The following is a 144,179-nucleotide window of genomic DNA, read 5'->3' on the forward strand; positions in this document are numbered from 1 at the left end:
GTTTAGATGTCATTTAAAGTAAAAGTTTACGGACGGACGGATGGACGACGGACGGACGCCGGACGAAAAGCGATCACAAAAGCTCACCCTGTCACTTTGTGACAGGTGAGCTAAAAATTCAACATGTTTCAAAGCCTTTTGTCAATGAACTTTGAAAAAACTTTAATGAAAATTCCAAGTCGAAAAAGGGGCATAATTCTGTCAAAATGCTTGATAGAGTTACCTCCTCCTGTTTACAGGTTGGGGTCATGATGGTCAACAAGTACATTGCAAAGTTTTAAGGCCGCTACTGTCAATGGACTATTTAAATATTTGAGGTATTACAAAAACTGTTAACGTAAATTCTAAGTCGAAAAAGGCGGCATTATTCTGTCAAAATGCTTGCTAAAGTTACCTCCTCCTGTTTACAGGTTGCGGGTCATGATGTGTGAACAAGTGTGCAAAAAATTCAAAGCCATAATGTCAATGGACTTTGAAAATATTTGAGATATTACCAAAAACTTTAACGAAATTCTTATTGAAAAAGGGCATAATTCTGTCAAAAATGCTGATCAGAGTTACCTCCTCCTGTCTACAGCCGTTGGGTCCATTGTTTGTTCAAAACAGTGTGCAAAGTTTCAAAGCCATATGTTCATGGACTTTGAAAATATTCGAGGTATTACAAAAACTTTAACGTAAATGTCTAAGTCGAAGAAAGGGCCATAATTCTGTTCAAAATGCTTGATAGAGTACCTCCTCCTTTGTTCTAACAGGTTGGGTAATGCATGCGTGCGAACAAGTGTGCAAGTTTCAAGCCATTATGTCAATGGACTTTGAAAATATTTAAACTATTACAAAAACTTTAACATAAGGCCATCCTTAAAAAAATGTTTGTTTGCAGTAAGGCGACCGACCCACAAATTTTGCCTCACTCAAATTTTTTTTTCATGGTCTAGATAAAAAAAAATTTTTTGAATCCGAAAATTATGCCTTGTGCTTTGTTTTCGTTCTTTTAAAGGTTAATAGAAGAAATAAAATGTAGTTCTTATTTAATTAGAATTCAGTTATCAATTTATTAATTATTACCAGATTATCAAAGCATTTTGAAATTCCATGTTTATTTGGGAGTACAGTTCAGTAATAAAAAAAAAAATCGACCTACCTACCCACCTTGAAAATTCTGGGTCGGGTTACTGCAAACAAACATTTTTTTAAGGATGGCCTAAGTGGTTACGCCGACGCCGACGCTCGGGTGACTACAATAGCTCTACTTATTCTTATCGAATAGTCGAGCTAAAAATGAGTATTTCTAAAGCAGAAACTGCTGGACTTGGATAATGGTTTTGGGAGTCTTTGATTTTCAAAATACAAACAGGTCGTGTTAAATATACATGATGGTATAAAAACACTATAATTGTATTGATTTTACAGTTCACCAGTCTAGCTTAAACTCATTCAAATTACACCAAAAATAACACAAGAAACAACTGTAGTGTCATTTTGTTTATTGGTAACAGATAACATAGCAATATTTACAATTTGTGCCATTGTTTTGATGACATTACATTTAACAAGCAATTATCATAGTATTGCAAGCAATCCATAAGTCCCCTACCGGTATGAGCCCAAGCAACATTCTGAAGGGCCATTGGCCATTCACTTATGTTCCTATTTTAAGTAAATTTGTTAAAAAAGTTATTTAAAAGTAATCACAGGAAACAGTTTTTATGTACAGACAGACAGACTGAAGGACACTCTAAAGTTATTTTTTAAACATCCCTGTTTATCAAAATATATCATTTTTTAAAATCCTATCATGATTGAAGAAGTTGGAGTAAAAATTACCAATTTTCTCAAAAAAAAAGTCTAAGTCCAAAAGGGGCATAATTCTGGAAATAGTTTTGCTAGAGTATTGAACACTCACAAATGTTGAGTGATAATAAGAAACATTTATATGAAGTTTGAAGTAGATACATTCAAAAAAAGAAGTTATTAAAAAAACAATGTTTTTTTCATGAAAATTTTAAGTTCAAGGGAGGTAATTCTGATAAAATTTTGTGCTAGAGTTGTAAACCTTGTCACATATGATGTGGTTGATGACAAGCAACTTATATTTAAAGTTTGAAGAAAATACCTTAAGAAATAAAGAACTTACAGTGAAAAAAACTTAAAAACTAGAATCAGAAATCTTGAAATTCAGTCTATTTGTTGCCATAGCAACCAGAATTTTCAACATAGGAAGATAAGAAAAGGATGTGCATAATTTCCATACTGCCATCTACCCATATGTCAAGTTTCATAAACATATTTTCAGTACTTTTTGTGTTATCACTGGATCCAGGTTATGTGTAAAATTTGCCATATTTTCAGTCTATTTGTTGCCATAGCAACCAGAATTTTCATAATAGGAAGAAAAGAAAAAGGATGTGCATAATCTACATACTGCCATCTATTCCATATATCAAGTTTCATAAAAATATTTTCAGTACTTTTTTTGCGTTATCGCGGGATCCAGGTTATGTATATAATTTGCCATATTTTCAGTCTATTTGTTGCCATAGCAACCAGAATTTTTAACATAGGAAGAAAAGAAAAAGACGTGCATAATCTCCATAGTGCCATCTATCCATATATCAAGTTTCATTAAAATATTTTCAGTACTTTTTGCGTTATCGCGGGATCCAGTTTTGTGGACGGACGGACTGACGGACGGACAGACGGACGTACCAACTTTTGATATTTAAGAGGTAAGTCAGCTCATAAACTACACCTGGACCAAAGTCCATAAGCAAAATCAGCTCATAAAATCAAAAAAATAGCTCTTAATTTGAATTTTATGAGCTTTTGTTCTTTATTTAACTACGGAATGAAGCTCATAAATATCAAATGTTTGCTCGGACAGACAGACAGACAGACGGACGGAGGGTAAACCTAAAGTCCCCTCCGGTAAACCGGTAGGGGACTAAAAACACATTTTCAATTCTTTAAAGTAATATTTCTGTACAACAAACCCTTTTCATATATACAATAATAGAGGTTTAACTACATCATGTGACTATATCCTTGTAGATTTAAAAGTCATAATATTTCAAGTAACAAAGCTCTTTTAAAGTGACATTACGCTCATTTTTTCATCATCAAGTTGAACTTAATTGATCATATATCTGCTATTAGTGTCACTGACCAATAGCTGATCTTGGAAAATGTTTAGGATAAAATTTAAATCTGCCTTAAATGTAAAAAGATTGCCCCACTCTTAATAAACTGAATGTTACAGGTAAATTCCGATGGATATTTACTGGATATTTACTGTTTCCTTGGGCCATGCAAGTTATTTATCGTTTATGCAAAGTATACATAAAGTAAATTATGAAATTGAAAGGAAACATGGCAAAATGAAAACTTATTATGAATTTCATTCTGTTAACTCATTTTATTATATCCTTGAATTGTGAATGTTAGTTGATGCAAAATAACACAAATCTCACAAAATAAAATACCACTTGATGTTTGAAATAGTATGTTCTTTTCAGAATTAAAATAACATGTTTATTTCTAACCATAAAATAACATTTTATTTATAACCATAAAATTACATGTTTATATTTAACCATAAATTAACACGTTTATTTCTAAGCAAAATAAAATATGTTTATTTAAGCACCTTAAAATGACATGTTAATTTGAAGCATAAAATGTTTATTTCTACAAGTCAAGTAAGTATAAACATGTTAATTTCCAAGGGTAACATGTTTCTAAGCGTAAAATAGAGCCAACTTAAATATACATGTAACAATAATATTTACATTTAATAAAATAAAAAGAAAAAAGTGACAATGAAGGTGGACTAAATAGTAAAGGTGGAATAATGGCATATGTAAATGGACTAGAAAAAAAGAAAGAATAGTTTGATTTCAAAACAGCACACTGCACCAAATTAGAGTTGCTGGATGATTATATTAATGTATGAGTAAACCAAATTTGTCTCGAAACAAATAAAATACAATGTTTGGTATCTGTGCTTCAATTAAAATAATGGATTGCACAGCAAATACACATATACTGTACTTCCATAAAATACAGTACAATATAAAATGTCACATACGAGAAACAGTGTTGTTTTATTCATTTGGTTGGATTTTACGTAGCTTCAACACTGCTAACATCATACAGCATTTTTCCAGCTTTACATAAGTGGAAGAAAACCTCTCAGGTGCTTGATGCTGCATTATTTCAGGCACAAATTGGCACCTGAATAGAACCATCAATGTTCAATAAGCTAGCTTCCTCACATGAAAGAAAGGGATTTGTGTAATTTAAACCAAGAGAAAAAAGGAGCAAGTGATTTAGAGTCAAGGGCAGCAAACACCACCGAAGAAACATTACAAACAATTCATGATAATATTATGCTTTCAATTGGAAATACACATTTAATACAATGCACTTCTATGAATCTAAAAGTAACACTATACACAAATTTCTTTACAGCAAAAAAAATACACTTAAAGTACATTTTCACAAACATGCATTATTTAACTTCTCTGAGAAAAACATGGATCAGTTCAGCAGTATTTTCAGAAATTCTTCACTGCTTATAAAATATTACCACTAGGGTAAATGACTTGAAATGCCAAACAAAATTCTGATACAAAATACATTTTGCTTGTTATACAAAAAAACCAAACATGTATTGCTAAAACTGATGTCTCCACTTTAACACACATGATTGTGATCCTGATGCCATCTTTTGGTTCACAAAATGTCTAAACAAAATAAACATACATTTTTAATATTGCTACATTTTCATTGCATGCCCACTCTTAACTTTCATTACACATCATGTGACCATATCTTAGCCAATCACAAAGATTCATTACATAAGCATCACATTTGTTCACTTACACATGGATAAATACAAGAAAACATTAACTTTGCTTACAAAATGGAAGGCTCAGGATTTACTAAATTTCACAAAATTTATGTCTACATGCCACATAGAAAAACACAACATTAAATGATTGCACAACAGAAAAAAAAACAGAAGTCCTTCTGGAGAATTTACAGTCTGAACATGTAGTTTTCAAAAATTCTAAATAATATAAATTCAAAATAATATAATATTCATTCTACAACAGTAAAAACAACTAAAAGTCGGAAATAGATATCTAGATGAAAGGTTAAGGGTTCAGTAAACATTTAAAGTACCAGTAACTTGATAACTTTAAAGATCAAGTGTATTATATAATGATGCTTTACAGCTCACAAACAATTTTTTCATGGCATTGTTGGTTTTGCTTTCTTATTTAACCATGTACATGTAGTTTGAAAAAGATCAGTAATAAAAATCTTAAGAATTCAAATATTTCTTGACAAAAATAGATTGCATACAAAATATATATCTGCACTGTTTATATAGATACTGTAACTTAAGTTTATATCTAGATTTCAATAAAATCCATGCATGTACACGAGATTTATATTACAATATAAAAAGTCAAATAATTCACCCTTTCCCATTTGGAACTGAAAGTTAGTAGCCTTTGCCACCAGTATAGAGCCAGGCCAGCGCTCACATTCCTGCCCTCTGACCAGGCTCTATACTAATGGCTAACCAACTTCATATTTTCATCCCGATACCTCCAAAATTCATAATGGAAATTTCCAAAAATAGAAACTGGACAAGTCCCTTCAGCAGATTAAAGGTTATACAATTTAAAAATTGCATTGATAGGAATGTCATGTATAATTTATTACTGTATGTACAAAAATATATCAGTTTTATAACTTCTCAGACAGTTTTACATAGAATATATAACTTTATACAAATAAAGGAGAAAAGAATAAACTTTGAAAGCTGCCACTAAGGATCTCTGCTTAATAGGTTCTTCTGTTAAATTTTGAAAACTATAAACAAAAATTAAAAAAAAAAAACAACATAAAATAGATTCAACAACAGACTTAAAACATAAAACATTATTTTCACCAATGTGTATTATTAAAGTTTATTGACCTCATGCAGTCTTTTTAAACTACAATATATTTACACAGAACAACAAACCTATAGAAGATACATGTAATACACAAGATTTAACATGAACTACATGCATTTTGTGATATCCCTATGAATTTGAATTTCCCTCATCAAGCTAGTATAATGGTGAGATATCAATGTTTACTAAAAGTTTATAAACACTACAAGTGACATATATATACAAAATTACATATATACATGACGTGACAACATAATGACCATCTACTCGCTTATATGAGCCACGTCATGACAAAACCAACATAATGGGTTTGCGGCCAGCATGGTTCAAGACCAGTCTGCGCATTCGCGCAGACTGATCAGGATCCATGCTGTTCGCTATCAGTTTCTCTACTTGTAATAGAGTTGGTAAGTGAACAGCATGGATCCTGATCAGACTGTGTGGATGCGCAGGCTGGTCTGGATCCATGCTGGTCGCAAACCCATTATGTTGGTTTTGTCATGGCGCGGCTCAATTATATTTTTGTTATACACAATCACAGAACATGGAATTCACCACAGTTAGTATTTAAAAAATCACAGCCCTTGAACTTTTATATTAGCAATATAACTAAGAACACAATAGTTTCACTGTAATCTTGCACATATCTGACTAAATAGTGTAACCACTAATTTTCAATAACTATGTACATTTTCATATTATACATATCAAAAGTAAGTATCTGCTGGAATGCTCATTTTTCTGTTTATTTTTAGAAATAATACTATTGAAATACAAGACAATTTATATATATTGCCATTAATAAAGAAAACTGCCCTGCCATTATTAAGAAAACTGCCCTGCCATTATTAAAAACCTGCCATTATAATTTGTTGTGAATGCACTTCTGAAATAAAACTGTGATCCTTGTATATATACTGAATGAACATAGTTATCAAAAATCAATGAACACATTATTGACTCATCCAAGTATCTTGTACAACAATCTAATATTAAATCTATCTACTTATGTCCTAACTTTATACAACATTTTAGAATTTTTTTCAACACTAACTGCACCTGGTACTATATTTACTGGAGATATTTTACATATTTTGTAGCTAATAAGCTAATTGAACCTAGAAACACAAAACCTTATTTATATTACAAATCTAATGATGCGATGCTTATTGTTTAAACTCAGAAATTCAATGTAGATTTTGATGAGGTGTTGCTTTGGCAAAATAAACAAAATAAAAATTGGCTATGCAAAAAAGATATAAGTAAAAATTTCTGTAAATGTATGTTTAGTTTTCTTATATCACAACAAATATTCCCTCTCAGGACTGTGTATGCTATGATTCAAAATTGTTCCTCCACATTGTTAATTGTTTTCTCATTCAACATGGGTAAAAAGAATCAAGGACCAATCTGGAATGAATGCAAAAAATATATTTCAAGTATGTTTCATAAACATATCCATAGCCAAGTAGAGAATTATACCACTCAAAACAACTGATAATTTATGTGCTGTTTTACATATACACGTGTACATGTATTATTTCTTCTTTCTAATTGCCCCCGTTTCTTGCATTCTACAGGCTACTTTGCATTGATAAATGATAACAAATAAATCATTATAAATAATGATACACCGAGTCATGGATTAATGTTATGTTACACATTTGTATATGTAACACATACTGGTATAATATAATGTTATACATTTCTATATGTAACACATGTCTAAAACTGTTCGTCCTCGTCCTGCACCACTGATAAACTCATCTTCTTCTCATCAAATAAATTCTTCGCATAGTTGATGTGCTGAGCAACCTATATATATATAGAAAAATAAGAACATTTATCTACAAAAATGCTAGAACCCAAATTTAAAAGGGGAACATTTACCCCGAAACAAAATAATGAAAAAGCTAATTGCCCTTTCAAAAAATACTGTCCTTTTTTTATTTCCCGCAAAACTCCTCTAATTTTAATTTTTGAAATTGAGATAAAATTTTTTTAAGGAAATTTATAATTTTTCTTGTACAACCCCTTTTTCTTTCCCCTTTTTTAGTCTTTATCCAATTAAAACCTTGGCACACACCTTTTTACAAATTCTCTATTTTATTTCATTTTTTTTATTTTGTCACTTTTTAAATGAAAATTTAAAAACTCAGTTTCTAATGCCCTTTTAATATCTCCCGTCCACATTTTCTCCCCCAAATCACCAAACATAAAAATAAGCTTTAAAAACATTAAAAAAAACGTAATACAAAAGTTTATTATTTTAAGGAAAAAAGAGCAGAAGGGAGAATTTTATACCCTGTATTTTTAAAAGAGACGTATAGTAAATTTTTAATTTTCCTTTTGTGCAGTGCTTTTCGTTACACATCTTATTTGTGGTTTTTTGTTACTGGAGTGTCTAATACTACTAATGTAGATTTCTACATAAAACCTCCCATCTGAAAAATCAACACAATTTTAAACCTTTATCTGATGCAAATATACTGGTTAATGTGAACAATTAAAGGAGGACAAAAAGACCATCTAGGTCACTGTAGGAAATGACAACTTATCTAGTCTCTCCTTAGTAGCGTTATGGAATACATGGACCAAGTACGTATTTTTACTATTGGGCATGGCCAAGAAGTTAATGGGTAGGACAAGTAATTAAATATTTGTTAACTGCCAGGGTTTAACCCACATCAGGGTCAAGAAGTTGTTTCCTTAACAAACTTTGCACCCGTTGCTTATACTGGTTGGTTCCAGGAACATGTTCGAAAGTATGTCTTAAGCTTATAGCTTGCTACATAATCAAACTAAAGGCTATTGAATAGCCGAAATGTAGGTCTTTAATAAAATTATAGAAACCTGACCCACTTTGTTTCGTGTGTTTCACTTTCCTTATTCTTTTTATCAAAATAAATTCTGTATTAAACTGTTTTAATATTTCAAAGGTACAGCGTATTTCAAATCATGAAGCATTTTTTTAAAATACGAACCCCACCACCCCCGCAAAAAAAAAAAAAAAAAAAAAAAAAACAACAACAAAAAACAAGAGGGCCATGATGGCCCTGAGGTCGCTCACCTGTATATAGCCCCCCCCCCCCCCCCCCCCGGCCCAATTTTTACCCAATAGCTTTTATTTGTTTATTTGAACAGACTTGGTAGACACCCATAGGAAGTTGTTTCATGCAAAACATCTAAGTTCTAGCTGATTGGGTTTTTTAAAAGAAGATTTTTTAAGTTTTTACTATACACATATAGTTAAAAACAATGACACCCCTCGGGCAGGGCCAGTTTTGACCCCTGGGCTTTTATTTGAACAAACTTTGTAGATATTTACTTAAAGATGTTTCATGCTTAATATCTAAACTCTAGTTATTTGGGTTTTTTCAAAGAAGATTTTTAAGTTTTTGCTATGTATATAAGGAATATCAATGACCCCCGGGGCGGGGCCAGTTTTGACCCCAGGGCTTTTATTTGAACAAACTTGGTAGACACCCATTAGAACATGTCTCATGCTAAATATTTTAGCTCTAGCTCTTTGGGTTCTTTAAAAGAAGATTTTATAAGTTTTTACTTTATGCATATAAGGAATATCAATGACCCCCTGGGGCGGGGCCAATTTTGACCCCAGGGCTTTTATTTGAACAAACTTGGTAGACATTCACCAGAAGATGTTTCATGCCAAATATCTAAGCTCTAGCTCTTACGATTCTTTAAAAGAAGATTTTTTAAGTTTTTACTTTATGCATATAGGGAAAATCAATGACCCCCTGGGGCGGGGCCAATTTGGACCCCAGGGCTTTTATTTGAACAAACTTGGTAGACATTCACCAGAAGATGTTTCATGCCAAATATCTAAGCTCTAGCTCTTACAGTTCTTTAAAAGAAGATTTTTTTAAGTTTTTACTATATGCATATAGGGAAAATCAATGACCCCCTGGGGCGGGGCCAATTTTGACCCCAGGGCTTTTATTTGAACAAACTTGGTAGACATTTACTAGAAGATGTTTTATGCCAAATATCTAAGCTCTAGCTCTTACGGTTCTTTAAAAGAAGATTTTTTAAGTTTTTACTATATGCATATAGGGAAAATCAATTACCCCCAGGGTGGGGCCAATTTTGACCCCAGGGCTTTTATTTGAACAAACTTGGTAGACATTCACTAGAAGATGTTTCATGCCAAATATCTAAGCTCTAGCTCTTTGGGTTCTTTAAAAGAAGATTTTTTAATTTTTTACTTTATGCATATAGGGAAAATCAATGACCCCCTGGGGCGGGGCCAATTTTGACCCCAGGGCTTTTATTTGAACAAACTTGGTAGACATTCACTAGAAGATGTTTCATGCCAAATATCTAAGCTCTAGCTCTTACAGTTTCTTTAAAAGAAGATTTTTTAAGTGTTTACTATATGCATATAGGGAAAATCAATGACCCCCTGGGGCGGGGCCAATTTTGACCCCAGGGCTTTTATTTGAACAAACTTGGTAGACACTCACTAGAAGATGTTCCATGCCAAATATCTTAGCTCTAGCTCTTACAGTTCTTTAAAAGAAGATTTTTTAAGTTTTTACTATATGCATATAGGGAAAATCAATGACCCCCCGGGACGGGGCCAATTTTGACCCCCAGGGCTTTTATTTGAACAAACTTGGTAGACACTCATTAGAAGATGTTTCATGCCAAATATCTAAGCTCTAACTCTTAGGGTTGTTTAAAAGAAGATATTTAAAGATTTTTCTTTCGGTTGCCATGGCAACCACAGTTCTGCATGGAATTAAATTCTTTGAACAATTTTTAAAGGTGACCACCAAAGGAACATTCCTGTGAAGTTTGGATGAAATTGGCTCAGTGGTTTATGAGGAGATGTCTTTTAAAGCAAAGTTTACAGACGGACGACGGACGGACGGACGGACGCCGGACGAAAAGCGATCACAAAAGCTCACCCTGTCACTTTGTGACAGGTGAGCTAAAAACATTAAATTTTGAACTTTCACACACTTTATCACACTTTAATCAAAACTTTTTAGATTTACCTTTTTCAAAGTTTTTACACTGAGTGTAATCACTATGTTTAATGTTAAGGATGATATTTTCTTTATGATGATCTAGATTTTTCAGGAAGAAAACTTGATGACTTGTAATCATTACATATAATGTATCAGTCTCCCCTCCACGTACCAAATCTGTCGCAATAAACCTGAAAATATTAAGACACTGATTATAATGTGAATAGACACAGCAAATTGTTAACATACCAGGTTTTATCCCAATATTTCATTTGTGAAAGAAAAGCAGTATCCCAATATTTCATTTGTGAAAGAAAAGCAGTAAGAGCCATAAATTCACCAATTAGTAAATAGATTTATCATAAACTCTGACAAGCTAACATCTAGCGTCACAATAGTTCTATTGAAGTTTAGTTGAAATCCCCTGAGAAATGTTAAATTTGTGCATATAAGATGTTTTATGCCTCTATATTCACTTAATTAATAACCAGATTCTTCCTTCAGTAAAAATTATGTCATATTCAATTGTTAGTTTGCTGAGCAATATGTGAAATATTCGAAATATAGGTTTTTGTTTCTAAATATAAAGTATTTAAAATCCTGAAATACTTAAAAGCATCATATATAATACAATATAAACTTACACTTCATCATAGCAATGATCATTCAGTCTGTATAACAAAGTCTGAGACTCTGCCTGTGGTAATGAGTAGGACGGCAGAAGACCTCCAGTGCCATGGCAACACCGAGGGTTGCGCACACGACCTGGCTGCATGTGTGAGGACCGTCGACTTGCATCACGGACAGCGTTAGACATTCCCGAAGCAAAGTCCAATACTCCAGCGACAGGTTTTGTTACCATTCCTGTAACACCTTGGTATAAACCCTTTCCAAATCCCTAGAAATATTAAAACTGTCATTACAAAGCCATATAGTTTTCACAATTCTGTCAAGGAAATACTCATTATTCCAGTACTTACACTTTTCAACAATTATCTCAATACATTTATTCTTCAGATTTTAAATAAGGTAGAGATTTTTGGTTAAGGTTTCTTTTCATTTTCAGTTTTAAGTACATACTTTGGTTATAAGTAAGTTTAAATGATTAAAAAGACAAACAACAGAACTGTATGGAAATTTTACATGAATCACAAAATGTATATGCACCTCGATGCCACCTTCAGCTGCCCCTTCAAAAGGTTTGACTATACTCTTCACTCCCCCATACAGTCCATGCCCTAAACCTCTGAGCCCGGACATAAACTGACTACCACTAGATGTAGCACTACTTCTAATCTGTTGTCTCTTTGTATTGTGTTTACTGTCCATGTGTACTGTACTCAATCCTTCTGATAATGCTCCTGTCACCTGAATTAAACATGAACATGCTGAATTTGTATAATGGATTTGTCCTTTGACTTTGGAACAGTCCAATAGGAAGTCTAGGGATTTAGATATCGAAATACAAAAATAGAGCTATCAACTGTCAAGAGCCTGGTCAGACTGCACAAAAATGCTAGCTGGCCCAGCTCTATACTGGTCACTTTTGGCTCCTATTACCTTTCTTAAAGGGTAATTATAACAATCATTACAAATGCTGCAATACATATTGAATTATCAACCAATTTAAACTGTGAAAATACATGTATAATCAGAATAAAATTAATCATATTAAGAAATAATAGAAGCCAACATTTTTATGTACACTGTTGAAGAATTTCCCCCTCTATTTTACAAACAATTCAACAAACATGCAGTCTAACAACATGTTGGTCTAATAGTGACCATTTATAGAAAACTATGAGAATCTTTCAGTCCATGTGATTAAAGTTCCTCACCTGAAGGTGAAGAACTAATCTATTATCATCTTTAATTACATTATATTATAAACTAGGATATAAATGTAAATTCTTTATCTAAGAAAAGCTATCCAGCTAAGAATAGTTTAAACTGTCACTTTAGTACTTAGTTGTTATGCCAGAACTGAAGTGCCGGTATATATATTGCATGATTTCAAAGAAATTTATATATTGTAATATATGTGTACCATCTTGAGAATTTCCCATCAGATTAAGTTGGATATTTTATAACATGCTTTCTATTTGATAGTTTAAAACATCAAGTCAATAAAATCTTTAAATTATTAAAAAAGTTGTAAATTTACTTTAGCAGTAGAGTTGGAGAATCCATGAAAGATGCCTTTAGCAAGTCCGCCAACATTTCCCTCCTCTATTAGACCTGATAAGCCCTCGGCCACATCATTCACAAGACCTAACGGATTACCTAGGAAGTCTACAGAACCAAGGATCTTTATAGCCTGTCCTGTCAATTCCTAAATAAAAATTAGTATCAATATTAGATTTGTAAATTGTTAATCTGGAGATTATTTAAATGCATTTAATATGTTTTTGTTTTATAATAAACAAGCAATTATCATAGTATTGCAAGCAATCCACAAGTCCCCTACCGGTTAGAACCCCATCAACATTCTGAAGGGCCATTCACTAATGTTTCAAGTTTTCTCTATTTTAAGTAATTTGTTGGAAAAGTTCTTTAAAAGTGATCACAGGAAACAGTTTTTATGAACAGACAGACAGACGGACTGAAGGACACTCTAAAGTTAATATTTGAAACATCCCTGTTACCAAAATATAACATTTTAAAAGCAAAATTCTTAAACAGGAGATAACTCTTGAATTAAAGATGCAATTTCATAAAAAAATTTCAGCTCTTTTTGACTAATCACAAATATTGTTATATTTGCCATGATTTAAGCCTATTTGTTGCCAAGGCAACTGATATTTTTTCAAAATAGGAAGAACAGATAACACATGCATAATCTCAAGACCGCCATCTACCCATATGTCAAGTTTCATAAAAATATTTTCAGTACTTTTTGAGTTATCACTGGATTCAGTTTATGTGTAAAATTTGCCATATTTTCAGTCTATGTGTTGCCATAGCAACCAGAATTTTCAACATAGGAAGAAAAGAAAAAGACGTGCATAATCTCAAGACTGCCATCTACCCATATGTCAAGTTTCATAAAAATATTTCCAGTACTTTTTGCTTTATCACTGGATCCAGTTTATGTGTAAAATTTGCCATATTTTCAGCCTATTTGTTGCCATAGCAACCAGAATTTTCAACATAGGAAGAAAAGAAAAAGACGTGCATAATCTCAAGACTGCCATCTACCCATATGTCAAGTTTCATAAAAATATTTCCAGTACTTTTTGCGTTATCACTGGATCCAGTTTATGTGTAAAATTTGCCATATTTTCAGCCTATTTGTTGCCATAGCAACCAGAATTTTCAACATAGGAAGAAAAGAAAAAGACGTGCATAATCTCCATACTGCCATCTATCCATATACCAAGTTTCATAAAAATATTTTCAGTACTTTTTGCTTTATCACTGGATCCAGTTTATGTGTAAAATTTGCCATATTTTCAGCCTATTTGTTGCCATAGCAACCAGAATTTTCAACATAGGAAGAAAAGAAAAAGACGTGCATAATCTCAAGACTGCCATCTACCCATATGTCAAGTTTCATAAAAATATTTCCAGTACTTTTTGCGTTATCACTGGATCCAGTTTATGTGTAAAATTTGCCATATTTTCAGCCTATTTGTTGCCATAGCAACCAGAATTTTCAACATAGGAAGAAAAGAAAAAGACGTGCATAATCTCCATACTGCCATCTATCCATATACCAAGTTTCATAAAAATATTTTCAGTACTTTTCAAGTTATCGCGGGATCCAGTTTTGTGGACGGACGGACTGACAGACGGACAGACGGACGGACGGACGGACGGACGGACAGACGGACGGAGGGTAAACCTAAAGTCCCCTCCGGTAAACCGATAGGGGACTAATAAATTTGTATGATATTTGAATATAGTTTGTTTTCTATATCTATTTGATGTCTACATTAAATACTATTGAAGTATTCAAAATATCAATAAAAAATTGTATGACTAATTCATTAAATGGGCAATAAATGTATATCAAGGAATTATAGATTTTCATTGAAAGAAACATTTAAGATTTCATATACTTACGTCCTTATAATGCTTTTTCAGTTCATTCATGAAGAATTCTTTAGATTCAAATGTATGACTTTCACAAAATCGTGCTGAAAGGTAAAATTGCTTTAATATTACATCAGATATTTCAGCATATTACTTATCACAACAATATCAATGTATTGGCTTCACTAATATTATGTAATATTAACCACCTCTTAAAATAAAATTTAGGGAAACTACACTGTAGTTAACATACAAGGAAGTAAAGTCTGACTATAAACTTATAATTATTGGAAGATAACAAAAATTTATTGAATGAAAAAAACAAACAATTACACCTTAATGAAATAAAATTATAATTTACAATTAAGCTCTATCATGGTTAATGCCTTATGTAACGTCATACATAGAGGACATTGAATGAGTATAGGTTCAATATAGACTTTATTGAATGAGCTGAATAAATTTATATTATTCATGCTTTTGGTGAGCATAATATTATTTTATTCAACTAGGTCAATAAATTTGGAAATGAAGTTACACGAATATAATATTCTATTTATTACATATCCAAAATAAAAACTGTTTATGGTAAAAAGAATCACTTTTTCATTGATACACCTATAGCGTAACACTAACATTTAGCACAACTTTATGCTATGTTTATATAACGCAAATGACATTGCATCAAAATATATATACAGCCATGCAATACTGTTTTTAATGAGTGCAAAAGCAGTAGGATATGTGATATATTCTAGTAATCAGTTGTAAGATATTTACCAATATCAACCTCAGCATCCTCAAAGTTTACCAGTGGTATTCCCATAGTTTTCTTTAAGCTGGCTAGATCAGGTGGTAAACCTCCTGATGCTTTTAACATACTCAATGTTATACATGTCTGATTCACTCGCAGGTTACCAAAATAATAACGTTTTGTTTTAACCGAGGCCACGCTGGAAAGGGTCCTGAAATTTGACAAACATTTCAAGAAATAGATATTGTTTTTCATCATCACTAAATCGAAAATTTAACAGACATAAAGCTTTTTCAAAAATAATTTAAAAAACACGCTTTTCTTTATAAAAAGTGATATTTCATTTATTGGTCTACACAATGATTCTTTATAGTAAAATATATGTTATAATAAACTCTTACTTTTGTAAATCATCAATTCCCTCATCTAGTTTTTCCAAGCTTTTATCTGATTGGCCAAAGCCAGCAAACTGTACAAGTTTCCATAGCAACTCTTCTTCTAACTGAATAGTCAGCTTCTTCATAGAGATAATCAAGTGCTGAAAAAAGTGATATTCAAAACCAATAAACTTAATTTAATTTATGCAAATTCACATTGCCATATCATTTTGTTACTGGTTCAATTATGTGTAATTTAAGAGTATAGTCTAGTCAGTCCGCACACATGTCCTGGCTGACCTAGCTCCATATTGGCGGGATAGGCTTAAAATAAAAAACACTGTTTTAACATGTCAATGTGGAAAATGTTCAGTAAAACATCTACTTTAATCAAATCAGCAATTTATATATATATAAGTACCAACAAGTTTTTCCAATTGGTAACTACTGGAGTTGATGTGCTCTTTTACAATATTTAAGTTGATGACCTCAGAGGTCATTATGTGTCACTAACCTTGTATATTTCAGCATTCCAGCCAACATTGGGAAGTTTATGAGCTGATATAAGTAACGCATTGGTATTTTCTACAACATCTCGTTTTGAGGTAGGTGTCACAAACAACATAGCTGTACGACTAGCACCAAACAACTGATTGTCAGCCTGTCAAATAAATAACATAAGTTATATAGTTATATATTATACCCTACATGAATAGGTTCCTTCTTTATGTAAGTGTCAGCAGGCCTTTAAATTGTATCATATTCACCATGATGTCAATGGTCTGACAAAAAATAAAATGAACGCCTAAGCAGGCATTATTATGTTTTTGATGGAAAGCTTCAATTTAGTGGGGTATAACTGCCAAAATATTTCTTTCTCTACCATTCCTTATTTCTTATTTCACTAGCTGGCATATAAGATCAATACAATGAAGAATCTGGTATCAAATTTGCTAAAACACAACACAAAATTGACTATTGCATTTATACATGCTGAAATGCAAAAAGGAGAATGTACCTGAATATTTGCTACATTCATTTCAAGTGTTGTACCTCTCTGGTTGGAACGATAACTAAGGGTGATATTCTTTAATGTAATATATAACAGCTCTTCAGGCACCTTGTTTACTAGAGACAAACCAACTCCACCCTTTAAATTTACATCCAACTGTAATGTAAAAAAATACATTCAATATTTTAATATTATATCATATGTAGCCATTAGACATGCATTCATGGCATTAATTAATAATATAAAGTGAGGTTAACATGACAATGCCTCTTTTTTATCAGTGAATTGTTATCTATATCATTCAATGTATATCACTCAAATTCAAACATATATTTTCATCAATTTAATCAGTATTAACCTATCATATTTTATAACCTCATTATGTTACAGTTAATGGAAATATCATTTTCAGCAAGTTAATTAATTATACCTCAATATATTTCTGTGTTGGTTTCTTGCGTTTCTCATTAGTTTTATGGTTAAGTGATTCCTCGTAGATTTCCCAATCATCATCATCCTTGCTTACCATTTTTCTTATATGCTGAGAAAAAAACAACAGATATTTACATATCTGGCAGAGTTTCAAAGTTATCCTTAGTTTCATACTTGCATACATGCCATAATTTTTAGGCTCATTTCCGGGACACTTTTCATTTGGAGGTGGGGCATTGATCAGCAACCATATTGTTTCTAAAATTTACATAGTGGCATACAACCTATATTACTGGTATTTACAACTTGCAAATTTTATTTCAGCATAAACAAGACAAAATGTCAATAATTATCAACAGATTTTCTATCTTTTTTTAAAGTAATAAGGCTTTGTAAATTCAATCAGTCACAGAGTAGAATAAAGCTATGTTAAGTAAGGACAATTAGCGATGTCGTTTGGTAAAAATACCTGAAACATTACCTGAAACATTTGTTTCATCACCTCATATTTAGCAGTTATTTTCACAGAGTTTGAGGGTCCATGACGTAATGGCATGTATGATAATTGTATGAAAGTCAAATGAAGACTTCAGCTTGCCTAGTATTATAGTAAGACCTTTCTTTTCATATATCACCTTGGAAGCTCATCAGTAGAACCACTGACCTCAAATGAGCTAGACTGATGAAACCTCTTTATGATTTGTAATATGCAGTCAAACTTTATTGATGTAGATTTTAATTTTGAAGTGAAACATTGTTTTTTTTTTTATTTTAAGACTTTTCTTTTGATCTTCATTCTTCTAGATTATATTTCATTATTATAAATATATTGAAATAATCATAGAAATATAACCTACCCGTTGTTTCACATCATTTATTTGTACAACTCTAACAGGGCCGTCCATCTGTATACGTACAGTAAGACAGCCACTACCAGGATGAAGTTTCTGACATGATATCTGCATACAGGCAGGGACAGGGGTACCCTCTGCTGGTCCTGGTCCTAATATAGCTATAGCACCTATATAAAATATCAATATACATCCACTTAGTCACTTTATAGTAATATAATGTAAAGGTGATAGGAAATTGTGTCATATGCCAATGTTAAATATTTATTTAACTAAACAAGAGCACCATATACAGTGTTAATAATTCCAAGTTAGAAAGGGGCATAACTCCAAATATAAAGCTTTCAGAATGACGACTCTTGTCAAACTACCATTCCTTTTTATAATAAGCAAATGTTCCAAATTTCATATTGATACCTTTTAATTGATTGAGTAATGGGCTACATTAAAGTTTTTGCACAACGAGAATTCCGCAGCTATTGTTTTCTTTCAAACAGGCAAGCTAAAAAAAGGCCATATTTTTCTTAATAACAAATAATCAAATCACAAAATCCAAATAATATTAATCAGGGCTTTCCATAGCATTCATTTTCAGGACTTTTCCTAACAATCAATTTGTGAAAGATTGGTCAAAATCACTTAGACGAGTAGCACACCTAAGGTATTGTTTAAATAATTAAATAAGCTGCACTCAAAAACCTGGTTAGGAATATCTAAATACTGGAAAGGACACTCGAAAAGGTCCTTTTAAAACTGATCTTTATATCTTATTTTTCTGTCATCTTAATATTTTCAAATTTCATTTAATATTATATAAGATTAACACATGCAATACACATGTATAAATCAAAATAAAACTAGAGAACCACAGTACTAACCATCTTGTAAGCCATCATCATTATTGACAGCCTGTACACAGAAAAAACCAGTGGAACAACATAGCATACCATCCTGTTAATTATAGAAAATATTATGTAAATGCAGTGATTTTTTTTTAGTTTTCTTGAAGCATTGTCAATGTATTGATAAAAACAATGCTGCTATAATTTCAGTATCATCAAACTCACTGAATATATAGAAATGAATTGGAGGTACCAGCACAATTTGGTCTTAATCAATCAATTATGATGTCAAATTCAATCCAAATTAATTGGTAAAATTAATCACATACATGTATAATGTTCCATTATTTAATGTGTATGGAAGATTTTTCTTCTAGATGGGTTAATGGATTATAAGCCTAATTAAGCTTACAGCATCAACATGAATTTAAAATCATATAAAAAGGTATGTAACACAACAAAATGTTTTATTCCCAGGAAAGAACATATTAATTAAACAAACCACAAATCTCCAGGTCTGTTTAGCTGCTCGTCTTTCATCAGCTTTTTTCAGCGCAAGGGCAACTGGCTTGCCAGGTTGGTATGCTATGTCAGCGATATCAAGTACGAATCTCTGACCTGGCCGTGAAGCGCTGGCTTTGCTTGGATCCATGGGTTGTCCTGTACCCTCATGTTCTAACATACCACTGCTAGTCATACGCCATAACTGTGATCTTTTTCCTGCCTCCTTTATTAACAAGTAGAACAACCTATTATTGCCCCAGTGCTAGACCAAAGTATATGCTTTTTACATTTAAAGAAAAGCCCCTCTAGCATTTTGAACAACATTACAAGTTCTACTTTAAGTTATAGAGCTACCGGTACACATCTATCAATTATTGTGTGTCAAGGCTAACATTTCTAGCAATATCTATGGTAATACTGAATCAATCCCTAACAACTTGACCATTGCTCTAAGTAATTGTTAGAGCCATCTGACTGTATCAAATGTACAAGTACTAACATCACTTAAGTAGCAAACAAACATTTTTAAAACATGCTTGACTTACTGTCCTACAAAATTATGCAAATTGCTAATGAATAATGTGAAAATTTTGTAAAAATATAGTACTGTACTTAATCTTAACTTTAAAAACATGACAATTGAAAAATTCATCACATTACAATATGATATTATTCATTGTATTTAATGAATGATAGAGATAGCAGAGATGTATAAGTTACCTTTTTCCTGAATTTCACATAATTATGTTCACAGTCTAGAACAAGATCTGTACGCTCATTACTGTATCCATCACCCCTGAAATTAATTAGGATTTCAAAATATTTCATGGTTCTTTAAAAGATTGTTGACTCACAAGTATACAATGTACTTAAAGTTGCATTTAATAAATTTCATAAACAAGAGGGCCATGATGGCCCTAAGGTCGCTCACCTGTATGAAGGCCCCCGGAGCGGGGCCAGTTTAAACCCCAGGGCTTTTATTTGAACAAACTTGGAAGACACCTATAAGAAGACGTTTCATGATGTACACACTTATATTGAAAAACAATGATCTGCCCTCCCCTACCCCCGGCAGGGCCAATTTTAACCAAGGGCTTTTATTTGAACAAACTTGGTAGACACCCATAAGAAGATGTTTCATGCTAAACATCTAAGCTGTAGCTCATTGTGTTTTTTTAAAGAAGATTTTTTAAGTTTTTACTATACACATATAGTTAAAAACAATGACACCCCTGGGGCGGGGCCAGTTTTGACCCCAGGGCTTTTATTTGAACAAACTTTGTAGACACTTACTAGAACATGTTTCATGCTTAATATCTAAACTCTAGCTATTTGGGTTTTTTCAAAGATGTTTTTTAAGTTTTTCCTATACACATATAAGGAAAATCAATGACCCCCAGGGCAGGGCCAATTTTGACCCCAGGGCTTTTATTTGAACAAACTTTGTAGACACTCACTAGAAGATGTTTCATGCTTAATATCTTAACTCTAGCTATTTAGATTTTTTCAAAGAATACTTTTTAAGTTTTTGCTATACACATATATAAGGAAAATCAATGACCTGGGGCGGGGCAAATTTTGACCCCAGGGCTCTTATTTGAACAAACTTGGTAGACACCCATTGGAACAAGTTTCATGCTAAATATCTTAGCTCTAGCTCTTTGAGTTCTTTAAAAGAAGATTTTTTAAGTTTTTACTATATACATATAGGGAAAATCAATGACCCCCTGGGGCGGGGCCAATTTTGACCCCAGGGCTTTTATTTGAACAAACTTGGTAGACACCCATTAGAACATGTTTCATGCTAAATATCTTAGCTCTAGCTCTTTGAGTTCTTTAAAAGAAGATTTTTTAAGTTTTTACTATATACATATAGGGAAAATCAATGACCCCCTGGGGCGGGGCCAATTTTGACCCCAGGGCTTTTATTTGAACAAACTTGGTAGACACCCATTAGAACATGTTTCATGCTAAATATCTTAGCTCTAGCTCTTTGAGTTCTTTAAAAGAAGATTTTTTAAGTTTTTACTATATACATATAGGGAAAATCAATGACCCCCTGGGGCGGGGCCAATTTTGACCCCAGGGCTTTTATTTGAACAAACTTGGTAGACACCCATTAGAACATGTTTCATGCTAAATATCTTAGCCCTAGCTCCATGAGTTCTTTAAAAGAAGATTTTTATATTATTACTATATGCATAAAGGGAAAATCAATGACCCCCTGGGGCGGGGCCAATTTTGACCCCAGGGCTTTTATTTGAACAAACTTGGTAGACACTCATTAGAAGATGTTTCATGCTAAATATCTTAGCTCTAGCTCTTTGGGTTCTTTAAAAAAAGATTTTTTAAGTTTTTACTATATGCATATAGGGAAAATCAATGACCCCCTGGGGCGGGGCTAATTTTGACCCCAGGGCTTTTATTTGAACAATGTTGGTAGACACTCACTAGAAGATGTTTCATGCCAAATATCTAAGCTCTAGCTCTTTTGGTTCTTTAAAAGAAGATTTTTTAAGTTTTTACTATATGCATATAGGGAAAATCAATGACCCCCTGGGGCGGGGCCAATTTTGACCCCATGGCTTTTATTTGAACAAACTTGGTAGACACTCATTAGAACATGTTTCATGCTAAATATCTTAGCTCTAGCTCTTTGGGTTCTTTAAAAGAAGATTTTTTAAGTTTTTACTATATGCATATAGGGAAAATCAATGACCCCCTGGGGCGGGGCCAATTTTGACCCCAGGGCTTTTATTTGAACAAACTTGGTAGACATTCACTAGAAGATGTTTCATGCCAAATATCTAAGCTCTAGCTCTTTGGGTTTTTTAAAAGAAGATATTTAAAGTTTTTTCTTTCGGTTGCCATGGCAACCAGAGTTCTGCATGGAATTAAATTCTTTAAACAATTTTTAAAGGTGACCACCAAAGGAACATTCCTGTGAAGTTTGGATGAAATTGGCTTAGTGGTTTATGAGGAGATGTCATTTAAAGTAAAAGTTTACGGACGGACGATGGACGGACGACGGACGAAAAGCGTTCACAAAAGCTCACCCTGTCACTTTGTGACAGGTGAGCTAAAAAAGAAATAGCGACATTTCATTAATAAACTGGGTTTCATATCGACTCCAGATCTTAGTTTTGTGTCCAGACAACCAAATTGAGTTTAATGAGCATACAAATGTGCAACCTCATTGTGGGGAATTCGGAAGTACAATTTCTGTTTGCATGAAAAACTCACAGGCAATCGGTGCGTGGCTTGGATAGTATACATGTACATGACCACGCCCACTTATTTTTTATAAATATTTTTTTTTTTCACTAATAAAATATTTTTTCACTCAAAATGTTTTTAAAATATCTTATTTTCAATAAATCAACAAAGGAAATTTGTTTTCAAAAATTTCATCAATATAGTATTTATAATATATATGGATGAAATTTATAAAAACGTTACTTCCCTTTGTTGATTTATTGAAAATAAGATATTTTAGAAACATTTTGAGTGAAAAAATATTTTATTAGTGAAAAAAATAAAAATAAGTGGGCGTGGTCATGTACATGTATACTATAGAAGCCACACACCAATTGCCTGTGGAAAAACTCCGTCTTCAGATCATCCGTACATCAATACTAAATCAACAAACATGACTATAAGTAGCAGTCCTAATTTAACAGTATATTTCCGCATTGTAACGGATATTTTCATACAAATTTAATCTTTTTATGAGATGATTATGTTTCCTAGTGCACCGTGAAGCTTAAATGGTTAAAGTGTGTTTGCACAAGAAAAAAATCTTATATTTGGTGTGTTCCTGATAGCAACTATAACACCGTGACGTAGCGCATACACAAGCTTATTATAGTCTTCATTTGCATGTTAAAATTCGTATACAAACTTTAGTGTTACCGTGGGGTTTTCCATTTAAAATCCTAATTTATGAACAATATTTGATGAGATTTACAACAATACTGTTCAAAAGGTTAATGAAACTGTAGAATGCTTGGTTTTTAGGCAGACGGAAAAAAAATATTTTTACATATTTATTTAATGTAGCTTTAACATTAACAATATTAGCTGTTACATGCATCTAAGATTTATTGAATACAAAACCACTATGATTTAAAATATTCATAACCATTTTTGTTCTGTTTTAAAGACCATTTTTCTAAAGGTTTTTTAATGTATCTAAAGTTTGGGCAGAAGGTGGGGGAGATGGGTTTCTGGTGTCCAAATGTAAAATGTTCTACAACCATGAACATAATATCTTATAACATTAGACCTCAAATAAACAGCCTATAGCAGTATCTATAATGTCACATGTTGCAGAAAGTGCCTTTAGATTCAAACATGCAAATAAACAATTTATAATTGACAGATTGGCCTATAATGTAGAGAACCTTCTCTAAAGCAGATAAGGCATACTAATAAATATCATATATGGTAGATGAAGCTTTCTGTTTGAAAACAAAGTAATATTATCAACGTTTCTAGTGTTTCAATGTTCAAATAATTTACAGTTTACTTACAGTATATTCAGTCTCAATACATAGTTTATTCATGTTTACATTGTTATAACAAATATTACCTCGGTATTGTAGCTGTAGCACAGATATATAGATAGTTCTGGTAGGTGAGCTGCTCCCCTTCACCGAGAATATCCAGGTTATAGGTGGCTGTTGTACCATTAGCTACAGCCAATGTCATATATGGGTCAAGGGTAGGCTCATCCCAGGCATATGGCACTAAAAGAAATGTGCATTCTATTTATTCTAAAACAAAATATTTTAAGACCATAACTTCTGTCACCTAAAACTGTTTGTTTTGAACAATGCTATTAAACTGCAATTTTCAACATTTATGTCTTCTGAAATATAGTTGACAAACACCAGAATACATAATAAAATTACTCAGAAATAAAAAATATTTTGGGTTTCCCTGCTTAATCTGGGGCACAAACATTGTGGGTTTTTCTCAACTAATCTTGGGTACAAAGTTTTATAGTAACATCATGGTAAATATTAGGAAAATTAGCGAATCAAGTTGATTAGGTGGGGAAAAAACATATTTGTAGAGATCAGGAAAATATGTCTATTTAGGTAGAGAAATAGAGATATGTTGTTCTTGTGTTGGCATAACAAATACCAACATTTAAACATTAAAACACCTTAAAGGTGGCTCTTCAAATTCAATTTGTTCATTTGTGTGTTTACATTAAGATACTGTAACATCCATAATATATAGATTTCAGAATCCTAGCAATGCAAAGTGAGCTGGCTTGTCAGACTGTATAAATTAAAACACTGGCCTGGCTCTATACTGTTGGCATACAACTTAGGTCACTTAAAACTAAAACAGTAAACAAAGCAACATCTACTTACAACTTGTCTGTGGTCTTATAAATGTTCTTAGTCTCTCTTCTGTAGTCTTAGTTTGGAAATACAACAATGGTACCTTTAATATAAAATTGTGAAAAGTTAAACAAATGTACTTGGTACAGAGAATACAAATAAAGAAGATATAAAATAAACTGTAAGATCCCAGCTTACAACTTCAAAATAACAGCTTCTTATTGCCACACATATTCAAATGTTACTTTGATTAATTCCAGTTGTTTGTTTCTGAGTAAAACCATAAAGGATAATTATAAATGTGTCCATAAGACACTTGATGCTGCAACATTTCTCTGTTTTGATAGTCTACAGAAGGAAGGACAGTGGGACAGACCTACAAGGGCAAATGAAAATACCCTACCCGTCCTCTAAATGAGAATAAAGAAGGTGAAACAGGTGGAGAGAAAGATGAGCTGTCTGTCAAAACATAGTGACTATATGCAATCATCAAATTTAGAACTGGCCCGGTGGCCCATGGCCAGCAAAAATTAGTTCGGGCCAGTGAAAATTTTAAGAAAATTTAGAAAAATATATAGTAAAATAAATTCAAAACTGGTATTCGTGCTAGTGAATTCAAAATCTTAAATTCATTGACTGTATATGCAATGAAAGAATGATAAAATTGACAACAAGAATTACAAGAGCTGTCCGTAAGACAGCGCGCTCGACTTTTTTATTGCTTGCCAATAAAAAAAGTTTTTGCAGTAAAAGGCAATACAAGAATCTCTGTATTTTTAAAGTGAACTAGTTGTTTGATACCCTTGAATATTACAGCAATGTTTATATGACATAATTTATGGTAAAGTGAACAAGTGGATAGGAATGAATTTTTTTAGATTTTTTAAGTTTTTTAGTGCTTGCCTATAATACAAAACATTGACAGTTAAGGGCCATAATTCAAATAAAATCTTTGACAGAATTACCTTCTCCTGGACATGTTTGGGAATCATGATTGTAAACAAGTATTCCAACTTTCAAATTAATATCTCAAACAGTTCAGTCAAAAAGTGGACTGGTACTAAAAACTTAACCAAGATTCTAAGTCGATAAAAGGCCTTAATTTTTAAAACAAATCCTTGACAGAGTTACCTTCTCTTGTGTACAGATGGGGGTAATGATGTGAAATAGCATTAAAAGTTTCAAAGCAATATCTCAAAGGGTTAAGGCAATAAGTGGATTTTACCCATATTCAATGTATTTTCTAAGTCAAAAAGGGGCATAATTCTGTCAAAAACCTTGACAGAGTTATGTCCTCTTGTCTGTTGATGAAGGTCGTGATGGTAAACAAGTATGGTCAGTTTCAAAGCAATACCTCCAATGGTTTTGAAATAAAGTGAGGTGGTACAAAAAACTTAACCAAGCTCAATACACTTTCTAAGTCAAAAAAGGGCCATAATTCTGTCAAAAACCTTGACAGAGTTATGTACTCTTGTCTGTAGATGGAGGTTATGATGGTGAACAAGTATGGTAAGTTTCAAAGCCATACTTGTAATACTTCTGAAATAAAGTGGGGTGGTACGAAAAACTTAACCAAGGTGTGACGCCAACGCCGACGCCGACGCCGACGCCGGGGCGAGTAGGATAGCTCCCCTTTTCATAGAAAAGTCGAGCTAAAAATGGTATGAAATGTCTGACCTACCTCTGACATGTTATCAATCCTGAAAGGTGGGGGTGTTTCCTCAGCATCAGAAAATATTATACTGAATGTCTGACCTTGTAGCAGAACTTCTACTTTCAGTAGAATAGAATTCTTGCGACCATCTCTGTAATATCATATAGACAATATTAACAATTATTTTCAAGGTTTTATTCAAAACAAAATAACATCAACCGGTAACATCCACAACAAAACTTACAATACAAACAACAGTTGACTGTTTTCACCTAATTTTTCCTTGCCCATCTGAATTTGTGTAATGAATTAGAATGTTTTTAATTTAATATAGTCAAATTTTTGAAGGTATATAATATTTCATTGAAAAATATTAAAATTGTCTCGACAGTCTGGTCAGATTCCATAGACACACAGGCTAGCAAAGCTTCTTTGCTGTTGCCATAGACTAATCAATACACATGAACCACTTGAATGTGCATGGAGTGGCGGTACCTTAGGTCTTTCTCTACTAGTAAAGCAGGAAAGAAGCAGTATGACCATAACAGGGTCCATATGACATGAAACACAACCAACTTGAATTAAATCAGTGACTTCTTGCGAGTGAGGTAGCACTTAATTCACTAAGTCATCAGTTTAACATTAGTCGCCTTAAAATCATTCTTAAAGAACCCCACTGAAAAAAGATTGTATCAATATTTTGTAAACCTACAAACATTAGTTGTCTTTGTTGTTGTTTTTCTTTACAATAAAAATATTTCACAGCTATAAAAAAGATACTTTACCTCATGTTTATATGAAAAGAGTTCACTGAATCAATTCTGAAACCACCTGACCAATTACTCTCCTCAATGTCCAATAACTTCACACATAACAACTGATCTAAATCCTGCCTCGGCCAATGAAATGGCATCTTACAATTTGGCAAGGCTGTTAAGTGACCATCTGGATTGTGTATAGCCTAAAAGATATTTTAAACAAGAGCGATCAGTAATCACATGTGTCGCCTCATGATGGCCAATTTCATGTTGGGACAAATTTTGTGACAGACGGACAGACAGACGGACAGTGCACAACTAGACTTGGTACTGATCATTCCTGTAAAGTTTGAATAAAATTGCACCAGTAGTTTATGAGGAGTAGTCCAGACAAGCTTTTGCGCATCTGGCAACACACAGAAAAAAACACCTTTTTATCAAAGGGCCATAACTTGGCCAAAAATCACTCAACCAGAAAACCCGTGCAATATGCGCAAGGACTTGAGCTACAGATCAATCCTGTAAAGTTTCATTGAAATTGCATTAGTGGTATAAGAGAAGTAGTCCGGACAAACTTTAAAAATAAAAATTATTAAAGGGCCATAACTCTGACAAAAATCATTGAACCGGAAAATGCTGACGATATGCACAACAAGACTTGGTACTGATCATTCCTGTAAAGTTTGGATGAAATTGCACCAGTAGTTTATGAGGAGTAGTCCAGACAAGCTTTTGTGTATCTGGCAACACACAGAAAAAAACACCTTTTTATCAAAGGGCCATAACTTGGTCAAAAATCATTCAACCGGAAAACCCGTGCAATATGCGCACGGACTTGAGCTACAGAACAATCCTGTTAAGTTTCATTGAAATTGCATTAGTGGTATAAGAGAAGTAGTCCGGACAAACTTTAAAATTAAAAATTATTAAAGGGCCATAACTCTGAGAAAAATCATTGAACCGGAAAATGCTGACAATATGCACAACTAGACTTGGTACTGATCATTCCTGTAAAGTTTGGATGAAATTGCACCAGTAGTTTATGAGGAGTAGTCCGGACAAGTTTTGTGACGGACGGACGGACAGACAGACGGACAGACAGACAACGGAGAAGTGATCCCTATATGTCGCCACTACCCCGTAGAGGCGACACAAAAAATAAATATTTTCATCTAAATATCTCATATAATATATAAATGTATGACTGTAAAAGGGAGAATAACTACATTTTACCATTAAATTTCTTTAAAAATTAAAACTCTGTAAGTTTACACTGCAATTTTTATTTTTCATAAAATATGTATGTTCAAAATGAACAACTGTAATTTATACTTTCTACCTTTTCCATATATGCAGAAATTACTGAAGAAAGCACTTTTGTAACTGAAAACCTACAACACCCTTATGCTTAAAAAGTATATCTTTGAATTTTATCCAGGATGGCTGATAAAGCTACTAAAGTTTCATTCAACCTCTACAAAATGTGCTTGCTTTGAATATGGAATTGTCCATTATTAACTTCAGGTGTTACAGCTTTGATTAGAAGACAAACTTGGACATGTTAAAGTATTAGTTTTAGAAAGACGGCAGATTTGTCCTAGCTCTATAAGGGTGGTATAGGCATACCATTATCAATCTAATCATTTATAGTAAATACTTTATAAATACATAAAATGGACAAAAAGTTTCTTTAAGCCTGAAATACTTAAATTTGATAAAACATAAAAGATAATAAATCAAGTTTCATGCAAGATTAGTTGCATCTGCTATTTTTTATTTGCATGCAATTACAGCAGCCTTATACAAAGACCAGTGGTGACATTTCAACTTCCTGAATTCTCGGGTTCTTCTTCACGAATTCATGATTTCAAATTCATGAATTCACGGTTTCAACATACAGAATTCACAGAAATAGTGAATTTGTGAAGTTGCAATCACAAATTCACGTAGCTTAAATCGTGAAGTTCAAAATATTAATCGTGAAGTTGATATCGTGAATTCATGAAGTTGAAATCATGACTTCATGATGTTGAAATAATGACTTCATGAAGTTGAAATCATGAATTCATGGAGATGAAATCAGGAATTCATGAATTTTGAAATGTCCCCACTAGTCTTTTGTAGCATTGAGCCAAAATTAACATAACATACCTCTTTATTAGTGAAATGTCTCTGTGCGACAGCTAGTTTATGTTCCGACATGTTATCTACATGATATCTGGGAGATAACGTCACAATACTTGTGTGCCGGAACTGACCTTTACCTGGCTTTGTCTCAATACCAATGTTATATACCCTGTTACAAAAAAATCAATCAAATCAGAAAATTTCATTATTTCACATTCATATGTAGGTTGATAATATAGCATTAAAAACAAATTCTTCAGTGTCAATATGTAATTTATTTGGTTGGTCAAATGAATAATTTCACATGAGCAGAATATCAATTTTAAATCATTGATAATCTTTTACAAATATTACAATAAATCTTAATCATTCACAATCTGTGCACATAAAGTTGTGCAAATAACAAGAGCTGTCACAGGAGACAGCGAAGCTCGACTAATAAAATGCTGGACGCAGTAAGGAGGACAAAACTATGAAAGAAAAATCAATTATGTATAATTAAGTATTAAGTTATAGTAAAAATATAACATTTGTTAACATAAATTCCAAGAGCAAGGGGAATAATTCTAGAAATAGTCATGCAAGAGTTATGGACCTTGCCACACAACATTTGTGTAATGATAAGAAATATATATTTGAAGTTTGAAGTAGATATCTTAAAAAATAAAGAAGTTATTATATTTCTTAAAGAAAATCCTAAGTTCAAAGGGAGATAAATCTGTAAATATTGCTTTGAGTTATGAACATTGTCACATAAAATGTAAATGATTATAAGGAATAAGTATTTGAAGTTTGAGGTAGATACCTTTAAAAATAAAAAAGTTAAAATAAAAAATAACATTTTTCTAGTAAATAAATCTAAGTTTATGGGGAGATAATTCTTGCGATATTGGTGCTAGAGTTATGAACCTTGTCACATAAGATGTGGATGATGATAACGTAAATATATTTGAAGTATGAAGTTGATTCCTTTAGAAATAAATAAGTTACAGTAAAAAATAATATTTTGTATGGAAAATTCTAAGTTCAAAGGGAGATAAATCTAAAAATATTGGTGCTAGAGTTATGAACATTGTCACATAAGATGGGGATGATGATAATGTAAATATATTTGAAGTATGAGGTTGATCCCTTAAGAAATAAAGAAGAAACAGTAAGAAATAGTATTTTTTGAGGAAAATTCTAAGTTCAAGGGGAGATAAATCTGAAAATATTGGTGCTAGAGTTATGACCCTTGTCACATAAGATGGGGATGATGATAAGGTACATATATTTGAAGTATGAGGTTGATCCCTTTAGAAATAAAGAAGTATCAGTAAAAAATAGTATCTTTTAAGAAAAATTCTAAGTTCAAGGGGAGATAAATCTGAAAATATTGGTGCTAGAGTTATGAACCTTGTCACATAAGATGTGGTTGATGATAAGGAACATATATTTGAAGTTTGAAGTTGATACCTTAAGAAATGACAAAGTTATAGTGAAAAATATTTTACTGCACCAAAACTTTAATCTAAAATCTGGACGCGGACGCGGACGCCGGGGCGAGTAGGACAGCTCTCCATATACTTCGTATAGTCGAGCTAAAAATGATATTCAATAGCTTGTTACATGAAATATTGATAGATTTTACAAAACATCATTAAATTTACAAAGCATTTTATCTAATTATAATAAAAAGCCTCAGATTGAATATATAAATGATTTGCATGAAAGACTGAAGTATTTTAATCAATATGCAAAATTGCAAAAACAAAGAATAAATATTTTGTTTCATGCAAGCCAACACCATGTTCTAAAGGAAAATGTAGTTTACTCTAACTCAGTAAAATAATAATAAGCTGCCCAGTGCTTGTAAATTTAAAGACCCAAGATAATTTTTTAAAAAAGGTGAAACAATAGATGGAGTAAGAAAGTTATGCCTATAAAATTAAATTCAAAGTACTCTTTTTCTCTTTAAATTGGAAATAACTCAAACATACTTTACTTCACCAGCTATAGACTTTATGTTAAAGTCTTATCTACCTTTGGATTCAAAACTAAAATGTTCATGTATGATTTTGTTGAATTTTTCACATGAACCATTTGCACCGATTTGAAATTGGAAATATCCACGAAAATTAAGATACATGCACAAATAGTATTAAGCTTTGTCAAACTGCATTATACTGGTGGCAAAGACAGTTTCAGAACATTATGATTGTGTTACAGGGAATTAAGTACAAACAAAAAATAATAAAAGTAAGTAGGTAATAGTGTGGAGTTTGGACTAACTACACAAAAATACTGGCTGGCTGTTTTATGTGCTGGTAGTACAGACAAGTTATCATCAAAGATACAGTAGCACTGTAAGAGTTGAAATGAAACATGAACATTTCTGTACAATGGATTTAATAAACCTTTAGCCTGCTGTAATGTAAAGTGAATAGCCTTTGCCACCAGTACAACGCCATACCAGTCTGTACATCTGTGCAGTTTTACCAGACTCTTTACTACTGGTAGCTGAATTTCATTAAGACATAAATAGTTATGCATATCTTACTCCTTATCTACCCTTTATATACAGCAATGACTGCACAATTAGAGTCATAAATACTGCAATACTTACAAGGGAAATTGACAACAGACATCTTTATTTATAAAGACAACCACAGACATTTAACAAACAAAACTCACTATGTACACTTGAAATATTTAAAGGGATTTTTTAATACTGTGCTACAGTCATGTACCAACTTCACAATACAGTTGACTGACAATTTTCCTGCACCACATGTACAACAAATCAAATACTGATGGTAGAAAATTGATCAAAAAATAAAATATAAAGAATATTTTTCTTCCAATAATTCCCATAAGCAAGCATTATATTAGGGTAAAATATGAAATAGGAGAAAGGCAATATAAAAGTCAAACAAAATATATTACTTAAAGTAAAAATGAAATAAAATTAAAGTAAATTTTAAATATAAAATAAAATATTTGAAATGTTAGTATTAGATTTTAATTAAAGTTGTTTGAAAACCGAGTCTCCATGACTTGAACAGCATTGTTCCCTTCACCCAAGCACATCCTGTATTCAACACCATCCAAAATGTAACATTTAGGGGTGTCATGCCTAGGTTACCATGGTGATGACTTACTGAACACATTTAGATGGTAAAGAAAACCGTTTCCGGGCCTTGAACCGAGCAGATACTAACCAGTCAGGGCGGTTCCCATCTTTAGGCGTCACGTGTAGTTGGCAAACATTAGCTTCCTTGTCTAGTGAAAAACTGTTACTCCTTAAAAAAATGTGAATATGTTTGAAACAATTGTGTCCCTTTATGAACTACATTTTGCAACATAAAAAGTACTTGCTAATGTTAGAAAATTTCTATAATCAAATTTTAGTGTGCTAAAATAGCACTCTATTCCATCACTCTAGTTACTTTGCAATTCTTGAGGATGCTAAAATTATTTTCTATTAAGTCTGAATGAATAAATAGTTCGAAAATGAACACACATTGGTATAAATTGGTGATTTTGACATCAGTCAACTATAATTTTGTAAAGTCAACCATAATCTTGATACAGATATATTCAACCTTATATATAGCACTCATTACTCCATAAATTTCTTTAAAGTACTTGTCTGTCTTTTAATCTGGACAAAACTATTCATCATTTTCAGGGAAAGTTACAAAATAAGTATCAGATTCAGTTCAGATCAGATGGCACTGATAGGCCAGCCGGTCTCAAGGTTTAACTTATAAAATATTTTTTCTATTATCTGCCATGAATCTCAGGATTTTCATTAGTCAGTACATATTCTATGCCTGTTTCTGACTAATCAAATACCTGAGAATTGAGTAAGAGCTTAGAATATTTCTTTATAACCATTAACCCTGAACTTGATCTACACTGGTTTGTAGGATAAATTTAGTTGCCACCAGCAGAGGTATGATTAAATCGTTTCATCATTTCACTTCGACTTTCTTATCCTTGCCCTCACACTGATCAACAGAATTACCTGTATCTGATTCATTGAGTTTAAAATGTAACACATGTTTGCTGATCTAGTCTAAATATGAAATTTGACTTCCCAATGCCTTACCATATAGGTATTGTGTTGGGTCCATGCTTGTGTTTTCCCACTCTCATTTCACACCTACAATGTAATGGATAGAAGTGTAAGACTTGTGAAAATAAATCAATCTAGATCAAATAATAATCAAATATGAAACAACTGTTTAATACATAAGGCTACATAAAATTCTACTCTACAGTGAGTTAGTTTCATAGGTAGAACATTAGGCATGTCATCCATGGGACTCTGGTTCCTATCATAGCAAGCCAAAAATTCTTTGTGAAAACTGATCTCAGATATTGAGTCTAATGATCATATGTATAAATAACCAGTGATTCAAAAACCATGTGTGATTAGCAGATGGTGATTGCATTGAAATTGATTATCACTGGTTAGATGATATGTGTTAAAATTGGCATAAAAACCATGACAAACAAATTTGTACAATGAGCATTTTTTAACATTATGAACACATACCTATTTTTAACATTGATATTTTGAATGTAATGTTGATAGAGAAATGATTATGAATCCGAGTGATTTGATCAAAATTTTGATCTATTTGAACACATGGTCCTTATTTATTCTAATCAATTACAAAGCTTCACTTAAATATTTTATATGCTAAATGTTTCCCTTCTTAAATAATACATTTGTTAAAGATATGAAGTTTTCATTTTTTAGACTATTTCATTTCCAGTCACCATCTATGATATCCAATCAACAAATTCATGGAGACCTGTCCTTCCTGCATAAGTAAGCTACCGTATCTATTGCTTCAACCATAATTTAGAAAATTATCTTTAAGTATTGTTTTTGGAGACGGCCCTTTATGCATTGTATTTGACTAAAGACGGTTTATGATGGATAGGGTTGTACCACCTGTCAGAATTTTAGAACTCAATTATTGTCATAATCTAAGTACTATAATGAAAGGAAAAGCAAACACTTAATACAAAAAAAATAAAACCTAGATTTCACATTTCACCAGCTGAATTTGTGTAATACAATTGCCCTGCTTTTAATTTATGTTAAAGGGATATCAATTTGAGCAGGGTCACAAAATACTCACAAATAGGGGGCTTCCTTATCAGTGAAACTGAACAAGAAAGGGGAGACAATCCTGGCCATTTCATTCTCCTCAAACTGTCCTGCGGCTTCCTCTGTTGAACCATCCTGGCGAAATACCAGCGGTAAACCTGATTTGTTTACTATCCAGTATGGAGCACTGATTACCAACTGAAAGAAAATATTAACAAATTTTTATTAACTTTTTTGGAATTCTGAAAAGAGAGAATTTCACATTACTTCATACAAAAGAATGATCAGTTCACTCAATGAGAGAGAAAGATACCTCCATAAAAATGGTTGAGACAGTTAGATACTTTACAGTGTTATTACCGTTATTACTCGACAGTAAAAGTCAGCCATGACCCTGCTATTTCAAATATCAAACTCTCTGACTGTACCAAGTTCTAAGTGCAACCAAGGGCAGTAACTGGGGAAATGAATGCCACAGTTATGTAACTTGTCAGGATCATTACCTTTGAGAAATATGAGCATTTATTATATGACTAACAATTTCTCTGTGTAGCAATTGAAAAAGACATGGTCACAAGACAGTCAATGGAAAGTGACATATCAATTAAATCAAACTAAGTCATAAAGTGGTGCTTAATTTAATTTTCTGTTATAAGAAACAATTCTTAATGGCTTTAAAAATATAGCCAACCAATCAAAAACAATGTTATTTAAAATAAGCATCTTTTTCAAATTTATTTATTTAGATTCATAATGCATTCTTTTTGTCAAAAATATAATGATGTAATAAAAAGGTGTTTTGCTTTGTATTCTTGAGCATTTTGACACTTTGGAAAGGGATACAAATTATGGCTGGTTTGTAGGGAGAAACAAAAACAGACAACTTTGAAAATTTACAAAATGAAGAGTTTTATTTTTGTAATGTAATAAAACAGTTATTGTATGAAGATTTCTGTGACAATATCAAAGACTATAAACTTGGCTTACCTGATATTCACCCCTCCGCTTTGGCCCTGGTGAATATCAAATTAGCCAAGTTCAAAGACTTGGATATTCATCTTATTATCATATCATAATTGTATAAAAGTGTGAAGTATTAACAAATGTACAAGTAAGATAAAAGTTAGATATATCTTACTTTCCAAAATTATAGTCATCATAAGTTGAGTAACTTATGGGGATAATTAATTTGTAAGATATCCCTTTTTGTGCTGTAATAAATTAATCAAACATATTTTCAAAATACATACAAGGGAGGCAAATTGGAAATGAATCATGGCCTTTGACAAGTATTAAAGCAACCTAGAGTCTGAAGCTTAGACTACTGATAGAAGTAGAACTTTCCTCAGTTCATGAGAAAAGAATGTTATAGCCTCTTTTAGCTCTAACACATGCAGGGCAAATAATAAAATGTACTTTACCTTTAATGAACCAAGTTTACATGTTATCCCTACATAGAGTTCAAGCAATCTTTTCTCAGAGTCAATGAGTCGCAGTTTTACCTTGTATCTTCTAGTATCAGAGGGTATTGATAGTTCCCTATAGACCTGAAAGTTCTCCAAGCTTATACCAAGCTCTAACTGGCTTGTCAAATCAGCCTGCAATTGAAAAATATACCAGTACATAAATACTCATTTACAACAAACTAATCATTGACCTCTAGTGACTGATAAAATGTGTATATCAATCTATTTTTTTGGATATTATTACAATTTTTTTCAGTTTATTAGAAATAAAAACTATGAAAGCTATACACCAAGTTTTGTAAAATAATCACATGACCGACTCTTAACCCTACCCTCTAAAGATTGCTGACCGCGTGGGTTCAAACCCTGACAGGGGCAAGCCATTGTTTCCTTGAGCAAGAAACTTAACATTCATTGCTTAGTACTGGTTGGTTCCAGGAATGGATTCGAGAGTGTTTCAATAAGCATATAGCTTCCAACACAATCACACTAAAATAAATTTGTATAAACTAACCCTACTTGTACAATTGTTCTGAAAAATAGCCCCATGATATAAATATATTTATGCATCAGTATCAAGAAAGCACTTAAATGTTATATATTTTTGCACCACATTATATGTATGTGACCATATCAATAAAAGTTTAACAGACATGTCTATGTTCTAATGGAAAAGACAGCAATTTGATTAGAGGTCAATCCCTTCAGTAACTAGATGACCAAGGGCAACATGTTCTGCCTGCGTTCATATCTTACCTTGAGCTATGACCTTGAGCTATGACCTAGTTAAACAGTTCTTGCACGCACAACGTAGTCTCATGGTGTTGACCATTTGTGCCAGATTATTTGAAATTTTACCTGCTAGTGAGAAAGTTATGGTGAAGGCCATTTTTTTTTTGCATTTGACCTCAAAGATCTTGACCTTTGTCCTAGCCACAAGGTTCTTGCATGAAACACACAATGTCATGATGATGGACATTTGTACCAGTTTATTTGAAATTCCACCAGCTAGTGATAGTTATGGTGCGGACAAGCTGTCTGAGACCATTTTTTTTGCATTTCACCTATTAGTATGACCAGTTTTACCTAGCATACGGTCCCTGGGCGTGACATGCCATCTCATGATGTTAAATATTTGTGCCGGGTTATTTGAAATTCCACCAGCTAGTGATAGGGTTATGGTGCGGACAAGGTGTCTGAGACCATTTTTTTTGTATTTCACCTATAAGTATGACCAGTTTTACCTAGCCACACGGTCCCTGGGCGTGACATGCCATCTCATGATGTTAAATATTTGTGCCAGATTATTTAAAATTCCACCAGCTAGTGATAGGGTTATGGTGCGGACAAGGTGTTTTTTTTTCATAATGACCTTTAAGGATGATCTTGACCTTTGACCTAGCCACACAGTACTTGTGCGCATCACACCCTCTCATTATTGTGAACATTTGTGCTAAGTTATTTGAAATTCTGCCTACTAATGACAGAGTTACATCCTGAACAAGCATAATCTGGTCGGACAGATGCACACACACATGCTTACACATCAAACTACCATAATGTGACAACTATGTTGAGCTTGCCAACAAAAATGATAAGAGCAAAAATTATATTATGTTTTGAAAGTTCAAAGAGAAAATAGCACTAAGGTGATGAACCATAATGTCATGCATCATCAGATGTGAGTAATGACAAAGAACAATTATCTTAAGTCTAGAGATGATACAATTTATAATAAAAATATAACAATTTTCAAATAAATTCAGGAGTTTGGAGATAATTCTGGGAAAGTAGGAGCTAGTGTTATAAATCTTATTTCACCTGACAAAGGTGATAATAAACATATATTTGTAGTCTGAATTAAGTCTGAAGAATAAAGAAGTTACAGAAAAAAGTAAAGAAAATTCTAAATGTCACAACAGTTATGAAACTTAACATATTATTGTTTAATATTATGTGGGAGTTGAATTTAAAGTAAATCTTTTGAAAAATAAAGAAGTTAGAGCAAAAAATAACAGCTTTTATATATATACAGCTTTTATACATGTATATAAAGAAAAATCCTGATTCAAGGACAGAATAATTTGGAAATACAACAGTTATGAATCTTATCACACAAGACGTGGGTCACAGATAATAAGAAACAAACATTTGAAGTTAAGTATAGTAAAAAATAAAATTTTAAAGGAAACATTTAAGTTCATGGGGAGATAACTCTTAATATATTGGTGCTAGAGTTAAATACCTTGTCACTTAATTAATTAACCCTTATCATGCCAACACTGAGATATCTCGGATTTCATGTCCTTACCACAGCAGCCAACATCTTAGATTTGTTTTAGTAATCCAATACACAACTGGGAATACACTAATCAGCACTGTCATACTGATAAGAAATAACTACCAGTGAATGCAGGCGAAATTATCTTAATTGTTTCTATATAATCTGTAATCCAGGATGGTGGGAATGTTTTCAGTTTTATTCATTTGTTAAAAGTTCAGAAAAATGGCAGATTGTGATAAACTGTATTTTTTGTAAAATATCATATTTCAGTATGTACACACAAGTTACTTACATATTGAGGTTAACAATATTTGCACAAACACATGATCTGACTCAAATAAACAGTTAGATCTATATTTATTATTTGCTTAATAATTTTGGTACATTTTTACATTTCTTATTATTTTTGTAAGTAATTTATAAACAAAAACTCAATGAAATAAAATAATTTTTATATCATTACATAGATATTTTAATCTTCTTTCAAACAAGAGCTGTCGGTAGGACAGCAACGCTTGACTATTCTTAGTGCTTGATAGTAAAAAAAAAATGCTTGATACAGTTACCTCCTCCTGTTTACAGGTTGGGGTCATGATGGTGAACAAGTGTGCAAAGTTTCAAAGCCATATGTCAATGGACTTTGAAAATATTTGAACTATTACAAAAACTTTAACGTAAATTCTAAGTCGAAAAAGGGGCATGATTTTGTCAAAATGCTTGGTAGAGTTACCTCCTCCTGTCTACAGGTTGGGGTCATGATGATGAACAAGTGTGCAAAGTTTCAAAGCCATATGTCAATGGACTTTGAAAATATTTGAACTATTACAAAAACTTTAACGTAAATTCTAAGTCAAACAAGAGCTGTCGGTAGGACAGCAACGCTCGACTATTCTTAGTGCTTGATAGTAAAAAAAAATGCTTGATACAGTTACCTCCTCCTGTTTACAGGTTGGGGTCATGATGGTGAACAAGTGTGCAAAGTTTCAAAGCCATATGTCAATGGACTTTGAAAATATTTGAACTATTACAAAAACTTTAACATAAGTGGTTACGCCGACGCGGACGCCAACGCCGACGCTCGGGTGACTACAATAGCTCTACTTATTCTTATCGAATAGTCGAGCTAAAAAGGGGCATGATTTTCTCAAAATGCTTGATAGAGTTACCTCCTCCTGTCTACAGGTTGGGGTCATGATGGTGAACAAGTGTGCAAAGTTTCAAAGCCATATGTCAATGGACTTTGAAAATATTTGAACTATTACAAAAACTTTAACGTAAATTCTAAGTCGAAAAAGGGGCGTAATTCTGTCAAAATGCTTGGTAGAGTTACCTCCTCCTGTCTACAGGTTGGGGTCATGATGGTGAACAAGTGTGCAAAGTTTCAAATCCATATGTCAATGGACTTTGAAAATATTTGAACTATTACAAAAACTTTAACATAAGTGGTTACGCCGACACAGACGCCGACGCCGACGCTCGGGTGACTACAATAGCTCTACTTATTCTTATCGAATAGTCGAGCTAAAAATATATAGGTTTAAATATCAAATACCGTAATAATAATAAGGTAGAACGAGAGGTTTAAATCAACTTACCCCAATTAACCTTAACCCAGCTGTTGACATAAATTAATTTGGCACTGCAGGTAGTTAGCAGCAGTAGTTTACTTGGCATGATAAGGTGATGATTACATATAATTTTGTATGAAGATGATATCTTAAGAAATAAAACAAGAGGGCCATGATGGCCCTAGATCGCTCATCAAACTCATCCAAACAATTACCTAGACAAGCATTCTGACCAAGTCTCATGACAGGTGAGTCAAAAATGTGACCACTACAGTTCTAACAAGGATTATCCATATTTGAGCAGTGTGACCTAGTTTTTTACCCAGGTGACCCATATTCAAACTTGACTTAGAAATCATCAAAACAAACTTTCAGACCAATTTCCAGGATACTTGGATCAAAACAGTAGCAACTAGAGTGTTAACAAGATTTTTCTATTTTTAGCTCCGGTGACCTAGTTTCACATGCGATTTTGAACTCATCCGAGCAATTACCTAGACAAGCATCCTGACCAAGTTTGATGATAATTGAGTCGAAAATGTGACCACTAGAATGTTAACAAGGTTTTTCCATATTTAGGCGGTGTGACCTAGTTTTTCATCCAAGATGAACCATGTTCGAACTTGACTTAGAAATCATCAAAACAAACTTTCAGAGTGTTAACAAGATTTTTCTATTTTTAGCTCCTGTGACCTAGTTTTTCATCCGAGATGACCAATGTTCCAACTCATCCAAGCTATCAACTAGACAAACATCCTGACCAAGTTTGATGATCATTGAGGCAAAATTGTGACCGCTAGAGTGTTAACAAGGTTTTTCTATTTTTAGCTCTTGTGACCTAGTTTTTCATCCGAGATGACCCATGTTCGAACTCATCTGAGCTATCAACTAGATAAGCATCCTGACCAAGTTTGATGATGATTGAGGCAAAAATGTGACCGCTAGAGTGTAAACAAGGTTTTTCTATTTTTAGCTCTTGTGACCTAGTTTTTCATCTGAGATGACCCATGTTCGAACTCATGCAAGCTATCACCTAGACAAGCATCCTGACCAAGTTTGATGATGATTGAGGCAAAAATGTGACCACTAGTGTGTTAACAAAGTTTTTCTATTTTTAGCTCCGGTGACCTACTTTTTCATCCAAGATGACCCATGTTCGAACTCATCCGAGCTATCACCTAGACAAGCATCCTGACCAAGATTGATGATGATTGAGGCAAAAATGTGACCGCTAGAGTGTTAACAAGGTTTTTCAATTTTTAGCTCAGGTGACCTATTTTTTCATCAAGGATTACCCATGTTCGAACTCATCCAAGCTATCACCTAGACAAGCATCTTGACCAAGTTTGATGATGATTGATGCAAAAATGTGACCGCTAGAGTGTTAAAAGGTTTTTCTATTTTTAGCTCCAGTGACCTACTTTTTCATCCGAGATGACCCATGTTCAAACTCATGCGAGCTATCACCTAGACAAGCTTCCTGACAAAGTTTGATGATGATTGATGCCAAAATGTGACTGCTAGAGTGTTAACAAGGTTTTTCTATTTTTAGCGCCGGTGACCTACTTTTTCATCCGAGATGACCCATGTTCGAACTCATCCAAGCTATCACCTAGACAAACATCCTGACCAAGTTTGATGATGATTGAGGCAAAATTGTGACCTCTAGAGTGTTAACAAGGTTTTTCTATTTTTAGCTCTTGTGACCTAGTTTTTCATCCGAGATGAACCATGTTCGAACTCATCCTAGCTATCAACTAGATAAGCATCCTGACCAAGTTTGATGATAATTGAGGCAAAAATATGACCGCTGGAGTGTTAACAAGGTTTTTCTATTTTTAGCTCCAGTGACCTAGTTTTTCATCCGAGATGACCCATGTTCGAACTCATCCGAGCTTTCACCTAGACAAGCATCCTGACCAAGTTTGATGATGATTGATGCAAAAATGTGACCGCTAGAGTGTTAACAAGGTTTTTCTATTTTTAGCTCTGGTGACCTACTTTTTCATCCAAGATGACCCATGTTCGAACTCATCCGAGCTATCACCTAGACAAACATCCTGACCAAGTTTGATGATGATTGAGGCAAAAATGTGACCTATAGAGTGTTAACAAGGTTTTTCTATTTTTAGCTCTTGTGACCTAGTTTTTCATCCGAGATGACCCATGTTCGAAGTCATCTGAGCTATCAACTAGATAAGCATCCTGACCAAGTTTGATGATGATTGAGGCAAAAATGCGACCGCTAGAGTGTTAACAACAAAATGTGAACGAACGACGGATGGACGACGGACACTCATCGATCCTAAAAGCTCACCCTGAGCATGCTCAAGATGACCCATGTTCGAACTCATCCGAGCTATCACCTAGACAAACATCCTGACCAAGTTTGATGATGATTGAGGCAAAAATGTGACCTCTAGAGTGTTAACAAGGTTTTTCTATTTTTAGCTCTGGTGACCTACTTTTTCATCCAAGATGACCCATGTTCGAACTCATCCGAGCTATCACCTAGACAAACATCCTGACCAAGTTTGATGATGATTGAGGCAAAAATGTGACCTCTAGAGTGTTAACAAAGTTTTTCTATTTTTAGCTCTTGTGACCTAGTTTTTCATCCGAGATGACCCATGTTCGAAGTCATCTGAGCTATCAACTAGATAAGCATCCTGACCAAGTTTGATGATGATTGAGGCAAAAATGCGACCGCTAGAGTTTTAACAACAAAATGTGAACGAACGACGGATGGACGACGGACACTCATCGATCCTAAAAGCTCACCCTGAGCATGCTCAGGTGAGCTAAAAAGTTGTAGTAAAAAAATAGATTATTGCATCAAATTTAATCTGAAATCTGGACACGGATTTGCAACTGTGTGTAGGACAGCTCTCCATTCAAACTAAAAAAAAAAAGACTATAAATCAGGAACCCAGATAATTATGTCTATATATAACTAGAGGGAAAAACCTTTGGAATTTATAACTATTTTTAGCATCTATACACTATTTTTACCCTTCATGTCACTTCCCATAATGTCTTCCCATGATGTAAGATCTATTTTAAATACTCTATGTTTGGATTTCCTCGTTTTTACCATCGGATTGGTTAAAAACAAGGTAAGAGTTTCATAATATCAAATAAGCAGGTCAAAATGAGAATATTTTGTAAGGAGAATAAATGGCGTACTGACAGCTTGATAAATTTTTGTTTCTTTTTTATTTAATTGCATTTTTTCCAATAATTCAAATGACTGGAAATGTCACATTTTTTTCAAGCAACAATGTCATTGATATTTCCACAAAAGTGAATAATTACAATTTAGGAAAATTAAGTAAATTTTCTCTCTTCTTTTCCTAAACTTTGTTTTTAATCATTATATGAATAGATTAGAAAATAATATTTGTATTCAAAATGCAGAAGTTATGAAACATGCATACTTGACATTGAAATGACATTGACTTGACCCTGATCATAGGTAATGGTAAATATGTGGCATTCAGGCTACAGTATAGGCAACAGCATGCCCTGCAGGTTTAATCAAAATAAATCAACAACAATAACATGTTTAGCATGAAGGGCTACTTTTAATAATAGATGCTGTTCAACTCATAAGATGTCATAATGTTTTCCTTAAATTTACACTAGAATTTTATTATTGTGGATTTCAATAATATATATACATGTACAAGCATTTATATCAAATTACATGCACTGTTTGCATTTTGCATAATAAATTATACCATAATAAAGTGTATTTAAAAAATCTTTCATCAAGGTCATTCTTATCTCAAGGTTAAAAAGTTGGATTTCTAGCATTCTATTTCAGTCACTGTATTTTGAGAATGTTTGATTGATTTTCAAAATTTATTTTTAGATAATTCTGTCAGGAATTTTTACTTATTTTTAGAAATTCTAAAACAAACTTCTAAGTGGTTTCCCAAGTCTGTATTTAGTATACATGTACTCTGACCTTAAGTTTTTTCAAGCATATTTGTCTCATCATATTAAATCTAGAATTGATAACATATTTTGATTGTGAATGCACTTCCTATTTTTTGATGATTTTGATTATAAAACTAACATTCATTATTCTTAACACATCTGTTTTGGGTTATCTTATCATGTACATATTCTAACATTTTATTTGTAAGGCATAAAAGTAATACACCCTTTATTAGTTATAATTGATATACAGGCTAATGACCTATAATGCACCTCCGGGCCTGTGTTTACTTACAATTAAGTCAAGACCATGGGTAATGGGCACCATAAGGAACTGTAAAATTGACAACATAGGACAGTTATATGTCTTCAAGGTCACCTGTATGCAAGATTTAAATAAAATTTAGGCCATCCTTAAAAAAATGTTTGTTTGCAGTAAGTCGCGACTGACTCGCCAAATTTGCCCCTACTCAAATTTTTTTTCATGGTCTGGATAAAGAAAATTTTTTTTTGAATCAGAAAATTATGCCTTGTGCTTTGTTTTCGTTCTTTTAAAGGTTAATAGAAGAAATAAAATATAGGTCTTATTAAATTAGAATTCAGTTATCAATTTAATAATTGTTACCAGATTATCAAAGCATATATTGTCCAGCATTTTGGAATTCCATGTTTATTTGGGAGTACAGTTAATAAAAAAAAAAATCGACCTTTAACCTACCCACCTTGAAAATTCTGGGTCAGGTTACTGCAAACAAACATTTTTTTAAGGATGGCCTTACTGTGTGGTTTACAAGTTATCATATGAATGTATTTCTGAACTAAGACTTTGCCATTAGAAGGGCTTTTTATTAGAAATGAGGAAACTAAAAAATAATCTGTAATATAATCATTATAAAAAATGTTTTTCTATTGCTCATTGTTGAGAAACAAATAATAACATTCAGGTAACAAATTAAACAAGCAAAATGATTGTTTCTAAACAAAATGTTCTTAATATGTATAAAAATGTTACCCTACCCCACACACTTTAAACACTAATTTTACTATCTCCCTTATCTAAAATGCCTTATTCAAAATATCCTAAAATTAACCATAATGAGGGGCTGTTTTCAAAGTTTGCCTAAATTTTCTTAAAGGTATATTGGTTGATCATGCGAAATATAAAATACTTTTATCGTGTAGTTTTTATTTTTTTAAACTTTGAAAATATTCCAGTATCATATTTGCTATAAATTTTTGCATTATTTAGCAAACAAATACCTACAATAATTATATAATTTAAATCAAACCCTTTTTTCTTCAATAAGGGATCAGAGAGATACATAAATAATGTTAAAAAGAAAAAAAAGAAAGAAAAAACTAGAAATGTGTCCATTGGACACGGGTGCCCCCTATGCGCCACTGTTCTGTCAATCTTTTCACTAAGTCAAGGGAAATAACTCTACAAATACTGGATAAATCCACAAGCGAAACCCAAGGTGCAAATCTAAATATGCTGAGCAACCTGCCCATAAGGTTTAATGACTATGTCAAATCCTTTTTGAGCAACTTGCAACACAAGTTGAAAATTGCAAAAAATATCTAAGTGAAGGGCAATAACTCAAAAAATACTAAATAAATCCAGACGAAAATACCTGGTGCACAACTGCACATGCTGATCAATATTCCTGTAAAGTTACATGACTCTAGGTCCAATACTTTTTGAGTTACTTGTGACACATGTTGAAAATTGCAAAATTTTACTAAGTCAAGGGAAATAACTCTGAAAATACTAAAAATATCCACACGAAAATACCAGGGTGCACAACTACACATGCTGATCTACATTCCTGTAAAGTTTCGTGACTCTATGTCAAATACTTTTTGAGTTACGTGCGACACAAGTTGAAAATTGCAAAATTTTACTAAGTCAAGGGCAATAACTCTGAAAATACTAAAAACATCATCACACGAAAATACCCAGGTACACAACTACACATGCTGATCAACATTCCTGTAAAGTTTCATGACTCTAGGTCAAATACTTTTTGAGTTACATGCTACACAAGTTGAAAATAGCAAAATTTTACTAAGTCAAGGGCAATAACTCTGAAAATACTAAAAATATCCACACGAAAATACCCAGGTGCACAACTACACATGCTGATCAACATTCCTGTAAAGTTTCATGACTCTAGGTCAAATACTTTTTGAGTTACATGCGACACAAGTTGAAAACTGCAAAATTTTACTAAGTCAAGGGCAATTATTAAACTCTAAAAATACTAAAAATATCCACACGAAAATACCCAGGTGCACAACTACACATGCTGATCAACATTCCTGTAAAGTTTCATGACTCTCGGTCAAATACTTTTTGAGTTACGTGTGACACAAGTTGAAAATTGCAAAATTTTACTAAGTCAAGGGCAATAACTCTGAAAATACTAAAAATATCCACACAAAAATACCCAGGTGCACAACCACACATGCTGATCCACATTCCTGTAAAGTTTCATTACTCTCGGTCAAATACTTTTTGAGTTACATGCGACACAAAAGTGAACGGACAGACGGAAGGACGGACGGACAGATGGACAAGGGTAAATCTAAATGCCCGCCACTAACGTGGGGGCACAAAAAGTTGCCCCTTCTGGGGTTTGAACCCACGTCCCTCGATTTCAATGTAGTTGGCAAGCGATTCTAGCCTCTATGAATACTCTTCAAAGTGGAGGTAATGCATTACCCATGGTCTACCTTAAGTATCAAACCAAATATAAAAACTCAAATATTACTTACTGTTTATCTTCATAGAAAATTTAATATCAACTTGGTAAAATTGGACTTTGAAATTATTGCATGTTATTTGACAGGTGGATCCAAATATTTATCCTTATCCTAAAATTGATTCTTTATAATTTTGATATGGTTATTTTTGTGTTTGTTTTGTTATTCATTGATGCCAATCCCAAAATGTTTCTGTGTAAATCAGCAATTCTTTTTTTCAGTTTTTTTTTTTATAAAACAATGAAAATAAAATCAGCATCATTTGATCCTGAAATCGCAATGTTAGTAACTACATGATTGTAATGATTTATCTTTATATATGCCATTTGTTGATATCTTTAACTATGGAACATATACAACAATTTATATAATACATTTCATGAATTTCTTACAATTTCAATGAATTTCAAAAGATGTAAATTGTATATCTTTAATGATAACAAGAGCTGTAATGTGTGAGTAGAGTAGATCTCCTTCTTCTTCAAATGGAAAAGCTAAAAATGGATATTTTCCCATTTAAGGCTCAAGAATGGCAGCAAATACCTCTCAGGCAATGACAAGCTTGAAAGAAGACAGTGTTGTCAGACAGAAAACTAAAGGTGAGCCTCTACAGGGAAGCAATGTGACAATCAACGCAGATAAGAACAATGATCTGCATAGAGATTCTGTGGATAGCTATTTCAATAAGAACAATGGTTTGCTTAGGGCTGAGGACAACAATGGAAACAGAAACATCTACCTGCCAACAGACCATGTTGAACACAATGGCTCGCCTGCAGTCCATGTGGAAAACAATGGCTTGCCTACAGACAATGTGGAAAACAATGGCTTGCCTACAGACCATGTGGAAAACAATGGCCTGCCTACCGTACATGTGGAAAACAATGGCCTGCCATCAGTCCAGGTGGAAAACAATGGCCCGCCTACAGACCATGTGGAAAACAATGGCTCGCCTACAGACCATGTGGAAAACAATGGCCTGCCTACAGACCATGTGGAAAACAATGGCTCGCCTACAGACCATGTGGAAAACAATGGCCCGCCTACAGACCATGTGGAAAACAATGGCTCGCCTACAGACCATGTGGAAAACAATGGCCTGCCTACAGTCCAGGTGGAAAACAATGGCCTGCCATCAGTCCAGGTGGAAAACAATGGCCCGCCTACAGACCATGTGGAAAACAATGGCTCGCCTACAGACCATGTGGAAAACAATGGCCTGCCTACAGACCATGTGGAAAACAATGGCTCGCCTACAGACCATGTGGAAAACAATGGCCCGCCTACAGACCATGTGGAAAAACAATGGCTCGCCTACAGACCATGTGGAAAACAATGGCCTGCCTACAGTCCAGGTGGAAAACAATGGCCTGCCATCAGTCCAGGTGGAAAACAATGGCTCGCCTACAGACCATGTGGAAAACAATGACCCACCAAACTACCATGTGGAAAGCAATGACCCACCTACAGACCATGTGGAAAGCAATGGCCCACCTACAGACCATGTGGAAAGCAATGGCCCACCTTCTCAAGGTCTCACTTTAAGGAGTAGTAAGGAGGTACATGTGTGTGATGTGCATGAAACAATATATTAACCAATCTAACATAGCTAGTACATTATCTTCACTGTAGAGTAGTTTCTTCTTCTATTTATGCTTATACTATATATTTCTGCTTCAGAGTTCCAATTGTATAAAAGAAAATATAGTTACTTTCGTAAAACATTTCTCTTCAGCTTAAAGATATGATACAGATATAAAGATTTCAACATATTTTTATTACTTACATATTAACTATACAATTATAAGGTCAAATAAAGAAACACACAGAATAAATAAGTGATGAAATTTTTCAAGGCAACAATCCTTTTGTCCTTGATTTTCAATTGGTGGCAGCTTTTTAATTGCAATTTATGTGAAATGCTTTATTAATAAAACAGCTTTTCTTGATAAATGCAGGATATTGGTGACTTTTGATAGATTCTATTTGGACTTTACACTTTATGTGTGTCTTATATTGTTGGCATGACGCTTAAGTTTCATATTGAAGAAATTTCGGTAAGTCATTACTTTTTTATATTTACTACAGGAAATACATTTGCTTTGAGACAGCATATAATGAAGGCTCAGTAAAAATACCTGACCCCAAATTATTTTATAATATACTAAATAATGTGTCATCACTCCCAAACAGCCGTTTATTTTGAAATAAAATCTATTCATTTTTAACAAATTTTGAATCACTGAAGAATTTTTTCCCCCCATTTATAAGATTCATTGTCAAGATTTCCCTATACATAAACATGTATTTTCAAAAGTGACCGACTACCTTGGCCAAAACTCTTTCCAATTTGCAGTTCTATAAACGTGCAGGATGATATAAGAAACAGCAAACAGCACTTTGGGCATAACCTCCAAATCAGCCCCAAACAAAATTAAGACTTCAGCCTAGGGGTTTGTTAAATGTTTGTAGGCTGACTAATCAGCCACAATAATGTTAAAATAACATTAATGCTGTACATATTTGTTAATTAAGAAAGCACACAACACCCTACCCCCACCCTTCAAAGATGCATGTATACAAAATAATGTTATTTTGATACAAACAGTCAAGTAATATTCAATGGTTATTTATCACACTTATTTCACAACAGATAACAAGTCATGAATGGGAAGAGCTAAAAAAGATGGTGTCTGTGCAAGCCTGTCTTGAATTTGATAACAAAGCTGATGTACAGGAGGCAATTTTGAAAATAGTCAGAGAAAAAGGTATGCTTACTGAACAGCAATGTTAACAACAGTAGTAAGCTTTTCTTTCCAATTTCACTAGAGCCATAATTGCTAACAGTAATATTCCTCAGGAAGATACTTAACACTCATTGTTTAGTACTTGTTGGTTCCAGGAACAATTAAGAGTGTTAAAAACCTTTAACTTAAGCATCCTAAATACTTCAACTCAAATAAATTCTGTATTAAGTAACAGTAATAAAATAAAATGAGCAATAATAAGGTTAAATCCTGCATCATCATTGTTAAAGACCTTCAGGTATTTATATACTACTTCATCCTTTGTTTCAGAGCTTATAGTAGCAAACTTTAGCTTCTAATCTTTAAAAATATACATGTATATAAGTAATATTGTGACTTTCATGCTTTCCTAGTAAAAACAGACCTGTGATATCCTTTGCGCATTATCTCTGGAATATATGAAGGTTAAACAAGAGCGATCAGTGATCACATGTGTCGCCTCATGATGGCCAATTTCAAAAATCATTCAACCGGAAAACCCATGCAATATGCGCAAGGACTTGAGCTACAGATCAATCCTGTAAAGTTTCATTGAAATTGCATTAGTGGTATAAGAGAAGTAGTCCGGACAAACTTTAAAAATTTTAAAAATAAAAATTATTAAAGGGCCATAACTCTTACAAAAATCATTGAACCGGAAAATGCTGACAATATGCACAACTAGACTTGGTACTGATCATTCCTGTAAAGTTTGGATGAAATTGCACCAGTAGTTTATGAGGAGTAGTCCGGACAAGTTTTGTGACGGACTGACAGACAGACGACGGAGAAGTGATCCCTATATGTCGCCACTACTCCGTAGAGGCGACACAAAAACCATGGCACCAACCAAATATGTTAGTTTTACTACCCAGCTATTTATTTTCTTTTCTAGATTAATTGAATGTTGATGAAACTATAACTAAAACTTTCAGTTTGTATTTCATGAAAATGGTTTCTGAATTTCATTGAACTAAAATGAAATTTTGCAGGGTGTTTCCCAACAGATACCAGTGCTGCTGAAATTTCAGAAATTATCATGGTAAGTGATTTAATAATTCTTTGCTCCATATGACCTAAACAGTTTAAAGGAACTCCACTGTGGTTTTTGAATTGAAGGGATTTTACTGAAACTTATGTACCATTTGATGAAGGTCTGGACTAATAACTTGGAATAAATGAAATAAATTGGAAAGCATTACAAAGCTATTGAAACAAACAAGGCTAAATATAATGCAAAAAAAATATTTTTTTCTTTGATCATCTTAGCAGATTTTTCAATTTTATGTGCATCACTTGATCTATGCAAGAATTTCAAATTTTATGTTTTTTAATTTTTATAATTATTTTTTTTACCTCAGTGGAGCTCCTTTAAGATGCATTACATAGCCACAATTAAATTTCAATGTTGCTCAAAGTATGAAAAATATAAGTTAATAGGATTCTCACATAGGGTTGCAAGCACCAGATAAAAATAAAATTCCTTGACTTTTCCCTGACTTTTCACTGACCAAATTAGGTTTTTCACTGACCAAAACTACCGAACTTAAACGGCCTACACCTCCCCTTCAGCTGTCCATCCACCCATAAGTTTTTTTTTGTTTTTGTTTCATTTCAAATTCTTTAAACAATATGGTATTACATTATTTAACAATAAAACATGCTTATACATGTAAACAAAGTTTGGTACTTTTGTTCAGTAAAATATTAACTATGCACAATACTTCTCAGATTATTGACAAAATTAATTCTGTATGTTTTGCTATTGATAGGGTAACAAAATATCACAAAACACACAAAAACTTTAATGATTAAACAGCATATTAAAAAGCAAGTTATCCTCTCAACTGAAGCTAAAGTATATATTATATACTATTGACTAGGATTATCATCAAATGCATAGTAAAAGAAATAACAGTCTGTAAATATGCCCAGCAAACCACATTCCATTTTTTACACAAAACAACTTATCAGAGAGGATCCTCATACATGTTTCTACATGTTGTGAAAAATATGAAAAAACATAAGAATTTCAATAGCTTGAGAAGCAGGGGTTACTTCATTCCATTGAGAATTTTCAACTGGTCATACTTAGATTGTAAATAGTTAATCAAAATGAAATACAAATAAATATAAAACTATAATAGCATACAGCAAAAGCTATGTAAAATAATGAGTAGCTCATTATTAAGTGCGGTCATTTATCCATGCATCCAATACTTGTACATCACTAAGACTTTTCAATGCTTCAATTTCTTTAAAATCCACAAGTATGAAGAAATAATCACCACAAATATGAAGAAATAATCATAACAAAAATACGTAAATGCAATTTTTAATACAAGAAGATGCCATAGCCTATAGAATTAATAAAAAAAATAGTGTCCTTCGAAATTATTTTTCCCTGACTTTTTAGGATTTTTATTTTTCACTGACCAATTTTCAAAATTCCCTGACAATTCCCTGACCTTGAAAAAATATCAGAATTCCCTGACTTTTCAAGTCCGCTGGCAACTCTGTCAGACACAATAGTTTACATTAAATACTTTCTTAATGAAAGTTCAGACGACATATTCTTCCACTCAATTTTCATAAACCAAGTTTCAGCTGCTGAATTTTATGACCACATTTTTTTCTTATGTACATTGTCGTAAAATTAAGGGAACTATTTTCTAGTAAAGTTTTAGCATTTCAAAATGGCTTAATATTACATTTTTGTATACATTACAGGATAGGATGTGAATCCCAAGAACATAGAAGAAAACCATGTTATGCAAATCAACAGCTTAATTTTATAGTGTTTTTTCTTCCCCCACTAAAAACAGCCTTTAAACTTGCCTTAACCCTTAACCAGCTGGAATTAAAAGTTAGCGACCTTTGCCACCAGTATAAAACCAGGCCAGCCTGCATAAATATGCACTCTGACCAGGCTCTATACTGTTGGCTGACCAACTCAATATTTTCATTTCAATATCCCTCAAAATTGAGTCCATTTAAATAAAATTCAGCAGGTTAAGGGTATAATGATGAAGAGTTAGTAGGTTGTAATAATTAATGTTCACATATACATATCAATTATTATAGGGCACTTTATTTTTGTAACTTTCCCAGTTATATACTTTCCAACTAAATTCATTTCAATTTTTTTTTCTGAACAGTTTCTATGAAATTACTCTTATTGAGAAGAATGATCTCTTTTAAGCAAATTCAAAGGCAGTTTAGATGTAAGAAATTGGTGGATATTAAACTTATTGATATTAGAGAGAAGCTGATGTTACCCTGAGATTTGTGCATAGTTCAGCTTTCAACGAAAAAGTTCATTCTTGTGCATTAACAGTAGCAAGTAATGATGATTGTGTATGGGCATTTTTTGATACCAGTTCAGAATGTTGTGTTCTTATAAGATAATCTTGCAGTAAATTATAACAATTTAGTTAAATATATAGTAGAATAAATTCAACCAGTAAATTCAATGACTGATCTTACAGATCTTTGCTTGTTGCATGACATTCATTATTTTCCCTTTTTATGATGTTGTAATGAAACTAGGTCCAATACAATGATTTTTCTTTTACGGGCATTACCTGGTATATATGTTTGATGATATATGATATGTAGGGCACATTTGATTCGGTTAATACGTGTAAGAAAAGTTTGTTAAATTGTACCATTCCTATATAATGCATATTTTAAATCATGTATTAAAATTGTTTCATTGAAATGATTTTTCATTATCTCTTGTCGGCCAATGAATCCTTGAACATTAGCATCAATATCTAACACTGCCTAAGATATTACACAAACATGCAGGAAAATCAGTGCATAACACCTTTAAATCCCTGACCTAGAACTTAGTTTAACTCTAATTATAACAAGATATGTTTGTAAAACATGTATGCCCCCTATCAGCAGCCAATTAGTCATGTGATAAGGTTATTATGCATGACTTCTGACCCAGTGATCAAACAATTAATAAGGGTTATCAAGTATCTACTGGTCATGACCTTAACCTTTGACCCCTTGACCCAAAACTCAATAGGGGTCATCTGCTGGTCATGACCAATCATCATACAAAGTTTGAAGTTCCTAGGCCTAAGCGTTTTTAGTTAATTGATCGGAAACCTTTTTTACCTACAAGGTCAATGTGACCTTGACCTTTGACCCCAAAATCAATAGGTCATCTGCTGGTCATAACCAATCACCATACCAAGTTTGAAGTTCCTAGGCCTAAGGCTTCTTTAGTTATTGATCGGAAACCGTTTTAACATACAAGGTCAATGTGACCTTGACCTTTGACCCCAAAATCAATAGGGGTCATCTGCTGGTCATGACCAATCACCATGCCAAGTTTGAAGTTCCTAGGCCGAAGCGTTCTTTAGTTATTGATCAGAAACCGTTTTTACTTACAATGTCAATGTGACCTTGACCTTTGACCCCTTGATCCCATAATCAATAGGGGTAATCTGCTGGTCATGACAAATCACCATACCAAGTTTGAAGTTCCTAGGCCTAAGTGTTCTTAAGTTATTGATCAGAAACCGTTTATACTTACAAGGTCAATGTGACCTTGACCTTTGACCCCTTGACCCAAAACTCAATAGGGGTCATCTGCTGGTCACAACCAATCATCATACAAAGTTTGAAGTTCCTAGGCCTAAGCATTTTTAGTTAATTGATCGGAAACCGTTTTTACCTACAAGGTCAATGTGACCTTGACCTTTGACCCCTTGACCCCAAAATCAATAGGTCATCTGCTGGTCATGACCAATCACCATACCAAGTTTGAAGTTCCTAGGCCTGAGGGTTCTTAAGTTATTGATTGGAAAGCATTTTTACCTACAAGGTCAATGTGACCTTGCCCTTTGACCCCTTAACCCCAATATCAATAGGGGTCATCTGTTGGTCATGACCAATCACCATACCAAGTTTGAAGTTCCTAGGCCTAAGGGTTCTTTAGTTATTGATCGGAAACCGTTTTTACCTAAGAGGTCAATGTGACCTTGACATTTGACCCCTTGACCCCAAAATCAATAGGGGTCATCTACTGATCATGACCAATCACCATATCAAGTTTGAAGTCCCTAGGCCTAAGGGTTTTTTTCGTTATTGATCGGAAAACCGTTTTTACCTACAAGGTCAATGTGACCTTGACCTTTGACCCCTTAACCCCAAAATCAATAGGGGTCATCTGCTGGTCATAACCAATCACCATACCAAGTTTGAAGTTCCTAGGCCTAAGGGTTCTTTGTTATTGATCAGAAACCGTTTTTTACCCAAGAGGTCAATGTGACCTTAACCTTTGACCCCTTGACCCCAAACTCAATAGGGGTCATCTACTGATCATGACCAATCACCATACCAAGTTTGAAGTTCCTAGGCCTTTAAGTTCTTTGGTTATTGATCGGAAACCGTTTTTACCTACAAGGTCAATGTGACCTTGACCTTTGACCCCTTAACCCCAAAATCAATAGGGGTCATCTGCTGGTCATAACCAATCACCATACCAAGTTTGAAGTTCCTAGGCCTAAGGGTTCTTTTGTTATTGATCAGAAACCGTTTTTACCCAAGAGGTCAATGTGACCTTGACCTTTGACCCCAAAATCAATAGGGGTCATCTACTGATCATGACCAATCACCATACCAAGTTTGAAGTTCCTAGGCCTTAAAGTTCTTTAGTTATTGATTGGAAACTGTTTTTGCTTACAAGGTCAATATGACCTTGACCTTTGACCCCTTGACCCCAAAATCAATAGGGGTCATCTACTGATCATGACCAATCACCATACCAAGTTTGAAGTCCTTAGGCCTAAGTGTTCTTTCGTTATTGATCGGAAAACTGTTTTTACCTACAAGGTCAATGTGACCTTGACCTTTGACCCCTTAACCCCAAAATCAATAGGGGTCATCTGCTGGTCATAACCAATCACCATACCAAGTTTGAAGTTCCCAGGTCTAAGGGTTCTTTTGTTATTGACCAGAAACCGTTTTTACCCAAGAGGTCAATGTGACCTTAACCTTTGACCCCTTGACCCCAAAATCAATAGGGGTCATCTACTGATCATGACCAATCACCATACCAAGTTTGAAGTTCCTAGGCCTTAAGGTTCTTTAGTTATTGATCGGAAACCGTTTTTGCTTACAAGGTCAATGTGACCTTGACCTTTGACCCCTTGACCCCAAAATCAATAGGGGTCATCTACTGGTCATGACCAATCACCCTACCAAGTTTGAAGTTCCTAGGCCTAAGGGTTCTTTAGTTATCACTCGGAAACCATTTGGTCTACGGACCGACAGACCGACGGACCGACAAGTGCAAAGCAATATACCCCCTTTTCTTCGAAATGGGGGCATAATAAGACTAACACAACTGTAACCACTAAATAAATGACTCCTTTCTTTCAAGCTGTCTACAAAATGACAGATTAATTTACTAACAATGGATATTAATGTCAGTTCTTATAAATATATTGTAACTTACAGCCGGTATTTGAGCCATCTTCCCTGGTTTAACATCTCCAGTAATATCTGTGTTCTTAAAGTAATATCCAAGATCTATTGGAAGCAGGTTTACTATAGTTACAGGGGGCATAATCAATATTGTATGACCAGGTAGGGGAGATAATCCTCTAGTTACAGATTCTTCTGGAAAATGTTCTCGTCTCACAGCAGCACAATACCTGTGAACACCAAAAGAATAAAGTAAATTGGTATCTTAACACACTAAAATGCATTGCAAGACAGTGGGTGGCATGTTTTCCTGTCCGGAGGGAAGGCCATACACATGTCACTCTCCTATATATTAGAGTTATCTTGGCTACCACAGTGTCAATATAGGGATTTATTGGATGGTGATGAATTACAATTCAAAGGCAGCAATAACATGTAAACAAGCAAATGATTTTAGCTGTATTATTCAACTCATTTGATTGTAAAGATTACTTTAAACTGACAAAAGACCATAACTCAAAAACTTTCAAAGCATTTTTCTTTTCATACAAACAATCTCGCCAAACAAATTGAGCAAACAAATTCTAAATTGATAAAACAAAACAACCAAATAACACTTAAATGATTATTTTATGAGAATTTTATGTACTCAATAAATTAACAACCTTGAGATCTAAACACTTAATGGATTAGACAATATGGTAAAATTATTGTAAGAATCAAGCAATAGCAGCATAAAACATTCACTTATATTAGATATAAATAACAGTTTATTATTTATTGTTAACCATGATTTCTCACAAATCAGTTTTATATTTTAATATAATCCATCAAGCAGATTTTTCATAATTAAATGCCAAAATTACCTAAATACTGCATTTGTGTCAGGCATTTTACATTCCCTCAAAGTTGTTTTTACTTCTCCTGGTTTACCAATGTGCTGCCAGTTGATTGGTTCATGTGAATGTTCAACCGGCCAATCACTAGGCCTTATCCAGAGTCTGGATGACAAAAATGGCATAGGAATTGACTTTTGTTGACAAGAATTTACAGTGATGTAATCGTAACGACCTGAAAATAATCAAAGGTTACAAACTAAAAACACCTGTCTATAAATTGGATGAATGATTGATTTATTTGTTGCAATGACACAGAAAAGATCATGCACTATGGCAACTTTCTAGTTTTAAAGGTGGAGGAAGACATTAGCTGTGCCTTTGTGCATTATTTCAGGCACAAACAAGCTCCTCTGTAGAAACACCAACATTTCCTAACTAAGCTAGCTGTATAACTAGTAGGATGCCCTACTCTGCTCTAGGTTTTTACTTTAATTATAAAACTTTGGTTTATTAAGCATATAGTTTTCTTAAATTACTACTTAAAGGAATTAGCATTTTGATTTCTCATTGTTTTGTATGCAGTCAATTATAAATGTTGCTTCTCAAAAGAAAATATCTCTCATATCAAGCAGAATTATCCCCAAAACTAAATTTGGTATCAGAATATTTTATTTCCCTATTCCAAATTGTTATGCATTATCTGTAAAGTCCAACTCCAAAAACTCTATAAACAATTTGGATGCCCTTAATTTCCAATTACATACCTGGAATAATAGGGTTGTCCATCTTTAACTCTATAGGGGTGTCAAGCCGGTTAGACACCATGAGGGCTGACCTTAGAGTGATCACCTTCCTGGCACTGCCCTCTTGCTGGATATCAAACACAATCCTAGCCTGTTGCTGATCATTCTATAATAAATATCTTATATTTTTATAGTCTTGCCATAAATCAAATAATTTTACATAAATTGCCACTTTTCTCCAATGAACTAATTACATCAAACTATCCTGTGATAATACTATTTTATATGAATGAATATTAGCAAGTCATTTTCATGTCATAAGTTATATGATCTCACAAAATCAAGGTTTTTGAAGCTTTCCCAAAAACATTAATCAGTATCTTTGCAAATCTTATTCTGTTACAAGCATTACACTTTAAATAAACAAACCTTTTATGTTTATTACTTGAAACATAATTTATTTTAGTTTGTGTAAGAAGCTTATAGACAAACTCTGTAACCCATTCCTGAAACCAGCCAGTATGAAGCAATGGGAGAAATGGGATAGCAGCTGGCCCATGACAGCAGTTGAACCAATGCAGCTAGGGGTCTTTAGATTACTAGTCTGACATGTTAATCACTTGGCCATGCTGTAACTTATGTATTTTGATTTTTGGTTGACTTCTCAAGCATATAACTACATGTACCTAAAGTATCCTTATGAAAATAAATTAATGTGAGGGGGATGGGTTAAAATGGAACCAACATTGTAAAGACCACATGGTAACTTTCCACCTTTTCTGATTAAGGAAGACATTCGGGTAGAACACCAACCTTTGTATCTATCACATTATCTTCCTTACAAGGTACACAAGGTACATTGCTGGTGAAAAGACTGGAAAAACTTAACAATAATAAACAAGCCAATTGTCTAATTGACCTAAAACCATCAATTATTTCTCAGGGCCAAAATTATAAACAATGTATCAGTTTTCCTTACATCTAATTCATGCAATTAAATCATGTTGTTCTTCAATTTCCTTCCCACAGAGAAATTATTTCATAATATCCTGAAATCTCCTAAAGTTCAATGCTATTCAAAATGACTGGAGTGGCTTATTTTATCTGTGTCACAAAAAATCTAAACAGTTGATAAGATAAATATATAAACATACCACTTTAATGATGGAAGGTTTGCTAACATCTGGTAGGGTATTTCTGAAGTAGATGCCAACTTTGTCCACTGACACTGGACGTAATCCCTGCCATCCATCTACTTTCACAATCAACTGATTCACAACCAATGAGCTGGATTTCTGTTTGAAACAAAAACCGTAAAAGGAATACATCAATCTTCTATTTATCACAGCAGAATAGTTTTATGCATTATAAAAACAATTAAAAATAGAATAAATCAAAATGGAAAACTTAGTGGTCCTTTTAATACAGCAAAATTCGAAATGCTGTCATACTGGCTTGCAAACAGTCAATGATAAGAATTAGATCTAAGACGCAAAAATCAAACTATTATCTTCCTTCATGGGATTCTCTTAAAATGTCTCTGAATATAAGAAAGTAATAACTTTCACAAACTATAAATTCAAAAACCTGTTTCTGTACTAATTAGCCAATGACTTTTAAATTATATTGAATTAGTCCTAAAATAAGTCTTGTATTGTCTATAACTATATTCAAAGCATTTCAAGTAAATATCATACAATTTCAGCAGCCAATAATAAGAAAACAACTGTACATTTAATGCATGGCTTTATTCTGGTGTACATTGGTGTTTCAAAATTTAGAGTAACCTACCTTGTGTCTTATCTTATCTTTCCTCCGGAAGCTGAAAGTTTTTTCCTGATTCGGAGGCACATATATCATTTCAGATTCATTAAATCTTTGCTCGGAGTATTTCATGGTGTCTGCCCCCACCAGGGAAGGGTTAACAGTGACTGGTGCAAACCAGACTGGAGATCCAGTATGGTTACGTACAGCATAAGGTGTAAACAGCTGACGTCTTCTAGCTCCACTAGGTGAGTATAGCTCCTTCTGAGATCTGTGCAAAGATAAACAGCCAAAATTGAAATGTTTGTCATTTTAAATCATTTAATTAATAATTTTTAAGAACCATACTAATCAGGTAAGGTTAGAAATCAAATATTTAAATAATTTTCCTCATATGCGGACACTCAAAAGCAAATAAAGTTATATAAACTATTACATTGTATATCAAAATGTAAAAGTACAGAAATAAGTATAAACCTAAGAAACAATTTTAAGCAAGACTTATAGAGAATATTTTATGCAATATTAGAACCTCAATACTACATGTACATTTAATGTTAAGACATACCCATCTTTATGTTTGTAGTAATCTTCTGTCCATTTATCCTTGGTCATATTGTATAGTTCTAACAATGTACTAGTTGCATTGATGTTCAATACATCAGGAGCTGAAACACAAAAATTATACAACATTTATACCTTATGTTCATGTTACAGGACCCATTCTGTAAACTTAAATATCAAATATATAAGTACATATATAAGTACCTACATATACTGAAGATAAAGGGTGTACAATAAGCATTTTCAAAATTAACGAAAATGACATGAAAACTGTGGACTGTTATCACAATAAGTCCAATTTAGTTATGTTTATAAATGATAAATTATAAACTACAGTAAAGTTTTACCTGAAATTTCTATGGCTAGCTTTTCTTCTGCTTGTTTATAGTTCTTCCATTGGGCATGACACCTAGAATAAAGTAACAAAATTTAGTGTTCATTTTCATCAATAAGGCACTGGTTATTCAATTCACCTTAGCAAGTTTAAGTTGCCTTCTAAGTCATATGAATATTGTTAAAATTGAATGGCAACTTTGTAGCTTTTAATGGTGAAGAAAACCAATAAATACCCTGTTCAGCCTTACTTCAGGCACAGACAGGCTCCTGTGTAGAATATTCCATACATTGACCTATAGTCAATAGGAATACATTTTTATCCCTACCATGCTAGAATCGAAAGTGATTAGCCTTTGCCACCAAAACAGCCCGGCCAGCCTGCACTGCACATCCTTGCAGACTGACCAGGTTCTACATGGAGGTGGACAAACTTAAAATTATCATCTTAATATCACAAAATTAATAATAGACGGTTCAAAACATGGAAATACTATAAAAAAAATCAGCAGGTTAGTGTTAGGAGCAGGTTAGGAATATAGGAATTTAAACAATGAAATGTATGATTGCAAATAGAAAAAAAAATTCTGACTACCTCCATTGTTCAATGAGTGGTTCCCAGCCTGACAGTGTCCTGTTATAGTAATCCCCTGCTATCTGGAACCCGGCTTTACCTTCCCTGCCAGGTTCATACTTCAGATCCATACCTATAAAATTATAGTTTTGTTAGCATTAAGTCATTAAAGTGACTTATCATACTTTTAAATCCATAGAATATATTATTAAAATCTGGAGCTTATAGTTAAGATATATATATAAAATTTTAAATACAGTACTTTTCATATATGAAGATATCAATGATTGGGTACACAAATCATGCTCAGGTGGTGACAATGAGCAATAGTATTTGCATAATGGGAGCATGAATGAGTATTCAGCAATGTAATTTCATATCTAAGACTCCCCAACATCTAAATGTCACTTAGTCTGTTTCATACAGACTATTTTGCACGATGTGCATATCTTTATTATTTTTATGATGCATATTTAGGGAAAATACACACAAAATATGTCCACAAAAAGATTTGTGTAGATATGAAAGGACTCACCAAAGAAGTTGAGCTGTATTAGAGGAACATCTGCATCTAAACAATCATCTATAAGGCATAGGCAGAATGTTGTCATATTTACCTGTATAGACACACAAGATAAATATTGACATGTTTGTAACTTCCAAAAAAAATGTCACAAAAACCAATTTATCAAAAGTTCATTGAAGTAGTGTTACTATGTATCCATTGAGTGAACTGACTTACTTACAACATAATTGCTTTTATAAATGTTGAACTACTAATTGCAGAACTATTTTACAGATGAAATAAAAAATGAAAAATAAAATAAATGTATAATAATGTGACTCAATACCCTGAATTTTCAAATTTAAATGGTATGCTGTCATAAAATGTGAAATAGAATATAATCTGTTCTTTTTGAGTAAATGGACAATAAATATCATATTTCTGATTCCATTATGTTGAATCATTCAAAAAGTCCAAATAAACTTTCCTATACTTTAACAGATGTAATTTTAGAATCAACATAAAAAGTGAATAAGAATATTTTCCGTTTTTAATGACCAAAACAATAGCATCATATTTGTATAATGAAAACTCTAATAAACATTCCTATACCTCAACAGCTGTTATTTTAGGATCATCTTTCTTTGGTTTTACCACTTTAGAATTTTCTGTCAACCATACAGCAGCCTCCTCCAGGTTGTCCTTGTTTAACTTCAAAGATTTCAAACAATCCTCTCGACTGAAGTTCATATCCATTAACTTTGTCATCTGTGCTTCTGTTGTGTAAGAAAACATTTTTTAATATTTTTATATGTTGATCATTTTGACACAAAAATTTTGTAAATGCTCAGATGGTGACACTGAGCAAAAGTATTTTTTGTTTTGCTTTTATTTTTCATTCAGAACTTAACAATTACATCAAGCATGTTATTCTTTATTTACGTTCTGTTCGTTTGGTTTAGGTGCCAGTTTACATCAATTTCACTAATGTACCTTTAAGTATATACATGTATCTTCAAAATGCTCCTGGCATCTGTCACAAGTGAAGTGTAAAAACTAACCTTTTTCTTCAAGTAAATAAGTGCTATCCACTTGACATGAATTATAACTTATGAAACACTAAAATATGTACAGGAATAGACATAATTATTGTCAGCAAACATACTGTCAAGGAAATACTTGTAAGATCATGTACTAAATATTTGCAAAATTAACCATGCTCACCAAGGAGCTACCATCACAAGCCAATTACTTGTGTACTTATTATATTCTGTCATCATCTTATTATGTAATTCTTATCTGACAACTGTTTAATTGTTATCTTTTTTTCTTTCTCTTAATTTCTCTCAAAAGACCAATTAAAAGCATAAATGAGCATTAAATAATTCAAATTTTACAGAAGAACAACAACTGACCTGTGAACTGTGACACTGGTGACTCAGCTGTTTTATTAGCTTGTAATGCTTGTTTAGGTAGAGAATCCATTATAGCCAGAAACATCTTCATATCCTGGTATGACAATCTTACATTCATTGTGTTACAGTTTATCTGAAATATACGTCATACAAGAATGTATTCAATTAATGTGAGTCTGGAAAACAATATATTCATTTTACAGATGTCAACATGTGTCAATGAATCAATTATCAATAGTAAACAATCATCATTGATCTACAAGGGCCATAACCCAGTTTCTGAGATTCACCACCACTTGATAGTAGTTTGTTTGTTTGTTTTCTTTTTTTTCTTGCTGTAGCCTTTTAATCTAATACCATACATTATTTTATTTACTAACAAAACAAAAATATCCCTTCAGGATAAATTCTTCTAAAGTTATCCTGCAGAAATCAGTTATTTTACAAAAAAAATGCTTTAAAAAGGGCATAACTCTTTCAATAATATCTGAATTTCAGCAAAATTCAAACTTAATTAACCTGTGTTTTGGTATAACATAATTACAGGCAAAATGTAAACAAAATCACTGAAAACCTTTCAAAGCTATCCTCTGGAAACAAATAATTATATGGAAAATTTCCTTACAAAGGGGCATAACTCTATCTATAACAAGTTGATTGCTGTGAAAATCAAATTTAACCTGTGTTGTGATGTAACATACTTACATACCAAGTATACCAGTTTTTTCTGGTATATAAAAAGATAATGAAAATCTTTTGTCTATAATTATTATAACAGTCATATAAAACCCTAAAATAAGAAAATATATTGTTTTGTTTAGTTTAATTCAATACATACGTCTAGAAGCATTTGTTTGAGATCAAATTCTGCCGCATCAACCAGTCCGGCTGTAAATGTGTTAGGTTTAACAATAGGTAGAGGGTTTGGAATCAGCTCTATAGTGACCGACATTGGATCTACAATTGACAGGGCTGTTTCTTCCTCCGCTTGTAGAGAGCACGAGAAAATCTCCAAACTTTGAAGAGTACATGAGAGTAACTTGTCCTGAGCTTTAGGTCTGTACGATAATACTGATGTACACTGAAAATTAAGATGAAACAAAATTGATTTCTTATGTACATTATGAGGTAACAAACAACAAGAAAATTAACAAAATATTCATATAAATTACTAGTAAACAGCAAACATTCTGATTTGATTTAAAAGGTTTAATAACAAAAGAGAAGAACCTCTTAAAGTAAGAGCCTTTAAATAAGAGCCTGTGTTAAAACAGCCTTTGATAAAAACTGAAGGCATTAAAAAAATTAATATACCTCTTGTTATATTCCTACCTAAAGAAATTTCAGTTAAACAAAACCAAGTTACATGATGTAAAATTACACAATGAAACCCAAATAACTTATAACAGAATACCCATACCTTCAGGATGACAGCATTGGTATCAGCAGAGGCCAGATTCTCTACAACAACAAACTCTGTATCCCTTACATTCAACTTCAACTCAAATGGAACATCAGTCTGAGAAATGAAATTATAAGTCTCTTTGATTGTATTTTTCAGCAATCTAAGATCAATCATATCTTGGATACAATCTTAAAGATATCTTTTCTTTAGTATCTTTTACATTTACAACCTTTCCTTAAGGAAATATTATTCGCTTGTGTTTTTTTTATTGTTTTTTTATCCATGCCATTTTTTATCAAAGTTAATTGAACTTTAAGGAACCTCAAATTTCCTTCACACTAAATGGGAAAAAAAAAATTAGTTCCAAGTTACCATATCTATAGCTGTTTCCTGGAAAGTTATAGAAACATATAGTAATACACTGTTACTGACAGAAAGAAATCTTTAACCATTTTAATTATAATTCTTGATTCAAAGACTGCCCATACTGCTACTGTCATGTAGTTGCACTAACCTGTTCTACAAGAGAACCAGCCCTCTTTGTTATTATACCACCAGATGTCATCAAGGGACTGGTGGTACGTGAGCCTTTACTGGATGATGACAGAGTAGGGGATCGAACCTCTTCCACATTATCATCAGCTGATTCTTGGACTGTTGTAAAAATTTGGTAAAAATATGTTTTAGAGTTTATGATTAGAACAAACAAGTATAAAATCCTTTTCATTACCAGTATACATAAGCATGAAGCCTACAGTTCTATTTTAGTTACTTGGTTATTTTGTGCTAATGCATGTATTGTTTTCAATTTTGCTTCTTTATAAGCTCAAATTTGCACATTTAAGTCATTATATTTATTGTGCTATTCTTTTAACAATGAATTCCATTTAGTCTTCTTAATGATATATTCCTTATTTATCTAAATGCACTCAGACTTTTAACAAAGTTACTTTTTTTAAAGAGTTTTTGACAATCAATGGTGTATAAAATCTGGATAAAGAGTGATCTCCTGAAATTGCAGACTCAGTTTGAATGAGTCTGTACATGAGAGTTATAATCTTTTTTTCTTAGGCATTCATAGATTTCTATCACTAAGCTAAATTTACCAGTTAGGAAAGGATTATCTGGTTTTGTAGAGATGAACTGTTGTAGGGCAATGATCCAATCAAAACTACACAGCAGTTTCATGTTGTTTATGATGACCTTTAACCCCATACTCTCTACTGTCGCCCTGTAGTGTAGCTCTAACTGTAAACTGTCCGGGCTCGCATCCTTTGTAGGCTGTAGAATCTTCTCAAACACACAGGGTTTAAGATTGATAGCCATATCTGTTAATATAGTTAACATATAGCTTCGTTTTCTTTGCTTTAATAAACCATGAATACATGTAAATAAGAGATCTAAATAAAAATGTTCAAAACCAAATTTATGCAGAATAATAGTATCAATTTCCAGAAGTTGTGTAATACTTTTTCATAATGACAACTGTACAAATTTGAATATCAAATTAATATCTAAACTACAGATTAAAAGTGGGATCAATATACACAAGATGGCAGCCCCCACAAAGTAGACAAAGTGCATAGCCAAATTGGGAAAATACAGCTTAGACAATATGCATGTGTTTTATCATTATAATACTAATAATATTTCACTCCAGAGCTGTAACACAAAAACGCATGAAACAAACATGATATAAACATATAAAAATTTTATTTATTTATGATATTTTTTAAAATACTATTTATAAAAGCAGGAGGAAATCACCATATCTATTTACATTGATGTCAAAATCAAAATCACATAAAAGTTACAAAGATATCATCATCACCTCTAAACCTGGTATCACTTATAAGTATCTCCTTGGAAACAAGGTCAGTTTCTTTTGATTGGTCAGAAAACAGGTCATATGACAACCTGGAACGAATGAAGTCAAGTTTGGCTAAGCTGACCTCAGGCTGACTAGAATCAAGTTTATGAGAGGTCAACAGTTCAACAGTCACATTGTTGAGGTCAACAGCGAATGAAATCATTGTCCATACATCTCCACTTAGTACAGTCTAAAAATTGAAAAACATAGGCATTATCCTAAAAAGTAAACATGCTGAATAAGTGTAATTTTTCAAGACAATGAAAAGAAGCAGAGACTCTCTTTTAATGAGGTTGTTCATGAGAGATAATGTAAAGTACAACATTTCTGTTGCCAAGAACACTAGCCCAAGAGGTTTTCCATCCTAGACAGTGAAAGTATTCAATTCAATTATCCCCAAAGGACCAAAAATAACAGCTCTCAAGGCTGACTTTGCCATTAGCTGTTTTAGCCACTTGCTGAAATTTTACTTATATGGCTTAAGGAATTACAATTAAGCTATATATAGATAAATTATAAAATTTTGTATGAAATCAGGCAAGCCTACAATTTTGGCTAGTGAAAATTTCAATGAAATACTGGGCAAATTTGTATAGCTACCACACAGCTCTTATCACCTGCTCTTGTGAGGATTATATTGTTATAGGAAATAACATTATAATAAAATCATTGAACTTCTTTTGAATTGCTTTTTAACTGAAAATATTGCAAGATTTTCATAACAAAAACTGTCTTAAACATTCCTGCAAGTCCATCCTGTGGCAAATTTTATATTAGTTTGGAAAAAAAAAATTCTTAATGTATGTACCTGTACATTTGGATTTTGCATGTGTGTAAGAAGTTCTTTCTTGAAGTTTTCAAACTTCTCTCCCAAGTTATGATCCAAAAGTCCTCTAATAAGTTTATACTGGTCAATATCGAGACAACAGTGGACAGATGAAAGCGCCCCCTGTACTCGAAAATCTGGTACAGCATGACTGAAATCTCCCTCCAAGTTTCTCTCAATCTGTAAGTTCAACATGCACTTCTCCTTCAACAGCTTACAACCCTGCAAATGTAAGACAATGATCATTTAAACATATGTAAGACAATGATCATTTAAACATTCTATTCAGGTAATACAACACCTACTATAACAGGTTAATGAAATATAACACTGAATGACATATTCAATGCTGATAATTTTATGTATTACGGTTATAATCCAATAGAACAAAATACTTTTTACCACCCCTCAGATTGTTTCATTGAAATAAACTGATCACTTTAAAGATCCTGTAACTCAATTTCTTTATGGTTTTATATCATAAATCTGATGCTCAATGAAGATTTATCAATATTGTAAGTTCAAAAAACCATTATTTGTAAAGATATTACCGAATTTACATTTCATGTAAATAAAGGGAGGTAATTAGAAATCTATTTTCGATAAAGTCTAAGCCAAATTTTTCAATAAGAAATGAATGCATAGATTTTAATGATTACTTATAATGCGAATAAACATTTGCAGTACATATTTAACATATTCTTGGATGTTTGGAAATTGTTTTAGAAGAATAATTATATACATTCATAAAAATTTCACATAAGTGTTGTTACATCCTTAATTACAACATAGAGGATCTTAAATGTTGCACATTTTTAACATTAATATACTTACTTTAACACAATTCTACTACAATTTTCTGAAGCAAGAACATATCTTGTTTAACTGTTTAAATTTTTGAAAACAAAAAAAACACTCAAGGCCAGCCAAATAAATTTTTACCTGTCTCTGAATTACACAAGATGGGAACTCGAGATCCTGATGAAGATTCTTCCCTTTATACTGTCTCTTCTCTACCCTTTCTGCTGCAAACAGATCCATATCACATAAACGCACATCCAGAACATCCAGCAAGCATTTATGATCATCTATCTCCATAGCAACATTTCCATCTTGACTGGTATTACCTTTTGCAAAACCAGTCAATTTTTCAGTCAATGTAATGTCACTTAAAGGCGTAAGAAATGGACTACTTGCAGAACTAGCTTGCATCGAATGGAAAGATGTATTTTCAGAGAGAGAAAGATTTAGACCAGAATTCTGTCTGGGTGATTCAGGATCCACACTTGATCCTACAGAAGACACTTCAGTGGGGTCAAACATACCATCGTATCTTGTATCATGATCAAGACTACCATATACACTTGATGACATTGGATCTTCTTCCCGGCTCTGCTGCAGTAAGTCCTCAAAAGTATCCTCTGAAAGCACAGACTGCATCCCAGACTGAGAACCATCAGTTTGTGAAATACTTCTTGAAGTTATAATACCAGTCCGGCTATTTATAGATCTTACAGAAGATTGAGAATTTGACCTTGACACTAACTGTTTACCAAAGCTTTTGTCTGAACCAGACTTAGACAGGTTCTCAGTCGGTGTTTTAACTTTTTCTGACTGCTTCTCAGCATTAAATGTACCAGAATCACCATCTTTTTGAAAGCAGTTCTTGACAGACAGCCTGCCAAGGTCAGCAACTAGTACATCAGTAGTTTTAGAGCTGTGAGGTATGAGTATGATAGGGGAACCAGCCTCTATATCAAATAAAATCCTTGGTTGGTGGTAAGCTTCTTCATTTATCTGAAACAATTATTTTATCACTGACATATTACTTTCAATATTTATTGTACCATTGCAAACAAATCAATAAATATGTATAAATTGGTATTCAATAAGCAATTAAAAATTTGAAATACATTTAACTATTTATCTTACAGATATTGAAAATATATTCTGTAAGAACTTAATATCAGATAGAATTATTTTTAAGCATTTTTACAAGTTAACAATGATATAATCATTGCTTTTTCCAAATATTTTGAAGAAATTCAAGGCATCTGAAAAGAAAATGGTCTTTTTATTGACTATACTTTCATAGAGTTCAGATATCTATAACTAAATTATATATTCCATATATTTCACTGTTTTGTCAGTGTATAGCAGATGGACAGCTTGACACCAAGGCAGATTTTGGGACAAGGACTCTTTCTGCCCCTCCCAATTAACAGGAAATCATCACTCTGTCTTCGTTTTTTGGATCCAAAACTTTATATTCTTTTGTACATTAAAATTAAATGTAATAATTGAAAACCCTGGTAAGTAATAAACTAAGCCGACCTTTTTCCCTGCTGAAGCAGCCCTCATTCTACCCAGGACATCCTGTAACTGTAGAAAATGTTGAACAAATCCTAGCATCTCTGCCTGGAACTTGTTGGTATGTGTGTATCGTACGGAAGACATTCGCAGCTTTAACTTCATGTCATAATCTCTGATTAAATATGGGTCTGGCAAACCAAACCTTTATTGATAGAAAATCATTAATGTATAAAGCAGAAGCAAGATTTAAGGCTCATACATGCAACATAAAAACTGTAGCACTTAAATCTTTTACATTAATTTTTAATAAACAACAACTTTTGGCTCATAATTTTATTGGCATAAAACAAAAGTTTATAGCCATATAATAAAAGAAATTAAAGTTCAAATACACCAGTTATACAGAAGTAAAAAGATGCTTCAACAAGATAAAATTAATTTTTATAACTTAATAAAACTCTTCTTACTTGAAGAAGTCAAACTCCAGGGCTTGGTCACCTACTGTTAAAAATCTCTCTCTGTATAATTTACCACTAGGAGAAAGGTCAAGGACACAAATCTTTCCTAGTTGACCTGAAAAGATAATATTCATTTATAGCCTTTATAAACAGAGCATCTCAGAAATATCTATTCCTTTAAACTGCTTTAACTAGAACTGTTTAGCCTTCGCCACCAGTATACAGCTGGCCAGACTGAATGTCTGTGAACTCTGACCTCGCTCTATACTGTTGCTATCTTTATAATTTTACAAAAATTGATAACAGACAGTTCCAAAAATGAAAGCCTGACAAGTCCATTGAAGAAATTTAGCAAGAGTTTAATTGAACTGTATGGTCGTGGCTCTAACAAAAGAAATAAGAAAAGATAAAACGGTTATCAAAGTAAAATAAGGCCAATATTTCAAAGAGGTATTTAACTAGTTAAGACTTTAGCCATCAATTTTTACAATACAGGCATGACATTATCAATATTATTTAACTTATATCATCTTGTCCTAATAAAAAGTTTTAACATTTATATTATGAATACCTTTGATGTGGAAGTTTCCGTCCCTGAGTGAGAGGTGAGAGTTCATCTTGGAGATACTGGCCTGAGAGAATTGATATTCTGGTTTGTTAAGAACTATAGATAAGTTCTCTATCTTCAGTTTGATCTCTGAGTTTACAACAGGTTGCTCATATTCCTCTACAATACACAGACAACAAGAAATAAAATATACAGACAACAGTAAATATACTGTTTTCTTAAATCATTAATATATAGCATAAAAATATTTTTGGTAAAATAGTAAAACATCAAATGATCAGTCAGTCAATGCAGCTTTATTTATCAATTTTCTATAAATAATGCCTATGCAAATAAGCATGAAAACTTGGAAAAACTGGTAAAAACAGTCAAATGTAAGGGGTTTTCTACTAAAAATTTGTCCACTGGACATGGCTGCTCAAACATATTCAAATGTTTTGTATGTCTAGGGATAGACAGTGTGAAAGCTTCCCCCTCCATTTTTTGTGTTTTACGATGCACAAACACTATTAAGGCCATCTGACAACTTTCTAGCTTTACTGGTGGAGGAAGACCTTAAGTGCCCCTCTATGCATTATTTCACTGATTAGAACCACCAATGTTCAACAAGCTGGTTGGATACTTCTTCACATCAAAGAATCCAAAATCTCTGGCAACCACCTTTCCAAATGGGGTCAATACTGGTGACATTGGCAAATCTTTATAACTGCTGTACTTCATCCAATACATACATAAATGTATGTACAAATAACAAACCTAAAGTTATATAAAAAATATTTCATATAAATTTATCAAATTTGGCACCTTAAGGTAAATTGGAAAAAAAAGAATTTCTATTTGAATAACTTACCAGGATTGACAGGTTTATTTTTAGGATCTGCCTCTTTTCCAGCAAGGATATCCACATCATGTACTTTTGCTCCAAGACCTAGGAAATCTAGCAAAACCACCCATGTCTGCTGGTTAATTTTAGTGTCTAAACAGTTAAAATCCACATCAACAAATCTTTTTGTTTCATTGTATTTGTCTTTATATTCAGGTGAAGCTTTGTCAACAAGAAGAACAGAAATGTGTACTAGATTTTCACCTGAGAACTCGTCATGTGAATGGCTACGTGAAAAACGAGGAGTGGGTGGTGGTGTATTTGGACTCACTCTGAAATATTGACATTTACACACACTTCATAATTTAATACAATGAAATATCAATTTAAATAATGTCAGCATTAATGAAGCAAAACAAAGCAGCAGATATGTCATATAGAAGCAAAGATTCCAATCTAGAACCAATCATATTAGCTTGGTAAACAGAAATAAATAAATAGGACACTGAATGAGTGTAAGTTCCATGTGAGTTGAACCACATTATATTATGAGAGCCTCTAGCAAGTTCAACAAATTCAATAAATAGATAATATTAATCATCTCTACAGAAACAAAAAGAAATAAAAAAGAAAATGCTCACCCTGGCTGCATTCTACTTCCTCTTGCAAAGGCTGGGGAAGACAAGAAAGGTCTAACAAATGGTTCAGTGACCACAGGCTGGTTCATCTTTGACACAAGGTTATGAAAACTGCTTGGCAGAGAATGAGGCATCATTGGTACAGGAGCAACAATTGCATTATCTGGACAAGATTGGGACAAAAACTCCCTTGGTGTCATGTTTGCAAATTCATCTTTCTTCGGCTCCTTGGAAACCATGATCTGCCTGTGAGGAGAATCTGGACTTTCTAATAAATCATCCATTTCTAATGACTTCAGAGAGACCTCCACTTTCGTGGTTGCTGGATTATCCTTTAGGAAGTCTAGGAGAAATCTGTGAAGTTTAAGTTCTACAACACCTCTGTCCCCTTCACCAAAATCACCTCTTAATTCAACACTAAATAAAGGAACCTCTAATCTGAATTTCTTAGTGACAAACAATTTGTCACTCTGAGACTGGTTTAGACTGGACATTCTGCTGGAAGACAAACTCTCAGGCTGAGATGGAAGATCAGGTGAACCAGTCGAGCTTTTTGGTAGACTGTCTCCACTTGTTGCATTCTGATTTGAATTTGACTCTTCTGGCATCTTCTCATCTGCACTAGACATATAATCTGATGTCTGCAAAATTTGTTCGTAAACACTTTTCTGAAGAACAAGTTTCAGTGGTGTTTGAATTCTAGCTCTTATGTCTAAAACAGGCTGTTTTTCTTGTTCATAAAACAAATCGTTTACATCTTTAGGTTGAAAATGTCCAGGATATTCTCCGGTATTGTTGACATTAATCACAGATGTGTTTTTTGCTGAATGATCTATAGTCACATGTATTGTAGTATCAAACATAATTGGTGTCCCAATATCACTTTCAATAGTCAATGATCTGTAATCCACTGAACCATCTAAATTAATGGAATTTTTATGTGTTTGTGTTTTCTTGTCAATATCTGCAGAATACAAATTCATATTACGTACTTCCATGAAAATCCTGTCAGGTTTTTGTCCTTCACCATCAGAGAGCACCTCTTCAAATGAATGACCAAGACTTTTGTCAACCGTGTTACTAACTGTTATCTGACCCAAATGAGCGACAAGTACATTTGAACTTGTGGCATTTTTTGGCACAACAATTATGGGCGAGTCAAATGAAGCATCAAGTTCAATTCTCATATCTTTATCTTCACTTTCATCACAAAACGTCACGTTGTCAAAATATTCCGACTCTGTTTTCTCTGTGGCTTGATTTAGCTTTTGTCTTGAGCCACCATAAGTATCCAAACTGCTTGAACTTCCAAAAAATGAATTCTGACCAAGGCCTAGTTCTGATCGCTTAGCAACCATTCCTTTAGCAACCTCGCTAGCAACTGATTTTAAAGACTTTGCCACAGACGACTTGTATTCCTTAAATTCAGATACACAAAGAGACAGTTCATTTACAGTCTTAGGTGAATGTGTGTAACAAAGGGAGGCAACTTTCAAACTGACTTTTTTAACATCTTCTGCATTAGTAGTATCTAAATATGTGTCACTCCTGTTACTAAGTGGTTTGCTAAAGTGAAATGAAAATGCCTTAGTTTCTTCTTCACAATCAAATACAGTTGACTCATGAGCCGTTCTGTACATATGTGGGCTTATGATAGATTCCTGTGCACCATCTATGCCTGCACTGAATAATCTTCGGTGCCGTTTATTATCTGGTGTGACATCGTACACATGAAAGCCTCCCAGAGATCCTGACATACTTAGTTCTGTATCTGTAGAGTAAAAAGATACATTTTTGTAAGTTATTTTCTGAGTTTCATGCATATATTAGATAACATTTATAATGTATGCAGCGTATTAAACCTATATTTATTGAGAATCTTCAAACATTAATCGTGTCATTAAACCTTACCCTGCAGACTTTGTATAACTGACTGGTTCTGTTCTGAACTTTTTAAAATTTTCCATCAAATTCTGATGTAAATAAGTCTTAATAGACTAAAACCAATAGGTCCTTAAATAAATAGTTTACAAACTAACCTGATGTTAGACATTGTTCTCCTATCCCCTTTATTTACTTTCCATTTAAAATTCTTATGAAGAACTAAAATTTGATAATTCCAAAAATCATGAATATATTACCTATGCTAGCTTGTAGCCTAGCACATGACATTGTTGCCGTGGCAACCTTTCTAGCTGACTTTACACCAGTACTGGTATCCAGTCTCATCATCATAACAGACAATCTGTTGAAGTCAGCTGTCACCTCAGTCCTAGATCTTTCAGTATCAGAATTTGATAAACCGGCAAACATTGACTGGTTTACTGCCAAAGTATTTGATGCAGAGGGACGCCGTATCCCAGATGGTTTAGATTTGGGTACTGTTCTCTTTAAGAAGCTGACAATCTCCACAACTGTTTCCTGATTGGCTGAATTAAAGCAAGATGGAAAAAATGATATTTGATAAATTTTGAATATAAATAAAAAAGATTGAAAAATGACATACAATTTTCAAAACTGACAATCTCTATTAAGTGACCATCTTAATCTAAAACACTCTCCATTGCATATGCATTTACTAAAGAAATTGAGTGTTCTGTTATTCATCATTCCTACAGCTTATTAGACAATGACATTAAAGTCATATCAAAATATAATATAATTGATATACAGTAGAATTTCTATGAGTAGAAATTTGATAAGTCAATTTTAGCGATGTGTGGAAGTAAAATGAAAGTCCCGATTTTTCCTGCTAAATATTCCTTATACAAGCATATATTTGAGTTAAAATTTTATGTGTCAAATTTTTTGATGTATCAAAGTTTTTTCATGGGCTGTATAGAATAAATGAAGTACAATTACCACAAATAAGTAAAAGTCCTTCAATTATTTTGACACCTTTGATCTTAAAACATTTTATTACCCTTTTCTAGCCGCAAAGATGATTTTCGACCAACTTGTGTACCAAGTGTTAATTACACAGTTGTGTCTTCAAACAGCCTTTGTATGAATTTAAATGTTTGATAAAATGCTTTAATTGTTACAATTAAAATTGTGAATTGGTTTTTTAAAGTCAACAATAATTTTTTTTTCTTTAAACGCAGAGCAAATTTAAGCTTTCCTCTTTAAATTTTGAAAATAGCTTTTAATCTTAGTTTTTAAAAAATTTCTTTAGGGCATTTAAACCTATGATATAAGATTTTAAATTAAAGATTAGCTTTTTTTTAGGGGCCCCCCTCGATTTGGGTTTACTTGGAGATTTAAAGCTGAAATCATGTAAAAACTCAAAATAACTTTTCAGGCTTAAATGTAGGTCTTGGAGATGCCACTGTTTGTAGCACTGTCTGGCTGGAAAGCTTTTGGTTTTCTTTCCATGTATAAGTAAAGCATACTGTTTAAATTTGATTTTAAATAAAAACTTAAACACTAAAATTAAAATTAAAAATTAATAAAAATACTTATTCTATTTTATAGTTTTTCATTTTTTAAAGCATAACAGGTTAGCGTATTAAAGATAATGTACCTTTGTTGCCTACAGATTTATGAAAATCTACAAAGATATCAATGAAAAATCATTTGCCACTTTGCTAGTATCACTTGTGTTTTCACACTGCCTGATACAGTTTGAGACAAATCATCTTTGAAGCATGAAGAAGTTATTTTACATCAACAAATAAAAAATTTACAGAATATTTCCTTAACATTTAACATGCTTGAACAAAGTGAGAAGTCTTTGCCACTGGTATAAAGGTAGGCCAGGCTGCACATCTATGCAGCATGACCAGGCTCTATTCTTTTGTATCACAATCTTTGTATTTTGTTATTGAAACCCCTTCAACTTCAAATTGACTGTTTCAATTTAAAGCAGGAAAAGTCCATTTAAGAAATTCGGCAGGTTTAAGGTTTACATGAGAAATGTCTATATTTAAGATAATTTCTAAACATAGTTTTTACAAAATACCAATATTAATCAAAGCTTGGTATGTTCTTGATACAACATCTTGTACAGCCTTGTAGACCCCATGGTTGTCACAGGTGGGGGGGTATTTCCTATTGACCCTTGGTCGGTGAACCCCTTGGTGGATGCATTAGGTGAGGTGTAGTTGATCTGTATAAACTAACTTGTACTGTCCATCCTTGAATATTCACATTCGGCCTTGATATTATATAATCATCATGATAAAATCTAAGTCATTATATACATGATTTTCTTATTAGAAGTACAGAAAACTGCATCCAACATTAGATCAAAAAAGGCAAATTTTTACTCTATAAAGGAAGTAAGTTGTTATGCATCAACAAATATGTTACATACATATTCATTTCCTTTGCCATCGTGCATCTGATAAAACAAGGGTACAAAGAGCACATAGAAATTGGCATCAACATTAAACTGAAATTGTTTTTAATGCTGCAATTTCTTAATAAGAAGACTTGCCATGTTTATCAAAAGTATCAAATTAATGTCTGCGCAAATGTGTTTCAACTTTAAATCTTAACACTTTTCGCATATGGCTATGACTATACAGTTTAAAGCATTGTACAACTGAAGACAATGTTAATATTTGAAGAAACATTACTGTCTTTTTTTTCTAAATTATAGCCCGTACAAATATCTTAAAAGAATAACATCATTTCTAAGAGAATACAAAAGTTCTTACGTAATGTTTCTATGAGAGGCGACCAGCAGTTCAAAGTCTTGTCCGTACGTCTGTAGAGCATCTACTACTAGTAGACTATGTACCATTAGTTTTACACTAGTATCATATGGCCTCTTTGTCACACTGGTCTTCACACCAGACACCTGTAGCTCAGCAACTGCTCTATCTGTAGTGATGCAATAAATAAAAACTTGATCTTTATACTTGTACTGATATACATGTATATTTTAAATGGCCATGATGCTATGTATTTAAGAAATTAAGAGTGCCTAGTTATGTAAATGACTTTTGTTGAAATTACCAGTAAAATGCACAAGTATTCTGTGACTAAATGAATGGGCTTATGTTAACTTATTGATTTATTATTGTTTTCACTGTCCTTCAGATATTGCTAACTTTGATACGTTGCTTATGCGAGTGTGCAATTTTTTTTGGATACCATTAATTTCAAATATTGGTCACACTTGAGGAAACTGCAGTGACTTGAAAAGAAACTAATTTCAATAAATTTCATCATGAGTATTCACATAATAATAACTTTGATACAACTTCAACTGATCTTAAATAATGTAATATGGCCTCAAATAGATGGGAAAATGTTCACAAAATCAAAACTACCAAAAGAACGACTTAAACAGCCAATTTATATGAAACAAAAATCATTCTACAGAACAAATGTATTTTCAAACAAATACCTCTGCTGTGAATTTCTAAAGACATGTGTTTTACAGTAAAGTCAACAAGAAACAGCTGTGATTCTTCTAAAAGCTCTTTCAACTTCTTCTCTGGGTTGTCCTCCTTGTCATGTAATAAAGAGTCTACAAGAGTACTCTTCCCTAGTTCTTTAATGTTCACATCACTAGAGGACTCTGTCAATGATTGGCTGCTTGAAGATTTCACAGTCTGGTTTAAGTTTGATGGTGGAGACAAAGACTTCACACACGCATTAATTATCTGAACCTAAAATTAAATCAGAAACTTATTATAATTAATGTGTCCGAAGGCAAACTTGCATATACATAGGTTAAGCATTAGGAGTTTTCTTCTGTCAGTAGAGAGAAAACATGCAACATTAAACCAACTTAATAAAAGAATTATCTCTCCTAAAAAATATTAATAAGTATGAAATGTAATTCTGACAAACTACTAAACAAATGAGTTAAAATGAACAATGTGCATTCATTTTAAGAGATTTTTAGAGAACAGAAAGAGTTAGTACACTGAATATTAAAGAAAGATAAGAAATAACAATAACCTAACCTTTTGTTCATTAACATGTACAGTAAGTGATGGTAGGTTGCCTGTAACAATTACAGTAGGAAATCTCGGATCAGCCGTGTAGATCAGTCGTCTGAAATTAAAATTTATGCTTGCTTGTAAATCCAAAATTTACATAAAATAATGAACATAAATTGACAACTATTCACAGGGTCTTTGTCTGACTCTTCATACAAGCCACTGATGCAGTTTCTTCAATCATGTACAAATATACTAAAAATTTGCTTTATAAATAAATTTAATTCACCGTGAAAGTGACATTTTCATAAACATTTATCATTATCATTGATAGATATTAATCATAAAGCAGATATTTGGTCTTTAAGATTCAATCAAACATAGGAAAGTAATAGGGGCCCCTTGTTGTCAACTTCTTAAGCATGCTAACTTGCGCCTCACTACTTGGAAAGTTCAAATCCAGCCAAGGACTTTGGTAAATCAATTCATGTAAGAAACTTATCCAGCTTCCATATAGATAGTTTGTGGTTCTACTGACAAACTTACATTCTCAAATGGCATATGGCAGGAAATATTCAGCCTTAATAGACAAGTAAAGCTAGAAAGTTGCAATATGACTGTAAAATGTAAGAATAATCTAAAATAACTCCCCCCAAAAAAATAAGTAATAAAGCTTTATAATCCATATTTTCAATCTTATAAAAAAAGAGAATATTTACCTTTCTAATTGAAGAGTGATAGTAAATCTGTCTACAAGATGTAACGGTGTAGAGTTTCTGTGATGTATATGTTTCCAGTTGTCCTTCATTTTACCTGTCATCACCTGAAGGTCTGTTAATTCTAGTGTGTACCTGTAACAAACAATCATATTACAACAGATATTACTTTAATTTTTTCCCCAATATATTCTATATTATCATATAAAATACACGAGTCTAATGGTCTAACATTTGTCTTTCACAGCTGATTCAGACATTGTGGAGATAGTAGTCAGACACTTGCTGAAAAATTGTTAATTACTGGTTAGTTATCTAGGGTAGTCTGTGAGATGGAACGACTCGAGATATGACTAAAAGTATGTGTTAAAATTGGAGATAAAATCCACAAAAACAAACAAACTTTTATAAATTATCATTCACTATTTTCAACAACGACCTTGAAACTGAGAAACAAACATGTAACTTACTGATCATATATTGTGCTGTACAGCTGTGACTCTGTAAGCTCCATCTGGGATAATTGTTCAATGTCTATACCTTTATTTGCACTGTTCTCTGGCTCATTAGGTGGAGTTGACATTGGTGTAAGAAACTCGTCTGAAACAATCACCCAATTATATACACCTTGTATCAATGTATGATCATGTCTTTTTTACCCTTTTCTGACCAAACAAAACAAGAAGTGCGTCCAAAGGACACAGATGGCCCCCTATTCTACTGTATTGTCAGTCTACAGAAGGACAGCGAGACAGACAAGGGCAAATCTATGTGAGCCCTGCCAGCATTAAAGCCTTATTCTTTAGCCATACCTCAAACGACAGATATGGAAATTGAACTTTGACCTAATGACCGTAAAATCAATATGGTTCATCTAATGATCATGGGCATCAATTTTACCTAAACCAATGGCTTATTCCTTCTGACAAGGATAACAGGGCGTATGTATGTCTAAATGGACGTACAGTTGGACTACGTACAGTCACATCACAGTATGAGTGGGAGCATAATGATGACTGCACTAAGAAATACAGGGCAATACCAATACACAGAATATTCCTACAGATTTCAAAAAGACAAAATCATTATGTAGTTCTATACACTTTAAGTGTTTGTAATTACAAAATACATTTACCTTCATTATTCTCTGTACTCTCAGTATTAGGTGTTCCAGTCTGTGTGTTGTGTAGCTTCAGGTGTCCTAGATCTAACACTACCATACTTGTATTATCTGATACAAAATTCTCAGGTATGATGATCTGTGGGGCTGCCACATCAAGATTTATCTCCCATCTCTTTGCCTATAGATTCAAAATTATATTATCAAGTGTTGTTTCCCTTTATTTACCAATATCATATTTACTAATTTTGTACGTTTACCTGTTTGATGCAGTATTTCAGTCACATACTTTGAAGCATTGCCCAATGGGAGGCTTAAATAATTTCTGCCAACTAGGTCACATATTTCTATTCAATCAACAATAGCCATGATATCTGATACAACCAAATCTTTACATATAAACTTAATGTCACATCCAAGACTCAATGTAGCAAATCTGAAGTATGTTGTAAACAAAATTTTTTTCTGAAAATTAAAAATAATTTATCTTGCACAAAATAAATCTTTGTTAGAATTTGCATTAAATCGTATAAATGTAGTTTTTTCTATTTTCTTTTAAAGTTCAAACTATTGCCTGAATTTTAAACACTGTAGGTATACACACCTTCTCTGACCCCTCTAGTATCTGTTCCAATGAATGTTTCAACTCGGCCTGTGTCTGTCGTTTCAGTGTTTCATACTGTCTCCTAGCAGCACCTTATAATACATTTAATATTCTCATTATAAGTAAATGGCTCCAGAATATATTTAAAATAATTAAAACACACTTTTTTTCCAGAAGATGTTAAATTTATACTCAGCTGACTTATTATGGAAATATGTAATGTTAAATGTGACATTTCAGCTTCTCTCTTCAAAACCATTGAGTATTATACGTGATAGTGTCTACATGTTGGACTGAACATCAAATATTTCCAAAATGTTTTATTTTTACAACTTCAGGCAAGAACTAGGAGAGTATGACTATCAAGAACTAGAACATTACTGAAAACTATTAAATTTCTTTAAAAAATTTCAAATTCAAATTTAATGTCATAATAAATATCATTGACTTCCACTTACTGGACAAGGCACTTTCACTCTTCTTGGCAACATAGATATTCTTAGATGAGAACACTTCCTTGATCCGCCTTAAAGCTTCAGTGTTATACACAATGTCAAGTGGCTGTGTTAATATGCTGAACCTACAAAATATATACATATATTGTTTGGGTAAACATGTAAATTTGCTTATAAGATATGATTGGTATTTATCTCCCTATTTGTATAATTTGAATTTTCAGCTTTAGCTGTTAAGGTGATGAATAGACATACTTCAGTAAAGGTGGCATGGCAACATTCCAGAAGGAAAATGGCAAATGCTTCTTAGTGGCCCACTAGTGGGCATGGTCTGTAAAAAAAAAATATTCATGGATAAAATATTATAAAGTTAAAAAGATGAAAGGTATTGTAAAGCATGAATCAAATGCATTAATAGATGCGAAACTGTGAAATAAATTCTTGCAACATTAGTCAAACAGTATGTGTAAATTATTCAGTTATTATTTACTTGAAAAGTGCAATCATAAAGTTTCCTTACAAACTATAAAGATATCTGTGTTTATTACTCACCTGTAATTAGCTGCTGTTTGAAATGGATTTTTCTCAAACTTCAGTGCAAACAATTTTTCTTCTGTCTCTTCTTGTACTGGGGTAATTTTAGAGGATTTCTGATAGCCTGGTGTTCCTGGTGTCCCTATCTGTCTCTTTATTCCAAACCTCTCCTATCAACAACATAACATTACATGACATAACAATAGCAACACTTTCTATACAATAAAGCCCATTATATGATTTTTATAATTGATAAATTTCAAATCTGACTGCCCTTTCTGCTAGATTAGGAAATAGCAATAATTCTTCTAAAAATATAATAATGCTCATTTCCAGAAAAATGCACAGATGATCTTATGGTTTTTCAGGACATTTTTATTCTGACACATACAAAATGAGCAAAGCATCATTCAACTAAACCTATCTTTTGAGATATCTTATTTCATTGTACACATATCATGATACACAAATAAAACTACTGTCTATGCGTTTTCTAAACAGACAGACTATAACAGCATGAAAATAAATCAAATTTTAAACAAATATCATTTTTTCCAGAAAAGACTCTGTTACAATACAAAAACTAACTGAAATATAACATTAATTACATACAGAACTTTGAAATGTATCAAAAGCAACAATATTTTATGGTTATGAGTATTTGAACTATGTACAGCATATAAGAGAATTTGTTTTTCTGGATTTTATGCAGATTTTAATGCAGTTTTTTGGTCATATCTTAAAATTCCACCTAACCAATAATTACATTACAAGTTTCTCCACAAGTCACTGGATACTTATCCCACATGATTTCTGAATCATCAGAGAGGGACATATGATCATTACTCTCAATGCCTGATACCAACTGTCACCAAGAAATCACGTTTCACCAGAGGATGAAACCATGGACCCCTTGATTAGTAATATAATGCTCTTCCTATAGAGCTAAATGGATGAACTAAAAGTGCACATGTACCTTATTTTGTGATCCCACAAGGCATGGAAACTGTGTGTGTTCTGTCATCTTATCTAGAAGTCTCAGTCCGCCTACATCAAGACCAAATGTGAAACCACCAGTTCTAGGACGTGATTCAAACATCATTTCTATAGCTGAACATTCTAACTCTAGTATACTGTAACTTTGTACATCTTCTACAATATAACATTATCATGCCATTTATTATCATGTAAAATTTCTTTAGAGGTTTTACAGATTACAAAACTTTAAATATTACAGTGTCAACAAAAATATATAAGAAGGTAGCAGTAGCCTAGTGGTAAAGGTGTCTGCCTCTTAGCCCGGTCAACCATGGGAGCATAAGTTTAAGCCCTATGGAGACCATGATTCCTAATTATGACAACTGTACTGAATGCCAATTTTAGAGGGTTTCAAATAATCTTCAAACTTATTCACATTTGTCCTTTTTTTGAAGCAAATTATTTAGTTTAACAAAGCTATCACCAGTAAATATGTAACACAAATTTCCTAAATAAAAACAGACTTACGAGATTCAGACATAGTTTTATTCCCTTGTACTTTGAATGAGCCATTATTCAAACAAAAATTGAGTTTAGCAAACACAGCATCTCTCTTCAGTACAGATTTATCATCTTCTCCATCTCCTAGTACAAACTCTACCTCATCCCTCAACTCTTGTTCTGTAATACAAATTTGTATATCATCTTTAATCTACATGCAATACAAGAACCTTTTAACATTATTTCTTTGACAAAATTTATCTTTTCATTCTGCTTTTATATTCACAACAAAGTTGATGTTGATTAGAAAGACATCATAGCATACATAGTGTTGGTATTTGAGCCAATAGTAAACACTTATGACTTTAATTCTCATACATGGTGTATATTTTTTCTTATAAATCACTTAATTGTGTGAATTTCATAAAGTCTCAATATTATATTCTATAACAATATTTCTAATATATGTTCATACAAGGTTAGCTTTTAAAAAAGCTAGTAGCGACTCGCTTCGTAATTTTATTCCAAGGGTGTGTTTAAATGTAAAAATGACAGTTCTGTACCTGAAGAGACTTCAGCGAACATCAAAATAAAAGTGACATATAAAGTTACGGAAGCCAGTTCTCTCAGTTTAACAAAGGGGAATATGAGTATATATGAAGATGCATTACAAACAGATAGAATGAAGTCCGTATGTCTATGCACATTTACTATATGGCCTGTTGACCTTGACCAAAAAGTGTTAGATAGGTAGAATTCATAAAGATAACTCTTTATACGAAGTTAAGTTGTAATATGTTATTTAGTATTGGAATGAGTGACAAACACAAGTCCTATACAGGAATATATTACTGAAGAACTCTCTTTGGTGTGGGCGAATTAAGATTCATGGGGCATGATTATTTGATTTGTACAAGTTCTCAAGTCTCGTAAATCCCGGTCAAAATAGACCGGGAGAGACCGGAAGCGACCGGACCGAAGAATAGTATAATTATCCCAGTAAATACATACACAAAATACTGGAAAGGATAAAATTACCGGAAAAAAAAGAAAAAGAAAATATGCACAGAACCAGATGTACACTTATGCTAATTAACCAATTAATTGTTAATTATTTAATTTACTACAGAGAAAACAGGTGAAATCGCTAAATCAAAAGTCTGTGTAAATATGATTTATTGAAAAGAATTCATGAAAACAAATATTTTAATCATCATTATATCTTTGCGCTAAAACCAATACTTGCTGCTTTTTCAAAATGGCGTGAAAATTGAAGGTTTTTTGACGCTATGTAAGATCAAATTTGATTGGCTTAATTATTTTGGATTCCAGCCCAGACAGATAAATTTTGTAGAAAGCTGGAAGCCAAGCTTAGATTAAATTTTTGGATGGATTCGGAGTTTTAGGTTGTTTCTTAGTAAAATCCTTACGTAATACCGGCTCGCCGTGGCGAGCCGGCATAATTATATAAATAGAAAAAAAAATAATTATTCTCAAAAAAAGAGAAAAGAAAAAAAAACTTATTTGCTCTGCATGTGTGAAACCCTTTTTGCAAGAAGACATTTATCAACTCATAACACTTAATTCTATTCCAGTCAAAAAAAATATTTTTTTCACTACAGTTAGTAATTGAAAATGAAATGGCATAATTACAAACCTAGCTCAGACTTGGATATTTTTACAGGAGGTTCATCAGTTCTATCAACATTATCTCCTTCATCTGGTACCATGCTGGTATCAGATCCTTGCTGGGAACCATACCATCCTCCCCATCCTGGGAACCAGCGCTGTAGTAAAGATTTATCTTCAGGAGGGCTATCAGCTGATTTTTTGGTACCAGGCTCAGGTTCAGGAGAGGGTGCCTGCATTAGCAAATGTAAAAAAAACTTTAATACCATGTTAAATGGATACTTTAAAAAGTTTTTTCCACCCAATTCTTGTATAATATCATTCACAATAAAGATAACAAGCATACCTTTAGCTTGTAAAGATTTCCACTCTTGCAATAAAGCTATATTTAAGAAGAGGGAACACAATGCCATGTGTATATACATTTAATTTAGGTTAATATTTGGTCTTCTATTAATCTATTGTAATATATATAATATTTTGAGTCTATTGAGCTGACAATATGTATATATGTTTAAATAAATTGAAAACTTTTCATTATCTAATTAATATATCAATTACATAGTATGTCATATATCAGGGAAAAAAAGAAAATAAAAGGCCAGACAAAAACAATAAAAGTCAGCATAGTATCTTTAACACAAACAAATGTTTAAGCACTAATAAAACTATTTTTAACAACATATTAATTTTAAGAAGATATGTTCAAATTTCAAGCTTTACTGGAAAAGGAAGACCTCAGGTGCTCCTTTGTACATTATTTTAGAGATGAGAAGACATGCAAGTAAAACTTCCTGGACAACATCCTCACATGATAGGATTGACAGTCCCAGTTGGAATTCAAACCAACAGAGAAAATGGGCAAGTGATTTGAAGTAAGCAAATTTAATCACTCAGGCACAAAGGCCTTGTCAATCAGTATTAATCAGTATAAAGAAAACATGAAAACCATTATTTTACCTTAGACAGGACACCTTGTCTGATCAACTTTCTTAAAACATATTCTCTGATTATCTTTATTTCATCAAATGTCCATTCTTGCTCTATCTCGGCTTGTCTTTCCTGAACAATTAAATATGAGCCGCGTCATGACAAAACCAACATAATGGGTTTGCGACCAGCATGGATCCAGACCAGCATGCGCATCCGCGCAGTCTGATCAGGATCCATGCTGTTCGCTTACAAACCCTCTTAGAAGTAGAGAAACTGATAGCGAACAGCATGGATCCTGATCAAACTGCGCGGATGGGCAGGCTGGTCTGGATCCATGCTGGTCGCAAACCCATTGGTTTTGTCATGACAAACAATGTACAATAAAATAATCATTTAGAAGCTATAAAACAAAAACAATCAGGGTCAAGGGTTATAGAGAAATTCTCTCAGCTCAAACTACAAATCTCAGGTATTTGATTGGTTCAGAAACTGCCACAGAATGTACACTGACCAATGAAAATCCTGAGATTTGAGAGAGAATTCAGAAAGTTATATAACCTCTAGGCCAATTCCTCATATCAAATATATTTTAGAAAAGTAAAATTCACTTTTCATATGCATGTGTACAATACAAATCATACTCTAAATGGGGTATTTTTTATACACAACGAGATAGCAAATACTATGGGTAGACAGAATTAATAACAAATGAAGCTCTAAATACCACACTGATTCTTCCTCCATATAACATAACAGACAAAACAATGAAGAGAAAACAACTTACTTTTAATGTATTATCGATATATTCCTTCTTTAACTGAGATGTGTAAATTTTGATATAGACAACAATATCTTGAACCCTTGTTATGATAAAATCCTTTGTTAATCTTCTGTTTCTATCTTGTATTTGAGAAACTTTAGCTTTAATAGCAAACTGCCACCATTTCTTTGCACTGCAATACAGAAGACAAAAATATAATAGGAGGGGATCTTTTTTTAGAAATAGGAGAAAAATATATACATTTTGTAAAAAGGCATGGGGCCAAATTTCTGGCCCAAATAACAACTTCAAGAAACAATCCTGCGTGAATAGACAGATTCTTCTTTTTTATGAAAGCAATGTCTTTTTTTAACTTCTATATACATAACTTTAATGCTTTATAAGGGATTAATTATATTCTTTGGACTATTAAAAAAGATAAAACAAAAATAGGGTTTTGGAAATTTGCTTACTTAAACTGTTCCTTCAAAAAGAACTTAAAATATTTCTTGAATTCAATATGTGGGCCATCATATATACATTATACGTGTATAATTATGAATTTTGACAAGTACTAGATTTCAAAACTAATATTAGATATTTGAGTACACAGCAGTTTGAATATATTATCTTAACACTTACTTGTTTGCCACAGGGCAGTGCGGTCTCCATTTCCTAAATGGTTTACTCTTCTCATACTTCTCAAACTCTCTCAGTAACATGACAATATTTCTGTACTGGTTCTCACTTAGTGTAAAAGCCATGTTCTCAAGGTTCAAGTCTATATTGTTACGGGGAACCATCTTGTCACGAAGTGGGAGCGGTGTGGTAAAACGTTTCATCTTTGCTTTGGCTGACACAGGTGACAGAATATACTCATGTTCCTGTTGAAATATAAATCAGTATGTTACAATAAATACAAATATTAATCCATCACCTTGCATTTGCTGTCAGTATACATAAAGAGCCTGGGCTAACTGTCTATATACAGTTTGACCAGACTTTTTGCTTTTGGTTTATTTACTTTAAAATTCATCTTGATATTCTAAAAAATTTATAATTGGAAAGCTCCAAATGGAATGACAAGTCCATTCATATTTTCTGACAACAAAATGTTCCACATGCCAAATAATTTATATATTAAAATACCTATATCATTATTATAATATAAATGTACCTTTCAACAACACTTTGTTTTTTTAAGACAAATTTACATCCAGGACAATGTTGACAGGACATCACACATTATTCAGTACAACTTTTTTTCATTGAAACTAGACATGCAAAATTCTAACATTTACATTAAAAGCATTCATATCATTTATGTCAATTTTACAGCATACCTTGAATTGTTTTGTTATACTTGAAACATACATCTCCCTCTGTAAATTGTCCTGAAGTAAAAAAAAACATTTTTTTTACATAATGACAAATTATATTATATCTTCAGGGAATGAATGAGCAGATATTTTGAAAACCCTAATGAAAAGTTTAAGCATAATTTAACAAGGTGTTGTTTATTTTCTTATCATATATCATGTAAGTATCCTATAGTTTACCATTACTAATACTATACATTTGTTGCCTACAAGGTGTAATCAACAATTCTTTGTTTTACTTCAATTGCCCATTTTAAGTTAGAGTGGCTATTTAACTTATCAAATACATGGAGTATTAAATACTTTTGACAGTAGTGAAGAATTTAGTTGAAAAGAGAGAAAGGTTGAACTGTAGATTTCTGATGTTGTGACTTCTGGCCTTGTTCTTTACTGACACTTATTTTTTTTTTCAAATGGAGGATATTGAATGAGTGTAAGATCTACCCTTAATCTATTGAACAAGTTTTATAAATTAAGTAATGGATGTACATGAATATAGTATTCTATTTATCACAGACCCGAAATAAGATCTTTTTCTAGTAAAAAACAACAGCGATCAGTGATCACATGTGTCGCCTCATGATGGCCAATTTCATGTTGGGACAAGTTTTGTGACAGACGGACAGACAGACGGACAGTGCACAACTAGACTTGGTACTGGTCATTTCTGTAAAGTTTGGATGAAATTGCACAAGTAGTTTATGAGGAGTAGTACGGACAAGCTTTTGTGTATCTGGCAACACACAGAAAAAAACACCTTTTTATCAAAGGGCCATAACTCTGCCAAAAATCATTCAACCGGAAAACCTGTGCAATATGCGCAAGGACTTAACCTACAGATCAATCCTGTAAAGTTTCATTGAAATTGCATTAGTGGTATAAGAGAAGTAGTCCGGACAAACTTTAAAAATAAAAATTATTAAAGGGCCATAACTCTGAAAAAAATCATTGAACCAGAAAATGCTGACAATATGCACAACTAGACTTGGTACTGATCATTCCTGTAAAGTTTGGACAAAATTGCACCAGTAGTTTATGAGGAGTAGTACGGACAAGCTTTTGTGTATCTGGCAACACACAGAAAAAAACACCTTTTTATCAAAGGGCCATAACTCCGCCAAAAATCATTCAACCGGAAAACCCGTGCAATATGCGCAAGGACTTGAGCTACAGATCAATCCTGTAGAGTTTCAATAAATTGCATTTGTGGTAAAAGAGGACAAGTCCGGGCAAAACTTTAAAAATAAAAATCATTAAAGGGCCATGTCTCTGACAAAAAAAATTGAACCGGAAAACGCCGACGATATACACAAACAGACTTGGTACTGATCATTCCTGTGAAGTTTGGATGAAATTGCACCAGTAGTTTATGAGGAGTAGTCTGGACAAGTTTTGTGACGGACAGACAGACGGACGGACAGACGGACGACGGAGAAGTGATCCCTATATGTCGCCACTACTCCGTAGAGGCGACACAAAAAGAATCTTTATTTTTCATTCTGTGCCTATAGTGAAACATAAGCGTGATGTTTGTATAACTTGGATGAAAACATGTTGAAAGTTATAAGATTTGGTGTATAATGATTTTTATTAAATAGCTTTATTACACTCCTGCACTGTGGTTTAAGTTTTTTTTCATTGGGTTTTACGTCGCATCAACATAGTATAGGTCATATTGCAATCCCTGTTGAGATTCGAACCCACAATGGTGTGGGGCAAGTGGTTTGAAGTCAATGACCTTACCACTCAGCCATGAATGGCCCACGGTTTAAATGATAAAAGACATTGATTCAAATCTATACCTATAATATTACATAATTAAACATGATAAAAAATAACAGAAAATACAAAAATCATGTCACATACCGTCATTTTATTTTTAGGAAGATGTCCAACCAATGTAGTGTTGGTATCAAAGTAGATAGAGAAATTGTTCAAATCTACCAGCTTGTGCATAAGCTCTACATTGTCCCTGCTCACAAACTTCGGTGTCTATAATTGTACACAGTATCAAAACACATCAATCCACATTTATATCATATCTGACTAAAAACATTGTTACTATTCACCCTGTCCTAACAAACACTACAAAATAAAGGCTTCTGTGTTAAAGGGATTTTTTCATGTAATCTTCTTGTTTGAATTTTCTTCTACATGATTCTGATTTTTTTCCCAACAAGTCACTGTATATCACATGTTGTTTGTTTGGTTTATATGTTGATTTTAAAACATTTTTTGCTATATATCAGTGGTCTGTTCCCCTAGCAGGTGTTTTCCAGGATAACTAACCTGTAATTACCAATTTCTCCACAAGTGACCAACTACTAATCCCATCTGATTTCTGAATCAGCATTAAGAGAAAATTAACAAAGATCAATTGTCATGGTCAAAATTTTACTTTGTAGATAATGTTCACCCCTATTTAGATAAGTGATTGGACTGAATATAAACATTTTTTTAATTTCTTTTTGGTTTTTGTTGGGTCTTATGTCACATCAACACAGTATTGGTCATATGGTGACTTTCCAGCTCTACTGGTGGAGGAAGACCTCAAGTGCCCTTCCATGCATAATTGCAGGTACAAAGAGGCACGCGAGTAAAAACACTGACATTCTGTAAGCTAGCTGGATAGCTTCCTCACATTCAAGAATCCAAAATCCCTATCCAGGATTTGAACCCACAGCAGTTAGGGGCAAGTGGTTTGAAGTTAACAACCTTAACCACTAATCCACAGATGCCCCGAATATAAACATAAAACCATGCAATATTTATAAAACATTATTTTATATTAATCTTGATGCTCTATTCAAATATTTTATACATATGATAAATCAGTCTTACCCAAGATCCATCTGTACTTTGAGCACTTAGATTTTTGATGACAACACCAAATGAGAATGGACAAGTAGGATTGGTAATATCATCTTCATAGCGGATGTGCACATCTTTGATATTCAACTACATTAAAAAATAACATAACAGAGTGAGTAGTGACACAAAAAGAAAAGTTTGTTCAAGTATCATTTCACTTTATTTGATAAGAAATCTATGAAATTTGAATCAAAGTTGTCCCAATCATATCTTAAGTGATAAGCTATTCATCATTTCTAATGCCAAAATAGTGGTCAATATTTTCTTTTCTTTTTTTTATCCACACAAAAGCTGTAATATATTCAAATCATAATTGACTGGAAAGAGGTAAACAAACCCTAACATGTATTTTGGCCATTGAAGTTCTCATTTGAAATATATGGATATAATCAAAGAATAATCAATTAAAAAGCAATATTATCAATCAACGCTTTAGTAAGATAAATATGGAAGTTTATTCTAACTTTTACCTGTAAGTTTTCTAGAATGTTTGCCACTACAGAAGTACCATAAGAAAACCAGGAAGACTCTTGTTTCACTTCTTTTTGAACCTTGAAAAAACATAAGTTCAAAATATTAATTACTAATTATAGATAAAAGGAGTGACAGGAAAGGAGTTTTAGTGTGTGTTTACAATAACAGCACCTTCATGTATCTTAGATCAAAAATGGTAATCTAATCCAATGTTAGAGCAATCTGTATCAATATTTGTCAAGCAATCAAGTTATTTGTTTGCTTCCAACCTTAATTGTTAATAAGAATGATCTGTAGTATTACACATAATAATTTTCTCAGCTATTTCAAATACTTTTTTTTTAGAAATTATTGTTATTTTTACCATAGTATATATAATAATATAAGATATTTCTTCAGTTGTTTATGAACCAATTTTTATATTTATAATTAACAAAACTATCAACAGAACATAACAGTTATAAATAAATTTGAACTGAGATTTACATATTAAAATACTAAGCATCCTGGTGACCACTGATTCTCCCAATTCGACCATTGCAGACCAAGATCAGCCAGCACACAAGTACTGTCTCATCAAGATATCCATTGTTTGCTATTAAGTCAGTAATTATTTTTTAATTTTACCGAAAACTGATAAATGGTATTGTCCAACTTGAACAAAAGCAGTTGGTAGGACAGCAACGCTCGACTATTCTTAGTGCTTGATAGTAAAAAAAGCCTTGATAATGTAAAATTTTCTGAGTTAACAAAAGGGCAAAATTTTTCTTTAAATCCATGTTACAGTTATAGGCCTTGAAGAGAGTCAAATTATGCTCTCAAAGAAGAGTAAAACATTTCAACTTGTTTCCAAGACAGATGTCAATAGAATATGAAAATATCTGAGGTGGTATGCAAACTTAAATTTAAAATTTAAGTTGAAAAAGGGGCATAATTCTTTCCAAAGTTACCTCCTCCTGTCTACAGGTTGGGGTCATGAGGTTGAACAAGTGTGCATAGTTTCAAAGCCATATGTCAACGGACTTTGAAAATATTTGAGGTATTACAAAAACTTTAACGTAAATTCTAAGTCGAAAAAGGTGCATAATTCTGTCAAAATGCTCGATACAGTTACCTCTTCCTGTCTAAATGTTGGGGTCATGATGGTGAACAAGTGTGCAAAGTTTCAAAGCCATATGTCAATGGACTTTGAAAATATTTGAGGTATTACAAAAACTTTAACATAAGTGGTTACGCAGACGCCGACGCTCGGGTGACTACAATAGCTCTACTTATTGTTATTGAACAGTCGAGCTAAAAATGGATGAGATATTAATAACAGAAATTTAAGGAAAACTGACTTCATCTACTGTGAAAAAAGTTACTAAAATTACCTGTAATTTAGCTTCAAGAGCCTCAAGCATTTTATCTTTCCTAGCTGCCTCGCTTGCCTTTTCTTTTTCTTCATCATACTGTTTTAATAGATAAAAATAGATAATATCACACAAAAATATATTTGTAAATCATTCATTTGGTGCTCAGATATTGCTGTTTAATCTCAGGTAAGCAGTTTTTAATTTCAACAAAAAAAAAGTTTACTTTTTCAAGACAAAGTAATAGTCAAGTTGCCTTAGTTCTGAGAATCTATTCTAAAATTGTATATTAATTAACTATAGTAACAATGTTCATACTGCAACACAATAAATATCAAATTTTAATAATCTTATCCAATGAAAGTATCTGTGAAACTATTTAAATACCTCAGCATTTTTCAATGGTCCAGCAACAAGATATAATCTTTCTATAGAAATCACCCATGGTTCACTGTGTAGTCTACGTAGAGGAATTTGTAATGTGATCTTTCCAATAAAACCTGTACAAGAAATATAAAAGATAGAGAATGCATAAATACTTAGGGACAAAGATGGGTTTGTTTGTCACATAAAGAGGGAAAAAATGGTTTTGATTTTAATACTTATAGAGAAAGAGGGGGACTCCATTGTCAATTGGTAAAGTTCATTAAATTCAAACCACTTGCCTCTTAATACAGTTATTCAAATTTTTATAGATACTTTGGACTCATTTTTGTTTAACATTTAGCTACACAGCATGCTTACAGAGAAGGTTGCATAAAATAACAAAGTTAATTGCATATGAGCCACGTCATGACAAAACCAACATAATAAGTTTGCGACCAGCATGGATCCAGACCAGCCTGCGCATCCGTGCATTCTGATCAGGATCCATTCTGTTCGCTTCCAAACTCTATAACAAGTAGAGAAACCGATAACAAACAGCATGGATCCTGATCAGACTGCGCGGATGCACAGACTGGTCTAAATGCATGCTGGATGCAAACGCATTATGTTTGTTTTGTCATGACGCAGTTCAAATTTTCCCTGCTATCTTCCTCCCTGCAAATATTAAAGTATATAGAGGTGTTACAGAGACATGAAAAATCTATGTGAATACTTAATGTTAACCTACCTGACTTGACTTGTAGGGGTAAACCAAGACTTTTGAGTGCATCTTTCTTCAATGGCAAATTCTCTAGTTCCACAGCTCCTGATATAAATAGAAATACATGTAATAGTTTGTTCTAAATCAATCCAGATTTAATTTTTTTATGCACGTGAGTCCAAGTATAGTTCTCTTTTATGTTAAGGGGTGTAACTTACTGAGGGCTTCAAATAAGTTCCAAAATTTGGAAGCTAGAGGCTGCAAAATTTTTGATACTGGAAGTCATATTATATAGGTAAAGAAGAAAAAGGGTCATATTTTGGAAATCACAAGCCAAAATTAGGAGTAAATGACTACATAACTTTCACTAATGGAAGCCCTATTACTTTACATATCCATATTTACAGTAAAAAGAATCAACTATTTTCAGCCTTTTGAAATTAAATAAACTAAGATGGTGAAATTCTATACATTGTATATGTTATTAGCTCTTTTACACTTATCTTAATAAACTATAATTATATCTGGATTTCAGAGGGCTATATATATATGTTGGATGTTCAACTTCTATGGATATACTATTTTATGTGTGTTCAAAAGCTTTGTACAGGATTTAGACAAATGATGGGTGATCTAATACCACTTCTTATTGTGCTCAAAACACAGGATATTACCTTTAATAAACAATTGATTCCAACACTTTATAAAATTTCAAAATCATGTGCTCAAAATCTTTGTACTTACCCTGCAATAATGCTATGGACAGCTGATGTGTGTTCAAATTCTCTACATACTCCCCTACGTAGGTGTTCAAAACCCATGCTGCTAGTCCCTCTAACATTGTAGTATTTTATTATAACTCTCTTTCTTTTATCTCCTGCATCCTGTACAAAGAAAATCAAACACATCCTACATGTCTTTCATGTGCCATTTTTCCAAATAATCTATAATTTAGCATTATAAAACCAAATATAAAGAATTAACACTCACACTACCTTGAAAATTAGCTTAAATGCTTTATTCATATAAAATTTTTGTACTACTTTATTATTAGATAAATTGAACATTTGTTCAGGAGAAAATTTTGCAATGTTAAGTTATATCAGTTGTAAACAAATACTGCTAATGACTGCTATGACCTAAAGAAGATCTTTTTTGCTAGTAAAGAAAGTGTAAATTTCCATACTTCAGCCAATTAATATTTAACACTTTTTTCAATAAAAAAGAATATCAATATTTTATAACTTTTTCAACATTTTTCTTTCTTTCCTGATAAGCAAACTGCAATTCAACACTTTACTTTGAGTAACATGGAGATGAATGCAAAACAAATTTTTATACACAAGATATGTTAGTAAATTTTATAATAACTATATTTCTTCACTGCACTAGATTTTCACTCAAGCATGCATCCCCATTTAAAACATAATCTTTCTCCATCCCTTTAAGATATGCTCCCTCCCTTAATCATCATATTGAAATGCCCCCCCTCCCACCACCAACAGTCTTTTTTCATCTTAAATAACATACCGTAAAATTCCTAATAAACGCCCCTCCCCTAATAAAGCCCCCCAAGCCTTTTGATATAAGGAAAACAATCTACTCATCAGTGCTGAACTCATAATAACAGCCATAATTTTATTCAAATCATTCAGAATCCATTTTATTTTATAGAAAACACCAATATGTATAATATGATCTTTAAAACTTTAACACTTTTTAATGTTATTACCAACACTTGCTAACACTAAATGTATTTACAGTGATTTTTGGATTTAGGAAAAACTGTGTTGTAATAATAGCCTCCCTTTTGAAAAATGTTTAGCCCCCGGGGGCGTTTAATAGGAATTATATGGTACATGTATTTATTGAAGTTCCCAAATGATAAATAAAATCTAAATACTAGTAATATTATACAAGTCATTTATTATGTTTCAATAAATATATTTCAAATACTTGTGCCAATAAAAACAATATTGCTCGGCCATGCATTTATTTTAGTGCAGTGTCATATACATTATACAAATATAGCGCAAAGACGTGCTCAATATCTGTATTACAGTAAGACTATACCCAGTATATTTTAAGCATGTCAATAAAAAAAGATACTATTTTAACTTAAGTTAAACAATTCTTATTTTGCGATAAATAGAACATGTATACCTTCATTCCTGAATTTATTAAACTTGTTGACTAAAATATTTTTTTTGTTTGCCAGAGGCTTGTATTATTTTATTCAACTTGTTCAATAAATTCAGTATTGAACCTAACACTCATTCAATATCCTCTGTATACACAAATGATGTCACCACATAGTGACATACTTATAGTATTCACCACTCGGGCCACTACTTAAAAAGAATAAAACAATCTGTGAATTAATCAAATTTTTAATTAACAAAACCCCTAAATGTAGAAATTATTAACTTGAGACTAAAGATTATAAATAATTGATAAACATTTCAATCAAATATACATCTCACAGTCACTACTCTGCTTCAAGCTATTATGAACTGTCGGTTAAATTCTTAAAACCTGTCAATCAAAATTGCAAACTGTCTGAGGTTTACAAAAATAGTTATTTGAAAATTGATTTTTTTTTCATTTTATAAATATACACATCTTTAACAAAAGTTTAAAAAAGTGGTCATGATTTTTAGATTTGAAATTAAAATACAAAAAGGGTGTTCTTTCCTCAATATATACAAGGGTTAGCCTTTCACTTTTCATTGATTCCACAAAAAAAAGAATGTAATTTAGAGTACTTTTCTCATACTTTAAAATGATTGTTATTACAAGACTTGTTAATTTACTAAAATGACTGTTATTATTATATAAGACTTGTTAATTTACTTTGTCTGCAGGAATTAATGCTATTCAAACTGAGAGGAATTCAAATACACACATTATATTATTAATTTATATATTATATTGCAAACATTAAAGGGACTCCACTGAATTTTTTTTTACATTTGCAAAAAAATGAATGAAAAATTCAAAACAAAGAAATGAAAATTTTGCCTGTGTCTCTCTTCAACTTGATGTTCCTTGAAATAAAATCTTATATCATTAATTATAACAGAGTGGTCTGATCAACACTTGGCATAGACCAATTAGGTTGGCACAAATATAATGATTAAAAGAATATCTTACTAAATGAAGGCATTACACTGGAAAACCATTTTTCTTTCACTCAAGTATCCTTTAATCTAAAATTTTATAGTTCATTAAATTTCCTGCATGGTCATGTGCCTTACCACAGCTGCCAGACTAAAGGGAAGTAACTCTAATCTAGCAGATCTGATAAAATGGCTGAAATTTGACTGCTAAGCAGGCATGGGTATAGACAAAATTTGGTTACCAATTAAACAATTATTAAAGAAAAATTCACATTTTTTCTGTTTCTGTATTTGGTAAAAACTAAAAAAATTTTACAAACAATTTTTAATGTACATAAATTCTATATAGCTGACCATCACCTACAATGTGCCGACCACTGTTTTAGTTAAACCTTAAGGACGTTTTCGGGAGTTTTCATAGAGACATATTGGCAAAATTAAAACTGTTCCATAGAATTTCTTTAAACTTGGCATGTTGTTAGAATATGATAACAGAAACATTTTGAGCGGAAAAAAATATGGGTCACCGTTCTAGTTTTTGAGTTATCTGCCCCTGAATCAGACTTTTCTACTTATTTGAGGTCATTTCAAGGGCCGATAACTTATACATACTTTAATGTATTCTTGTTTTTAACCTCTGGATTATGTTCTTTCTTTTTATTGTTGAGTACACTACATAATAACATGCAATTCCTTACATCGTTTCTGTTAATTTTTTTCAATGAAAATAAAGGTACTTTAAATTCTAAGAAAAATGCCATCTTTTAAGAAAAAATGCACAGGTTAAAAGAAGAAGAGGGAATAAAAACTACCCACTCTAAATTTGTTCTTGAAATTTTGCATATCAACTAAAACGAAGGTAAGCTTCATGAAAATAAGAAAAAAAATTGTATTGTTACCCTTCATTGTAAATTATCTGCCCTTGAATTTAACAAAAAAGTCCAATTCAAGGGCAGATAACTAAAAAACGAGTATGGTGACCCCAATTTTTTTTTTCGCTCAAAATGTTTCTGTTAACAATATGCCAAGTTTAAAGAAATTCTATTGAACAGTTTTAATTTTGCCAATATGTCTTTATGAATACTCCTGAAAACGTCTTTAACAGCACTCATTCTACCTATTCTTAATATAGCTCAAACACTCTAAAACTTCATGCTTGTTTTTACTGAAACCATTACCAGGAATTTCATAACAGCACAGATTACCCTCGAACTGAAGCAGACACATTCATAAGATTCAGAACAAATTTTTTTTTCAGAACATTTGTTACAATTTAGCGTCACGCATTGACCTTACCACTTTAGGTCTCTTTAAAAACTTTTCCTAAACGGTGAAATACATTACTCTGATACTCATTAGATTATTTCACCTCCCTGCAACTGTCTCAACAGATATCTCACCCTACTTTTAGGCCAGCTAACAGAACATTCAAAATCCATGATACATTTCATGATATTAAATGTTAAATGTATTTAAAGACTGATTTCAAAACTAGGGTCAAACACTGACATATATGGCACAAAAACACAATTATTTTTCACCCCCACATGACAAGGGATACAGGGATACAAGGGTTACATAAGGTTACAGTGGGATACAGTGAATTTTCATCATGTTACAGATATTTTTAAAATTAGATTTTGACTTTTTTGTTATTTATTTCACCTAGAGATATTATTTGAATTAAAAAAAAGAGATCTAATTTTACTTATAATCGATAATCCATTAACATTACCACATCAAAGGGGCTTGTTAGCTGAGTAATTAGTGAGCAATGGCCTTAGTGGATACTAATTATTTATTGAGAAAGATAACAACAAGAGGGCCATGATGGCCCTGAGGTCGCTCACCTGTATATAGCCCCCCCCCACCCCCGGGCCAATTTTTACCCAAGGGCTTTTATTTGTTTATTTAAAAAGACTTGGTAGACACCCATAAGAAGATGTTTCATGCTAAACATCTAAGTTCTAGCTCATTGGGTTTTTTAAAAGAAGATTTTTAAAGTTTTTACTAAAAACAATGACACCCCTGGGGCAGGGCCAGTTTTGACCCCCGGGCTTTTATTTGAACAAACTTTGTAGACACTCATTAGAAGATGTTTCATGCTTAATATCTAAACTCTAGCTATTTGGGATTTTTCAAAGACGATTTTTAAGTCTTTGCTATACACATATAAGGAAAATCAATGACCCCCCCCCCCCGGACGGGGCCAGTTTTGACCCCAGGGCTTTTATTTGACCATACTTGGTAGACACCGATTAGAACATGTTTCATGCTAAATATCTTAGCTCTAGCTCTTTGAGTTCTTTAAAAGAAGATTTTTTAAGTTTTTACTATATGCATATAGGGAAAATCAATGACCCCCTGGGGCGGGGCCGATTTTGACCCCAGGGCTTTTATTTGAACAAACTTGGTAGACACTCATTAGAAGATGTTTCATGCTAAATATCTTAGCTCTAGCTCTTTGGGTTCTTTAAAAGAAGATTTTTTAAGGTTTTTACTATATGCATATAGGGAAAATCTATGACCCCCTGGGGCGGGGTCAATTTTGACCCCAGGGCTTTTATTTGAACAAACTTGGTAGACATTCATTAGAAGATGTTAGAAATTCATTAGAAGATGTTTCATGCCAAATATCTTAGCTCTAGCTCTTATGGTTCTTTAAAAGAAGATTTTTTAAGTTTTTACTATATGCATATAGGGAAAATCAATGACCCCCTGGGGCGGGGCCGATTTTGACCCCAGGGCTTTTATTTGAACAAACTTGGTAGACACTCATTAGAAGATGTTTCATGCTAAATATCTTAGCTCTAGCTCTTTGGGTTCTTTAAAAGAAGATTTTTTAAGGTTTTTACTATATGCATATAGGGAAAATCTATGACCCCCTGGGGCGGGGTCAATTTTGACCCCAGGGCTTTTATTTGAACAAACTTGGTAGACATTCATTAGAAGATGTTAGACATTCATTAGAAGATGTTTCATGCCAAATATCTTAGCTCTAGCTCTTATGGTTCTTTAAAAGAAGATTTTTTAAGTTTTTACTATATGCATATAGGGAAAATCAATGACACCCCGGGGTGGGGCCAATTTTGACCTCAGGGCTTTTATTTGAACAAACTTGGTAGACACTCACTAGAAGATGTTTCATGCCAAATATCTTAGCTCTAGCTCTTTGGGTTATTTAAAAGAAGATTTTTTAAGTTTTTACTATATGCATATAGGGAAAATCAATGACCCCCTGGGGCGGGGCCAATTTTGACCCCAGGGCTTTTATTTGAACAAACTTGGTAGACATTCACTAGAAGATGTTTCATGCTTAATATCTAAGCTCTAGCTCTTACGGTTCTTTAAAAGAAGATTTTTTAAGTTTTTACTATATGCATATAGGGAAAATCAATGACCCCCCGGGGCGGGGCCAATTTTGACCCCAGGGCTTTTATTTGAACAAACTTGGTAGACACTCACTAGAAGATGTTTCATGCCAAATATCTTAGCTCTAGCTCTTTGGGTTCTTTAAAAGAAGATTTTTTAAGTTTTTACTATATGCATATAGGGAAAATCAATGACCCCCTGGGGCGGGGCCAATTTTGACCCCAGGGCTTTTATTTGAACAAACTTGGTAGACACTCACTAGAAGATGTTTCATGCCAAATATCTAAGCTCTAGCTCTTAGGGTTGTTTAAAAGAAGATATTTAAAGATTTTTCTTTCGGTTGCCATGGCAACCAGAGTTCTGCATGGAATTAAATTCTTTGAACAATTTTTAAAGGTGACCACCAAAGGAACATTCCTGTGAAGTTTGGATGAAATTGGCTCAGTGGTTTATGAGGAGATGTCATTTAAAGCAAAAGTTTACGGACGGACGACGGACGGACGACGGACGGACGGACGGACGCCGGACGAAAAGCGATCACAAAAGCTCACCCTGTCACTTTGTGACAGGTGAGCTAAAAACTTGATATTTTGTGACTTATTATAATGTTATAAAATTATTTTTAGACTATGCAGTCAGCATCAATTTAATTTTAATCTGGTGAAACATTGCACTGATTTTTTTCCTATGCAAAAACATACTTCAATAAGACACAGTCATGTAAGCTGTATTACAAAAGATAAAAAACTTTTTCCTCCAATATATCAATGTTTATTTCTGAATAATTTAAGTTCAACTTCATATGAACATATTTATTATAATTAGAAAAAAGATCATATTTTATTTGGAAATAATATAGATATATAATGCAGGATTCCCAGATTTTACTAATAATCAAATCACAGATCATTATCAGTATATCACCACTTCAAAGGGCCTCGTTAACTTGAGAATTATAGCCTAAGGCTTACGCTTGTTTATTGAAATTCTTGTGACCATAGATCATAAATCACAATTTCATAAAGTACTTCATATGCTGTAGAATAAGACATCTATTTTGTTTGTAGGGTTTTTTCTTACTTTTTTATTAATATCAATGTTTATTTCTGAAGAAAAAAATATTTTTTTCTCAAATAATTAAGATTATATTATTTGAGAAATAATGTATTTTTTTAAAAAAGGATTTAATGTGATCATCTATCACAATTTCATAAAGCACTTGTTAAGGATATTAAGATTTTTTGTTGCTTATTTCTCATTTCTAAGTAAGAAAGCTAAAGTTATTTGTTCATGTTTTTTTTCTTCTTTTTTTTTTAATTCTAATTAATTCTTATAATATTTTTAAATATTTGATCCATATTTAGGGCTGCATGCCAGTAAGTTGTATTTTTAAAAACCATTTGTGATGAACTTATTAATAAATGGTCGCTGTTTTTGTTAAATGAAGTGGACAGTTAAAATTTGGATTACAGAGCCCTCCCTTCATTGGTAAGTACTAATATTTCATTCAACATTTAGAGAATTGTTACATTGGATACATTTTATTTAATTAGGATAATGATTCAACTTATAAGCATAACCATTTGCTACTTATACTAATAAAAAGTGTTTCCATCTAATCTATCTAAATTTTAAAACTGTGAGTTAAATTATTTCTTGTTGTATTTTTCCTGGGAATAATGTGATAATTCTTAAACCTTTAACTTTAGTTTCAGTATGTTCAAAATGTAACAATTAAAATTTATTATTAAATGTCCCCAGATGACACTTCCTAGTAATTCACTCCTTAATGCAATTGATAACATAGAAGTAAAGATAATGGAAGGTAGAACAGTATATTAATTTGTATGCATATTTCTTGAATAATTTAAGAAAGCAGATGATGCTTGAATATAATCTTGTATGGTTATGTGACTTAATTATTCACAGTTTGGATCAGCATCTGTAGTAAATTATCTGAAAATCAAAAATTAAGAAATCTCTTGAAGTTATCTTATTCATAAGTTTAAAATTTATTATGAAAAAAAAAACACATATAGATAATGTCCTGTTCTGTTTTGCTCCAATTACACTTTACTAATTAAAGATTTAAACCAACCTGTGAACCCTTAATCTACTCTTACATGATTGACATGAACAAAACATTGTAGAAAAAAAGTAAATTCTATAGGCCTTCATATATTTCACACTCCTTGAATTTTTTAATGTCTGCCTCCTTCATAGAAATGAATTTGAAGCAGTATGCCTCCAGATTTATATGGCTAATTTTCATGATTGTCTTTTTTTTTGTATTTTAAATCAAAATTATGTGAAGTGAACTAAGTAAATAATTTACACATTGCAAACAGCACTTGTAGCAATCCATATAAACTACCAAAAATTGATAAAAAAAAGCAAAAAAACCCAACCCCTTCCTGTGTTAGTCGTGTGGAAGAAATATGGCGATAAATACTGCAAATTCAGTCCTTAATTGTAGATAACATGTAGATTGTAAATTATTACTTTAATTTTTAATGATTTTACTTTTCTTAAAATCTCCGGATATTTTTGTCAAGTTTAAATTTCTGAAACACTTTTGCTCATCATTTTGCATGCAGCTTTAAAGAAACAAAACATTATGTGTGACATATTTTATGAATTTTTACCAAAAAAGTTTTACAAAACTTTAAACTGTACATTTTATATGAACTGCAGTAACCAATGTAACCCTTGTATCCATGTATCCCATTCTTAACAGGGGTGAAAAAGAATTGTGTTTTTAGGACATATCTAAACACTGATGAAAACTGAAATTTCATCAGAATACTAAAATATAAGGAAAAGAGTCAACTCGGCCCTATACCAACTCGGCACGGGTCAACTCGGCACGGGTCAACTCGGCCCACTTTACAAAAATATATATAACGTATTAACTTTGCTTTGCATGTTTTTAAGGTAAATGAATAATGAGAAATATCTTATTATTATATAATCACACTTCTGCCGAAATAAGTACATTTAGAATTGTTTTTTATTTATTTGTCTTGCAGATTGGATAAAATTAATATAGATCTAATAAAAATGTGTTTCCTTAGATGCATTTTGTTTGTAAAGAAATATTTAAAAAAATGAAACAAAAACGTATTTACTTCATATCATAAGCTTCTAATTAATTGCAGGTGGATGAAATGAATGAATGAGTCAATCATAATTATCACCTAATTAATCGGTATCCTTAACATACACACTGCTTGATAATAATAGCCTGTAACAATATATATTTCAACACATTGTTTGACACTGAAGGTATTTAAATTTACGGTTAAACCTACGTTACTCGCAATTCTACGGATAAGAAAAGCCTGTCTGCTGCTAGTTCGGAAACTGTCAATAGGTGTATTATAAATAATTACAATAAATAGTGATATTAATTAATAAATATTAATAATTGAAAAGTGGGCCGAGTTGACCCGTGCCGAGTTAGAATAGGGCCGAGCTGACTCGGGGGCCGAGTACGTTTTAGGGCCGAGCTGACCCGGATTCAAATATAATATTACCCCACCCACCTGATATAAGCATGCATTTTTCTGACAACCTTCGGATGAAAAGGACATTGCATGAATTTATTGTTAGATTCATTCGCTTACCTTTTACTGTAACACCGAAATTCGTCTTAACTGAACAGATATATTAGGAATTTATATAATTGCGTTTGTTTCGATTTTCATTTTCACGGTCAAGACGGTGCACCGGTAGAAAATGTTTACTGTGATATTTACAGAGGGGTCAATATCTATAATGCAGTTGTCATCGCTTCCAGCGCGGCGTATTTTAAATTGGAAATTCAGGTGTGTCACATATTGACCGGGTTGTTTGAAAGTCGGCCAAATCTAACAACAAACCCAATGTTACTTGTTTAGGTCTAGATCTATATAGATCTACAACTTTCATAATTAATCATTTAAGTCCGATGATACCTTTAAAAAACGTTTATTTGTACATGTACAAACACTACTGTAGACATAATCAATTTACCTCTATACGCTTATAGTACTATATATCTTTTATATATAGTATTATAAGCATTTATAGATACATAGACTGTGTCTAGTGCCTTAATATATAGTATTATTAAGCTGCGGTCTCACTTATTCAGTGTGGCAATACCACGTGACATTGACGTCATTTTCGGCATCATTTCCAAGACAAATGTTGCTCGATTCGGAAAAGAAAACAGCCGTAATTATTTTATTTCTGTACCAATTTCTTTGGGATATGCACCAGTCTACGGGGAAAAATATAAGCTTTCCATAGAATATTGGATCTTCGTCAGTATATAAGCCGTTTTATCAAACACTTTGCCTAACCTTGGAAGTTGCTTGTATTAGAGCGGGCTTCAGTTGCAAGCTATTTCGTTTTCTGGCGTTATCTGGTCTACGCCATAATTAAAAAGTAAGGTTTACATCAACCGGGAGTACGGAAGGCAAAACTCTACCTAAATATGTTCATATTTTTATTATGAATGACATAAATCTTACATTTTACTTCAATTGTCAAATCTGGCACCAGTTTCAAGTCGAAAAAAAGGACTAGGGGAGACCGGGGCGTAATGTTACATGGGGTAAAGCGATACATTTAAATTTTAAAACTTATTACGTCACATATGACGTCATAACAATTGTAGTTTGAACGCCGATCGAATTCGTATTGTTTTCATACTACCTAAGCTGAAGCGGGACTTAAAATAAAGATTAAGCAGCAAATCAACACTTCTACTTCTACGTAAGTAACTTTTGACTATTTTTTTGAATATATTAATTTTTTTCAATTATACCGTTTGTGATGATATAGCCCATGTATAAAATTTACATAATACATTTGTCAATAAGTTGCACAATAAATTGTTATTCTGATTACCTCGGATTTTATCCAAAAACCTGCCTAGTCTCGGTGATATCGTTGGGGGCAATGTGTTACTGTATGTAGGGGCAAACTGTTACAGTGTAACATTATGCCCCTATGTTTTTATCGAACAAGAAAATATTATAAATAGTTCTTTCACAGTATCAAGGGAATCTAAATGAGTGTTTTTTTACAATCTCTACTTTAATATATAAAAAAATAAAACCTATAGATTTCTAACAAAATATAGTTAGATCTAGATTCTTATCCTGAAAAAAAAATAAAAAAGAAAAAAAAAAAAAAAAAACACAAAGAAACAGAAGAAAAAACAGTAAAAAGCATGTAAATAATAAAATAGGATATATACGTATTTATTTCATTATTTATTTATCAATTCAATTTCGAATTTATGGATTTTTTTTCAGAATGGTACGAAATTACAAGAGATCAACACCGCTATGTAAGGTTTCCGCAGATGTTATTAAAAGAGGAATTAATGATGTAGTCATTTGCGGGCGAAGTATCCGGTCTGTTGCCAATGAAATAAAGATGAACCCTATGACATTGTGTAGATACATTAAAAAAGCTAAAGAACTTGGAACAGATAATGTTGAGAGCTTCTCAGAACGATCTTTTAAGCCAGTCTTCTCTGACATTCAAGAAAACATACTGAAAAACTATCTCAAGACAGCAGCCAATGTATATTTTGGGTTAAGTCCAAAGGAGGTACGAATTTTAGCGTTTGAATGTGCTGATGCGTTTGGTATTGGTATGCCTGAGTCTTGGAAAAGAGATAAAAGTGCTGGACCCGACTGGTTCTCTGGTTTTATGAAGCGGAACACAGATTTATCAATCAGAACCCCTGAAGCCACAAGTTTATCGCGGGCGACAAGTTTTAACAGAGCTAATGTAAACCTCTTTTTTGATAAGCTTGCAGCTGTTATGGATAGAGAAAAGTTTCAAGCTAGTGATGTATGGAATTTGGATGAAACAGGGGTTACTACAGTACAAAAGCCACGAAGTATAGTAGCTACTAAAGGTGTGAAGCAAATTGGTTCTATTACGTCTGCTGAACGTGGGGAGCTAGTTACGATGTGTGCAGCTGTCAGTGCTAGCGGCAATACAATTCCTCCAATGCTCATTTTCCCTCGCGTTAAATTCCAGGACCATTTCATCCGTGACGGACCAGTCGGATGCATAGGTGCAGCGCATTCTTCAGGTTGGATGACTCATGACAATTTCTTGAAATTTCTGAAACATTTCGCTCATCACACCAAAGTAACGAAGGAGAAGAAAGTTCTCCTTCTTCTTGACAACCACGACTCACATCTTCATATTGATATTCTGAATTATGCACGCGAAAATGGGATTGTAATGTTATCATTTCCGCCTCATTGCTCTCATAAGTTACAGCCCTTGGATAGGTCAGTATTCGGTCCCTTCAAGAGATATTTGGCAAGTTTTCAAGACAGTTGGATGCGCAACAATCCCGGAAAAACTATGACCATCTACGACTTGCCATGTAGCATTAAAGAATGTTGGCCAAAAGCAAGCACTCCTTTAAATATTTTACATGGGTTCAAGGTTTCCGGTGTATACCCTTTCAACAGGAATGTTTTTAATGACTGCGAGTTTGCACCAAGTAATGTCACTGATCGACCAGCACCATATTCTATAGGCACGTCACATTTTACAAATCAGACAAGTGAAAGTCCGGAGCATCTTGCCACTCAAAACCAGTATGAAAATGTTGCTGAAAATCAAAGTAATGTTTTAATAGGTACGAACAATGACACAAGAACAAATGAATGGAAATTGATAAATAGATTTGTACAAGTAATGGGTAGAGAATTAAAACAAGTACCTGGAGATGGACACTGTCTTTTGCATTCAGTGCGAAGAGCGTTATCTGAAGAGAAGATTGCAAATATAAGCCATGATGAAATTTGTTTCAAACTTAAAAACGAAATAATTGTCAACAGAGGTTATTACACAGAATTTGCTGGTGGCCGCGATATCGTTTCTGATATTGAAAATTACATCACGAAAAAAGAGTTTAACAATGACTCTATAGATTTAGTTCTTGCAGCCCTATGCAATAGCTTTGGTGTTTCTACTATTATATACTTTTGTGTGCAAACCGAGGTGCAGATTTTTGCACATACACCCGGCAGAGAAGGGGTGATATTTAATGGTGACATTCATATAGCCAAGACTGGCCAAAACGGAAGTGCCCATTATAACTGCGTGGGGATTTGCCAAGAAAATATCAACAATACACCAAGTAGGACGCAAAGAATACAATCAAGCCAAGAATATGAATCTCCTCAATTCTCTCCAGAACATATAAGACCTCACCCAAAAGCAGCTCCAAGAAAAGGCACTGCTGGACGTAGAAAACGTAAAACAGCAATATTAACTTTCAAATCAAAGAACAGTACATGATAAACAAAAACAGAAAACAAATCTAAAAAGAAAATCAGTTAATAAGAAAAAGAAAGTGATAGAGTCCGATTCTTCCGAGAACGACGAGTGGTATTGTCTGATTTGCGTAGAGCCATATTCCAACAGTCGCCCCGGAGAAAAATGGATCAGATGTGTTACATGTAAAGAATGGGCGCATGAAGAATGTGCTGCTGTCTTAAGGGCCATGTTTTCACATGTCATAACTGTGACTCAGATTACAGTGATTGAAGTTGTCACAGTACTCAGTGTTTCGCCATAGAGGCTGTGACTGACATTTATTTATAGTTTCGTCTTGTAGCAATTATATTTTTAAAATGCATTCACACATTGTTATTTAGTTGAGCCTAGTCGAACATAATGATGAACTGATATGTAAGCGTATCATATTACCCCGTGTTATGTATAACTTTGCCCCAAATATCGGGGCAAAGTGTTACGGTTACTCATAATTTTTCATTTAACATCATTTACAAATACTTATAACATTGTTCAAATAAAATTCACTGATTGATTAAAGAGATGTTGTTTATTTTCAAAACATAGTTTATATGATACACACAATTATATTTAATCATTAAATATGAAAAATGAATAAAATGTAACGTTATGCCCCGGTTTCCCCTACAGTTTAAAGCCGATTTTAGAATCCGTTGCAAATGCGAAGCAACATGCCTACCGTTCTCTTTCTACAATTTAATTTTTTCATTGTTGATCTTTCACAGAGAGATTATGAAAAAAACTGATTGTTCCTTAAAGCAACAACACTTACTTGTATCGCAATAGTGCACGTCAAATCACGTAGATTTAGTCCTGTCGGAAAATAATGTTTGGTTTCGTTTTGAAGATGTTTAAAGTATTGCTCATCTTTTCCTATGTAGTTAAATTTGTTTTATTCTATTTTCACAATGGCGAAAATTGATAAGAAATATATGTGCTCTCAGTGAGAGAAAGAGTTAATATAAAAACACTTTTGTATGATATGGAAAGGGTTACACTTTAACGCGAGTGTTGTTAAGCTAAAGGTATTTTTCAGTTTATTCTGACAAACACTGACACTCGTGAATGTGACGAACAGGTTCTTCTGTCCTCAAAGAGAGACTTTTAAAAGGTATATTTTTTCTGGAATTGTTGTATAATAAAGTTCTATAGAGTTTGATAAACTAAAACACAATTTGAACTTGGAACTTTGCCTTGTAAATCTGATAGAATTGTTACTTAGTTGCATTGCTTATAATTCTCTATTTATCAAAAAGACCCAAAAATAGCCATGAATAAGAACGAGAATGGACGCCATGTGGAGTAAACAAAGTAGAAAATAGTTAACAGATAAATGATTTTACAAACCAACATCCATCGATCAAAATCAAAATTTCTTGAAACAAAACATTCAAACAAGACGGAAATAACAAAGATTATCAATAATTATATAAATATTTTACATTAACATCTGTAATAGCAACATCGGCAAGATCTATGACTGGGGTCCATATGCCACTGATGCGTCCCATTGAATAATTGATAGCTAACATAAGCTTAGTAAAAATTACGATTACATTTGAAGAGTAATTTCAATTCTTATCCTTCAACTGTCAAATGACTTACTTCTTTATTTAGCATATCAGATTAATTCACTTATTTAGTATATGCCGTCACCGTTTATCATGGTTTTAGATTTTAATGTGCGATCCTTTTTTTAATCTTAAAATGCTACAAAAAAGCCTGTTTAGGACATTTGCAGGTCATGCCGCGTGCAATAATCCATGCATTTACAGCAAATGGCCACATCGATAAGAAATAGTCCCAAATAGCCCTATCGTTTTTATTCAGTTGAAAGAGACATTATTGTTAAAAAAGTTCTACTCGATTTAAATGTTTTTCAAACCACAAATATTCCGTTCCCTTCCTCTCTTTACAATGTATCTTGGTGAGCTCTCTGATAAAGCTGAGTTGACTGATATAATTAACTAAATTTGTCAGATATGCAGTTCCATCAACAGAAATAAATGCAATTATAAAATAGATAGTGTTTAATAGTGTTCTTAAGTTAACGAAGTTATATCCAGTTCACGAAAACGGTTACCGTGGGTATGAAAACAGGATATAAAAAATATTTTTTATCAACGAGTGCCACTGTGTTAAAAAGCTTAATCTATCATACTAAAAGATTGCTACAGGTTCTTTATATATATATATACAAAGGCTCTTTACAAAAGAATAACATTTGACTTTAAAATTGCCCGCGTCGAGGCGTAACCCTTTTTTACAGCATACAAATCGAAGTGATCCGGAATGTGCACGTTCATTGGACAGGCTAGCTAAGTCAATTCAGAGCATGAAACATTTTCAATTTTGGCCGTTTTAGGGGAAATTTAGGGTTTTCTGTTTTCTATTCCATGTTTAGTATTGCTACATGACACAAATAAATGTTTCATAATCATTACCGTGAAAGAACAATGATTAAAGAGTAAATCAATTTCTTTACAAATACTGCAGTACAGACAACAATTTTACTACTTTTAAAATCACTTCAATATCGCAGCGAGGAAAAATTATTTAAATATTCATTTGTGTTTATGTAAATTGTATAGAAAATAAAAAGTTTTTCATGGTTAACATAATTATAGAAAGAGAACGGTAGGCATTTGCAACGGATTCTAAAATCGGCTTTAAACTGTAGTCCTTTTTTTCGACTTGGAACTGGTGCCAGATTTGACAATTGAAGAAAAATGTAAGATTTATGTCATTCATAAAAAAAAAATGAACATATTTAGGTAGAGTTTTGCCTTCCGTACTCCCGGTTGATGTAAACCTGACTTTTTAATCATGGCGTAGACCAGACACGCCCGGCAAACTGTCGCTCCACTTCAAAATTGTGGTGTACGGTAAAACGAGCGAACGGCATTTCCGAGATAGAGCGGAAGGTCGATTTAAACGCCTAATTGTAAGTATTGTTTATGTTTTTGTCTTGTTATTCATTTAAGTTGTATTTTTTCGAAAAACGGAAAATGTAGTTCCGTGTAGGATTAATTTAGGCTTCCAATGATCTAAGCTGTTACAAAAAGAAAATTATATTAAGCCCGGGAGAACTTTTCTCCCTGACGAAGCGAACGATGATTTGTAGAATATTGAACTTCCCAACCATTGAAATGCCATACCCTTCAGATTTCTTGAAAAAGTGTATTAGTAAATTATCAACCCGTAATAAAAACTTGTCCTTCGTGCAAAATAAATTACTCCTGAAGGATTTCTTAAATTTGTAAATCGATATTTTTCGAAAGTAGTGGAGCGAAAGGGCAAGAGATGGAGCAAAAGGTTCGATGTTGAGCGCAAGGCGACATTAATTTGACGTATTAGGAGGAGCGTAGTCTATGATTTTTTATATATAAAAGCTATAGAAGTTAAAATAGACGTGATCAAGTGTTGAGACCGATATACCTTTTAAAGACAACTAATTAAGTGTGATATCATTTCAACGACTATAGCGTTATAAATGTAATCACGAAGGTGTCACCTATGGCTGCCGTGTAGATTCCATTATTTATGTTCGAAATTTGATGAGGCCCGACCATTGAATCATACACATGTATGCATGGCATAATACAGGATGCCACTTATTCGAGATCAATCATGATTTTTCACACGGTTATGTACATTTAAAAACGTGTGTCCGTGCAAATTCGACAAAATCGATTTTTTTCAGTTCTACCGCGAACAAAATGTTTCCGAGCAGGTCAGTGTAACGCGATTGTTCACGCCAAAATGTTATTTTTTTTCGAAAAAATAGATATTCAAGGTGCAGAACATAAACAAAAATTATGCAAATGCATGGAACACATTAAATTAAGGATCACTACTACCGAGTTCAGTTCACAATGACTTTCTGTCATTAATAGCACTAACGTACCTGTCAGAGCAAACACAAATAAGCCCACGTTTTCATGAATTTGTAAGGTGAGGAATCGCTATGAAAATGGTTGACAAGGTGTCAGTCGTTATAAGGATATAACACGTGTTTCAGTTATGTTTCTAGATACTTCCTCCCTTATTTAGCATTGTTGTTTAGTTTTTTTTATTTTCCTCTCAAACGTGTAAATAGAAATTTCTACGATAACTAGGTCTATTATATTATTGATAATTTTAGTCCGTACACCGACTGAGCTCTGCCTTTTTTATTAACGTTCGTTTTGTTCATAGATAAACAAACAAAATATTTATTTTAACTTATTTTTTTCTTTAAACCAAGATTTGTACTGCAGTGATTTGATTATAAAAGTAAACATTTCTATTTACACTTTGAGAGGAAAATAAAAAACTAAAACAACAATGAAATTCATGAAAACGTTTGCTTATTTGTGTTTGCTCTGAACAGGTACGTTAGTGCTATTAATGACAGAAAGTCATTGTGAACTGAACTCGGTAGTAGTGATCCATTTAATTTAATGTGTTCCATGCATTGCATAATTTTGTTTCTGTTTCTGCCACCTTGAATATCTAACTTTTCGAAAACATAACATTTTGGCGTGAACAATCGCGTTACACTGACCTGCTCGGAAACATTTGTTGGCGGGTAGAACTAAAAATTTTCAATTTTTGTCGAATTTTGCACGGACAAACACGTTTTTAAATGTACATGAACCGTGTGAAAAATCATGATTGATCTCGAATAAGTGGCATCCTGTATTATGCCATGCATACATGTGTATGATTCAATGGTCGGGCCTCATCCAAATTTCTACGCTCCCTTCGCAGCTTACTGAATACACTCCCGTTACTTCAGACCGCTGCTTTAAAACGCGTCGAAATATCGGTCTGAACCTACAATTTTAGCAGAGGTAAGAAGTGAGCGATAGTGGAACATTCGACCGATGCGCGGGAGAGTACCAAATTTCGAACATAAATAATAGAATCTACACGGCAGCCATAGGTGACACCTTCGCGATTACATTTATTACGCTATAGTCGTTTGAAAGGATATCACACTTTATTAGTTGTCTCTTTAAAAGGTATATATATTTTCGGTCTCAACACTTGATCATGCCTATTTTTAACTTCCTATAGCTTTTTTATATATAAAAATCATAGACTTCGCTCCTCCTAATACGTCAAAATAATATCGCCTTGCGCTCAACATCGAACCTTTTGCTCATCTCTTGCCCTTTCGCTCCACTACTTTCGAAAAATATCGATTTACAAATTAAGAAATCCTTCGGAATAATTTATTTTTGCACGAAGGACAAGTTTCTTATTACGGGTTGATAATTTACTAATACACTTTTTCAAGAAATCTGAAGGGTATGGCATTTCTATGGTTTGGGAAGTTCAATATTCTAACAAATCGTCGTTCGCTTCGTCAGGGAGAAAAGTTCTCCCGGGCTTAATATAATTTTCTTTTTGTAACAGCTTAGATCATTGGAAGCCTAAATCAATCCTACACGGAACTACATTTTCCGTTATTCGAATAAATACAACTTAAATGAATAACAAGACAAACCATAAACAATACTTACTATTAGGCGTTTAAATCGGCCTTCCGCTCTATCTCGGAAATGCCGTTCGCTCGTTTTACCGTACACCACAATTTTGAAGTGGAGCGACAGTTTGCCGGGCGTGCCAGATAACGCCAGAAAACGAAATAGCTTGCAACTGAAGCCCGCTCTAAAACAAGCAACTTCCAAGGTTAGGCAAAAGTTGTTTGATAAAAAGGGGGGGGGGGGGGGGGGGGGGGGGGGGGGGGGGGGGGGGGGGGGGGGGGGGGGGGGGGGGGGGGGGGGGGGGGGGGGGTGGGGCTTTATATACGAACGAAGATCCAAATATCTATGGAAAAAGCTTATATTTTTCCCCGTAGACTGGTCCATATCCCAAAGAAATTGGTACAGAAATAAAATATTTACGGCTGTTTTCTTTTCCGAATCGAGCAACATTTGTCTTGGAAATGATGCCGAAAATGACGTCAATGTCACGTGGTATTGCCACACTGTTATTCCCGGCAGAGCCCAGGACCACCCCGGTAAGTTACCGGGATGATCCGGGACGATCCGGGGTGAAATTATTGTTGCGGTCACACTAACCCCACCGTAGGGAACGTGTTACAGTATCGCGTTTTTCGGTTACAGTATAGAATTTTCAAGATGGAGGATTATTTATGGGAAGAGATGTAGGTGATTTTTATTCAGGTCCATACTACTAGTAGTTTAGTTTCTAAAATATGTTTTTGTGCTTTGCTTGTAAGGAACAGAATCCGGTATCTAGTCATATATTTCTTCAGACCCTGCACCGCAGATTTATCTCTATATTGTCTCATAAATGTGCAGATTTGAAGGTTTAAAAATTTGAATCGAGAGACCAACGCATTTTTTCCCCATTCCGACATTATTTAAGCATGCCTAGATAAAGTAAATCTACAAAACGTTAGTCCTTTGTGTTTAGAAACGTTTATAAAAGTAAATGACCAGTTGAACCTATTTTCGTGTTGGTAAAATGCGTTTGAAAAAATAAACAATGTTACAGTATAGAGCGAGGTTAATTTTGAAGGGTTACAGCATAGACCTAGCGACTTTTATACAATTTTGTTACAGTTTATACCCAGATTCGGTTACAGTTTAGATACTTGCCAAATTTCAAACAAAGTTCGTGTATCCATTATTTTTATGAAATAACTCATTCCTTTCTATTTAATACATACTTGAAAGGTTGTATTACTTTTTTTCTTCAGCAGAATAGTTATAGTTTGCTATTTTTTTTACTTCAAGTTTCAGATTGAGACTTTTTGCAGAATAAGTAATGTCCTAAGTAAGGACTGTTTTCATGACAACAACAGTAACTTTTATCGAATTGTATTGAGGGAAGAAAGATTATTGCTGGACTTCATTACACATTATAATAATGCCTATTAGTAATAAAATAGAGAAAAAAGAATCCTTAACAGAAGTCCAACACGGAAAACATGAAAATGTTGTAGGATCGGTTTGATGGACGGTACTGGTTAACTGCAAGCTACCGTCCACGCCGCCTAGCACCGGCTTCAGTAGAATCCACATTAAACATGAACTGGTACACTTTAGATTTTTTAACATCTGTGGATGTGTTCATATGGCGGTTATCATGGAACCTTCAATGTGACACGTTATTGCCATTCTATGAAAAGCGGCATATTACCCTCAGGTTAAAAATTTCGTGTGCCCTAAACGAGAATACAATGAGTGAAACTAAATAAAATGAAATTTTGAGAACGGAGAAGTTATGAAGCCTGCATACCATAGATAAGCTGTCAAAAGACACACTTAACAAGCAGGCACTACCCTAAGAATGATTAAACAGTATATTTAAGTGAGCAATATTTCAACCTTAAATTTTATTTTAAGTTGGAATTTCCATCTACCATAATGTATTTTGTAAGTATTTAAAAGGGTTTGTTACGTTTGGCTTTCTTGGATTTTAAGTTTCAACGACCCTTAGGTCATGTGAAAACATTCCTGCTTTAGTGTAAAGAAAGACCCCAGAATCCCTTTGTGAAACATTTCAGACACGAGTGGGCACTTGACTAGAACCACCGACCTTCCGTAAATTAGCCCCCTTTGAAAAAAGGAATTTTCCCCACAAAAAAAACAAAGAAATACAAAGGTCCCTCAATGATCTGGATTTTCCAACTTTAAAAAGGCAGTAAATTTGAAATGAATAATTTGAAGGCCGAACAGTTAGTTCCCTTTAACCCGGGACTTCTGCTGCCAAACTTATTTTTTATTTTGTACTTCTAGTTTCTTTCGAAACAAAATTTTTTTCTCACTTTTAAGAGATTATGATGTTGTAAAATCTATTGTCTCTGGACGATTACCTTTCAATATTTTATTACTCTAAATGCTTGTTCTAAATATTTATCCCCCTTATATGTCCTCATCAGTCACTAAGAAAATGTTTATGTCTGACCTTAATTATCTCTATAACTTTCATATTATTTTCTTTTTAAGAAACATGAAAACTGCTATACAGAATGTCTGAAATAAGAAAAAACGACTTTTAATTTAATTTATAATCGTAAATACAACAACGAAGCATTCGAAATGACGCCATGATCATGATTTGATTTGAATGCTTTTAGTTCGAGACGAGAAGGGTCTTTAAACATTGCCTTTTTTTCAAAATCTATAATGTGGGTTTTCGTATCCCCGATTGCAATCGGAACCATTTGAACAACTAATTGGTAGAAAGTATTGTAAATTTCATCACATTTAGTCAAGTAGATACTGAGCGGATGAGATTGAACATATATGTGTTCGACAGACGGACGAATAGCCATCGGGCAAATAAACTCACAGAGATTTAAAAGTCTATGTAACATTCATACATTTTACCTAGTATATATAGAAAATATCGAAGTCTAAACTGTAACCGAAATCTGAGTATTTATAAACTGTAACAAAATCGGATAGGTCTATGCTGTAACCCTACACAAATCACCTCGCTCTATACTGTAACATTGTTTATTTTTTCAAACGCATTTAACGAACAGGAAAATAGGTTCAACTGGTCATTTACTTTTATAAATGTTTCCTTACACATAGGACTAACGTTTTGCCGATTTACTTTTTCTAGGCATGCATAAATAATGTCAAAAATGGAGAAAAATGCGTTGGTCTCTCGATTCAAATTTTCAAACTGTCAAATTTGCATATTTATGAGACAATATAACGATAAATCTGGGGTGCAGAGTCTGAAGAAATATATGACTAGATACCGGATTCTGTTCCTTACAAGCAAAGCACAAACACATCTTTTAGAAACTGAACTACTTGTAGTATGGACCGGAATAAAAATCACCTACCTCTCTTCTCATAAATAATCCTCCATCTTGAAAATTCTATACTGTAACCGAAAAACGCGATACTGTAACACGTTCCCTACGGTGAACCCCGGCAGCACTACGGTAATTCCAGGATGCGCTCCGGACCATCCAGGCAGCCATGGTGAAGCTACGGTTCATGCCAGTGCTTCCCTGGTCGTTCCCGGATGACGCCGGAAGAGCCCCGGTTGACACAAGCAGAGCCCCGGCCGATCCAGGCAGAGCCCTGGACGATCCAGGCAAAGCCCCGGTGGAACCCCGGTGGATTGAAACGCGCGAAAATGATTACATTGATATATATTTAATATAATATCTATTATTCCAAAACAGTAATTCATGATGATTTTCTGAAAAATCCTTATGCAAGACTGGATAGAAGGGAAATGGGAAGGGTTTTAATACAAACAATGCAATCATCGTAACTTGTCGTGATTCTTTTGAAATGAACCGGACTTTGGCGGGGCTCTACCGGGATCAACCGTAGCTCCATCGTCATCCGCCGGGACTCTGCCGGCATCCCCCGGGGCTCTGCCGGCATTCATCGGGCTCTGCCAGCATTCACCGGGGCTCTACCGTAGCTACATGTATACCGGCTATATCATACCCCGGATCATCCCCGGTTTGTGCCGCAGAGCTACGGTGCTTCCCCGGTGTAACCCCGGTCGTTCCCGGCAGAGCTAAGGATGAAGCCGACAAAGCTTTACTTCCCGGATCATCCCGGACCATCCCGGTGATATTCCATCCGGGGTCAAATGCCGGATGTTCCCGGGTCATCCCGGACGTTGCCGACAGAGTTACGGATGTACCTGTGTCGTTCCCGGATCACCCCAGACGTCTACCGGGGCTCTGCCGGGATGTCAGTGAGACTGTAGCTTAAGCGTATCTCTATAGAGAAATTGATTGTGTTTAGTGCATGCATTATGAGCTATAATTGTCTGAAACTGGGACAAAAGATAACCCAGTCTGAAACTATGATATTTTAAATTCTTTACGATACCATACAGTACTATCTATTGAAATGTCGGAAATCAAATTTCGATTTTAGGAAAAATCTACAAAATTATTTAAAGATAAAACAATGTCATAAAGTTTAGAATTCCCGGTACCCTCCGCTTATCTCCGGAACAACAAAGATATCGGTAAAAATCGAACTTGATTCCAGTGAAAATGAGTGACTAAGATATCCAAAAAGTCACATGCATGAACCACCTTGTTTAACGCAAATGACGTAGCGTCAAAATATAACGCAAAGCCGTCAATACCTTTTTATGGTGTTTCAAAAGCGACACATGAATGTGATGAAATATTGTTTGTTTCTGTGAAATGACAAATCATGCCAGGATGGTAAATCGAAACCGAAACTTAGTACTAATCTAATCATGGGTAACTCACATGAAGATCATAGTTCAAAACTATCCCAAAACCAGTGCTAAATCTAATCTTCTAATGCGATAAACTTGTCAAATTTAGATTCCAGCAAGGATCACGCGGCAATAATAAACTATTGTAACACACATATTATAACGAGGTCATCAGCAAAATACGATATATCACGTATATCAAATAAATCTACTGCTGATTAGATCTCTATATATAAATGTGGATTTCAAAAAAAAAATTTAAACCAGTGACTGACTAGCTAGCAAATATGACGTTTGATGAAATATTGGTATTATTAGGAGAGTTTGGCTCCTACCAGAAAAGGGTCTACTTCCTCGTGGGTCTTCCTGCCATTAACGCAGGGGTTTTTATGATGAACAACGTATTCCTGCTAGGAAATCCAGATCACAGGTAATTATATATATTACTAATACATACGTATACAGGTACGTTACGTAATAAATATAAACGTTAATTATTACTTCAGAAACGTAAATAAATTGTCTTGTTTCCTGATTTTAAGAATTTATAATTCCCTTTTGTTTCTGAGGGAGATATACCGGGCGGAAATGGGAATGGCCGGGGCATACAGACCATATAACAGCATCAACTCTGTGGTATTAGTATTGTTATAGGTCCTAGTATGATTGTATTATTTAACATTATTTCTCTCTTTCTGTACTGTAATGATAATTACATGTACAAACATCGAGACCCATGTTGTTAATCATATCAGTTTGGCCTTGACATGATATATATCTATTGTCAAAAATGAATAGCCTACATTTTTAAAGTGGTTGATTATTGTAATTTTAAAAAACGAGTTTAAGTTGGAAAACTATATTAATACCAGTAAAAATAAAATGCCGTTCTTAGAAAATATTTGGCTGGATTTGAACGTCATGATTGTAGCGCTAGAAGGAATTGTGCAATAGTAATTTAACGCTTGGTTGTGCAGATCTATGACCGAAACGAGCACCACTGTAAGTAAATTAACTAATTTATTTCATAGTATATCAAATTGAAAGGAATAAATTAACGCACATTTTATTTAAAAATCTCAATAAAGTATAGGCAGAAAAGTGTTTCCTTTTCAAGATCATTTGTGAACATGACAACCTACCTACTGTTTTGCGTTCGTCGTAGTATCACATACCTAAGACAAGCTGATTGAGATGAACAAAAACGTCGCTGAAGCTGATATATGCTTAAATAATGCTAAAAAATGCAAAATGATTATTAAGAAAAAAAATTCAGCACATGAGTATTTTTTAAGTTTTTACGGAAACAATTTTATATAATTTAAATAATTCCTAGCCAACGAATGAAATTTAAATGGATTGATATCACATACATTGTCAACACATATAAATTCTACATAATTGTATTTCACATCACATTCTTTAAATGGATTGTTATATGATTTGCATCATTTTATACCTGCTTTTTTCCGGTAGTTATATTGAAAGCCTGTGGTGCAGTGGTAAAATGTTCGCTTATGAAGTGTCAGTTCAGGGGTTCGAATCCCAGTTCAGATACTTGAATATTTTTGTGTCTTTATATGAGCACTTTTACTCAAGAAATTAGTCAAGATATGCAAAGGAAACATATGGCTAAATAAAGCAAATACTACATGATAGTTAGAAACTCTGGCCAAGCAAAATTTCATGTGTACCAGTTTCAAACAGTCTACTACATTCGGAACTGCCTCAGCTATTATCTATAATAACCTATCCGAACACTGGCGGAAAGGGCCGAGTAGTTGCGATTGCGTGTCACTAGTTTCCGCCATTTATTTGCTCAAAGTCGGCTGTACTTTTGCGTTATACGAGTATTCACATTCCTGCGTTACACGATGTGCTACTGAAAACTGTCGTTAAAATGCAAACCGATTGAGTAATTTGTGGAACCAAAATGTAATTGAAAATGAATATCATTCAATGCTTTAGAAACTTTAAAATAATATCATTGTCTAGTAAGAATATTTTTAATAGTTATATATCAACAGACTGAACTAAGAACAAGAAATAGTATATAACATTACTAAATAATTATATTAAAGGGACTCTAATGAGCTTTTTTTTACATGACGGGACTGATTATATTCTTTCTTTGTATATCACTTTATATAAGTCTATATCAATTACTTGTGTTCGGAATATCAGATCATTTGCTCCCTTCGTTTTATACAGAATTGTCATTTTAATTATGCAAAATGAGCTAACATGAAAAGCTTTAAACTCAAAATCGTATTAAATATTAAGTTTTGGTATCATTTTAGATATATATATATATAATATATATATATATATATATATATATATATATATATATATATATATATATATATATATATATATATATATATTATTTATATATCCACATATACCACTCCAAAACCAAAATAACATATAATATATATATATATATATATATATATATATATATATATATATATATATATATATATATATATATATATATATATATTATATGTTATTTTGGTTTTGGAGTGGTATATGTGGATATATTACCTGCTAAGATTTTATATCACCCGAGCCGTCAGGCGAGGGTGATATTTTATCTTGGCAGGTAATATATCCACATATATCACTCCAAAACCAAAATAATAATTTTATTACCCTTCCCCTGTCGAGTTTAGACGATTTTTTTTAACAAATCATTGCTGTTTCAAATGAAACGTCGAAATAAGGTTCCCTTAAGGTACCCCTTCATCACAACATGACGTCACATAAATACATGACGTATTTTTTCCTGTACCTAACGAATGGTAACAAGAGAAAAGGAGTAGTCTATTGAACGCGCTTTTTTGTAATTAATATCAAGGTCATATTTGTTTTCAATACTGATGAGAATATGTATCATTACTCCACTTTGGTAAGTATTTATCATTTGACAGTTAAAAAGTGCTTGTAAATCGGAATTTACACCGCTTAAAGTCGAACCGTACGCGCATCACTTCAGCGCATGTCGTTTACAACGTGGGGTATCCAACGGGGAAATTTAGTGTGTATATTACCCGTCTGGCTCGGTTATATCAATTTCTGTTATATATATATATATATATATATATATATATATATATATATATATATATATATATATATATATTATTCATTTTTTAATAAATTATAATGACACTTATATGATGTTTAAATAATATGCATTTGTAATACCAAATTCACTATAGTTGCGTTTTTTTTTTAGATTAATTAGATGAGAACCAAAATGTTTTAAACAGAAATATAGATAACTATGTCTCTGTTTTAAAATATGACAACGGCCAAGAGTTTCAATGTTAGCTTCCACAGAAAGAAAATATCTTCTTTTTCCAGATGTGCTATTCCAGGATTTGATAATGACACATATACTGTACAAAACCAAGACCATGCTGTTATAATAAACATGACAATCCCGCCCCCGGATGATGATAACTTTAAATACAACGAGTGTTACTTGTACCCGTTCTCGCCGAACTCAAGTTACATATATGATAACTACAGTCGACCTATCAACGCTTCTACACATAAATGCGACAAATGGGTGTACGATAGGACAGTCTTTCATGAAAATGTTGTGACCGAGGTAATGTTAAAAAGCATACTATTTTCAAATTATTACTGCATTTTCTAAGTATTACTGCATTTTCTAAGTATTAATATATTTTTCTTTATTCAACAATATCATTTTCTTTATTCTAAAAGAAACATAAATTCTAAGAATTATTTGGCAAGCTATTTTATTATATCTGCTACCTTTATGTGTAGGGCATTCAAATAGATTTTGACAGACGTCGATATATGCAAAGTTAAGAGATAATACATTCCATAAGTTAATACGAAATAAAATTCCCGTTAAGTTCTAGTCTATAATTAAGAAATGATTGAGCATTTTTTATTATGAAGAACAAATTTATATATGATTATAAGTAATACTATTTCGATCTCTGATTCCCTCAGTACCCGATAGCTAAAGAACAGAGACTAACAACTATAACTATTTTGCTTAGTTTAAAAAGCTATCTGAAAACACCATTTTTGCTCCCTCTGGAATAATGTTCACATTGTATTTTAGATGTCAGTGGTGTGTGATAAGGAATATCTGCAGTCTATAGCTAAAGTGACTTTCTTCATTGGAGTTCTGTTCGGGGATTTTATCTTTGGGATGCTTTCTGACAGGTTTGTTTTATAATTAAACTTAAAGTATTCTTTCTCAAGGTTATTCGTCCAGGAAACATTAATATTTGCTATGTAAATTCTTCAAGTTTCCTTTTAATGCAGAAAAACCTGCTCGGAAAATACCGAAAGAATGGTAAATAGCTCATATATTAACCAGAAGTGAAGGTGAATACAAACAGCCTTTGGTCTAAATATAGTAGAAGCCTTAACGTGGTATATTTTTGTATAATGAAAGCATGGAGTACCTGTGTCAGCTACCATGACATGCCAAGATTAATAAAAGAGACATTCAACCATTTTTTCGCACCAATTAATACCCCTTGTCAATTTATTTTGTGTGCATATTGCACCGATTAATTGATATATCAAATGTTGAGTTAGAATATTTTTTTAACTTTTTAATGTAAAAACATGTTTGAATTTATCTGACAGACGTGGAAGAATATTGGCATTCTACCTTTCTATACAACTTCTTCTCGTCTCCACCATCGTGTTATACTGGGTGGACAACTTCGCTGAATATTTGGTAGTCAGGTTTTTTACCGGAGCTGGATGTGCTGGTATCTTCCTTGTCGGCTTCGTCATAGGTAAGAATATGGTAACGCGCATTTCAGATAAAGTACGGGACGAAACATCATGAAATAAAATCCTGTGTGCTAGGAAAATTGTGGAGACGGTTATTATATGTACCTTTACACAAAAACATCACGAATTTCGGAAAGAAAAGGAAAAACTTACTTTTTGGCTGCATCCGCCATCTTGTCTGTTTGGGTAACGAACAGCGTGATTCTCTCCCTTGAGAGTTTAGATCTTTTAATTCATGAAGCAAATATTCTGTAATGTGTCAGCCAGAAAAAATGATGTTAAAAATACATAGTATAATATTTTTTTAGAAAACGACATTTGAACAAAATTGACACTGGCCATACAAAGCTTCGATTTATTGAAATTGTAACGATTGTAAATATTAATTATTTCTTGAAAATACTGTTTTTAAAAGCGTGGAAATTATCACTATTAAAAAAATAAAGTTCGGTACATTTTTTTTCAAAAGCGTGGAATTATGGAAATTATAACAATTGAAAATATTTATTATTTCTTAAAACATTTAATACACTATTTTCAAAAGCGTATTTTACTCATGCATGTATTAAAATATACTTAAAAGCAATGGAAATGGTTGGACCGAATAAACGATTGTGGGCGGGAGTATTCTGGCAGGTATGGTTTGCCATTGGACTAATTATATTATCAGGCGTGGCTTATCTGGTTAGGGATTGGAGGACACTTCAGATTATAATGGCAGTTCCCATAGCTTTATATCTGCCATATTACTGGTAGGGAAGATTGTTTTCTATAGGTGGTTTTGTTTTTAAAAAAAATGGATTTTCAGAAGGTCTTTGTGTATCTTTCAGAAGTAAAGGCAATTTAAACTTACGAAGTTCTTACATTCTGAATAGATCAATAAATGTTGGTACATCAACAAAGTCAGATCAACTTGTTCGTCATCGTGTTTTTTTGGAAACGATAATTGCAAGACGCAAGGCAATAAATAAGATTATTGATATTGTTATTATTTTGAAAGCTTTTTGACGATAACTCACAATTTTTGTTATATCTAATGAGGATATGTACCATAACACGTTTCAATTTGCTTATGCTACCTGGCATTTACTCTACAAACAATTAGAAACCAGCTTTGGAGTAAAGCCCCTTTGCAAATAGTTCCGTTTTGTCTCACATACATTCGGCTCCTTTGTCTTGCCAGTAATGGTAAAATAAAGAATCTTTTTATCTATAATTAATTAACGGGTGCTGAAATTATTTTTCGATTATTTTATCGTTATTTACATGACAAATGTCTGTGGTTTATAACTTTGTATTTACATTATTTGCATAAGCGCTGATTTTAAAACTAGCCCCAATTTTCCAGGTTGTTACTTGAATCGTCAAGATGGCTTTTGTCTCAAGGAAGGGCAGAGGATGCTGAAAAGATTTTACGTAAAGCAGCTAAAGTGAATAAAGTGACTCTCCCTGATGATTTCCTAGATCAGTGTGACCCGGGTAATGACACGGAACGAATATGGCATTTATTCCGGTCAAGAAAATTAGCTATCAGAACTTTGATAATATTTTACAATTGGTGAGACATTAAACTTTTATAACATATATTTTCTTGTATACATTGTAGGCTACATGTTTGTTCTAAAACGAAAGTAGAACATAAAAAGTTTGAGAAATCACTTAACGTTTTTATACCAACTGAAGAATTTCTTATTTATTGAAGGATACTTGACTTTATGTACTGATATTTTAAATTTATTTTTGTAATTTGCTTCTGTTATAAGACTTTGTGGGCAGTGTTTTAATTTAACACTGAAGTGCTATAACATTGCTATTGCTATTCGGTCACAACAGCCGACTGGGTTAAATCAGTGACTTACCGCACACCTCTGTAAGTCAAAGCTCTGCCTGTATACTGGGCATGTTTTTATCTACTAGTAACTAGTTTTCGGATAGCCAATTTTATATTCAGATGGCCAACCTTGCTAGGTATAACCCCTAAAGGAGTATATGAGGTTTAATTCCAGCACCAAAGCCTGAAACTCGCCGTGCTTCTAGTGTCAAGGTGACTTAATATGATAAAACAGCACATAAACACACATAAACGTAATCTTTTTTTATATTTTTATTTACAAGGGTAGTGATAGCAACAGTATATTATGGACTTTCGCTCAATACCGGCAACCTCGGTGGAGATTTCTACCTCAATTTTCTGCTACAGGGATTGTCGGAATTTCCCGCTTATATCATTTGCTTGTACTTCTTCGACCGTCTGGGAAGAAAAAGACTCCTTCTTGGATTTTATTTTATGGGTGGATTGTCGTGTATTGCAACTCTCTTTACAAGGATATACGGAGGAGAAAGTAAGATACCAAACAAAATTTGTAATATGATATGTTAAAAAGTTAATTCAATAAACCAGCGTAACTTTGTCATAGAAACAACACAATTGGCGCTTTCTAAGTTTCATGAATATAGGCTAACAACCATACTATTTTTTTAATGTTATACTCCTAAAAAATTAAAATGGCCGAAATCTTCCATATGAGCCTGGTAGCTCGCTTCAGGTAACAGTTATTGTATATTCTGTTCAGATCAAAATATGTTTTTCCAGAACATTGCAGTAAATGCGTTGATAGCCTATGTCTATTTGGAATGCAAAAATTGAAATTGGAATTATCGTAATTTAAAACAAAGAAAGGTCAAACAAATGTTTATAGTTCGTGACAGAAATATGCAACTGCTTCAGAAATGATCCCGCAGTGGCTGGGTTTCGAACTTGCGACCTCAACAAGCGAACGTAACAAATCTCTACTCCGTCAGAGGTTGCTCTTGTAGTTATGAAAGTAGATGTGCACTCAACCGTAACATTACAAAATACAATAATGAACATTAAGGCCAAATAACACACTTGAAAGCAACACGAAAACAAAAAATACACGAAAACAAACAATAAGCACAAATGTCTTTAATTTACTAGTTGACGTGTTGTATAGTAAAAATAAATATCAATTTAAATATGTATTCCTTCATCTTTTTGTAACAGAATTAGAGGCAGCCACCATTGCACTGGCAATGATCGGCAAAATGTGTGTGTCAGGTACTTTTACAGTGATTTACGTTTTCTCCGCGGAACTATATCCTACTGTAGTGAGGAATTCTGGGATAGGAACCAGTTCATGTTTGTCACGGTTTGGTGTTATATGTGCTCCTTACATAGCTGGGTTGGTACGTAAATCTTCAAGGATAAACTTTTTTTAAAAATTATGCTGTTTTAAAGACTGATTCTTGATGATGTCAACGAGCTGACGTTAAACAGGCTGGGCGTAAACAATTTCTTCAATTCGCAAATACTTGTTTTAGCTATTTGAATATACACTTAAATTGAGTATTGATAAAAATCTTACCCCGATACACTCGCTGGTGAACTCAATACTCTTTTCTTATTTTTATAAGGCGTATATGCATATGGAAGCCAAAACATGGCCCTACGGACGGTCACATTTAAATTGCATCCAAATTATAAAGAAAGTTACACCTACAAGATTTACGGAAAATGTTCACAATATCAGGTTTCCGCAACCAGACCGTCAGATCGTGGCATCACTTTAGATTTAACAAATTATTTTGTCTGAAGTTATTTGTATGCTAAATATAAATTATTTATGTTGTGACATCCTATATCAAACTAGGCGAGAACTGAAAAAGAATAACATTTATATGATTGCAGAATACTGTAATAAAAGGTGATTTGGGGCGTGCGTTGCCATTGGTTATATTTGGGTCACTCAGTCTTTCTGCTGGCATTCTATCTTTACGACTACCGGAAACAGCCCATACACGTCTACCGGAAACAATAGATGATGCTGAAAACTTTCCAAGTTGCATGTAAGTAAGTTAAGTAGGGACGAATATACATGATATAAACTCTATAAAATACATGTAATTATTATTAAATACATTGTAGATAAAATTTATACAAGAATGTAAATTTATGCAAAGGGAATCACTCAAGTGTAGTCGGCTCAATGCGAGTTTTAGCAAGTCAAGTCAAGTCAAATAGTTTATTGGCATAAACATTTTACACGTTCATCGCCAAGTTATATGAATGGCTGTTTATAATTTAACATAAAACATTGCATATACAATTACAAATTTTGTAATAAATACATGTACAAAACATACATAATATTTAAGTACAGAAAAGTATGGTGATGGATTTAACATAGCTATATAATTACAGGCAAATAACAGTGAAACACAAAGAACAACATTGATTTTCAAATTAATATTGTTTAATATTGTTTAATATTAAAGAAAAAAATATTAACAGAAAACTAGACAGTATTTCTTTTTTCAAATGATAAGTGAATATATTTAGCTAATTTTATAATAACGTTTTTAGAAGAAGCAGTCATTATACTTTTAAATTTGTTTATATTTGGCCAAGTATAATAGTATCTTGGTAAATAAAGTGCTCTTAAATCAGAATAATATGGACATATCAATAACAGATGATACTCATTTTCAACCACTTTCATATTACATTTCACACATAATCTATTGTTTCTATCTATATTTCTGAAGCGACCTTCCTCTATAGCTAATCTATGAGCCGAACATCTAAATCTTGAAAGGGATTTTCTATGTTTATCATTTGTTATAATACTAAGATATTTTTCATAACCAAAATCAGTTTTAGTTTCTTTATAAACTTCTAATTTTCTAGATACACGCAGTTCAGCATACCAATTTTGCATATTTTGATCTTTAATACGTTGTATAATACTATTTAATTGAGAATTATTTAATACTAAGTTTGGATCCCACAAATATTGTAAACCAAGCGAATTTAACAAACGTTTTACATTTAATGTCCAGGCATTGACTAAATTATCATTAAAGTAAAGAAAAACGGAATCCCTAAATTGCTCCCTAAAACGACAAAAATGAAAACAGTGCAGGTTCGGTTTGTTTGAGACTATGCATTGACGGCACTGGAAAGTATTTATTATTAAGTTACCGTCACCTTAAAACATCACCATTTTATGCATGAACCTACCTTTTGCACACTATCTTAAAAAATTTAATTAGTTTTATATACATGCCAAATTGTATGGAAATAATAACAGGAAGCTCTATATGATTTATTATGATTTTAGTATGGCAACATATATTTTAAGTTCATATTCCTTGAAGCCTCATTTTCATGTATTCTTTATATTTTCTTTTTTTTCAATTGCAGTCAATAAGGCAACAAGAGAAAACCACGATAGAGATCTTATAAATTCATCATGTTACAGACATTTAAAGGAGGAAACATAAATGTTATAAATTGTTGTAAAAATGTTACTTGTTGTCAAAATTATATAAATATGTAACATTAGTAAAATGACTTAAAAAACTAAAATTTAGATCTACTATGTAATCAGTAGGCTCTACCGAGGAATTGGATATATGCATGTGACCTATACGCTTTGTCAAAAAATGTCCTAGATTTTATGTTGCTCGAACACGGTGCGTTTTGAATTCAACAAGCGTTTATGAATCCATCCGTTTTATTGTACAGTGTTATATATATTTATAAAGGTACAGTTAAGCAAGTTGTATCAAAGTTCGTCCATAGCTTTTAGTCATTTACTTATCTGCCCTATAACATTACAGACAGACGGACAGGAAGTCTTTGCTTTAATTTATATACATGTACACTTAATTTATTTGAACTATATTTACTTCATTTTTAGTGTGTGTATGAAACTGAATTTTTAAAACGTCTTATTCATCCTCCACGAAATAGATCTATATTATAATATAAATTGTGTTCACTATTATCAGATCATATACATGTATAACAAATCTATGTTATATGTATAATGTAAACTGTTTGATACAATACCTGTGCTGTATAGTTTATGTCAATAAAATTTCATGTCTGGCTCTTTAACATGAACATGCATCAATAAATACTCATTGGTTTGTTACCTTAGTCGACATTTGATTGTTCTAAATACACCGATCTTATATGAGTTATCATTTTATATAGACACTATGCATGAAAGTGACATAAAGCAAGCATGTGACGAGCTTTATAATATGATTTGAACGAACTTAAAGTAAGTGTATTCGAAATGACAACGAGTGTAAGATGTTATCATTACATGATATTGTAAAACAAGAAAACACCGAAAACGCTGAGGCTGTGCTATTTATAGAAATAGGTAATGGTTATATCAAAATAAAGATATGTAACATCATGTGATGTGATAATCTCAGGTAATCTATAGCTAGTAATGTGCTTAAATGCATTGTATATCTGTAACTTAGTGATTATTTTTTATTTCTGAAATAAATATAAAAACAATCTTGTATTTGTGTTATAATAGTTGTCTTAATAAATAAATAAATAAATGTTTTAATTAATAAGTAATGCGCACGTCAGTTTCTGTGAATATACATGTAAATTAAATGTGTGTACATGTATGCACGTCACACTTGAGAGAAACTCAATTTCATAATAAAATATACACCAGAATATATTTCGCATTACACATGTTATACGGGCAGTTCCATAAAAGACATCACTCAAGACAATGAGGCTAGTGATTCGAAACCTTTGTAGGTCAACAGAGAAAACCTAAGCGACGTACTCAAAAAGAGCACAAGTTTTTTTTGTGTGATTGCATTGATACAGAAATTATTTCATGCCAAAAATTCTATTACATGCCATGTGTACGTAACCACATGAAAGTCCATATTCCTTTTATTATAAAGAATGTAAGTAACTTTTGGATCGAACCCAGACATTATGTACTCTGGCTGCTCAGGTTTGATAGGTTACTACCATATTTACAGTAATCGAGCACAATAAAATGTCATAAGTATTTTAGACCATTTTGAATTTGTCTCCGTAACTAATTTACTTGATAAACGTTTATTTGTTTAAGTTATTAAATGTAATGGATAGTTTATCTCGTTTTCAAACTTCCTATATGCTGCATATCAAATTATCACCCATATTTAAACAGTAATATTTGATAATGTGCAAGCGTGATTATATTGTATGTTTTATATACAATACGATATCAAAAATGTGATGAATATAAATAGTACGACTTTTAAACCAAATTTATAAAGGTATACTTTAATATTTTAAATTTGACCTACTGAATGAAAAAATACAACTGATTTTATGTAAAAATTATGAAAGAAAGTGAAAAACAAAAATGAAATTTGATGAAGTTTTGACAGAAATTGGTGAATTTGGGACATATCAGAAAGTACTTTACTTTCTAGTTTGCTTGCCGACTATAAACTGTGGAATATTTATGCTAATTTCGGTTTTTGTATTAGGAAATCCCCATCACAGGTATGGATTTAAACCTATTTTTGTTATCATTAACCTTTAAAAAATGTATGGAACGTTATAGCTGTCAAATTTCGTGTTGTACTATTTCATAGTATTATTACTTCTTACCATGAAAATAACTATGGTTCAAAATGTTACACATACAATAACATGCGCTGTATCATAATAAAAATGATACTTATTTCGAAAACTGTGGCATTTTAAAGTGAATAAATCCATTTATTAATACTTATAAATGAAATATGGATGAAATAAAATGCGTATTTTAATTTTCCGTATTTTCACTGTAAAAATTTATTTTTCTCTGCAGTGAAACATAATTTTCCGTATTTTCACTAATATCTTGCCGGCCTAAAAAGACACAAATACAAATGGAAAGTATTTCGAATAGTAAGGTAAAAAAGTGAAAAATGTATATAATAAACTGAAAATCAAGTTGTTTTTTCCCAATAATAACAGGATTTATGTTCATCTTGCGGTATGAAATTTATCAAATTTTACTCGTGGATACTGCCATTTGTGAAATATTTATTTTCATAACACTCGATGAAAATAAATTCTGCATTTTTAGAAAAAACTTGAATATCCTCCACATATTTCCTGTGTGCGGATTGTAAAAATATTGTTGATATTGTGACTGAAAGAAATTGTCATAATTAACACTTAATTGAAAAGTGAAACAAACCTAAACTAAAAAGCAGGGGAATAGTTTGGTCCAGAAGATTTTTTTACTTTTTCGTGCAATGTTCACGTATATTAAATAACATACTAAGAGATATTCCATGTTACAAATCCGTCAATAAACGGCCGGTAGGTTATGAAAATAACATTATTTAATTCAAGTTGATCATAAATTGCCTTAAACACTTATATATGACAATTATTATTTCTGTAAATGTCTTATCAGTAGCATGCAGATAACTATAAAAGAATTCGGTAATGTTTCATTTTCAGATGCGCAATACCAGGTTACGACAACGACACATATGCCGTCCAAAGTCAAGGACACTCTGTTTTAATAAACAAAACAATTCCCCAGTCAGATGATGACGATATTAAATACGACAAATGTCACATTTTCCCCAGAAATTTTAGTAACTATGACAACAACAGTCATCCAATCAACGCTGATAAGTATGAGTGTGAGAAATGGGTTTATGATAAAACAGAATTTGAAGAAACTCTTGTTACAGAGGTAAAAATAGACACAATTTTGACTAATTTAAAACGATTTTTCTCACTCCTGCTTTACATGCACTGAAGGAAAATAATGTAAGGAAGACCTTTCACTAGCATGTTAATTTTTCTACTTGATTAAATCCTTTTTGATTAAATGGATTAAGAGCATCTAATTTATGTTTTAAAATGACCCTTACAAGATTTAAGCACGGACCAATTGAATAATTATGGACCTTTCATGGACTATTTGTGGAGGTATAACATTTTATCGGATTAAAGCACGAGCTGTCTGCCTCTGTGCGCATGTAAATCACATATCCTTTACACGTGTTTGTGTTGTGATACTTGTGAAAGTACGAACTAATTGTGAAGTAAGGATCAAAGCAAGGACGTGTAAGGTGGGTTGATACTGAAATGAGTAAATTTCAAAATGCACAAAATGTAAAGCTATAACGTTATAACACCGATAAACATAATAACAGTTACGGTAATAGATTTATTGACTTTTTACAATTAAATAATATGTATATATTAAATGGTCGAACTTCTGGCGATTACACCGGAAGTACTACTTGTAAAGGTACCAGTACCGTCGATTATTTTATATGTAATTCAAATCTGTTTAAAAATGTACTCGATCTTACTGTTAAAGATTTTTGTCCCATTTTATCAGATGCACATAATCCTATTGTTTTAACATTGAATACAAACCAAATTGAAATTGTTGAACATGTTAATAATACTGAACCATCTATTTAATTATGGGACAATAAGAAAAGTGAAAGCTTTTTACAGAAATTTGACATAAATCTTATAGAGGAATTAAATGAAAAACTTGACATTTTGAAAAATAGCGACAATTTTAATCAGCAAAATGCAGATGATTTAGTTACAAATATCTCCTAACTATTTCTTAAAACTTCTGAGGAAGCATTTGGCTATAAAATTAAAAACAACAATAAAGTAGTAAATAACAATAGCTCTTGGTTTGGATATCAGTGTAGGAAAGCAAGAAGAAACTTTCATAGAGCGAAATATTTATATAAATTAAGAAAAACTGACGAAAACAAATATAATCTTAAAGAAAAAAGTAAGATATACAAAAATACTATGCGTTCGTTTAAAAATAAACATTTGAATAGAAACATTGATAAATTTCGCAAATTAAAAATCAAAGACCCCAGGAAATATTGGAATTTACTTCGTAATAATAACAGTCAATGCAAAACGGAAGCAAGTATCGATGAAATGTATGAACTTTTCAGAAATGTTAATTTTTCAAATGATGGAACAATTAATGACAATAACACATTTGATCTAGAAAATAATGAGCAATCAAACCAAAACGAATCTATCAATTGTACTATAACATATGAAGAGATTGATAAGGCAGTAAAAATGTTGAAAAATAATAAAGCATGTGGGTTAGACCAAATAGTTAACGAACAAATAAAATGCTCATATATTTTAATGAAAGATACGTATTTCAAACTTTTTAATTTAGTATTTGAAAAAGGTGTTATACCTGAAATGTGGACTATTGGGATAATAAATCCAATATATAAAAACAAAGGTGATGCTAGTAAACCTGAAAATTATAGACCTATAACACTTCTAAGCTGTTTGGGAAAACTTTTTACCAGTATAATAAATAATAGGCTTACTACTTATGCAGATGAAAATAATATAATAAATAATAGTCAAGCAGGTTTTAGGAAGGGGTTTTCAACCACAGACCAAATTTTTGTATTACATCATTTAATCAATTACGTTAATAACAGTAAAAATAAATTATTCTGTGCTTTTATCGATCTCAAACAAGCCTTTGATACAGTCTGGAGAAATGGTCTTTGGCAAAAGCTCTTTAATCTTAATATAATAGGAAAATGTTTAAATCTCATTAAAAACATGTACGATAACATTAAATCGTGTGTCAGAGTTAACTTTGAAGTTTCAAATTTTTTCCCTAGTAACATAGGCGTACGTCAAGGAGAGAATTTGTCCCCTCTACTTTTTTCAATGTTTTTGAATGACCTTAGCGATTATTTTGCAAATAGTAATGACACTATGGGAATCACGGTACAAAATGACCAAAACGCAGACGAAATTCGTGATTTTTTAAAGATATTTATATTACTTTACGCTGATGACACTGTTATTTTATCTGAATCGGTTGAAGATTTTCAAAAATCATTACATTTGTATGAAAATTATTGTAAAATATGGAAACTTACTGTAAATACATCTAAATCTAAAATCGTAATATTCTCTAAAGGACGACAACAAAACTATAATTTTATCTTGAACAACGAAAAATTAGAGGTAGTAACGGAGTACAAGTATCTAGGAGTTTTATTTTGTAAAAGTGGATCATATACTAAAACTAAAAAGCATATAGCATTACAAGCTACTAGAGCAATGTATAGTTTAATAAGAAACTCAAATCGACTTAGTTTACCAATTGATATCCAAATAGATCTTTTTAATAAAACAATAAAACCTATTCTTCTTTATGGGGCGGAAATATGGGGATATGGTAATATAGAAGTGATTGAACGAGTCCAATTAAAATTTTTAAAGTATATTTTAAATATGAAAAGATCCACCCCAAATTATATGGTGTACGGAGAAACAGGCTGCCTGCCGCTATCTATTGATATAAACGAAAGAATAATCATGTTTTGGGCTAGATTAAAAAAGCACGATGTAAATAATCATCAAAAGAAATTGTCGTCTCTATTATACAATATTACATATAATCTTTCAAAAAACTTAAGTGAAAATAATTTTAGAAAAAAATTTCCTTGGATTGCAAACTGTAGACACATTTTTATAAATTGCGGTTTATGTAATATATGGGATACACAAAATTTTGGAAACGAGAAGTGGTTGAAATTAGCAATTAGACAGAGAAACTAAAAGATATTTTTCTAAATGATTGGTATTCCGTTATTCAAAACTCTAGCAAAAGTACATTCTACAGAATATTCAAAAAATAATTTAAATTCGAAAAATACCTTTTATCAACCCCTAAACCTTTTCTTCGTTACATGATAAAATTTCGTACACGTAACCATAGATTACCAATAGAAACCGGAAATTGGGCCCGAATACCAATCAATCAAAGAACATGTACTTCTTGTAACAATAAAATAGGCGACGCATTTCATTACTTATTTGAATGTGTTTTGCTTAATGATGAAAGAAAGAAATTTTTGAAACCCTATAATTACAGACGTGCAAATACATTCAAACTAGAACAACTAATTAATACAGAAAACAAGAGCGAATATTTGAAATTATGTAAATTTGTTAAAACAATAATTTTAAGATAATCAAATTAGTATTCACCTCATATGTGATTACTTACATTACATTCCAAGACTATTACACGAATATTTCACAGATTAATCTTTTATTACCCATAGTAAAGTGTTTGTTTGTTATAATATTTGTCTAAATAGTATGACACTTTTTTCATTTAGCTTATAAGTATGAGTCTATAAATGTCATTGTAAAGGTTTAAAATATTATGTCGTACATAATTGAACATCACTTGTCAGTTGTTTATATTATTATTTCTTTTTTTGTAACCATTCTCATCGTTTGTCGATAAATAAAAAGAAAGGTTATATAAAACGAAATTATTCCCTTAGAGAGTGTCTAAATTACGTGACTCTCCACGGTTTTTGTGGTAACATATTTACTAAGAAAATTAACAATTTGTGGTTTTGATACATCGTTAATTGAACGTACTGCAGTTCAGCAAATGATATGAATAAAAACTCTTTTTACGAATTATTTTACCACTCAAATTATATAATTATACATTGTACATTTGTTTAAAGAGCCTCTACTAACATTGTACTTATTACTAACCACATTTATTCATGTTAACATGAAATGTGTGTAATAAAGGAAATTTGACTTGACTTGACTTGACTTGAATAATAACCATTGTTCAGATTTAAACTAAGTACTACTTGTTAACTTGGGATCAGTATATAGATTTAAACTTCGGACCTTTTGTCAAACTTTGACTCTTGTACAAAATTAAACATGGCATTTATTCCAGTTATGATGCTTGTTTTTTTCCAGCTAGATCTTGTTTGTGATGATTTGGTTCTCCAGTCAGTGGCCAAGATGATGTTCTTTGGCGGAGTCATGGTTGGCTCATTTGTATTTGGACTCTTATCTGACAAGTCGGTAGTTTTTAAATTTATCGCGAATTAATTTTAAAAAAAATGTTTTTTTATTTTTGACTAAACGTGTAAAAAGGAAAATGTCTAAAATGTACAAAGTCTTGTCAGCATTGATTGCTTCTATTTTTTTTGTATTCATACATTTAACACTTTTTTGCTTTATTTTGTTTGAAATGTAGTAATTAAAACGATTTTATGAAAAGGCGATAGTTCAATGTAAACTTTGTGGAACTATAGATGTATTTATTATATAATCCCTTGTGTAGTACAAAACCAACAATATATGGCACTACAATTTATTCAAAGATTCACAATATAAACTGAATACATATCGGCTTCTTATGTGAGACTGGGACATTATCTACATAAAGAAAAGGGGTTTACAACAATATCCGTTATTGACCACAGAAGTTTTATCTTTATTTTCCAGGATCGGCAGAAAGAAGACTTTGTATATCTCCTTTATATTGATATTAGTTTCAAGTGTGACACTTTACTGGGCCGAATCATTGGAAGTTTACATCTTTTTGCGATTTCTAGTGGGAGCTGCTTGTTCAGGGATTTTCCTGACGTCATATGTCATAGGTATGACGTGAATGGAGATCCTATGTTGTATTTCAGGATCTATCAACACTTAAGTGAAATTTTATATATGTATATTATTATTCATCTAAAACAATTTTCAAACATCCAAGAATATGTTAAAGATAACTGCAAATGTTTAAACACATTATAAATGTAATCATTTAAAGATATGCATTCATTTCTTATTGAAAAATTTGGCTTAGACTTTATAGAAAATAAATTTCAATACCTCCCTTTATTTAATGAAATATAAATTCGGTAATATCTTTCAAATAATGCTTTTTGGAACTAACAATATTGACAAATCTTCATTTGAGCATCATATTTAGGATATGAAAACATAGAAAAATTAGTTACAGGATCTTTAAATGAATGGTTAATTCTTTTAGAATAATATTGAGGCTACACGTTTTTACTTACTGATAATATTATATGAGTTTTTATTATGATTTATAAACAATAGCGAGGATCGTTATTATTTTTTAGATATGCAAATATATTGTGTATAGGAATGGAAATGGTTGGACCATCAATGCGGTTGTGGGCGGGGACCCTCATCCATGCGTTTTTTGCTACTGGTCAGGTTATTTTAGCGGGTGTGGCTTATTACGTTCGTGACTGGAGACGGTTACAACTATACCTGGCAATACCAAATGTTATCTACCTGTCTTATTATTGGTATTTTTATTTTAACTTTCTGTTATTACAATTTCAATTTAAACACTTTCGCTTAGATATCTTAACTTTAGTATGGACCTCCTTAACTATTTTGTAAAATCATTTGTTTTGAATCATTTACACCTCACCACTGTTTGATCGAACTAAATGTAGAAGGATCTATATCCGGTGATTATACCCATGGGCTTGGGTCGCTATCTGTCTTATTAGAGTAGAAATGGCTTTTTCTTATATTTAAATAATTTCTTTTGCTTCTGTATGGTTTCAATTGACATAACCTGTACAATGTCCTTCACCGAGTATAGCTGAGACAAAAGATTGTCACATTACGTTTGAAAATATATTAAGGTGTCATTTTTAAAAATCTGAAAAATACACTTATCACCCCAAATACTGAGTTCACGCAATATTTACATTTTAGTAATAAAATACAAAATGAATCTTTGAAAAGAGGTTTACTTTTATTTAATGTTCACAGGCTGATTCCTGAATCTCCCAGATGGCTTTTGGCGAATGGAAGACGGAAAGAGGCAGAAGTTGTGTTACGTAAAGCTGCTAAAGTGAATAAGGTCTCTCTTAGAGAAGGAAGTTTTTTGGACGATAATGACATGGCGGCAGCAACTGGAAAAGTTTGGCATTTGTTTCGGTCAAAAGTTATGACAATTCGGACATTAGTCATATTTTTTAACTGGTTAGTTTGGTCATTACTATTTCCGTTGTGTACACTGTAGTTTTTGTAACTCTAAAACAAAACATCAGTCAAAGGAGGATTAGATTGAGAGTGGAGGTTTCCGTATTTTTCATCTTAAAGAGTGACTTACTATTTCTTCTTAATACGGTGGATATATTCATTTACGAGCATAGCATTTTATAGCTCTCAATTGATCTTCTAAATCAGAAACATTTTACCATATCGAGTACCTAATATCACAAATAGAAAATGAATAAATCATATCGCAAACCTATCTGACGATGGGTCTGGTTACAAGGTTGACTAATATCAAGATGCGTACATGATTTATAATTATACAACAAATTTTAGTCGGAAAAAAAAATGAAACGGATTAACTAAGTCATCATTGTGATGGAAACTGCGAATATATTTTAAAGCCCTGTTGACACCAATCTGTATCAATTGGTGTCTAGTAGTAATAATTATCGTATCAGGTGTAGGTTTTCTTGTCTTGACAAATTATTTGTCCAAAATTCGTCAAGGGTCGCTGATGATGCTGGTTTAATATATAATCGCACTGTGGTCAAAAATGTTGAACAAGTCTTGAATAAATCAGTTTGTTGTAAAGATAACTGTATTTCAGTGAGAATTGATTTTTGACGAAACATATTTTGACAAACGGAATATGAAGTTACAATGATGAATTTATTGTACTGTACAATTTTTTTCTAGGATGGTTGTTGCAATGGTATATTATGGGTTATCATTAAACGCGGCCAACCTTGGTATTAATGTTTATCTCGACTTTCTGTTGCTGGGTCTCTGCGAGTTTCCTGCATGTGTTCTTTGTATTTTACTCTTCAACCGACTAGGACGTAAAAAACTACATTTCATGTTCATGGTGGTAGGTGGTCTCGCCTGTATTGCTACTGTAATCACGAAAGGTAAACATGTTTTAGTAACTTTCGCATTCTCCTTCATACTCTGATGCTGCAAATATTACAAACACGTTAAAATCATGATAAGTTCTCCTGAGCGTGATTTAACAGGAAAAGTTGTTAATAAAGGCTAAACAATACATTATCTTATTGTGAAAAAATAGCCCCTTACCCTAGAAAATAAGTATTTTTAAAATTCTATTACATAATACATATTTCATAAGGTATGTTTGTACGACATAAGTCCATGTAAGTTAAAATTTTATTCCAAATATACAAGATGCATACCTTTTTTAATGTTTAAGTTTACTTTAATTATATACATATAAAACATAATTTGATTCATCTTAAATCAAAGAACTCTATTCTGTATTCATATAACAGATTCCGAAAGCACAACAATAGCCCTTGCTTTGATCGGAAAAACCGGGGCATCAGGAGCATTCGCTTCCATTTATGTATTTTCTGCCGAACTTTATCCAACCACTGTACGGAATGCTGGAATCGGAGCTAGCTCTTGTGCAGCACGCATAGGTGCGATGGCGGCACCGTACATAGCAGATATTGTAAGTACAGATTGCCGCGATTTTTATGTTGATTTAAATGTATGATAAAATTCACAATTCATTTGCATATGAATTTGAACAAAAGAATATCGTGATATGTATCGTGATTGAAAAAAGGCAATGTACAGCCCTTACATGCAACCTATATTGAAATTTGATTGATTTCATAGTTGATTACTAATTATGCTGTCAAATTCCTATGTGCTACTAGTTGATAGTCAATTCTTTATGTATTTTAGTTGTTTCCTTTCAGAATCAATTACTAAACAGCGATTTAGGAGAAGCACTACCAATGGTTATATTTGGATGTGCAAGTCTTGTTGCGGGTTTATTAACATTACTATTACCAGAAACTGTAAACAGACACCTGCCGGAGACCATTGAAGACGCTGAACGTTTCCATCTGTAAGTATATTAACAATCTACTGGAACGTTAATCCATTTTATAAAAGTTGGTAATTGGTAATGTAGTACTAAAGAATGGTGCATTTTGCAATTTGAACATGAAGTTTTGAAACTTTTACTTTGCAAAAAGTAAGTAAAACTACAGAATGTTGACATGCAAATTTTTATTTCAGAGTTGTATCAGTCCATGAAGAAAAGAAACCACTACTAGAATGATGTATGGAATACGCTAGTAATGGCTACAACTCATCAATGTCAAACCATGCTTTATTACATGGACATACGAATAAATTTGAAGAAAAAAATGGATTGAATAAAACAAACCTTATATAAAAGCTATTTGTATAAAACTTCTATCCAAGAACATTATTTCTGTTGACCACTTGAATGTAGGGTATTGTTTATCAAAGGCGACTTTAAATTGTTTGTTTATTCAGTTCCATACAACTATAAATATCAAAATAAATATTTGGAATTATCCTGTCGTGATGAAAATAGCTATCTGTTTGTTTTGTAATGAACACGGACTACAGTTACTGTTGCTCTCGAAAAGCAGGAAAACAACAGCAAATTGAATATGCGTTATATGAAAACAGTAGCTATTTTTGCTGGGTTTTCCGTCGCTCAAGTACCTTAAAGGTATTTATTGGTTAATAAATACATCAATTGTCCCTTCCCGCTTTATGTCATGAACGAACACATGAGTAGAACAACCACCGACGTTCCATAAGCTAGGTGGATAAAAATAACAGATTCATTTTTAAATCATATTTTGCACTTAGTTGACTTAATATAAAAAATACTACAAATTTTATGAAAACCGTACATTTCATGTAATTGAATGTAAGAGTAAATAAAAATATTTACACATACATGTAATTCCAGTGTGATACCAAGGACGACTACATGATAGTCCGTTAAATTATATTATCAACATTAATTGATGCGTATGAGTGTACTGACTATGGTTTTTTAAAAGTCTTAACATGTTTGTAAGTGACTGATAAAAAAGTAAAATAAAAAGCAAATGTTTTATTGTTATTGATTTTTAGAATAAATAGAAAAACAAAACATGACACTCACAGCAATAATTTGAATAAAGCAAATGTTTGGGTGTATACAATCTTCTATATTGCGTCATATCACCTTAGAAAAGTCAAGATACACGCATATATATACGTATCATTTTTAATTATAATCAAATGTCCATTTGACTAACTTAAGTTTCTCTTCTGTAAAATGCATAATTCGGAGATTTAGAAACAATTCATACTGACGTTTATTAAAATAGACAAACATTTGTATTTTAATAATAGAATATAATGTGGACAAATACTTGCAGTATACATTTTACATAATATTATTCTTCGATATTTGAAAATTGTTTCAGAAAGCATTATTATGTACGTATACAAAATTTCACTTTAGTGTGGTAACAACCTAAACTACAACATACAGGATCTTTACGAGAGCTGTATTACACATGCATAATCACATACACAAAAAAAAGAAACGCAAACATTTCTGCTCAAATGATTACCTCGGTTTGTTAACTCGGATCTAGGTCGATATAGAAGGAGGATGAAGAGAACTATCTGATAAGGTCATTATGGTATATATTGCCGTTTCACAAACCAAAGTTCAAAAGTCTTATTCAGTTGATACGTCTGGCAATTACACATGGTAACAGAAAATCTAAGTTAACAATATGATTGAGATGATCTTAGTCGTCCTGGGAAACGTGAAAATGACTGTAGGAACAAAAATTGACTACCTTTTTGTTCCGGCTACTTCCAGTACCACATATCTTTGTCAATTATTCACACCGTGAGATTAGATTAACACATTTATAAACTTATCCTTTTTCAAGAGAAGTTTTGAAATATTCTATTGGAATTTTCTGTGAAGTATTCAAATTATCTGTTTACATTCTGCATCACTGTCACCTACAAAAAAGACATCATGACATTGCATGACAGATACTATGTTGCTATAATCTGTGGAAAAGAAGTATGAGGTACATTAGCTATTCCATGTAAAAATGGAAACGCACAATAGGCTTGTAACAACCGGACACGATCAAAACATCTGTGAAGATCATTGATGATCAATGGAGAACGTTGATCAAATACTTACATCAGTCTTGACAGTCGGTTCTATTTGATACTAAACTTGTTTTTGAAAATGCACTTCCGTTGAACGAAGGACTGCAGTTGTAACAAACGGCATGCCATACAAAAACAAGATATTCAAGTGGTTGATTTTACATCTTACTGCTCATTTATTACAAAGCTAGTTGCACAAAAGACAAAGAGACAAATGGTGACACTGACATACAAGCTGTAGGTCTGCTAAGACAGAACGTCGATATAAAAGTAAGCAGGAGAAGACCTCTCAGTAATAAAACAATAGTTAAAATTCCCAAACAATGCGGAAGTTCGCCTTGAGTAGCTATCACTATTATCGTTATCACAAGCATTATGTGCATGTATGATTTACAATTATTTATCTCATTTGTTTAAATTTATATTTGGTTGCAAATTCACGTGATAATTATGTTTATTTTCATAACGTGATAATGAAATGAAACTTTGATATTGATTACATATATACATATAGATGCACTGCAATGGTCATACATATTTGTTAAATAAAAATCTGAAAAAGTTTACAGAATAAAAATGAAGTTTGATGATGTTTTAAAAAAGATTGGAGAATTTGGTACATACCAGAAAGTGTTGTATGTTGTAGTATGTTTGCCAGCTATCAACTGTGGAATACTTATGCTGATTTCTGTGTTTGCATTAGGAGTCCCCAAGCACAGGTGACTGGATATCAGTTTTATCAAAATCTAGTTATTTGCATAATCATTAAATCTTTCTTATATAACAACCGTTGATAGAATTTTTGTCAGGGAAACATATTTTTATTACATGGCAATGTTTGCAATATCTTACTACACGTATACTTTATAACATTGAACAAATTCTTTACCGGATTTTTAAAATCGTGTTCCATATTTACTTCTATATCAAGAAGCTTACTTGATTCAAAATATTTCTTTATACTTTTACAGTATTACTTTTATGCATGTGAGAAGTTTCATCTTTATATTAGATTACACTAGATTATATTACATTAGATTAGTTAAAATACGTCAATTTTTCTTCGTAAATGTATTCTGGTTTACTCTATGACGCAAAAGTGCATCTGATAGAAATGCACTATGCACTGTGCTTCGTGTGTTCCTTCAAATCAAGACACTAGTTTCATGTTTTTCTATGCAATGGCCCATGAAAGTCCTTATAAAGGAATCTGATCCATTTTTATCAACATATAGAAAGACAAGTTTACACGTAATCTGCTGAAACCAATAGTGAATACATTTTCCAACCAGTCTAGATTAAAGCCAAGCCATCCTGCACACCCGTTCGGTCTGACAAGACTTGATACTGTAGGTAACATTTTGATGTCCAAATCCCCTAAACTTGGAATAAACGGTAACAATATAATAATATTCAAGCAGTGATATTTTTGTTTCATTTTAGATGTGCAATACCAGGATACGACAATGACACATACGACGCCTGTTCGATATTGGTTAACGAAACAATCCCTCTATCGAACGATCCAGATTTGAAATATAACGCATGTTATATATTCCCTATGAATGTCAGTAACTATGACAACTACAGCTATCCAATAAACGCAACTTCCCATAAATGTGACAAATGGGTATATGACAAATCAGAATTTGAAGAAACCCTCACAACAGAGGTAACGTAGAACATTGCTCATAAAATGTATATTCTTTACGTCCTTATATCTCTTAATACAACGTTACTTTTTGTTAATGTCTGAATCATTCTTTAACTAATTTAAAACATAACATTGTATATCATATGTATATTTATAAAGGTCAGTTTTATTCAAACAAATTTACAGAGAAAACTGTCTGACAATTTAGGATAAACCTCTGCAGGGTATTTGGTACGCGATTAATATTTGAGGCAAGGAGGAGCACATGACCTGTGTTCGGTACATGGAGTAGCACGTGATCTGTAAACCGTACATGGTTTATTTACATTTGCGAAAACCTAGCTAAATACCGTTTGCCGGTACACCTATATTTTGCATTGCTGGAGAATATATATACAATGTATATATAAATGGTTTGGAAATTATTTAATGATGTTTATTTTTTTTAGTTTAATCTTGTTTGCGAAGATGCCAAAGTCACAAAACAGACAGTTATCAAGACGCTATTCTTTGCTGGATTTCTGGTTGGCTCTATCGGCTTTGGATTTTTATCAGACAGGTCCTTTTTATCTTTCAGTTGTAATAATCTAGCAAACTAGATGCAATCAAAAGATTTGTGAATTATAATAGTTAGTATCAGCAATACATACGTAGAGAATATTCCATGAATGTCTCTTTTGATGGTCGCATCGATCGAGTGTAAATACAAGTTTAGGAAATCAACAAGAGCGGTACTAATATGCGTGGAGAAAATTTGAACCCAAACGAAATAATTATTTTACTTCGTTACTTTAAGATGATAATTGTATAAAGTTGTTGGACCTAGGGCGGTGGTGTTGGTAGTTTACCCCCGGGATAATGGCAGTAAAGTCACATTTAATTCACCACAGCATAGTTTAGCTACCGCGTTGTTCCTGGACAGACTCCCCAGCAGTTTACCAGTAAGAGTTGCCTTCACTTCGAAACGAACTGATAACTTCTGAACCCAACGTTTGTTGATGATATTGATAGCTTTAAAACCTTTTACATGGTAAATTCAACGCAATGAAAATTCAACGAAAACGTTTTTTTTTTGTAGGCCACAGTTTACAATTGTTAGGTGAAAATATGTATCATCTTTTTGATGAATTGTTTATATTGTTTATTTATAATTAAATTTCTCATCATTGTTTATTCATGTTCGTAAAGACAGTTTTTAAAAATATTTAAAGTGACAAGAACTCCATCAATTGCTTTCTTTTTAGTTTTTTTGAAGTGCTTGATAATGTCCGTAAACAAGTGTGCTTAAAGGTATTCATATCAGCAAACCAAAGCATTCTGAAATATAAGTATTATTTAGAGAATGTCAATATAAGTTCCCATTTTTTATTTGAACTATGAAAATGTATGGCATATCACACAAAAATTATGCTTACTCCACGCAAACCCATCGCAGAAATTTCTGAAGTGTTACAATATGCCGCCGCGACACTCAACCCGGATATTTGCATTTTTTTCTGTTGAAAATGCCACATCTTTATTATAAAATATATAGCCATGTAATACCGATTATGAAATGTCTGAAAAAAGTCATAATCCAAACAATTTATTTGTAATGTACATAAATACATGTATTTAACATTATAATTGTTGTTTTATTAATAATCGAAAATGATCGAATGATAAAAATGTTACTGAACATTTTTTTTTTATTTTAGGTTTGGTAGGAAAAACACATTGCACAGTTCATTCATGTTGGTAGTGATGTCAGGCATAACAATTTACTGGGTCAAGTCTGTAACACTGTATATTATACTTAGATTTCTAGTTGGGGCCGCCTGCGCTGGAATATTCCTTACATCATATGTTATAGGTATATAAAAATATTATTTTAATCTTAATGTCCATTAGATAAATAAATAAATAAATAAATAAATAAATAAATAAATAAATAAATAAATAAATAAACAACGATTCTACTTGCTTAGGATAAAATTTCTAAAGTAAATTTGTTAGATTGTCTTTCCTATTTTGACGAATTCCAAAAAGAAAACGCGCGGTTTTAAATTTTC

General features: G+C 32.7%; 4 protein-coding genes and 1 long non-coding RNA gene across 7 annotated transcripts in view; 3 read left to right on the forward strand and 2 right to left on the reverse strand.

Moving 5' to 3' along the window:
- Positions 1–2,948: 2,948 nt before the first annotated feature.
- Positions 2,949–103,211, reverse strand: LOC132712898 (intermembrane lipid transfer protein VPS13D-like). Its single transcript, XM_060695334.1, has 74 exons — positions 103,078–103,211; positions 93,705–93,844; positions 92,988–93,065; positions 92,261–92,373; positions 91,895–91,972; positions 90,518–90,598; positions 90,018–90,134; positions 89,043–89,168; positions 87,141–87,191; positions 86,440–86,681; positions 85,822–85,990; positions 85,065–85,166; positions 84,133–84,337; positions 82,503–82,655; positions 81,973–82,148; positions 81,015–81,166; positions 80,466–80,587; positions 80,008–80,099; positions 79,419–79,584; positions 78,754–78,883; positions 78,287–78,418; positions 77,592–77,682; positions 77,027–77,291; positions 76,332–76,497; positions 74,923–74,936; positions 73,812–74,099; positions 71,674–73,441; positions 71,060–71,364; positions 70,213–70,368; positions 69,651–69,756; positions 69,205–69,385; positions 67,813–68,667; positions 66,853–67,092; positions 66,006–66,234; positions 65,281–65,502; positions 64,689–64,828; positions 64,190–64,288; positions 63,608–63,850; positions 62,770–62,902; positions 61,967–62,130; positions 61,385–61,466; positions 60,871–60,982; positions 60,290–60,351; positions 59,947–60,046; positions 59,406–59,649; positions 58,769–58,909; positions 57,636–57,780; positions 56,899–57,103; positions 56,064–56,262; positions 36,195–36,371; positions 34,805–34,971; positions 33,760–33,813; positions 32,867–32,947; positions 29,691–29,835; positions 27,567–27,742; positions 26,809–26,932; positions 25,158–25,230; positions 24,365–24,521; positions 20,494–20,569; positions 19,772–19,996; positions 19,306–19,378; positions 18,434–18,597; positions 17,575–17,685; positions 17,151–17,300; positions 16,647–16,793; positions 16,157–16,293; positions 15,782–15,966; positions 15,032–15,105; positions 13,131–13,298; positions 12,134–12,334; positions 11,611–11,864; positions 10,994–11,157; positions 8,310–8,413; positions 2,949–7,784 (listed from the first exon to the last, which is right to left on the reverse strand). Exons 2-74 carry the CDS (start codon positions 93,799–93,801, stop codon positions 7,695–7,697), a joined length of 13,014 nt encoding a protein of 4,337 aa, XP_060551317.1. The 5' UTR covers positions 93,802–93,844; positions 103,078–103,211; the 3' UTR covers positions 2,949–7,694.
- Positions 20,977–22,858, reverse strand: LOC132712902 (uncharacterized). The gene is made up of 2 exons (XR_009623375.1): positions 21,498–22,858; positions 20,977–21,334 (listed from the first exon to the last, which is right to left on the reverse strand). It is a non-coding gene; the product is annotated as an uncharacterized LOC132712902 (long non-coding RNA).
- On the forward strand, positions 43,086–53,300 carry LOC132712901 (uncharacterized). 3 transcript variants are annotated; one of them, XM_060695337.1, is made up of 5 exons: positions 43,086–43,207; positions 47,321–48,358; positions 49,453–49,567; positions 50,578–50,627; positions 52,316–53,300. In XM_060695337.1, exons 2-5 carry the CDS (start codon positions 47,447–47,449, stop codon positions 52,325–52,327), a joined length of 1,089 nt encoding a protein of 362 aa, XP_060551320.1. In that variant the 5' UTR covers positions 43,086–43,207; positions 47,321–47,446; the 3' UTR covers positions 52,328–53,300. The 3 variants fall into 3 exon arrangements, 2 of the variants coding, with proteins under 2 accessions (XP_060551320.1, XP_060551321.1); XM_060695338.1 differs by lacking the exon at positions 43,086–43,207 and adding an exon at positions 43,240–43,422; XR_009623374.1 differs by lacking the exon at positions 52,316–53,300 and having other exon boundaries at positions 48,758–49,567; positions 50,578–50,612.
- A 13,871-nt stretch (positions 103,212–117,082) lies between the features above and the next one.
- LOC132712907 (uncharacterized) lies at positions 117,083–138,594 on the forward strand. The gene is made up of 19 exons (XM_060695343.1): positions 117,083–117,425; positions 120,371–120,620; positions 121,110–121,213; positions 121,646–121,800; positions 122,382–122,550; positions 123,147–123,356; positions 123,914–124,140; positions 124,824–125,005; positions 125,508–125,665; positions 128,997–129,143; positions 130,098–130,338; positions 134,421–134,524; positions 134,955–135,109; positions 135,619–135,787; positions 136,266–136,478; positions 137,193–137,404; positions 137,783–137,964; positions 138,218–138,369; positions 138,543–138,594. Exons 1-19 carry the CDS (start codon positions 117,283–117,285, stop codon positions 138,583–138,585), a joined length of 3,216 nt encoding a protein of 1,071 aa, XP_060551326.1. The 5' UTR covers positions 117,083–117,282; the 3' UTR covers positions 138,586–138,594.
- Positions 138,595–140,836: 2,242 nt separating this feature from the next.
- The window catches only part of LOC132712903 (organic cation transporter protein-like), a 21,814-nt gene continuing 18,471 nt past the window's right edge, over positions 140,837–144,179 (forward strand). Inside the window, exons 1-4 of the mRNA XM_060695339.1 lie at positions 140,837–141,193; positions 141,918–142,146; positions 142,578–142,687; positions 143,826–143,980. Of these exons, the coding sequence (XP_060551322.1) occupies positions 141,051–141,193; positions 141,918–142,146; positions 142,578–142,687; positions 143,826–143,980 (637 nt within the window). The 5' untranslated portion in view covers positions 140,837–141,050. The remainder of the gene's footprint in view (positions 141,194–141,917; positions 142,147–142,577; positions 142,688–143,825; positions 143,981–144,179) is intronic.

The sequence above is a fragment of the Ruditapes philippinarum genome, unplaced genomic scaffold (assembly GCF_026571515.1).
Source record: "Ruditapes philippinarum isolate M1 unplaced genomic scaffold, ASM2657151v2 ctg1161_1_1_1_1, whole genome shotgun sequence".
Lineage (NCBI taxonomy): Eukaryota > Metazoa > Mollusca > Bivalvia > Venerida > Veneridae > Ruditapes > Ruditapes philippinarum.

Excerpts from the sequence above, each read along its gene's own strand:
- LOC132712901 (XM_060695337.1), top strand. The coding sequence starts at position 47,447 with ATGATCTGCATAGAGATTCTGTGGATAGCTATTTCAATAAGAACAATG. Across the intron at positions 48,359-49,452 it reads CTTTAAGGAGTAGTAAGGAG|ATAACAAGTCATGAATGGGA; the intron begins GTACATGTGTGT and ends ATTTCACAACAG. Across the intron at positions 49,568-50,577 it reads GAAAATAGTCAGAGAAAAAG|GGTGTTTCCCAACAGATACC; the intron begins GTATGCTTACTG and ends GAAATTTTGCAG.
- LOC132712898 (XM_060695334.1), bottom strand. The coding sequence starts at position 93,801 with ATGTTAGAGGGACTAGCAGCATGGGTTTTGAACACCTACGTAGGGGAG. Across the intron at positions 33,814-34,804 it reads GATAAGGAAGCCCCCTATTT|GTGTGAAATGAGAGTGGGAA; the intron begins GTGAGTATTTTG and ends ATTACATTGTAG. Across the intron at positions 25,231-26,808 it reads GGATTGATAACATGTCAGAG|GTACCATTGTTGTATTTCCA; the intron begins GTAGGTCAGACA and ends TTTATATTAAAG.
- LOC132712907 (XM_060695343.1), top strand. The coding sequence starts at position 117,283 with ATGACGTTTGATGAAATATTGGTATTATTAGGAGAGTTTGGCTCCTAC. Across the intron at positions 124,141-124,823 it reads AAGGATATACGGAGGAGAAA|AATTAGAGGCAGCCACCATT; the intron begins GTAAGATACCAA and ends TTTTTGTAACAG. Across the intron at positions 134,525-134,954 it reads TTTGGACTCTTATCTGACAA|GATCGGCAGAAAGAAGACTT; the intron begins GTCGGTAGTTTT and ends TTTATTTTCCAG.